At 39.2% G+C, this 144,179-nt stretch overlaps 2 protein-coding genes across 4 annotated transcripts; one reads left to right on the top strand and one right to left on the bottom strand.

Moving 5' to 3' along the window:
* The first annotated feature begins 33,107 nt into the window (after nucleotides 1-33,107).
* LOC101165481 (metabotropic glutamate receptor 7) lies at nucleotides 33,108-107,614 on the top strand. The gene is made up of 11 exons (XM_020704723.3): nucleotides 33,108-34,537; nucleotides 62,267-62,483; nucleotides 73,259-73,394; nucleotides 73,957-74,111; nucleotides 76,227-76,364; nucleotides 79,778-79,978; nucleotides 86,074-86,213; nucleotides 94,922-95,857; nucleotides 103,067-103,319; nucleotides 106,595-106,617; nucleotides 106,692-107,614. Exons 1-11 carry the CDS (start codon nucleotides 34,034-34,036, stop codon nucleotides 106,728-106,730), a joined length of 2,742 nt encoding a protein of 913 aa, XP_020560382.1. The 5' UTR covers nucleotides 33,108-34,033; the 3' UTR covers nucleotides 106,731-107,614.
* An 11,559-nt stretch (nucleotides 107,615-119,173) lies between these two features.
* Nucleotides 119,174-141,729, bottom strand: LOC101165732 (dystroglycan 1). Of its 3 annotated transcripts, none has more exons than XM_078950530.1 (3): nucleotides 141,412-141,729; nucleotides 124,670-125,240; nucleotides 119,174-123,884 (listed from the first exon to the last, which is right to left on the bottom strand). In XM_078950530.1, the coding sequence occupies exons 2-3, from the start codon at nucleotides 125,090-125,092 to the stop codon at nucleotides 121,602-121,604; spliced, it is 2,706 nt and encodes a 901-aa protein (XP_078806656.1). In that variant the 5' UTR covers nucleotides 125,093-125,240; nucleotides 141,412-141,729; the 3' UTR covers nucleotides 119,174-121,601. The 3 variants fall into 3 exon arrangements, with proteins under 3 accessions (XP_078806656.1, XP_020560384.1, XP_020560383.1); XM_020704725.3 differs by lacking the exon at nucleotides 141,412-141,729 and adding an exon at nucleotides 141,285-141,408; XM_020704724.3 differs by lacking the exon at nucleotides 141,412-141,729 and adding an exon at nucleotides 140,953-141,271.
* Between the last annotated feature and the right edge of the window lie 2,450 nt (nucleotides 141,730-144,179).

Raw genomic sequence — 144,179 nt, 5'->3', positions numbered from 1 at the left:
TACTTAGAAATCCAATTTCAAGCTAAATTTTCTTTCCACAAACTAAAGTTTCCACAAATTAATACCTAGTTCCCAAAAATTAATATCTCCTTCCCACGTATCCCATTATGCATCGCACATATCCCATAATGCATCTCGACCAATCATTGTGGCCTTGTAACTGTGGTGCATTCCAATACAACATTATAAATGATAGGCTATGTAGCATGTAGCCTACTGACCTTCAGATGAAAATTGACTACTAACGAGTATGTCGGTAAGAGACAAGTCCTGAATACAGTTATTCCTATTCGACCCTAAACTACAATAACTACTGCTGTCCGTCTGCGGGCCAGCCTGCTGCCCGAATGCCGGCATGACAAGCAAATGAGCTCCCTGGCGGGCCGGACCTCTAGGAGCTGTTGCGAAGCAGCAAGCTTGGGCATCCTAAATCTTATGACATTTTTCGTATTGTCATCGAGACAATAAGAAACCGATCATTATTGTTTTTATTTTTCCTCTCTTGAACGAATGTGGGTCACAGAGACACGGAGGTAGCGGCAGAAAGCGGCTTTTGCAGCATGATGGAGTGTGTATGTGAATGAATCCAGACATGGAGACCCGATTCACGTTGCTTTTGTGCTTTTTAAAATAAATAAATTTGATCTCTATACATCATCCGTGTCTTCCGTGGAATGTAATGACAGCACACAGACAGAAATGTGAAGGTATCTGCAAATATTGCTCACATCCGTCTTCCGTCTATGAATGACTTATGACGTGAATAATTATTTTGTTTGCACAAATTAAGTAATGCGTGGGAACGAGATATTATTGCATGGGAACAAGATATTAATTTGTGGGAACGAGATGTTTATTATTTTACCCATGTCAGGTCACGGGCTTAGTAGTAGAAGCTTTGAGATGGAAAAGGCATCTCAGCGATGTCACCCAGGTTCATTGATACCATCCGAATTCCTTGATTTTCTTCAGTAAGTATGACGGTGTTAGGAAGAGAGAAGTCTAACGTTGGAATCATGTTTCATTTAACAAGAGTCTGGAAAACAAGGAGGTTATGGTCAGCTTAAGAGTAACTCCAAGGTTGGCATGTTTGATGGTTCCAAAATAAACAAGTTCACGCAATCGCCGCTGCACCCCATGACTTCTGTGACCTTTTTTTGTTGATTTCATGTGTTTCACCAAAAATAAAATCCTGTTTCGTTTCTATCTCAATAAAATAATGAAGAGAAGCCTTTTTTTCTATGTAACCTTTCAAACATTTCTGTGCAGGCGCCTTGTTTTTAGGATAAGCAGGTTTCCTCTTGACATCTCTCCCAAACAAGTCGAGTTTTTTTGTAGTTAAATTGACGTGAACTCAAACATTTAACCCACCAGGAAAAGCTTGCAGGCTCAGAGGTATGGCTCCTGCGGTTTTATTTATTTTTTATTCATTTTCACATTTCTCCAAGAATAACAGATTCTGACCTTGAAGTGAACAAGCCAAGACATTTAATCCTAAAAAGATTGGCTGCTCCGAATATTTTCCACTCATGAATACTCTTACACAGTGTCGAATGATCGACTGCAAATTGTTTGGAAATGACTTTATAACCCCTTTTCAGACTGAAGGGCAGCAGCAATTGCTTTTCTAAGATCTTTGCTGATGTCTTTCCTGCACATTTTGTTAACACACATCCAAATGTTCCAGATCAGCAAACCGTCGAAGCTTTTGCTTCCACTTCACGGCACACCTGCTAATGATCATTTCATTAGGAAGAATTGATTACCAGCACCTGCCTGTTACATGAACAATATTTCCGAATTTAATTTTAGTAGCTATTTTCAGAGCTATTACAGTTGTTTTGCATCTCAATAACTTGCATGTCTATAATTTACAAAATAATGTGATAATATTGAGTGAATTAAACCCACATTTACATACCACATAATATATGTAAAAACAAACCCGTTTTTAATTGCTGGTAAAAATACCTTCAATAACTTCAAATGATACTTTCTATCTGGATAAGAGATTGTGAAAATACCAAAGGATGCTGCCTATCCATCAGTCTGGGTGAAGATGGCCCACACCCCTCTTTGTATTTTTTTCTTATCTCTCTCTTACTGACTGGTGGCAGATTGCTTCCTAGAGTATATTTCCCGACCTGACTGACGATTTTCAGTTTATGTTTAATGTGTGGAAGTTTATTCTGAAGCTTTCGGGAGGAAGGAAAAAAAAGATAAAATGGGTAAATAAATGTTAGTGTGACAGACTGGCATTTTGCTCATGTGGTTTCAGGCAGCAGTTTGAAGAGTAAAGGTGAAATACCATTGGTGGTAAAACAGTCGTTTACTAAAAACCCACGTAAAACTTCAAGACCCATTCCAATTCCAAAATAGTGTTTTTGGTGTTTTTAAAATGTTCTTATGGCATTTTTCTGATGATGGAAAACATATAATAAGAAAATTAGGTTTAAAATTGCATTTCTGAATAACTCTTTATTAAATTTGTTGTAAATTAGGAGCAGACGAAATAAATGTCGTTTGAAAATAATCTGCATCATTGGCCCTGCCCATAATTTAGAGGTCAATTTCTACTGAACTGATGCCCCTCTGCAGAAACTGTCTTAGAAAACAGTACAGGTTTTTTCTTTTAATTTAGCCTAAAAACGGCTCAACCATAATTAAAAGAACACTGGAAACACTTGTAAAATGGATTAAAAGATGATGGGGGGGGGGGGGGGGGGGGGTCTTTAAATGGATATTTGTAGCAATTTTGCAGTCCAACACTTAGAATTGCAGACATTATTTATTTATTTGGCCAGATTGCATCCAAGTTTTTCAGTCAGCCCTCTACATGGGGGCAGTCAGCAGGGCCATGGGCACTAAATCTCCTTAAGTGTGCCAGGAGAACAGACGTCACCTGACCCGAGTCATAGCCAATCACAGGTGCTTGAATTTAGTTTAAGATTAATCTGTTGGCAGTTGTGCAGTATGAGCTGCCCACTGACCAAGACACAAGGAGGTGATGCTAGCAGCCAGTGGAAAAGAAAGAATGGACAGCAGAAAATTGCAGAAATATCAACACAACAATTTTAGGACAAGAGAGGTGGAGTGGAGACAAAGCAAACCTGAACTACAGAAAAAGAAGCAACACTGATTGAGTTGGGTAGAAAATAAGGAATGTCTATGGAGGTTGGTTGAACTGGAGACTTTTTCTGCAGGAGTTTGCAGAAAGGTTTGATCCAACAGTTGGCTGTTGTTCATTTGACAAATTGAGCAGTCTATTATCTCCAAACAGGTGAAGTTTCTTCAGTGTGTGCTTCAGTCTTTCAGTCTTCATAAAGAAATGAATGAGCTGAAACCATTCTGTCAGTGTGCGAAACTGTCTTTTCTGAGTTGGTAAGATGCTTTGAAGTGTGTCCTCAGTTAAGGATTTAATATTGCTTTTCATTTAAAAAAAATAAAACCAATCATTTTCATTCACTCTTTTTTTATTATTCTATTGCCACAAAAAAACAAAGCAAATAACAAATCTTGATTTGAGATATTAATTAATTCTGCTTCACATTTGCACTCCCCCCCAAAAAACAAAAACAAAAAACAATTGTATTGTTTAAATATAGAACCTTTTAACAAAAAATATTTAAAACCCACATTAGCCAATAAATTTAGAGGATGTGTTGACAGATCAGTATTGGGAACAATGGTCTAAAGATGTATCTTTACCCTAAAAACTGGTTTGACACTTTCTGTAACAAATCCCCTCAAAAACTCAGGTTTTATCAGAAAAACAAACAAAAAAAAAACTCATTATGTCTTCCATTTAAAGCTTACAGTAAACTTTGCCATTTTGAATTTCATCTGTGTCATCTTCTTTGACTTTCGGCTGCTCCTTTTACGTGTCACCACAGGGAATGCCATCTAATCCTATCCTCTGGATCCTTTTCACTCATACCAGCACCCTCATATTCTCTTCTCCTTTTATTCATGCTGACATTATTTCACACCTGAAACTTCCTCCACCTGTTCCAACATGCCTGCTCTTTTTCTCCATGCTGTCCTCTGCCCTTGACTGTTGACCCAAAGTACTAAAGTCCTCCACCTCTGCCCTCTGTAACTCACTGTTCCACTTTAGCTCCTCTCATTTACACACACATCCTCTGTCTTGTCATGGCTGACCTTTATTCCACTCCTTTCCAGAGCAAACCTCCATCTTTCCAGGTGTTCCTCAACTTGTTCTGCAAACTTTCATCAACAAGGGCCGCTAGAATGATCACAACATGACAATCGGAACCCTCAGCACAGCAACGTTGTACACATCACTGGGAAATCAGCTACGAACAAAGAAAAACATTTGCAGATACTGTATTTAAAAAGCTACATCAGTAAAATGAATTGATAAAAGTGAGAGGACAGTCTCAATCTAAAGTCCAAAAATCCAAAAATCTGTGTCGTTTTATAGGACATAGTTTCTGCAGAGCAGCAGAAGTTCTTCAGAAATTCACTTCTGAGTTGTGGATGGGACACTTGGTGTGGAGCAAGCCCGCCTTCTTCCCATCAACCATCTGTGTAAGTGCTCTACTGCTATCTTACAGCCCCTCACAACCTCTGCCTAACCTTACAGGTGCAACAAAAATGGCGAGTAAAATCACAGCTATTTTAGCCATACAGTTTTGAGCCAGATTCCAGCTCAGACGTGGAAAATGATCTATTTGTCTGCAAGTGGATTAAGAAGGGAGAGGAGCAGGAGCTTGTGGCCTGCCATTTGGACCTTCTATGTCACAGCTACAACCTTTTTCAAACAGCATTTTTTCATGCTCAGAAACACAATTTAATCTAATTTTTCTTTAAATATGTGATCCATCATAACAAAAAATAAAAACACCACACAGACAATTTTGTCATTGGCATGGGTAAAAATTAACATTATACAAAGGGCATTTACCAAGGTGAAATGAAATTGAACAAAACAACGTGTGTGGTAGAGGAAAAACAAGCTTTTTTTTCATTTTCTTATCAGTTTTATTTGATAACAGTTTTTGTAATTGCATGCTGTGTTGTGTATTACCAGGTTAAAAGTAAACTCAACAAGTTTTTTTGCATTTGCACAGCACTGCAGACTTTCAAAGGTACTCCTGCACTTTGTTTTGCACATAGAACATTGATCATTTGCCCCACCAGCCCTCTTGTTGTTCCTCTGCTGCTCCACCCCACCCCCTTTTTTTTCTGTTTGGTCCACGTAACTAGTGTCTTTGAAGCATTCTTCCAATGTTAATAGCCATGACATCTTTAATGATGAAGCAGCAGACAAGGCCTGGGAGAAATATTAACTCAGCAAGGTCATGGGCAGACGAGGTCCCATCTGTCTTTTTGCAGCCTCAGTGGATCCCTGGCCCTTACATTACTGTGGCCCTAGGGCAGAGAAAATGGATCATCAATCTGATTTAGAGATACTTTGGCTAGTGCTGTCATTTTCAAACTGAATAACACTGGTTTCTTCTACCATCACCTTTTTTTTCAGGTAAAATGATAATGGCTTGTGACGTTAAGGCATTTCATGAATGGCACTGGTAACCCCCAGAGTTCCTCTCTTCGCATGACATCACTTCGGCATGCCTTACCACACCAACTAAAGGAAAACAGAGCAGGAAAAACTGTTATAAATTCATATATAGTGGCAAAAGTATTGTGACCATGACTTGGATGGTAATTTCCTGCCATAACTGAGAAATTTCAGAGTGTTGCTGAATTCAGTGGCCAGCCTCTTAAGTGCAACGTGGCATCAAAATGAATCAGCCTAGGCTTTTGTGTGGCCCTATTTGTCTGTGCTCTGTTTCACACACGCAAACACATGCAGCCTGGCTCACACAAATCCAAACCCACACCTTGATTCTTTCCTGCCATACATTTTAGTACTGTGGCTGACACTGTTTATGTGGTGGAAATGATTGGCCTCAGTGGCCACACAGCACTGATTATAATGACTTTGTAATCCATTTGATAGCCTATAAACATGTTGTCGCTCTTCTAAACCTCAGTCATGAAAAGCAGCCAAACAGGACTCTGGAGAAGACTTTGCAAAAAAATAAAAAAATAAGCAGAAGCAGAAAGAGCACAAGGCTGGCGGAAGCAGATCACCATACTGAAACATTTTAGTTTTTGAATATTTTACGTGAAGATGTGTGTAAATGAAAAGACAGGAAAAAGCCCTCTCTTTTTGATTTCTGTCATCTCCTATTCACACTGGCTTTCCCAGCTGTCATCTTGCACACCAATGAAGCCTGCTCTTAAGCTGCTTCTTTCTGCACCAGGAGAACGTTGTGTACGTCTGCCAGTGTAAATTTGTTTATCTTACGCAGAATGCAGCCTGTAAGAGGGAGGGCGTTCTTCTATTGTGGGCCTTCTGGGATCTTTTAGAAATCCAGCTCATGTGCTCAGCATTCCTCTAATGTGACACAAATCCTTATAACAGAGGAATGCCTCCTCTTTCTCTTAGTTCTTTTTTTTTGCTTCTGCTTACCTTTGATTTTGCTCCATGCATCCAAGCCCAACTGGGAGTCAGCAGGGACTCCCTGGCTTTCACACCTGGCTGGATTTAGGAAAACCTTGGCCACGGTGACTGTGACAAGCAGGTGGCCAAGCTTGTATGGGTTCCCTTGATTGTTAACCAGATTCGAACAAATCCACATTTGGTTATTCACCTGGAGCTGTTGGCTTGAATTCCAAAACAATACTTAGCTCAGCCTCCACTCTTTACATTCCACCACAATTTTTTATGCATCCCAAACATCTTTATGATGTTTCCTCCCTTTGAACACAATGTAAGAAATCTTTCATTTTCGGGGAAGGTGAATGTTATAAAGGGATCGCTTAAAAGGAGATTGTTTAAATAAAAGAATATTTGCCTTAGGTGGAGAACCTTCTCTTTACGAGGATTAGTTTCATCCGGCATATGCAAATGAAATAGAATAAGCCATGGACAACACATCCTCTGCTTTAGTGGAACATTCCTATAGGTAATCTCTTGAGAAATTACTGCAGTAAAGCCCTGGAAGACAATGCTAATAGCTAAAGATGTTTTTTCATCATTGTCAATTCTAGCTCGCAGACATTTAGTTTAGTTTACAATGTCAAATCGCAAAAATGTGTATTTGAACAACTGGTGTTTGTTTTTACTGATCTGCATGTTAATCAAGCCGAATAACACACTTTTCCATTCCCCAGAATGCACTGGAAGCATCTTGTAGTCCATGACTACACATCCTTATCATCTTCCCATGCCTCTGCATTTTGCATCTTAATCCCTTTGCATATTGCAGGAGATTATCTTTCTAAAATTAACTAGCCCCTTGAGACTGCAGAGATAGCAACTGCTTTTTCCACCACTTGGTGAGTTTTCGACAAACAAAGTGCTTTACAGGAGAGTGTGATCATTAGTGCATCAGAAAAAACTCAACAGTTTTAAGACCAAAACAAATACTGTTTCCATTGCTGCTTCAAGGTTGAAGTATTTGTTCAATTTTTTTGGCTGTTGGAAAAGCTGTTTGGTGGCATATGTGCTCTGCAGGTTGTCCATGTACTGTGCAATAAAACTGGAGGAATCCTAAAGGCTGCCAACCTTGATTAAGCCCAACTGTGTCTGGCATTTTGGAGAAACAGGCAATCTAAATTAGTTCTTACATTTAAAAAAAACACCACATTCTTTGACACGAGATGTTTAATAATTAAGTGCTTAATTCTAAGAAAAAAGGATTATATTTAGTAATAAAATAAATAAACTGAAAAAAAAGAAACGTTTCTCGTTTGGCAAAGAAGCAAATCAGCTTATTCTTCACATAGACAAGCTTCCAAGAGGAACACATTTAAGCACTTCTATGTGTGTGTAACCACATCTTTATTCTTAAGTAGCCATGGCTTTGCAACCTTAATGGCTTTTGGAAAAAGGAATAGGTCATTGAAAGTGAACGTTGTCATAAGCTACTAACTTTATAATTCATGAGGTATCTTAGGCTAAACGTTCTTTAGTGCAAGCCATAAAGAGGGCTAAAGCTTCAAATGGCCATAAATTAATTTTGGACTAAGCTGGATTTCTTTTTTTCCATGGTAAGGTGGTCTTGCTACTTTATTTTTGGATAATCCTACATTTGTTTTAGAGTTTTTGTATTATTTTTCACTTCAACTAATTTCAGTTTCAACCTTTAAGAACTTGGGAAAGAATATATGTATTAATGTATTAACACATGTATTAATACATATATGTTTCCCATTCCATCACGGTATGGTTTTTGTTTTGCTTTTACAGGCTTCTACTTTTGCTTTAAAATAACTATTGAAATTAGATGATGCACATAACCTTTTTTTTATCCTTTATTAATGTATCATTAAATCAAGATGGTGCTCCATAACGGTTTTAATTCACAAATGTATGTAAATAAATACACCCAAATTTATACGTCTCCTTAAAATTTTCCTTGTTTTTCACAGCTCACACAGAAAAACAACATAGAAAATTTTTTATCAAACAGTGATCAATGATTCAAACGGTTCAAAGTCTGGTGGGTAATTAGGAGTCATTAATCTGCCTGATTTGCATGGGTTTTGGCTGTGGGAGTAAAAGCTGCATGAATCTGGGCTGTGCAGCGTGATTGCAGTGGAAGTGATCACATCAGGTTCGGATTTGATTTTCATTTAGGTTTAAATATTTTCCATTTGAGCAAAAATAACTGATTTATTCTGTTACTCGTCTGCAACATTTCATGCTTTACTTTGCATCTGTTGGTTTAAAATGTCTCCATCTGTCTGTGTTGTAAAAATAAACTTGCAACAACAAATAAACATAGTCTATCTAAAAATTCTGCACTAGCCAATGATAATTTGTGTGACAATGTAATAAAATGTAATCACAAAAAGTATTTGATTTCATTTAGCTTTAAAAGTGGAAGTGTGATGCTACTCTGGCTTCTTTTTTATAGGTCTTTAAAACCATTCTTGTGGTGCTGTGGTTATTGCTGTGCAGGAGCTGACAGCTCCTTTCTGGGAATGCCATCGCCACAAGGGGGTGTTCTCCATCAGAAACATCTATTCAGATTGATGATCTTTTTCCAGCTTTGTCAGCAGAACATTCCATCACAATAGCATAAGTATTGTTTTTCCCATCACCTGTTAATGATGTGGATGATTTATAAAAAGCACCTTAACAGTGCTAAAAGAAATAGGTGGGGGGCATTTGCAGGACGTTTGTTCAACTAATTAACTTTAGAGAAAATTGTTAGGATTAATTTTAACAATGATTCAATTCAAATCATTATTTATGGTTGACAATCCGATTGACTGACCTAAAATGGATCCAGGAAATCTTTGATCAAAACTTCCACCAGTGTGACTCAGACCTGGTACTGAATAGGGCAGGTGAAGTTTTCCAGGTTCCTTGGATTTATTGCAAGATAATCAAGTGTAAATTAAATATGTGAACAAGAAACAAGTAAACATGAATGAATGTCAAATCCAGTCATATTTTTGTTTCATAAAGTTCAGCCCACTGTTGTTTTTCCACATCAAAATAATACAAACGGAACATTATTACGATAAAGATACATGATGAACCTCCCAAAATGAACATAATACAAGTTTGTATTGTATTTTACCTGTGTGAGTGTAATGTGTGTATGCTTTTATGAAATTATGCTCATTATTCACTGTTTTCTGCTGAGCCTTGTTCCGCCTTAACTCAGTCTCTGGTAATATAAGCTGTTTCATGGAGTGCATCTATTATGTGTAATCTGATAAAGATTTCACAGCACTTTATGGTTGCTCCAACCCGGCCTCCTTTGTGCAGTTAAGCACACAAGACTCAGACAAGTGAGTCATGTTGGAAGTGACAGCAGATATTTATCACTGCCAATGTTTATGGTGCAGCTTGCTTGAACACTTTTTCTTTCCTCTTCTGTCAATCTGGGGATTTAAGACGAAGAGTTAAGCGCTAATAAGACAGCCTCAGTATTCATCTTACTCAAAATATTTTTTTTTCTTTTAGAAGACATGTAGGATGTGAATGCATTCTAAATAGGCTTGCAGGTGTTTGGTGACGAGAAATTAAGCTGATTGTTTAAATAAATAAAACCACATCCACTTGACTGTTTGGAGTGCAATAGTGATGCAGTTTGCCACAAGCAATGTTTTAATATTTGAGAATTAAAAAAAAAGAACTTGCAGGTTTAGCATCAAATACAGCCTTTTGAAATTAGGAGTTGCTGCCATATCAGTGAAAACATGTTGAATAATTAAATAATAATGATTGAAAAAAAACAAGTATAAAGTGTATCTTTAGTGCTTGAACTTGATTCAAAGAAATTTCTTCAAGTGAAAAACATGAAAAAAAAAACTTGTAGTATTTTGATTTGCCGTTTGAAAGTGTAAACATCCCCATGAAACCTGTTTTTATTTGCCTTTGCAATGAGATTTTGCAATTACTACCTGTTGACGGCTTATCCAAATTCCTTTCAGCTTCCTAACTTTTACCCCACTATGTCAAAAAATGTCTCAACACTTTAATAAAACACCTGCTAAAGAATAAACCCCAGAGAAAATGTCTGGACTCAGAAGACAACAACTTTCTTGCTTTCATTCTCATTGTGTGAGTACAATAATGGCCACATCCCTGCAGTTACACAGTGATTGCTGAGGTCATCTCCCAATGGTTAGCTTCTAGCTTTCAGTTCTCTTTCAAGACTCTCATTCAAGGCATCCGGTGTTGACTGGAGATACGGTTGCATACTGGAGGGCTGCGGTGCCTTTCAGACCTTCATCAATTATGTCCCCTTGGTCTAATCTTCTATTCATACATTTTCATAGTTGAGAGCGATTCTCTTTTGATTAGAAATGGATATTGGTCTGGGTGATCACTAAAACTAACAGCACAGTTATGTTTGATGCAGCTCTGCACTCCACTTCAGCTCTGACGTGAGAAGAGACCACCCTCACCGTTTTATCTGTTCTCCTCATTTCCTGCGCGTTACATTAGCTCGCCCCATTGGGGTTTCTTTTGGCACATTAAAACAGATCTGGGTAAATAATTGATGCCGCAATTTATGGACTCAAGTGCCTGAGGTTCAATTGCGAGCATCCACTTAAAAGGAAAGCATGCCTCTCACCCCAACCTTTGCCTCAGAGTGCCATGATTTATAACGTTGGTTCGATGGAGCGCATTTTATCCTACATGATTGTCCTGAAGGGAAGAACTGGAGGCATTTTTCACACAACAATCATTTTGACGTAATTATGTTTTGAGTTTTGAATTTCATGTTCGCACATTGATTTGAGACATTGAATGAGAACTATTGATCTGCACAGCATGAGCAGTAAATCTGTGTTTATTAGGCTCCTGGTCTTTACTCGATGAAAATTTTTTTTTCTGAAATGACATTGCACAGAACAATAAATACAATACTGCAAAAATTACATGAAAAGATCCATAGTTGGTAATGAATGATATAGCTTGCATGATCAAGGATTGAATGCACAGGCTATGTGGCATAACTTTAATTAAAATTCCACAACAAGGCTGTCAGAAGTTTCACGATGCATGGCCTTTTTCTTGTGATGGCCTTTTTTGCACACAAAACAGGGAATAAGTCATACAGTGGGGCAAAAAAGTATTTAGTCAGCCACCAATTGTGCAAGTTCTTTCACTTAAAAAGATGAGAGAGGTCTGTCATTTTCATCATAGATATACCTCAACTATGAGAGAAAAAATCAGAAAAAAAATCCAGAAAATAAAATTAAGTATTTGGTCACCTATAAAACAAGCACAATTTCTGGCTATCACAGATCTGTAACTTCTTCTGTAAGAGGATCCTCTGTCCTCCACTTGTTACATGTATTATTAGCACCTGTTATCTATATATGGCACTGGTTATCTATAGCCAAAGGAAGAGATACAGACCACGGATGTTAAGACACGAAAGCTCCTCACCATGCATGGAGGGTTCCATGCCAAATCCAGCACCCTGAGACTGTATGCTAGCCGCAAGGAAGGAGGCCGAGGACTAGTGAGTGCAGAAGCCACTATCCAGGATGAAACATCCAAGATGCATGAGTACATCAAGCTCAAGGCCCCAACTGACAATGTTCTCAGTGAATGTCTCAGACAATGGAGAGCAGAGGATACAGTGCTGGAGAACAGATCTGCAACAAGTATTTGATGGATCAAGAGACAATAATTGGTAGTCCTATACCCCACAGGATAGATCCTGATAACCTTGGTGATGCAATAAAGGTCAGAATCACTGGCATTTTGTGAATACAATTCCATTGTTTTTTTATGCTTTTGATTATCTTAAATTATTTCCCAAAACAAAATGAATAAAATAATTTGTTCAGCGCTCAAAGTAAGCTAAGCAATTTTAAAAGTGTAGAGGCAGACAATGGGGATCATGACTGTTAGAATTCTCTTTAATTAAAAAAAAAACACTAATTCACATCGAGAGTGTCCTAGGAGGTTCCTCAAAAATGGAGGAAAAACATCAAATGAAGAAAAATAGTTTAAATATTTAAAATTCTATTAACAAAGTTTAGTCTGGCTTGTTCCATTGTGCCTACATTGTCTTATCTTTATTTTATTAATGGGTTGCAAGAGTAATTATAATAAAAAAAGGGGTATGAGATACGTTTTCCTCAACAAAGAAAACAAAACTAGTTTTAAAAACAAAAAAACTGTTGCTGAGGAGGAATTAAAATGTGGTTAAAACATTCTTCGAATTAGTTTTATGCTATTTTTTTAATGAAGCTAATCAAATATGAGTTATTTAGGATAACAGTTTGGCTTCAGGCAGCAAAATGAAGCATAAATAAAGAAAAGACGACTGAAGTAAAAAATTGAAGAGGTTTCATCATAATAAGCAGCTTTTGGGACAGTTCATAGCTCAAAATAATATTCATGTTTTAAAAAGCTAATCACTAAGCATAACAATGACTGGAAGGACCAAGCCACGAGCAGTTAGATTATGTCCAGTTGTGGCTGTGAAATGTATATGACCATTTTTTGTGTCACTCTATAAAACTTTATGTTGTATTGAAATCTATTTTGACATTGTATAAAAAATGATCAAATAAAAAGGTTAATTTAGCATTTCTGAATATCATTATTGATATAATTTAGGTGAAAATGTTTTCTATACAAAAAATAAAAACTTTAGTCTGTGCAGGAGGATCTCCAGTTCCACACTTATCCTGATGGAACCCTACACACCAGTGAAACTCTGAATTTCGTCAGTTGACCCCATGTGTAAAATGGGGCTTAAAAGAAAATCCAGCATAAAGTGTCAAACCTTTCAGATTCTTGAATGATCCTTTGGGACTTACTCCAGCAGTAAGTACATTTTAATTGATCTCATGTTAAATAATCACTTTTGCAACAAAAATAAAATAAATGTGACATGCCACCTGTTACAAAGACTGATTGTGGTTCCTGTGATTTCTTAGTTTTTCTGTACAGTCTAATATGTTTTTTTGCAACATATTAGGTTGTGCATTGCTGTGTGACATGCAGCGTCACAAAGCTGAAGGATTAGTTTCTTTCTTCTCTACTTTAATGATTTAATCGTTTTTAATATACCCAGGATGAGAAAACAGGGTTACATGACACCTTTTACGCTAAAAAGCCAAAAGACAATAACATTTAAAGAGAATAGAGGAATTGATGCAACCGCAAGTATGCACAATACAGTGGAGTAAATGCAGATGGTTGTGTCAGGATTAACATCTGACGTAAAACCAAAATTAAAGGAATGATGTAAATCACAATTGGAACTTTAAACCTGGATTGGTCGTGGCCCGGGTTAACAACGACCGTCATTGGTGCTGTTGACCTACATGGTGCCACTGGAAATTGGACTATTGTCGGTCAAAGACGGAAACGAAGAAGTTGTGTTCTTAAGCAGAGAGAGAAAAGAAAAGGCAGGAGTGTAGGACTTAGAACAGGACCTTTGAATGTGGGGACTTTGACAGAGAAACCTGGAGAGTTGGCTGACATGATGGAAAGTTAGAAAGGTGGAGATCCTCTGTGTTCAAGAGAACAGATAGAAAGGGAGAAAGGCTTATAAATTGGGAGCACGGTTCAAGCTGATCTATCATGATGTGGATGGAAGGGAGAGACACTAAAGGAGGAGTATTCTAAAAATGTTCTGGAGGTGAAGAAAATGTCAAATGATGAGTTTGAAGCTGCAAGATATGATGTTGAATGTTGCCAGTGGTTATGCCCCCTAGGTAGGATGTCAGCTAGAGGAGAAAGAGAAATTCTGGAGATGGATGAGATTATCCAGCTAAAATGATCATGGAAACAGGGGGAAGGCTCTTGGTATCTGAAATGACGAAACTTTGAGGTGGAATGAAGTTCAGGAGAGGGGAACAAGCAAAAGGTTATTTTAGAAAAAGTGGGACACTGAGAGGACAAACGGCAGGAGACAGGAGCACAGAAATATGCAACTCAAGATGAAGGTGGGAAAAGCCAGACAAAGGGCATTTGAGGATTTTTATAATACAAACAGCTGCGGACACGGAGGTGGGAAAATGTGTGACAAGTTAGGAAGATCAAGGACAAGGTTGAAAATAAGTTTACAAGTGTGAAGGTACGTACACTACAGGCAACTGATGCGTGTTCAAGAATGTGCTAAACGTGTGTTCTTAAACACACGATTAGTATATGGCTTTCATACTGGACAGTTGCTTCCTGATACTAGCGCATGTACTCACAGCTGGAAGGAGCTTGGTGTGAAATGTCAAAGCGGTGTCAATCTCGTGAATCTTGCTTCAGGGTTTTTCTTTCACAGCTCTATTTCAATATATGAAAAACTTAGTGTGATATAATTCCAGCCAGGCACAATCTGCAATTATTCATTTTTCCTTCATGATCACTTTTCAAACAGTTGGCATGTTTTCAAAATGGCGCCATCCAAACTTCACTGCCAAATCCGAGTTCCCTAATTGGTCAAAGTTCAAGTGATTTAACTTTTAACGCACGTTCAATGGCCGTGTGTTTTGCAGGTAGAACCCGAAAACGCAAGACTTTTGAACACCAAATCCCAAAATGTGCATTTAGTCACATTTACCTAGGCTTCTCATTGGAAGTGGTCGCTTGAACGCACTTTTCTGACCCAAGTGTGAATGTAGCTTGATAGAAAAATAAAAGCATAACATAAAAGAGCTGATAAATGAGGCAAATGTTTGAGATTACAAAGAAAAAGAGATGGCATAAGAAAGAGACAAAAACATTTCAGAGAAATTCTGCCTTCTACACTTGAGGGGTAAAACACATTTCTGAGAGACAAGAAAAAGAGCTTTACAAGTCTTTAAGATCAATCAGAGGTTCGCTCGGTCAGTTATTGCATATTCCTTTATCACATTAATCAATAAAGAAAAAAAAGAATTATCCCCAACATATCAAACTGTGGAGCAAGAGGCATATTTAAGTGCACCTACTTTCAGTCATACAAAAGACGGATTGCTGACATTGCCAGCTTCGTTTTAAATTCCTGTTCATTTTGCCTTCTGAGGCTTTGGGAACTCTGAAAGGATTTAAATGGCCTTCAGTCTCCATGTCTTTGTGCCATGCCTTTGATTTACAGATTTGATTTTCAGCTTGAAAGCAAAAAAGGGAGAATTCTAAAAGGAGGAAAAAAAAACGTCATCATGAGACAGAAGAGCTTAACGCAATCTGAGAGGTGGGGAAATACAAATGATATAGAGCGACCCACTACTTTCTCGGCGAATGAAATATGAGGACAAGGTGCAAACCGTGTTACAAAATGTGATATGGAACAAATGAACTGGGCTTTATTCAATCCCCTAGCAGCTATAAGAAGCACTGCTCCGATTTGTCTGTGCTGCATTGCGCCCTTTGTTGACAGGCCTTCATTTCAGTCGATGGGGACTCATTAAATGCTTAAATTTACAATCACCCTTTTGTCCAAAATCTGTTTGCACTTTATAATGCCAATTGCCTAATTTCAGGTAGAAACAGGATTCTTCACCAATTAATCTTACTCCAGTTCTTTGACTCAGTTGTGGCTCTTGTCACCCTCTTGGTGCATCTAAAATGAGCCATGACGAATGTACTGCAGTGGGTGTCTTTGTGTGAATTTATTCATTTAATCACCACGCTCTGTATATGAGAAAGATCAGCTGACATGGCCACTCAAAGCACCCAGTGGCCTGACAGATGAGCCACCCAGGGGAGAAGATAGCTTTGTTAAACTGCAAAAGCAGCTACAGTTTTCCTGGGGGACATCAGGCCCACAGGGAATTTGTGCAGAGAGCTTAGCTATAGCTGGCTAGCTGAGGACAATAGTCTATGTGACCAATACTTTTTGTGCTCTGTGCTTCTGTTAGCTGATCAACAACTTTAGAATCCAAGCATAGTGTTATCGGGGGGGGGGTCAATTCAGTGACAAGTTATAAATCAATCTTTATGGCTTTCCCATGATGCTGGTTCATTGTTTGACCTCACCTGACCTACATGTACAGCAATTTGCAACCTTTAATTTCCTCCGAATGAGTGGAGGAGAACAATTCATGCTATTTACACAAGGACAAAACATCCACACAAGGATATCCATGCACCTTTTTTGTATGAACTGAACTGAACTCTATGGGGACACTTCCAGAAATAAGTAGACCTGCCCTCCGCTGCATCTTGTTATGGAAATAAGTTGTGTAAGTTTAAAAAAAACAAAAGTGTGTCCCCCCACCCCATTACATAAACAGCACTTTGGAAACTTCCAGAAACACATGCATAATCCACTCCCATTCTTTAATTCAGCACTTTTTCATTGTAAAGCCTGTATGAGATATGGAACAATGTGCAAAAAATTTGCATTTAAGACATACTGGGATTTGTGTTGCTAGGTGACCTGTTTCTTAAAGTTAATTAAAATGTAAAAAAAAAAAAATATTAGACCAGCTGGAAAAAGTAAAAAAAAAAAATAGAAGAGGTCAAGATGTCTCACCGCTGTATCTCAGTGTGAGAGTCCTAATTAGTTAGAGGATTGTTTTACTCTGACCTTTAACACATTTGTTTGGAATTTAAAAAAGATTCCTGACCTTAGAAATGTATCTCTGTTTAGTTTACTTGGACTTGAAAAAGGCAGGAAGCAGGAACAAGCAGTGGGATAAAAAGTGCAGATCACAAAACTGAGCTGCCCATGCAAAGAAAATACTCATATTTTATTTTATTTATTTTTTTATAATGACCTATTTATTAATGTCTATGTGTTGATGTGGCTGTTGCACTGAACCAAAAACGGATGTTGAAAAGTATCATGTCTTTACCCTGCAATCTCTTTATCCCACAAAGTCTTTTGTGCTCTCTGATGCCCTTTGTGGGATTGAAGAATTTGTCAGTCTGATACAGTTGGCTCCGTACTTCATCCACAATGCTGTTTCTCTATCTTTGTCTGATGTTGCTGCTTTAGGTACTTTGCCTCCCTTTGCTTCCCAGATGACTTCAGGGTTGTGGGGAAACAGTTCAATGTCCTTGTAAAAGATTCCAGTTCTGACATGTCAGAGGGGTCCAAATAACCAGGCACAAAAGGTGTAGTTTCATGTTAACATTCATTCTTGAATGCCCATTTAGCCCGTCCTGTTCACCAAACAGAGAGGGTTTTTTTTCTTTTTTTTTTCTTTCTACAGTTTACCAGTGACTGTATGCCACAAACAGTTGGAAATGTTGTAGCGGTGCAAATCCCGTGAATCTTGCAGCAGGCTTCTTCTTTCACATATTCCGATATATAGAAACCTTGGTGTCATAGAAATGATTAATTATCAGTAGCCGCGTTTACATGGGCAAAAGTAATCGGAAAGAACGCCTGATCGGAAAGAAAAGGCGTCATGTAAACGCGCCGTTCGGAATACTCTGCCCCGATCAGACTCATTCGGATCAGAATTTCTTTCCGATCGAGATAGGTGGGTTATACCGATCGTTTATCCGATCGTGGAGCATGTAAACGGTCATTCCGATCGTGTGTCACTGCTGCTCTGGGTTACGTCATGCATAGACGGTGTTTGGCTCTGCGGACGCCCCGTGAAAAGCGCCGCTCCGCTCTCGCCCCGCTGGCTCTCCCCTCTCTTACACCCCTCACGGGGGAGATTCGGGGGAGGGGCGCTTCATGCCCCCCGACGCTCACTCGGTCCACTGGCACCCGAGTGAACAGAGCAGCTGGATTAATAATTTTGTGTCGGATGGGGGGGGTTCTTTTTTACGTGTGCGTTTTGTTGTTTTGTTATGTGTGGGAGAATTCAGACTGCGAGCCGTCCCGCCGCTCTGGGTTAGCGGCTGCAGGACTCAGGAGGAGCTGTGTTCGAAGAGAGCTCGGGCCGCTAGCTCACAGAGTGGCTTTGGAGCGCTGTGTATGAACTTTTCAGAGCAGAAATAAATGTCGCTCAGTCCTTAGAAAGCTGCAGATTGCCGCGTTTCTCGCACGGTCCTGTATTTTGTGTCCATCCATCAGGCTAATGATGTTAGCCCGTGTTAGCCTGTCCTAAGCTTTCATCCATCTTAATTCTTCCACAAAAAAAGCACTGACCACACAGATTAAATATAACGATGAGCGAACAGGCACTTCATAATATTCATAACATTAATAAAAGCACATTTGGAAGATCGTCTCGTATGTTACCGAGCTGCTGCATAAATGTCTGTGGCAGTGGTTTGTTTACAACGGGACCTATTTCCTAATCCGGGTGATTTTACACTACTGCGCATGCCCAGATGATTCATTCCGAATGAGCGTGTGAGCCATGGGAACGTTTGTTCTAATCGGAAAAAGGTTTTCTGATCCCATGTGCACGGGTGAATTTTAACCCGACCATTGATCCGATCAAGATATTCTGCCCATGTAACCGCGGCTAATGTCTCCTCCATGATCAATTTAGCCTGGTTTAACTTGCAACGAGCGTTGAGTGGCCATTCCCTTTGTACAAAGAACCAGAAAACAGTTGTAGAAACTTGTGTAGCGACATGTTAACACTTAAGTTTTGAACGCGGAAGCATGAAACGTGCATGCAGTACGTGCGTTTACATAAAATTTTCATTTTAGGTGGTTGCTTGAACACGGAGTTGTAGAGGGAGGTGTGAACAGAGCTGAAAATGTGGTCTTTTACAATATTTGAGATGGGGGAAATTTTCCAAAAGGTTAATTATAAAAATACTTAATCAGGAAGGTAACACAAATTTAGCCACAAAGACTCAGGATGTCAGAATGTGTTGGACGGAAGGTGTTTGACAATTAATTCTGGCAGCTGAGTTCTGAACATATTGTAGTTTTCGTAGAGTTTTTTGTGGTAAACCAAAAAGAAGGGAGTTGCAGTAATCCAGGCGGGAGGTGACAAGACTGTGCACCAGAACGGCTGTGGAATGAGGACTGAGGGAAGGGCAAAGACGACGGATGCTGGGAAGGTGGAAATAGGCAGACCGGTTGATGCTATTGATGTGTGAAGTAAACGAGAGGGTGCTGTCGAAGATGACACCCAGACTCTTAACCTTAGGGGAGGGGGAAATGGAGGAGTTTTCAAAGGGAATGGAGAAGTTCTGGATGCTGTTTAATATGGATTTAGTGCAGATCAGGAGAAGTTCAGTTTTATCATTGTTTAGTTTTAGGAAATTAGCAGTAAACCTGGATTTTATTGCAAGAAGGCAGTCAGTGAGGGAAGTGGGAGGAATTGAGGAATTTGGCTTGGTGGAGATGTAGAGCTGAGTGTCGTCTGCATAACAATGGAAGTGAATCTTGTATTCACGGAGAATTTGACCAAGAGGGAGAAGGCAAATGATAAATGACAGGGGTCCCAGGACAGAGCCCAGGGGCACACCTGTATTGACAGGAACTGGGTGGGAAGTAAATGTTTTTAATTGAATAAATTGGGTGCAACCAGAGAGTTAAGAGTGGAACCAGTTGAAGGGTATGTTTGTGACACCAATGGCAGACAGTCTGTCTAGGAGGATGGTGTGAGAGATGGTATCGAAGGCTGAGCTCAAATCAAGTAGGAGGAGGATGGAGAGTAGGCCGGAGTCAGCAGCAAGGAGGAGGTCATTGGAGATTTTGAGGAGAGCCGTTTCTGTGATGTGAAGGGGACGGAAGCCAGACTGGAATTGTTCATAGAGGTTATTCTGAGAGAGATGCATTCGAAGTTGTTCTGCAACAGTTTTTTCAAGGATTTTGAAGATGAAAGGAAGATTAGAAATGGGGTGGAAATTGTTGAGGTTGGAAGGGTCTAATCCTGTTTTTTTTAAGAATAGGAGTGACAGCAGCCTTTTTGAGAGTAGAGGGAACAATTCCAGTGGTGAGCGAGGACATTATACAATAGAAAGTGAACTTAGATTTGCCATTTGAATAAATAATTTATTTTTGTTGTAGCTTGAAAAGAGGTGGGCAGAAGAAACCCAGTTATAGTCATATCCCTGTAAAGCAGCTACAGTACCTACAGCTTATTGCATTTGAATAGAATATGTACAGTATTTATCCTTCCTCTGGTGTTAGCTTTCTGCTGCCATCTGTGGTGTTAGCGGGTCATTTTGGACCCGTGTATTAAGTCAGCCATAAATTACCCTAAAAACAATCTTTTATCATCCAATGTTTTTCTTAACTCTTGTTTAGCTGGTTGGGCTCCCTTATCCATGAAAAGATTGGTTTTAATAATTTTTTTGTGGCCCCCTGGGCCTTTGTTTTTAACAGCATACCCCTCGTTTTCAATGTCTAAAAAGTGGTCAAATTAACTTTAAGAGAAGAAGGCAACAAAATAATCAGTTGTTGTGTTACCTGAGTGTAACTGAGCGATATTAAAACACATTTCTTAAATGTTCAACAAAAAAAAGATTATAATTTTAATATTATCAAATATAGTAACATCTATGGTGTTTCGGGTCATTTTTGACCCGTGTATATTTACTTCAAGAAAAGGGCAAAAACAAGTCTTTTTCTTCCACACAATAGAACTTCAATACAATATTTAACAATATGAAAAACAGAACAGTCATAAATAATAAAAAATTACAATAAAAAAAAGATTTGCCAAGTCAAATAAACAACAACCAATCGAGAAAATCACACCAAATGAAATCAAGTACTTGTTCTATAAATACTCTGTGCAAAGAACATGCCTGTGTGTGTGTGTTTAGATGCATGTGTTGACAAAAGTTACACTTTTAGTGTGTTCTTTACAGATATATTTGTTGCAGGTGAAGCACACTATGTAGGTTTTTCTGTCCATATTGCTAGGGCAGACCTGACACCTCTTTCTTTTTGAGTGAGGTGGTCTCACTGGCATTGTGGCTGTGGATGGAGTGCTTGAGGCAGGGCTGGCTTCTGAGGGGGAAGGTGATGCTGATGCTGCTCCTCAAGAAACATTCTCCGCTTGGTGTTTTGGGTTGAATTCCACCCTTGGTGAATATTGGTCCACAACACAAATGCATTGTATGCAGACACATTGAAGATGTTGTAAAACTCAACCATTGGCCATCTCCTGGTCATTCGCTGGCAAGTGTAGGTGGCAGTCAGCTTGTCCAGATTATCCACTCCTCCTTTGTTTTTGTTGTAGTCCAGGATGATTATGGGCTTTTTGTCACTTCCTGATGACACAGCAGCATGTTTGTGAAGAGTGGACATGAGTATCACACTCTGTCCTTTTTTTGGACAGTATGAACTGTGCTCCAATGGATGTTGCCACGTTTGGATTGGAATGATTCAGCAGGAGCAGCTTCAGCACCAGTGACCTCCTCTTCAGACTGATCAGTTGTGTCTGTTTCTTCCAATTGGTACTCCACATCATCTTTCTTCTCAGAGGCCTGCTCATCTCCATCGCTAAAATCCTATGTGTCCTCTGCCTCATTTGCAGCAAAGATGTCATCCAAAACTTTATTTATATTGAATCTTCTCCTCATTGTTGCATCCCGTGAATTGGAGATGTGTACTCTGCAAGTCACCACCTCTACACTCAAATGGCTTGACAACCCTGGACATGTCTCCCATTGTTTGTTCTCGCAAAAAGCCAAGGAGAAAAGCCCCTAAATGAAGCTCAAGTGGTTGGAGGAAGAGGCTGTTGGTTGATTGTGTGTTTATGATTTCATTTTTGTCATTTTTTATTGTTTTATAATCGAAAATTTTAACCGGGTCAAAAATGACCCGAACACCACAAAAGTCATTTTTTTCACCAGCGCACTTTATCATTTAGTAAAAAAAAAAAAAAAAAACTTTTATTTTGTTTAAATGGAAGTCCTTGACAAAGTCAAAAAGTTTCAACGCAAAAACAAATGTATGAAGTACTTTTATGCATGCTAAAATTCAAAACGGGTCCGTAGGGACCCTGACACCATGGGAAGGTTAAACATATACATGAGAACACACTGTATGTAATAACATTTGTGGGTATTTATATATATATATATTTTTTTTATATATATTTATATATATATATATATATATATATATATATATATATATATATATATACTGTATATGTGTGTGTGTATGTGTACGGATTGACTCTCTGATCCCTGATAAATTCCGTCTTGAGCAATAAACAGTTTTTGAATATTGAAAGTTGATTTATTATTGCTGGTCTTATAATTTGTGCTGTTTGGAATTTTACACGGTTGTATAATTTAAGGATTCTAGACTGGAAAAATACTTTGTACGTTCAAGATAACCAGTCTGTGAATATAAATAATCTAAAACTGACATAGTTGAACTCATGGATACTTTAATCTTAACCTAACAAGTATGAAACTACAAAATGTACACTAAAGATTTCACTTAGACAACAACAGTGGCTCAGGTGGTTGAGCGGGTCGTCCAATGATCAAAAGGTTGGCGGTTCAATCCCCACTCCCACCAGCCAAAATGTCATTGTGTCCTTGGGCAAGACACTTCACCCTCCTTGCCTCCAGTTTGGCTCCACTGGTGTGTGAATGTGCATGAATGATCCCACGAACTGGCAGCCACGCCTCTGTCAGTCTGCCCCAGGGCAGCTGTGGCTACAACCATAGCTTACCATCACCAAGAGTGAATGAATAATGGACACAATGTAAGCGCTTTGAGTGTATTGAAAAGCGCAGATAAATCCAATCCATTATTATTAAATCATATCAAAGTTATAGAAAAAAAAGAAGAAAAACAAACTTTGCAGTTCTCCATCCACTGGAATGGTCTGCTGCAGGCTGAATTGAATTATTTGGATCACCTGTGACCCTTAAAACTCCTTAAAGATTAAGTGTGAATTAGTTTTAGAATAAGAAAGATCATTTACTTAAATGTATGCACTCATTAAAAAAAGTTTGATTTAAAAAAAAAAAAGAATTAATTTTGAAAGATTGAAAAATAAAAGCACTTTGCATTAAAACTTTGCGTCATGTGATTGAGTGGCTACAGTCTTTGATTAGCTGAGTTGCGTCTTATTAGAACCATTTTCTGGGCAAAACTATTAAGACTCAAATGAAAATAATTTAGCCTCTACATGGTTCAACGAACAACAGAATGCTAACCAATGACTTATTACATGTTTCATGGTCATTAGTTTTCTGTCACTTCGTAGGCTACTTACATACAATTTCAATAATGAACTGCTCACCATCTTGCACTTATTGGCTTTCATGCTGAAAAGCTGATGTAAAGATCAATAACACATATTAAAGCTTCACATTGGAATTTAAATTAAAGATTTTTGTCAAACCCATTTTTGATCCCTTTCTCTTGTAGTATATTTATTCCATACAGCAAGAGCCTTCAGTGATTTACCTTTAACCCCAGAAACCTATGATGCTTTTCAGAGATTGAATTAACACATAATAATGCATTAATACACAAAGCTAAGTAAATCAAAAATGCATTTTTGTTTTTTTCTATAGTAGGTTATACCTAAATCAAGTGAAAAAAAATGAGGATTTTAGTAGGTCATTTTAGTGTGTCTTCAAACCCCCCCTTCAATGAAGAAAACTGCAGAAATATGAGAGGTTGGTCATTATCTAATGTAAAGATTTTCTCCTTAACTTCATAGTTGCCTGGCAACCTTACACTGATGACACAGCTCCAAGTAATTACTCTGACCAAAAAAGACAAGAAAAACATGTCTCACCTGTATGTCAAAGAAGGATTAGTAGGTTTTGTTCACTGTTAGTGGCAGACACTTAACACCGACTCTGACATCCTGAAACATGTTTTCCTGTTCCTTTTTAATTATTGTTTAGAACTGTGCTGGTTTCCAGAACCTTTGAGCTGCTGATGATTCGTTTGTCTTAAAAAACAAGTAGTTTGATCCTTCTGCAATGTTGGTTTGCATTACAATCTTCAAAACCCTGTCAGAATTCAGCAATCATGTTGTTGGTTAAGATGTGTGAGCAAGAGGTTTCTTTTGTTTTCCTACATTGAACAAAAGAAAAGTGACCTCAAAACTGTTTCAGTGGCACCTTACATAAATGTAATTGTGTGCTGCTGTCATTATGCTGTATAGTAATCTTTACTAGAATTCTTTGAGAAAACCAATCTGTTTTTAAAATGTTTTATAGATGTTTGAGAGTAAAACCATGACGTTACTTGTTTCCTTAACAGACACATTTTCTTTTCTTTTTTACTCTTTGTGAATTTGTGAGCTGTAAACTTTCTCCAAATATGTGCTTAATTTTTTTTTGTTAAAACCCAATTAAAAAGGTACCTCATATCTAATTACACTGTCCTATTTAATTCACATAAATGTTATTTCCACAATAAAAAAGATGCACTTGCTTAAAGACATAGATCTCATCTCATGTGGAAGAAGCTGCATTAGTTCCAGCCTGCGAAAACACTGGATGTTTATGTCTTCAGAGCTGCTCTGTGAAAATCAGTCAGGAAGAGTGTCATGAAACCAAAAAATGGCTGAATATGTGGATAGCAATGGCTTGGGTCAGACAGTTTATCTTGCTTTATTTTTGTCCTGAAGCCTCCGATGTTCTTACTTGAGTGTTTTATCCTCAATGAAGGTGTTTCTTCTCTGACATTTAAAATTATGATTTGGACTTTACTTCATCAATTTTACTTGATTTGGAAATGGTGGCATGACACCAATTCAATTGATAATGAGGTTAACAATGATTATTCATATGAATAATCATTATTTCTGCATTCATAACTCTGGCATGATCCAAATGATAATTCTTACTTTTTTTTTTGGACTGCTCCCGTCAGGGGTTGCCACACCGAATCATCCACTCTCATCAAATCCTCTGGATTCTTCTCACTCATATCAACCACCCTCATGTCACACATCACACCTGAAACGTTCCTCCAACCTGCTTGCCCACAACTTTTCACCTCTTTAACACACTCTCTGTTACTCTGAATTGTTGAAGACTTATAGTCCTCCACCGTATTCATCTCTGCTCCTTGTAGCCTCACTGTACCAAATGAGTGCTTCTCATTTACATACAGAAACAAGTGATTTAAGCTTGTAAGTATTGTTTCATATTAACAGCCTTTCTGATGAAGAAACTTGGTAATTTAAAAAGGAACTTCTTGGCTTACAAATGCAACCGTGGGTAGGGAACCAGACACTTCCTGCATCCATCCATCCTGCATCCAAAATCCCTTGTGTTCTCATTCACCCTGGACTTCCATCAATTGACCTTAAAATGTTGTATCTGAGACACAAAAGTTTATTTCCGTTAAAGATATACATTTGCTAAACAAAAAAAACAAACTACCGGTACATTTTCTCTTATTGATCATTTTTGTCTTTTTTGACTTTTGTTTATTACGTTTGAGCAGAATTTAACCATGTTTCATATGTGAATATTTAAGTTGGTCTGGAGAAAAATCCTCTTGTTGCCATGATACAGGCTGCACTTATGCATTCTCCTGGTCACTTGTGTATTATCTGTCTTTCACGTTTCAGATAGTGAATGGGTTCTGAGTTTGCAGCAGCAGCTTCCCAGAGACATAATTATAAGAGAAAAGGTATGACAGATGGATTAGAGCCGTTACTGAGAGTGCGGAGAATCTATCGTCATAGCTGCAGTGCATTTAGCTTTGTCTTTGACATAAACAGCAGAAGAGGAGGAACTGTGTCTTTGGATGCAGAATTTTTCTGTCTTACACAGGTTTTGTTCATAGTTTTGAAAAAAATCCTAAACAGCCTCAACTTATTATTCCAAAGCAGATGGTATCCGCTCAGTGACCTTGATATCACTAATCTCACGTTGTCTCTACATTGATCTAACACTAACTCCTCGCCCCTAACAGATTATGCATGACTCCTGACAGAGTGGTGGCCTGCATGCTTTTGAACAAATCACCTCGACATCCAATTACCTCCTGCTCTGGAATTATTTGTTTCCTGTGGATACAACCAGCCCTTTATTTGGTCTGGAAATTAAACAGGGTTCTGGGTTAATTAATTTGACAGACAGAGCCCATTGTGCACAGTGTCAGCCCAAAAGGGAATCTTATTGCCTCTTGTACTGATGGTTGACTTTTTATTGTCCCTTCACTCGTTGTCCTTTAAAGGAGCACACAATGCCAGTCCAGTAATTGATTTAAAGAAGACAGCATGAAACAAACATGCGATTGATTGGCACAAAAGCTTTGATTCTTCTAGAAAAGAGGCATTTATCTGCTGCAGTGTCTCCACAGCACTATGACTTGAGGAAATCTTGAGCTATTTGAATGTTCGCTTGGCTGTGTGAAAATGAAAACTCGGATAAAATCTCAGCTCTCTGAGACTTGCCTCCTCTTTTACCCCCCTGATGAAATCGAAATAGAATTTGTCTGAGTTTGTGAGCTCACGTGACTTCTCCCATGTACGAAAGTGAGGAGGAAAAAGGAGAGAAGATCCAAACTGAAGTGTAATCTTGGTCTAAATCACACAGCATCCCAGGGGACAGGCACTGCTTCCTGGGGTTAGTCAGTGAATTAAATCATGGTGAGGGCCCCATTTTTCAAAAGTAACCTTTCTATTGGCAGAGTTAGTGGGAGTCAAGCTCTTACTGCAGTGGAAGCAGTGAAATTAGTGTTTTGCGTTGTGACACCATTATCTCAGGGTGTCATTTGTGGAAGCTGTTGCTGCATTTTTCCTGGCCTGCCTGGCTGTCTCGGGGTGATCACAGTGGAGGTGGCCATCTGCCTCCCTCCTCTCTCATGTCCCTGATTTCTTTTCTCAGCGGTCTTCTCCCAGCAGTTCACTCACCTTTAATGTATTTTTAGAGTATCTCATATACATGCATGTGTACACTTTCTGCACCACAAACCACCTCATGGTGCTTCTTGTTTGACATGTGATTTGTACTGTAAAAGAATATCCATGTGGCTAATTGAGTTAAATACTCTACAAGGCAGAATAAGTCTTAAATGAGAGTCTATTGAATTTAATTATTTAGTAATTTGCCCATTTAAGCCTGGTTATGTCAATGGGACAAGTTACAATTACAGCTACAACACCCTTTCTAATCTTTTAATTTAACAGAAACTAATGAAATGAGTAAGTTCGCAAAATTGTAGGATTTTCATTTCTTTATAATCATTAGGGAAAACTAAATTCTGGAAGATTCTCAATACCCAGTGATGAAGTAACTTCACAGTCAAATTCTATAAACTCATTTAAAACTGTCTGGCTAAACAAAAACAAGAGAAAGTATTTGTGTGTTGGGTTTTAGGAGGATAGATGCAGTGTGTCACATGTTTGATTTATGGCTTGTAACATTCAATCATTTATGTCAAATAAACTTATCACATATGTTTTGTTTCTTTAAAGATAAATTAGTTTATGTGTTACTCAAAGACATATTGTACTATGTTTGAAAACATTAAGAAGACAGACCAAGAATGAAAAGTATTCAGGTTTTTAATCATTATTATAGGAAAAAAGAAGAGACAAAATCACCATAGACCAACAATGAAAATCTATTACAGTTTAGGACGCCAATTACAAGTGAATTTCTGTCATAATGTCTGTTTCCTGAACCTCCAATATTCAAAGACAGCCATTGATCAGAACAGGACAAACCAAATACACTTTGAAGGGGTACTTTGAGAACATAGACTCGAGTACCATTTGTTAACAATAAAGATTCATCAACACCTCAATCTACCGTTAAGAGACTATGTTTTTATTTGTTTTGTTTTTACGGAAACAATGACAGCATAAAGTACAGCTCCAATGGAACAATGTGTTATCTGGGATGAAAAATAAGATAGCAACCCTCAAAGAGGAGATTGATTCTAAAGGAAGTAGAGACAAAATCAATGAATAATCACATTTTTCGACTACCGTAATTTCTGCACTATAGGGGCACCAGATTATAAGGTGTACCATTAACGACTGGTCTATTTTCAAAGTATAAGTTGCAATAAGCAAAAGGCTTATTATATATAGAGTCAGAGATCTGTCCTTTAGTCAGACTTTAATAAATGTGTTCACAGTTACTGTGGAAATTGTTTGCAACACGCTACACCTTAGCCTTGTTAGCGTATTCACAATATGCAACTTTTTTTACAAGTAAAAAACAGACTGATACTGCCAAAATAAACGTTACTATGACTATGCAAACTCCCAACCTTGTTGGAAAAAAACACACAGTCTGACATATTAGCCACGTCAGCCTATTCACAATAACAACCAACCAAACAGAGTGTACAAAATTAAAACCACTTTGACATCAGTTAGCACAACCAGAACCAATCAACATACAGAGCACTCCAGATTATAAGGCCCATTGCCTTTTAGGTGCTCCTCATAGTGTGGAAAATACAGTAAAATAATTTCATTGACTGTCGGCTCTGTTGTAAAACTGCAAGTCTCTTATTGCACCTCTGTCACAAATTGTGACTACTTCTTTAGTTTACCTGTGTTGTCCACGTTTTTGATGCATGTTGTCTAAACACACTGACCACACACTGCAGTTTGTTTGTGTTTTTGCAACAGTTTATAGAATCAATGGTTTTCTGACAAAGCAATTTAATGGCTCACTCAAACTTAAATGATGTTTTTTTTTAGAAATGTTTCTTCAAAATACCGAGTAAAAACAATTCAACAAAGAATAAAGCCTTATTTCAATGGTATTTATTGCATTTTGTGCAATACATGGGCTTATTGCAAAAAATGCCAAGCTTGTAAATGCTCTTCATTCCGGTTCCAACCTCAGTTATAGTTATGTGAGGATTCTTGTGCTGTATATTCAGTTATGTCTTGTTCTAACACCTTCAAATATTTCATCTATCTGTCCTGACTAGCCAACATAGACATGGGGAAAACCTCTATAATCCTCTCAGGGTCCAGTTTGGGTGCGGTCAATGGGATGAAGTTGAGGGTGCTATCATCTGGCTGCTTCAGATCTGGTCTGGTCTTATGGACTGCAGTGTGATGTTCATGCTCTTTGATTTGACGTGTGCGATTAACTATTCAGGCAGCATCGCTATGTGAGAACCCAAAGCAGCACGTCTCCACGACTATATGAAGCCGACAGAGCTCAATTTATGAAAATAAGGAAGCGATTAGACGGAGACGAGCACAGAAACAATTCCAGGAATAAGGGGGAACAATCTTTTTCAATTGATTGGTGGAGGACAACAGATTCATCTGGGTTAACAGGGACTAAGATGAGAAATAAAACACTAACACTATTAAAGAAAAAGGCACTGCACTTTTGGAGAAAACTTGGATATTTTGGTTTTTGCAACAAGGTCCTCTAAAGGCCTGTTCACACCGGGACGAATTTCGCCGGCGATTTTCGCCGACGTTTAACGCCTCGTGACTAAACAAAGGGCACCAACGAGAGTGTGCACACCGACGCGAAAAAACGCCAGGCGTTAAAGCGTCAAAAAAAAAAAACGCCTCGGGTTCGTTTTTTTTTTTCGACGCGTCGCGTCGAAATCTACTCGACCAATGAGAATGGCGCTTTTGCTCACGTGTCTGGAGCTTCTGAAGTTACAGTAAAACACAACTTGGGGGCGCTCAAACACAAAACTGCCTTGCTGAGCACACATACCAGCGAAGAAGATAGACGCCAAGTAGCGTCTACACAGCCGCGAAGAAATAATGACGGACATTCTAAAATATCCCCGAACCAAGCACCAGTTGGAGCTACTGGTGCTTGAAATATTCATGTTTTCTTTGTTTGATTCTGACAAGCGTGTAAGTACTTGCTCTCTTCTTCTGAGTGAAAAGCGACTTTAAGAAGCGTAAAGTTGCGCAGCGCCACCTTGTGTACAGGAGTATTTCTGTTTTACATTAAGCGCCATCTAATGTCAGGGAATGAAATTGCATGTTCACTCCACTCATCGTCAGCGAAAATCGCCTGGGTGTGAACACAAAAAACGTGGCGAAAAACGCTGGCGAATAACGCCTGGCGAATATTCGTCCCGGTGTGTACGGGCCTTAAATCTTTAAAAAGCTTTGTGTCTATGACAACATTTTTATGTGGTCCTTTATTGGGTCAGTGAAGCTAATCAGAGTCTTAAGGCTGCTTAAAGCTGTAAAAGGGTTATGGAGCATCTATATTTAATAGCAGTAAAGTGTAATTAAATTATGCCACATCATTTATAAAGTTTGTGAGTAAAGTTTGTGAGAGGTTTTGATGCGTTGAAATAAAACCTGGTACCATAAGTCATTCCTGTCCATGGCAATAACTTATGTTGACTCCTTGTAATTACTCTTTGTTGTGACTGGCTGCTTGTTCCTGTCGCCCATCCTTTCATTATATTTCCCATCAGGATTAATAAATGTTGAACTGGATGCAATATGTCGAAGACAAAACTGTGTTGCTGTTGTCATCCAGATAATGTTTTATGTTGAGAGAAATGACGCAGCAACTGTGTTTATCGTGCATTTTTAGTGTGCTGCAGGCTAACAAACATTTTTATTAACAACTAGTTTCTCAATTTTATGATGTGATATTTTGTTTTTTCTCACATAAATTCCCATATAAGGTCTTAATAGTGTGCACACAATAGCAGAGAAAGTCATAAATATTAAAAATAACATCGACTTGGCTTTGCTTAAGGCTTTAAATTGAAAATTTATTTTGGATAAACAAAGTATTCCCACATAGTGGCCACTTAATCACTTATGAATATTTTTTTATAAAACCAAAATAGTTGATTTAAAAGTAGTTCTTTTCAAAGTTTCTTTCCGAAGTTAAGTCAAAATTATAGATGTAGCAAATGATTAATTACCACCTATTTATCCCCAGTGATCATTACATCATTAGCAGCATTTAAAACACATTATCATAATTTGTTAATAAGCTTAATTCTGCATAAAAAGCACAAAATCTTTTTTAATTATTGCCTTGGAGAATAAAAAAATAATTCAGTTATTTTTGTAACAACAACAATGATGTGAATAAATCAATTTTTAAGTGGTTTGATATTGTTATTCCAAAAGTGACACTTCCTGCCTTTATTATCTGTTCTTTTGTGTCATAATTGTATGTGTCAGCATGAGGTCCTCTCAGCGCTGGGAAGGCAGAGCTGCTTTCAACCGTGCACTCTTTCAGCTCTCAGGGAGCCTTTGACTTAAAGAGCTTCTACACAAATCACATAGTTTGTTATTGGAGAGAAAATGCACGTTACCTGTCCCATAACTGTCGCTGATGCACCCTTATAAGTACAGCTCAAGAACTAACTGGGAACCTAATATATGTACAGATTTTATCACTTCCACTCCTTAATTCCTTTCTTCCTGTTTGAAATTGGGTTCTGTCTCTCCTGTGTCTGCATTTCCTCCTGCATGCCTAGAAATAGGAATTCTATTGAAAAGAAACTAGGATGTGTTTCTTTGGTTTTCTTAGCTGAATTTCTTAGACATTAATACTTCATAACTGTTAAACTGGACTTATCAGTTTGATGAAAATTGAATTAGCCAAATTCATGTAAACCAAGGCCAGATATGAGCAAGGGAAGGGGGGCAATGTCTCCCTAAATGCTGTGACAGACCCCCTAAAGTGGCCCGCATAAATTAACTACAGAAATAAAAATGAAAATAAAACAAGAAAGAAATAAAACAAAAACACACAAAAACAACAAAAAATAAAAATAATAAAACAAGATTTAGGGATATGTGAATGGATATGATGGTTTCTAAGCATTGCAGGGGCTCAGAGGGATATGACACCACAAACTCAGCACACCAGACTCTCAGCCCCCCCCACGGATATTTTTTATTTTTTTTAAACTTGTCCTGTCCAACAGCTGGGCAGACAGATGAGACCTGAAGGCCTCTTGTGTTGGACATATTTTACTTTAACAACAGGGGTTAAGAATCTTCTGACAAACCAGAGGTATGTCTGAATAAACCCCTTTTGTAATCGAGGCCAAACTTTATTCATTTTAATTGTTTTTGAAAATCTTTTGTGTTGGACCGGACGGAAAAGGAAAGGAGGGAAGAAGAGAGAGGGATGTTAGAGAGAGAGGGGGGGGGGGGGTAGGAGGGTGATCATAGGAGGGGGTAGAGTATAACCATGAAGCAGCATAAAGCAACAAGTTGCTGGATGTTTATCATTACAACAAGGTCCAGATAGAATACAAATCTCAAAGGGGCAGAGCCTGTCCTCACACACACTCAAATGTTATAAACACACCAGTTAGCTGCAAAAATGTCCACATGTCAACATGTACACAATACAGATAGTGTTCACACATGCATACTTATGCCTTCAAGCCAACTAGTGTGAGATATTTCATTCGATCACGCAAACTATTAGTGCAAAGGTGAGCTAACACCTGTGCTCAGTTGAGCGATATTTTACCTGCACCCGGACAGGCTAAACTAGATTTTTGTCTTATGTCAAACCCTCCATGATTGTTGGAAATTGACGCTGCGTAAAGCCGAACCTACATATTAGCATGTTTGTGTATACACCATGTGTGTGTGGTTGGTGCACAAGAACTAGTGCTGTCTACAAAAGAGGGGTTGGTTGCCTGGGAGACCAGCTTGGACCCCTTTCAGACGTGTGCCCCCCCCCCCGTTTTAAAGGTGCGTCAGTAACGAAGCCTAAACTATTTTAGGAAAGACAGTTGTCTATAGGTGCTTGGGCACCTCTCCGCTGTGTCAACAGTATCAACACTAAAGTCTTGTGCTTGAGAAAAAGAAAGGAGGGGATGGGGACGTGCACAGACAGAGAGAAAGATTATACAGCAGATATCCGGGCGCAGAGATGGACTGATTGTCTCGTGACTGTAAAGGCGTTTAGTTTTAGTTGCTGTCATGTCTAAAGCCTCTTAGCGCCAACTTCCCGGACCCCCTCCATAAAGTCATTTTTCCCTCTGCCAGCTGAATGAAGTCTCGCATGGAGAAGGGACCGGTGGCGCACGGAGCTGTGACTCATTCACTTCTCTTTCCACACGAAGACGGAGAAAGAGGCTTGGATTTAATTAGCCATGTTTTTCCAGCCCTCTGCTCAGTGATTGCACATTTGCGCTTGTATTAATCGTCTTCCCCTCTCCCTTCCCCTCTCCTTCGCTCGCTCTCCCTCTCTTTGGAGTCAGGAGGGATGATTATGCGCCCCTGGGAGGCAGACACAACAGCCGAACGAGACATCTCTGCGCTTCCGTGGAGTTCTTCCGACCAAAAAGAATGTCACCTACTTCGGCGGGTCTTCGGTGTGAATGAAGTGTTGCTTTTGAGGGAGGATGTCTTTTACGTTACCTTCGCCTTCTCTTTTGGCGTAACTGCGAGTTAAAGGTGTGAAGAGACGCTTTTGTTTGACGGTCATGCAGCGCTTCTTCTTCTCGCTCCAACCGCATTCAGCACAAAAGGACACAATTAGGGAAGTTTTTTTGCGGAGTGAATTCGCCGGGTGTTCGTGATTTTTCGTTGGATGCGGGGCTGCACTGTTCAACAAGCTGCGCCGCTCGCTCCTGGATGCACTATGCAGAAGGATGGGCGCAGTTTGCCTTCTTCTCCTTCTCGCTTCATCAGTCCAGCTTGTTGAATCTCCTTCATGGTGAAAATGATGGACTCGCTGAAATAAACTTACCATCTTTTTCCTCCTTTTTTATGTTCCGTTTTTAAGCACCAGCGGGTTGCATCCCAAAAGTTGACTATGGCTCGACCAGGTTTACGCACGAGCCTGAGACCTGTATGGAGGGTGCTTTGCTTCGTGAGTACTGTGCTAGATTTTACGCTCCCCCAGGAAACGTATGGGCCCCATTCAATCCGGACTCAGGGCCACTTGACCCTCGGAGGACTGTTCCCGGTGCACTCGAGAGGGGTTGACGGGACGCCGTGCGGGGACCTCAAAAAGGAGAACGGCATCCAGCGGCTGGAGGCCATGATGTACGCTTTGGACCAAATCAACCAAGACGAGCAACTCTTACCCAACATCACCTTAGGCGCTCGGGTGCTGGACACATGTTCAAGGGATACATATGCTCTGGAGCAATCTTTAACTTTCGTGCAGGCCCTGATCACCAAGGACACCTCTGACGTGAAGTGCACTAATGGGGAGCCCCCGGTGTTTGTCAAGCCTGAGAAAGTGGTGGGGGTCATCGGAGCTTCTGCGAGTTCAGTATCAATCATGGTCGCCAACATTCTGCGCCTTTTTCAGGCAAGTCTGCAAAAATCTAGTTTTGTGGCTTTTACGTATTTTCCTAATTCTTTCCGTATGATTCATATGCGCTTCAAGGGGGGCAAAGAAAATCGTGCATCCACTTCCTCTCCCCGCCCAGGCAGGAAAGTCAGTCATTCCAAACTATCTATGGCGCCATCCTTCACCATCTGAACGTGAGATGTCAGTTTCTAACGATAGTATCAGCTCTGATGTGTTAATTGACTTTAAAACTCGCGGGCACAAAAGGCAGGTGGATGTGAGCCGGGTTGTTTTCTAATCCGCTCAGCAGTACGGATGCTGTGACAGCTGAGTGTGCTGTTGCGTGTCCCTGGTGGTGCTGAAAGAACAGTTCCCGTCTGTTTCAGACTCACTCCGGAGTCTGGTTGAGTGGGCATTAACAGCCTGGCACAATCACACCCAAACTCAACAACCTCCTCCTGAGAATAACAGGCCTATTTCATGTGATTGCACATGATTGTATGAGCCTCTTCCTCTGACATGGCGAGACTGCAGGCGTTGTTATAAATTGTTTGGAACCTGAAAGGCTTGATTTATGCTTGAGATAGTTTGCCTCATCTACAGGGGGCCTCTCCTCAAAATTAACTTGCTTCAAACTGTTTGCAGTCTAATTGACTTGCATGGCTGCAAGTAAATGAAATGAATTCACACTGCTTATTTTAAAAATGACTTAGCGTGGGTTTGTGGGACCACATCCTAGTTCCTGTCAACTGAAAGTCAGTTGATGTTGGCCCTCTGCTGCTACTGCAGTGGTATGGGAAGCAGCAGCGGGGCACCAATACAGCCGATTAATTATTTAAAACGCATTTCCTTAGCAAAATAGCTAATTAGTCGAAGGAGCTCATGGATGTTTTACAAATGTACAAAATTCTGCACAGTTTTATCTGTGATGCAGAAGGAGTAGAGTAGAGTCATTAAAGCTGCAGCATTTCTTCTAATCATTAGAGGTCTAAAAGTACAAGCCGCAGTCAGTTGTCTAGATTTCTGTGCCATATTTTGACAAACAATACAAGTATCTTCTTAAATCCATTTCCATCAACTTAACAAGCTTTTAGTCTCCTTTCATCGTCTTTGTTTGTTCTGCCTATTCACATTTGCATGCATCCACACATTACTTTTATTTATTGATTCACTGTTTTATATTGTCCTCCAGGGTTTTGTGGCTCAACAGACTGATGGTCCTCACCGCGACTGTAAGCCTTAGCTTTCTTGTTATAGGATGGGTTTCCCTATTACACTTATACAACTCAATGTTAAAAGCTTTGAAGCTTCTTTACACTGGTTTTGATGCAACATTTAAGGGAATTGAGACTTCTTCTTTGATGGTAGCTGTGGGCAACACTAACTAGTGTGCATTTCTTTCTGAAACCGAGAAGGCTTGAGGCAAGAGAGATCAGTCCCTAATTCTCCTTGCTCTCTTTCTCCTCTCACCAGTTGGGTGTGCGCGTCGGCAAGTGTCAAGCTGTCAGAGTGTAGGTGTAGTTCATGCGCAATGTGGCAATGAAGCTGAGGCGTTGTAATCAAGCTTGAGGAATCTGTGGAGTGACAGCAGTTGTCATACAGCTTCATCCATCACACTGAATTTCATCTCATTTCCCCAAAGAGTTGCCAGAAAGCTAGATTGAATCACCACAATCAAATCTGCACAACAGAGAGAAGGGAGATCCAGTCCTTCTTTGAAATTTTATTTTTGCACCTCAGCATTATTTTTGTTCTTAAGGGTGCCAGTTCTGTTATTGCAGAGAGAGCCAAGATAAACCTAAGGTCAAATGAGTCTTAATTCAATTCAAATTTAAAAATACCTCAACCCCTCGACTTATATATGCATCAGATCACTTCCACTCCAAAATTACCATAATTTATCATCTACATGAAAGCAAAAACACAAGTGATTTTTTTTATAGCTGGAGATAAATGCAGACATCAAGAGGTTGATAGCCCCCGGGGAGAAATGACAAGTTGAATTAGGCACATTTTCACTGGTAAAAACCTTTCAAAAGTGTTTAAATAATTTAAAACACCTGAAAAGTTCAGTTTCATTTCCTATTTTCTGTTCATCAAGTTTATTTTAAATTCGGGTGAAAATACTTAAAGGTTTAAAAGTTCATCAGTCTTTTGCTATTTTTTAATTTCTGATATACACTGTAACTAATTAAGGATTCATTGTGCTTCAGGCCTGCTGACAGTGTTTCCCTGTGGTACCCTCCTTGCCTCATTCCCACATCTTTCTTAGCAAATATCAATAGGTCACATGATCTCTCGCCCCTGTGATAAATTAAGCATCAAGGTGGCTAAATAAGGATTACAGATTTCATCGCCAAATTCTTAAGATAATGTAAGACATGAGTGGATGCTGAACTATTAATGCTGGGAAATTGGCATGTGTGATAGATTTTTCTGAGGAACCATGAGGGCTGATCAATACTGTTGTCATGGAGAGGCAGATTTGCTGCTAAGATGTTTTTATTTTGGTGCCCTTCATGCTGTTTTCGAAATGAGAAGCAATGATGCCGCATGGGGGGAGTAGAAAATCAATCCCCCAAACTTTGGAATTGTTATCAGGAGATATGATGTTTTGCACCTTTGAGATTTCTTCCTGATGATAACTGTCCACTCTTCAATATTAGGAGCAGAATAACACCGCATTTGAGAAGACCTGACAAACTCAGGGGCATTTGTATGTCTCAGCTTTTTCAATAGATCTCAAAATTGATTTTTAACCCAAAGACATTAACATCAGGGGAGTGCAGTCTGCTATTTTGTGTCACATCCTTTCTCCCAAAGGTGGAGGAAAAAAATTGTATTGAATCCAAAATAACTACACCTTGTTCTCTTATCTAAGGGTAGTTCCCTTCTTGGAATAGCTGGCCATGTCAGGAATTGACATCCTTTACCTTCATGACCGTGACAGGCTCCGGTCAGCTCTCCTTTTTCACACAATCATTGCTGTGACTGATTTGAAAAAGACGGAAGCCTCGCAGGGTGATCTCCTCAGCCAGGCCGGAAAAGGGAGGACACCCAAGAAATATGAAGGATGGCTGCAAGTTTGTGTGTTGCTCTCACAATGACACCAAATATCAGAGGTCTAGCTTTCCTGTGCTGCCAGCAAAGTCAATTAGTTACATCTCTCCTCCTCTTTTCAGCCATATGTGACAACACACTGTTTGTATGCCGAGTAGTCATTGTTTTTGAAACACGCACACATGCACAAACACACAAGCCTGGAAATTGCCTTATTACCACAGCTAAGAGAGCAGAAACACCACTGTCTAGCGAAAATTTAATGAACCACACCAGTGGTTCCAGCTTTTTCTTTCCATCACTTACTAATTGGCTGCTTTTCAGGCTGTAATGCACCTGATTCTCGTACAGCGCAACTTCACAGAACTCATCTAAACCTCGGATCATATGGAGAAGTATTTTATTGGCTTAGCAGTAGTATAGATATACATTATTATATTGATAAGCATAATAATGGAAAAACTGAGTCGGTGAGTTGCTATACTGCACTGCACTGTTATACTACGGTGTGACTGTCACAAAGGAAGAAGACATTTAAAATAATTGAATAAAATAGAAAGACAGAAAAATAGAATGTTTGTCTCCCTTGTGAAATATTCCTATAAGTTCTCCTGTGGGTGGAAATTAAAACAATTTTCTGAAAATGGAAGATTTCAATAAGTGATCGACCCAGCCGGTCATAACTTTTCTAGCTTGACTGTTGAGTTATTCAGTTTGGGAAGAGATTAAAATATGAATCAAAAACTTCTGTCCGTGAAGAGCCGTGCAATAAGTAGGATTTTAGGTGATAATTTCAGAGTTTGATTTGAAGATTAATGAGATATAATAACTGTCCTGCATGCTGTTTTAAAGTGAATATTATGATTATTATTTTTTTGGGTAAACTTAATGCATCTTCCCTACCCCTGCCAAGCCTGATCAGCGGAAGCCTAAAGAGTGTGGTTGACATTTAGAATCTCCAGACTGAGCACTTCATCCAGTGAAATTTTAGGTCTATTCTCATTTGTGCCCTCGTAGTTGGAAAAGCCACGGAAAAAACATACATTGACATACATGTGATAATCATCAACCCACATGATTCATTTTTCTTAGCCAACATTTCAGGCAAGCAAGGCGGACCTGAGGTTAAAACGAGGGTGCAGAAATGTTCTAAATATAGACGAGTAGCTGTGAAACATCAGGCCTCATCTCCATATTTGTTATCAATATACTTCTTATTAAAACACTTTACCAATCTATTCCATTAGATAGTACATGCATGCAGTATATTTATGAATAATACATATTTAAAGTACAAAATCTGTGGATAAACCATAGAGTTGTGTGAAGCAAATACAAAGATCCATTGCGAGGGACAGAGGCTCCTTCTTTTCACTTGATACAAATATCCTGCATTAATTTAAAAAAAAAAAAAGTTTTTTAAAGCAAAGCCTTTTCACACCAATAAATAACGGATTTCATTATTTTGTTTTTCTTCCCTAAAATATTTGCAAAAAAAGTACTACTTCAATAATATGAAAGCTTTAAACATGACTTTCATAAAATCCTTTTTAAAATAGTGCAAATAGAGCTGTACACGGCTGTTCGATAATTTACCGCCTTTGGAATTGCACTGGGAAACACATACAGCAAATAATTAAAACGGAAGCATGTGCCGAGAGAACTGTGGACCTTGAAATAAATGTGTGCTATCTGACTTAATTAAGCAGATATAGGGAGGCAGAAGTTCACTCCATGACTGAATGCATAAGGGTAAGGGAATTACGTTGAGAAGTTACAATAGTAAACTTTTTCATGATCAAAATCAAAAAGATCCAAAAATATAAAAGCTGGTTTTTTTCTAAATAACAGACTTGTTCATGTCTTTATCCTTGTCTTCTATATTTGCAACCATGATCTGCTGAACAGCATGAACCTCCCTAAATTTCTTTTTTTCTTCAAGTATGCAGTTATACAAGCAACCAATACTTACTTAAGAACAGGTCAATCCCACCTGCTCTTTCAAATTGGCTGGATATCGGTGAGTATTGCTGTTTCCCAGGCCAGACTTCGAACATATTGGATGAGGCTAGTAAGGCATCATTGATCTATGTCTACAAAGGAATTCTTCCTAGTTTTGCTGGTGAAATGCAAATGATACGACTCAATGCATTTATCTGGAATGGCAGCAATTAGAAATGCACAGACAGCATGTACAGGCATGTATTGGCCTTTTTTTCTGAAATTGAAAAAAAGTAGTTTGTTTTTCAAAAATTAATGTAAGAGGAAACTAAAAAAGAAAAATTAAGAGAACATTATCTTTTGAAGACAGGGGAACATTTCTCTTTTCCAATCCATTAAGGGAGTTCACATATATGAGCAGCTGACGCAATAAAAAATAAAAAATAAAAAAATTGTGTGAAGCAACTTTTCATTTTTATGTTGGCACAAGGCTGTTATGGCATCTCCTTGCTACAAATAATAAGAGTAACAAAAAAACCTAACATAAAAGTTATTCCACATGCCCGGAAGGCTAATGCATTTTATTGTCCTGCTACATAAAATAAATTAAAAATTGAAAGAAAAAAAAGTCATGAATAAATTTTTCTGTATGAAAACATGGATGTATAAATATTCAGTGTTCAATTTTTTTACTTTCAGTGAAAATGTTCTTTTTTTAGCCGTTTCCATTTCTAGTTTGTGAGTGTTGAGTCTGCAGTCTCATCTGGGACCTTTGTTTGACAAAGCCTAACTGGGTATAAAACTCAAAGACACTATTCCTATTTGATTGCCCTGCATTTAAAAAGGGAAAAATCTATGATAAGAAATGTTTAGCCCTTCTAACTTAGAGTCTGAACAATATTTTGAGAATAGGGCTCCAACACTTTGTTAAAACTTTTTATACTCTTTAGTTGTTAAGCAGAAGGAGCCATGCAAGAGGAAACCCCATTACGTCTGATCCTCTTATATGGATGAGTGGAGAGGCACTCGAAGGTCTCTGATAGCTGCTGATCTTCCTCTTACTTATTCCTCCAAAATGAAAAAGTAGTTCCTGTTGATTCTGCAGAAAACTAACCTTATTTTTTAAAAATCACAAAAATCCCCAGACGCTGTGGGTTGATATTTTGCCTAACTTTAACATTTTATCTACAGAGGGCTTACTATCAGGAAAGTCTATCTTGGCATTGTTTTTTTTTTTCATCTTTTGTTGTTTAAGGTCTGTTTTCAGTGCTTTCTTTCAGGGTTTGTAAAGTGCTTTGAAAAGCGCAGTCTATTGATATTTTTGCTGCGCTTTGTTCTGTGTTTTTATCTTAGAAATCCCAGGTTCCTTTGAAATCTTCAAGTAAATAACAGTAATTCCTGTCAAAGAGAATCACGTTGCAAGTCTTTAAAAACAAGAGCAGCAGCAACGGAGAACATGGAAGATGAAGTTTTAAATCTTCTACAAGTTATTAAAGGAAAATGAAGTGCATGTTGTTTCCACAAATGTCAGCCAGGTATAGTCACTTAAAAACATACTCAAGACAATACACTGAACTGAATGAACAGTGAATGAATAAATACAATAATAAAATGCAAAATAACTTAGAGACAGGATTCCTGTTTAGAGTTTTTGAAGATCAGGTTCCAGTTTTAATAACAAAAAAATGAACAGCCCCTTATCTGTCTTGTACTTTGGGGGGAAATTTGTTGCTTACATGTGGCCAGTGATTTTTTTTTCTCAATTTTACGCCTCAACACATCCAACAGGAATGAACCTGAGAGGATTTAATTAAATTTCAATGTTCCTGTGGCTCCACTCTTTAACTTTGACTAAAATTGTAAGGAACTGTGGACTTTTTGTTCACAGAGAACAGCACTTCTCACTGTCCTCTATTGTTGGACTGGTTGTATTTCAATGGAAAATTTCTGTTCTGGGCCCTGATATGTGTTCAAGTAAGTCAAGACATTTTCCACATCCTTAACCCTTGTGCTATCCTATGACCCCACCTTTACATTGACATGTTCTCCCTGCCATGACAAAGGTGGATAAAGGTGCAAAGATTTCATGTAATCCATGGACACCAGTGAGGTTCACAAATCATTGAAGAAAAAAAGGTTCAGCGCACAGTCTTTGTCACGGCGGGGGGATGAAGGAAGCACCCAGGCGCAGAGAGGAGGAGGCAGTTGTTCAAGGTGGATAAGGAGCTTTAATAACTAAACAAACTAAAAACCAAAAACCACTGCAATGCAGGAAGTTCAAAACTTGAAACACTAGAAACACTCAAAAAACTCAAAACAGGGGAAGAGCAGAATTATGGACCAGCACAGGAGGAAGGGAAAGACAAGACTTAAATACATACAAGGCAACAAGACACAGGTGGAAACACTCAGGACTGATGGGGAAAGGTAAAACTCAAAACCAACAACAAAACAGGAATTACTACAAAATAAAAAAGGAAATAAAGGAACCAAACACAAAGAAACTGAAACCGTTACAGTCTTGTGGGGTCCAGATGACCCAACTCCCAATGTTAAAGTGCCTAGGATAGTACAAGGGTTAACTGTGAATGTGTGTGTCAACAGAACACTGGGTATATAAAAAAAAAGATAGAAAAAATGAAATTATGAGTGTGGATCATCCACCTTAATGGAGGAAAATTAAAAAAACAGCAGAATGAAATAAAAGTATACCGTAACAACACGAAAACATGAACAATCCTCTACAAAAATCACAATGTCCACTTTAACTATTGTTTACAGGCTCCCATTTTGACTGAATATATCAAAGGTTTTGCAATAAATTAAAATTCAATTGCTAACAACAATATAGTTTATCGTAAGCAACCATGGTGCAAATTTTATGGTGTTTACAAATAGGATCAATGTATAGCTAGCCGCTGAGTTAAACTGCTTTTGAACAAGGCAATAATTTAAAAATTATAAAATAGTATATATAAAAGTATCGTATCTATTTAAAGCAGACATAATTGTTTACACAAACTATTTGGAAATGGTTAACTTTAGCTCAGGAGTGTGAACATTTTTTTACAAAAACTGCCACATTTGGTGAGGTAAAAATGTGTGAAGCCCAACAATTTGGCCGCTTTCTTTGAAATCTTACAATAACATTAAATCCAAATGAATTAGTCAATGAATTCCTTTTGCAATGGGATATTTTTAATTTCTTCACAAAGAACATAAATACATTTAAACACGTTTGCCAACATTACTGTGAATTTCTGATTTGAAGACCAGAAATGATATAAAGTTCGTCTAGAAAAAACCTTTCATGACCATTAAATCTGGGTGACATATTATGTTATATATTATTCAGAATTAAATTATCACTCTAAACCTTTAAATGTAGACTACGTGAAAAGAATATAACACAAATATTTATCTTTTTGTGATTTTGTGAAAGAAATCCTAGTTCTCAGAAAGTGCTAGGTGCCCCATATTATTGGAGGTCTGACAGAAGCCTGCAGGAAATTTGAATGAAGGCCGCATTGGCCCACAGGCTAGACTTTGGACATGCCTGCTGTTTAGCTCGTTTTATATATATTTTTTTTAGTGCAATGCCATTTTTGCTGATTTGTACTAAAATGTTTTAGCTAAAATAAATTTTAGCACAAAGTAATGGAAAGAAAAAAGTGGTTCATTGAACAAAACTCCATGGATGCCCTATAATAAGATCCTGTACAAAAATAAGAGGTAATATATTTCAGTTGAAAGATCAATTTTATAGTGTAATTTTTTTTATTTGGAATGTAACATTCATAAACCCTCCTCTCGACCATTAGATAATAATAAGTAATAAAGGTTAATTTTTACTTCTGGGAACTGGAATGTAAGTAAGTTATGTTTACAGAATTCTTTTTTAATTTCCCCTCTGCTCAAATTGGTACGGTCCAACTTATCATGGATGGTACAGTCTGTTCTGGATGTCTGGTCGTGCACTTCTGTAAACCCGTAACAAACATGACATTTGCCTTACTTAATCATCATCACAGAACCTATAATAGATGGTCTGGCGTTCGCTCGCTGACCCACCAATTAAAGGGCCTCCTGTTTTTGCTGCTCTATTTTAAAACATAATCAGTCACCCATGGTCTGGATTACAGCAATGTCTCATAGACTTTTTTCTGCAGACACATTTTTGCAGAAAGCCTCAGCAACAATGCACTTAAAATACAGTTTGCCCTGTGCAGCATGTTTCAAACTTAAAAGCAAAAAGGAGCTGCATTGCTCGCAAGGCTGTCTAACTGTCCCTGGAGGTTGATGGCACAAAGCTGTGCTTAGACTGCAGGCCTATGTGAGGCTAAAATCCAGGCATGCCTCTAGAGGCCACCAAAAAAATAAAAAATAAAAAAATAGACAAGCCACAAGGCAGCTGCAAAAGACAGAAAAAAACATAGTGTTCCTTCTACAAACTTTAGACACAAAGTTAGTTTTCTCCAGAGTTATGGAGTCCCCTCATGACGGTGGCCTCAGCAGTAAATACTATTGTATTGACTGATTCCAGAAAAACATGCTTTGATTTCCTCTTTTGGTATTTGTAAGTATATAACATTTAAAAAGAAATGTATTTTTCTCTAAAATAATTGACTACAATTAAAAGTGAAAATTCTCACAAAACTGATGTTTTGTGAGAAACACTCTTATTAAGTATTTATACATTTAAATAATAAAAACTTTAGAATTCATGTAAATGATGAATAAAACAATCAAACAAAGTGTTAAAAATAGAGGATTTTCTCCTTGTGAAATGGAGTAGAAATCTATTTGAATATAGCCGTATAAAATAGAAAATGTGATGATTTTCTTTTTTTCTGTTCGGACTGGAAGATGTTAAAATAAGACAAAAGAGCATTTGACTATGATATCCTTGTTTCTCCCAAAGTAAGCTGGCACCTTTGTTCGGATGTACCTTTGTCATTGCGTGTGGGTGTGTTTGTATTTCTGACTGAGAAAGGTCGGAGTGCTGTGTGCTTCTTCTTCACAGAATACAAAATAAACTGCCACAGGGATTCATTCCTTGTCCTTGAGATGTGTTATTGCAGCATGGCTTCAGGTTGCATCAGAACATTTTCAAACAACAGGCTGTAATATATAACCTTTATATCAGCCAGCAGGGTTGTAGAAACCCTAAATTAATAGAGTGCAGCATCAGCCTGGAGCAACTTAAATACCTGTTGAATCTCAATCTGAAAAGGAAAGAGACAGAATTTAGACTTTAATAGCTTCAACTTAATTTTGGAGCTGTTAGCAGGGAGGTCATGTTTGTTAACTATTTATTATTTCTTTTGGCTCTGTTGCTGCTTATGCAGCAGTGTGTGCATGGTGCATGAGCTTTTGAGTGTCTCTTCTCTGGAGCATGAAAAGTATGCTGTGCCTCAGCAGCTGGAGCATTAAGAAAAAAAACGAGTTGACAGTTGACAGGATTACTGTGTTTGGATGCAAAAAGCCTTTGGGATTTCAAGTGCTTCCTGAAACGCCAGCATGTTACTTTTGCATTGATTTGAGGGAAAGCCTCAATCATCATCGACATTTAGCAAATTAGAGAAACTCTCTGAAAGGGGTTGGTTAAACCACTGTACCATTGAGTGCCGGCCAGACTTGTCTGATGACAAAGCCGAGTCTTTTTTTACTGCCTTATCAGTACTGAAGCACTTATGTGTTGCCCTTAATGAGGCCAGAAGGATCAATACAGAGTTGTTTATCAATGAATTACACAAAGAGCTGTCATGCGCTGTTTATGTGAAGGTCGAAGGCCAATCAGATTAGATGTCTGCCTTCAAGTTTTCCAAGTTGTGAAGTAAAATCATCCAGATCCATTAATACAGATCGACACATTTCCTCTGCACGCTTGTTGGCGAGCATGATTGTAAAGAGCTTCTAACTCTCCAAATAATTAACAAATTTTTGTCAGGACACATTTTTAAACAACTCTGTTGAGAAAGAGGAACATATTAGGGGCTGAAATTGGAAAATCATGAATTGGAGCTGGGTTTTCTGTCAGAGCTGCTGTTGGTGGTTTTGTTTTTATGTATATTGTGAAGAATTTAAACGTCTTCATTCATTTGCATTAAAAAGATGAACAGATTACAGGTTAAAGTCCTAATCCAAATATCCTTTCATCTATGTTAAAGATGTTCCCAATGGCCTTTTAATTATGATTGTTGTTTTTTAGGATATAGTTTATGCAGAGCGGCAGTGGTTCATAAAAAAAATTACCTCTGAGTTGCAACCACGCCACCCTTCCCTTGCCAATTACTGAGAGCTCTCTGTTTCTGCGCTCTCCCACTAGCTTACAGCTCCTTGGAGTGATGAGCCACATTGGAGCCATACACCTTTGAGTCAGATGCCAGCTCAGATGATGAAAATTAAGACGTACATGGATCTAGTCATCTGACAGGGAATGCATCAGAATGGAGCGGAGCATGGGGCTTGTGTTGTATTTTCTAAGTAACAAATTAAGTAAAGAAATACTCAGAAATGCAATTCTGAGCTTAATTTTCTTAATATATTATTGGAGTGGGTCTTTAAAAGAAAAGGATGCATTAAAAAAGCAAAAAATTAAGTTAATATCTGTTGTGTTCAAGAATTATATTCCTTTCAGGTTTAACTAAATGCTTGAGTTGGGCCATAATGTAACCATACCTGTGTGAAAAAAAGAAGCAATTTAATCTGTTTATTTGTGGAATCAAGCCATTTATTTGTGGCTTGTTTGTGTAGAGGCAGTGATAAATAACACATTTTCTTGTTTAAAGTGGATGCTTCATTGGAAAAGTCTTTGCCTGATCAATACATTTGCCAATGTGTGTGTGTGTTAATTCGAGTTAATCACACTAGGTAGTGGCGTTGGACACACGTGTTTCTACACAACGTTAACCAGCAGTTTCATTTTTGCTTCTTGTGCTCTGATTAGGTGCAGAGGTTTGTATCAGCCTGAGACAGATAATAAACAAAAAGTTTTCTAATCTCAAATCTGAGGTTAGAGATGAGATGGCTTCAGCTTGCCGTATGTCTCTGGGGGATTTGCAATCAATGCAGTGCCCTTGCAAATGACAAAATCATGTCCGGTTGTGTGTGTGTGTTTCTCTGCGTATTAGTAATCCTTTGCTCTTGGTCCTGCTGCAATTTCCCTGCTCCCGTACACAGCTGGAAGCACATCACACCTTTTATATTTGGAGAGCCCAACCACTCTGAGGTTGTGATTTAAAAAGTGTTATAATGAACAAAAAATGAATGTATAAATAAGCAAACACGGGGCACATAAAAGCACTCTCTGCAGGTAATAGATATGCGCAGCCAAGTGCACCGCTAAGGCTTTAATACTTTTTTTCTCGCTTGCACAATGATGTAAACATTTATTTCCGTGCTGTATGCCGTTCACATAATCCTTGCTTTCATCATTTCTCTATTCACAGGTTCAGCTCCAGAGAGGTTGATATGCAGACATTTTGTGTTTGTGAACCCAGTCATGATTTATTGGGTTGAATTCGGATTAATGCTTGGGGAAATTCTTTGACGTGTGACGCGTGAATTCATTTTTCAAAGAAACGCATATCCAGATAAAATAGATAAGGATTTTTTGAGCTGCAAATGTTTAAGAAAATTGCTGGAGACTTTAAGGATGAGAATGTTTTATGTGTTCATTTCACAGATGATGATGTTGGCACAGTTGAGATTCATGTGATTTTTTTTTTTTTTCCCCCTGCAAAATCTGCATGTTCCTGCTGTCATTGAAAATAAAGATAACCCTCCAGTGGTGATGTGTGACAGTGCCATTGTACTTGACTGGTCTCCTTCCTGTTTCAGCTGGTTAACTTGTCTGAGGGTAATTGTCTGATCAGGCGTCAGTTCCACATCTTTGATTCTGGCTCTGAACTGCATGTCAATGTTTAGCCCTCTTCACACGCTGTCTGACTGTGAGTGGAAGTTCTGTGAAAGGAGCGTGACACAAAAACACATTCTACATAAATCTTCTTGCTCCATTAGTCAAGACGTTTGCTTTTATGAATCATGATCTGAGGCTGAATCGGAGTCTGTTTTCACATAATAGCTCTGACTGGAAGACTGCGTCTCGTCCCTCAAAAGTTGGCAGGGTTTTCAGTGCAGCACTTGAAAAAATTGCTTGTGTTTTCTGAACACCAGTTGTTCATTGTTCTGGTTGTGCAGTCGTACCCCGGTGTTGTTGACATGAATACAATGCAGACAATCAACTCAGCCAGCAGGATGGACTTAAAATAAGAGCTGCCAGGCTCTGAGTGGACGTGGAAGCATTCACACCTGTGTGCAGAGAAAGTTCTGCTTAATGAGGTTTACTCAGTTTGGCTGTAAATGCATTTCTAAATGTAAATAAATTCAAAAACACAAAAAACACACATCCCTGTTTTAACAGCTTTGTCAAGCCTTTTGATAAGACTCTTGATGTTAGAAATGAGTCTAGTCTGTATCCCACAAAAACAATGCAGGCAAAATGCAAATAAAAGAAACATTCATTTGCAAAACTGTTAATGAGATCAGAAAAAGATGCCACTTGAATGCAGGTTTGAGATAATTCCATCATCTCATTGGAAAAATCAACCTCCATTTCAAAAGGATCTAAGCAGACTTAAGACAAACCACCTTTTCTTTGTTTGCAACATTTCCTGTATTTAAATGCAACTTTTTAATATTTTTACAGAATCTTTCGAACCTGCTTTAATGAACAAATTTATGGTTTTCTTAAGTTTGTTCTGCCATTGAGCTGCATACTAAATTTCTTCAAAAAGAAAGAAAAAAACAAAGGGTCCTAAAAAACAGACAATGATGAAAGGAAAATCAATATTTGTGTTGCTACAAAATAGAAAAGTCTCATATCACTTTTTGGAATATGAAGACAGTAACTTTGTTTTTATTTGTACAAAGTCAGTGTAAAATATTTTTGTTTTTATGGAGGGCAAATTTTAAATTCACTGTAATCTGTAATTTTAATTAATCAATGTGTAAATAATTTACTCTCAACTGTTTTTCTTTCTCCTGATGTATTGTGAAATATGACAAATAAACATTAAATAAACATACTCAAACATTGTCAACATTAAACTTCTTTTGCATTACATATGCTCCTACTTAATCATATAACACATAAAACAAATCTCTAAAAAAGTGATTTTTTGCACAAATGAGTTCAGACTCAATAGGATTTCAATGATCTGCAGATGCCACGTTGACAGCACATACGTTGACTCTGGCCGCAACTTTTTTTCCCCTGGCAGGTCATAAACAACTTCAGATCCTGAGGCAGTTTTGTCTTCCTCCTGTCTAGACAGAAAAGGAAAGGTGACAAGGTTTTTGCCACTATGACCCACAGACAGCTGGATGGGCATAAAAGCTGTTGTCTCAAACCGAGTTCTTACCTCTTGTGTAAAACAATTACAACTGTATAGACATACATTATTTTAGTGTAAAAGGATTTATTAAATGATCAAGTCCTTTTTAAACATGCGTCTAAACAATGTTACTAACATTTTATCTGTTTGTTCCTTCATTTTAACAGCTGTCACATTTTCTGGATTTTAAATGGATTAAAGTTCCTCTGCGTCTGTCATTGATCTATTGCTATAGCATGCCCAGTGGTCTTTTAAATGATGATTGTGCCGTTTTTAGCCAAAATCCAAAAACTTGTGGCGTTTTCTGGGACATAGTTTCTAAACACGGTCATCATCAGAGTAGTTATTTAAGTTTTTAAGCTCTGGTCATCTGCATGCCTTTATTACTTTCAATGCCATTTTTGTCTCTATTCTCCAACACAAAAACATTGTCTGCAAAAATTACGTACAACTGGAATTTGCACAATCTTCATTGAACCGCATCAGGAAAGGGATGCAATGGTTTGAGGTTGTACTGTATCATCAATGGAAATACACAAAGTATTTTTTATGCTTTAAAAATAGCTGTGATGAGTGTGGTACTCACAAGAGCACTACCATCCCAGAGAGGTTGATTTAGAGGCTATATGTCATGTGCATGTTGCTGCGAAGATGCAGCAACATCAGCTCTGGTTCCACTCGAAATGCCCTGCACTCCATCCTAACCACATACTGTACATGTCTCAAGTGTACGGCACTCCAACAGAAAGAATGCACATCTTTGATTTTTCAGCTGCTATCTTTGGCCTACAATTACACAGCGCAACTAAAGAATTATTTTTGAGGAACAGAAAGCAAAGACAAAATGAGGCAGTCTTGGCCATATTGTCTGTGATATTAGAAGAGAAAGAGGCCTGCTGATGATGCTTTGTGGAGTCTGAAAAGAGAGCTATAGCAGAAGAGCCTGCAATTGGAGTCTCTCAGAGACATTTCAGGGTGCTGCAGGTGCACAAATAACAATGTGTACATCTACCTCTTTGTATTCCAAGTGTACGTGGGGAACAAACGTGCAGCCACGCTTTGTTATTGATAAATAATGTGTCACTGCTATGTTAAGACTGGTCAGAGCTGTAAGGCAGAGCAGGTATGTAAGGCTATTGCACACACAAACAATTTTCCATCCCATAAATATGGTAAGATGTCTTTGTGCAGAGAATAAAAACAGCTCTCCATAGCTAAAGGCGCAACAGGGTGTGTGACCTCTATTGTGTCTTCTTGATATTACTTATTATTTTATGTAAAAAAAAATAAAAAAAAACTGCAAAGAAAACAGTTAAAAAGATAAAGCTAAATTTTGTGCACTTTGTGGGGTGGAAAAATCAATGTAGCCAACTGTAACGGGAGATCCTGTTTAAAGGAAGGCATTTGAAAACACTTAGTCATAAACCTGCAGGTTATTTTTCTCATATTCTCACCAAAAGTTGTGTTTCTGTCACATCTGAGAGGGAGCACACAGCAGAGCCTCAATAGTCAAAGCTGCTCTATTGAATCCCTGTGTTTTTTGCTTTGTGTGAAACTTTACAAAGTGCCAGAAAGAAAAAAAAAAGAAATTTAAAAAAACTCCTGAAAGGTATTTTATTGAAGAACATTGTTAAAGTTTAACTATCACTTACAAGGGACAAGATCCTTCAGCTACCAGGATAAATTGTGTTTGGAAAAACAACACTTTTACTTAACAGGGATAAAAGCTGTGCTTCTCTTTGGACACTCTGATAAGACTTTGAGTGCTATTTGCTGTTGGGAAATTATTTGAAACACCCATGGAGTTGAAATAGCAGTGTGTTTACCAGATAGAAAGATGGAGGTCGGTCAGGTTCCCTTTCCACCTACGCCTCAGCTTTACTCTACTGTGTGGCTCTTTGGTCAAATATCTGATTTGTGAGTCATAGCTATCCTCTGTGCCCATGGAGAAACATGCTGGTTGTCTTAAAATACACTCTGGCAGGGCAGGCGTGCAAAAGCTTCCAGGCCCATCAAGGTGTGCTGGAGCTGCTCAGGGGACTGGCACGAAGTGAGCGGGATAGACGAAAGGTGAGGAAATCGACTGGGAGAAAGAGAAGTGGGTGGATAGGTAAGACAATGGAATGTCAAGCTAAATGAGAGATTTTAAAAGCCTAACTTTCTGTCATGCAACACGAAGGCTGGTTCAGCAGTGTGGGCCGGCAACTCTGTGAAGATGGAGTTTCTGATTTGTGTGTACCAAATAAGACAAGAAAGAGTCAGGCTCTGGAAAACCACTTGAAAATTGGTAAAGGTGCAGAATGCTGTGGTTGTGGTGATAGTGAAGAAGAAATTCAGTTCAATTTCGTTTGTTGATACTTTTTTTTTTCCCAACAAAAATACAGTAGATGCACCAGGCCAAAGCATTGAAAAAAAACTTTGATTTTTGTGATTATTTTCATTGCAATTAGGTCCAAACCAAGCTAATCTGTTAAAGTTACTTCAAGAATCAACTTATTTTGGAACATTTTTAAGCATAGTTTTACATGAACCTGAATAAAACACATGTAGAAGTGTGACTCCTCCCTACGTTCACACTAGACAGTTCACACTAGACATATTTTGCGTGTTTAAGAACATGCTATGCTAGGATTCATAAACGCACATTCAGCCTGTGGTGTTCACATCGGACAAGCAGGGAGTGGCTTCTTCTTCTATTGTGTTTGCTACTGTTTACAAGCGCATGTCCACCACGTACAGTTGGAGGAGTCTAGGTGTTAAATGTCGAAGCTGTGCAGATCTCGTGAAACTTGCTCCAGACTTCTTCTTTTACAGCTCTACTCCAATATGTAATAACATGATGTTATAGAAATTTAGTCGGGCACAAACTGCAATTATTAATTTATCCTCCATGATCATGTTTACAACGGTTGGCATTTATGTGTTTTGAAAAGGACGCTATCTACACGTCACTCCAAGTCCCTGATTGGTTAAAGTTCAGCTGATAGAAGTTTCAGCACGTGTTCAGTGAATGGCCGGTTTGTAAGTAGAGCCTAATAACAGGCTTAAAAATTTGCGTAGCAATGTGCGAGGGTGTTGAACGCTGAAGCCCAAAACGTGGGTTTACTTTTCATTGACAGTTGCATGCTTGTAATTTGCTGCAGCCGGTGTGAATGTAGCTTCAGAGATAATATCAGGAATGGGTTGTTGTCGGAGGACCCACTTGGTGGCGGAAAAGTATTTAAAAAACTTGATTAGAACGTAAAACATACTGTACATTGGCTGCCTGCTTTGGTTAAAAAAATAAAAAATAAACTATATATATATATATATATAGTTTATTTATTTATTTTATTTTATATATATATATTTTTGCACAAATTTTATTATATATATATATATATATATATATATATATATATATATATATATATATATATATATATATATATATATATATATATATATATATATATACATAAAATCAGGTTATTTTTAGGTCCTTTGGATCTCCAAAGACTTTAGCTTGAGAAAAAATTCAATGTTCTGTTTTCACTTAAACTCAAACAAGCCATTTTCTTAAAATATAAACAAAGCTCCGAAATCTAGACATGCAAAAAAAGAGCAAAGTTTCTTTCAGATGTGCTAAATATTATCATATTTTTCTGTTTTCCTCAGTTTATTTACACGGTGGAAAGACTGCAAACAAACCCAGGTAGATACGCTGTGGTAAACATAGCAAATCATTTAAAGAACAAAAGTGAATAAAAAGCCCAGAGGAAGAAAAATGGAGAATGAATATCAGATTATCTGTGAAGTTGTTAAAAACATTACACAAATCAATGTGGGTCTTTGTTAGTGCCTTCAGTCCTGCGCTTATTGTCAGGGTGAGTGATCAGTCCATAGATTGTATGGTAATGATCTGGGACAAAAGCATGACAAGACCCTTAAAATGTCAGCTGATGGCTGCTAAGCTACAAACCACTTTGACAATAGTAAACTTCTCATTTTGCTTTTGTTTTATTATAAAAGCTCATTCATTCCTTATGTAGGTTTATTATCAGCAAAGATAAACTTTTCTTTGCCTAAAGTTTGTGTCACCTGTCAGATGACAGAGTAGTTTTCCTGCAAACTGTTGTGTCATTAAAAATTTAAATGTTTAGCATCTGGCAGGGTAACACTAAACACACACTTTGTGTTGTTTCTTCCTTTGCGTGCTGGGTTTTAAGGTATACATTCAAAGTGTAGCATTTATTGCAAATCGCTTTCACTTTAGAATGTAAATCTGCATTTATTTTCTGACCCAGACCAGTTTTATTTTCCAATTCTTTTGTTGTGATGGTTTCAAATTAATAAAAAAGAGAGAAAGATTAATGACAGCAAGATAGAGGGATTTGGCTGGCATTTGAGCAAAAGACTGGGGGCAGATTGTCTCAGCTTGGGGCAAACTGGCAGCCCGAGGACCTCTGTGGGCAGGAAGTGTCTGCTGATCATGTGCGTGGGCGTGTCTGCATGAAGAAAGATGACAGGGAACCAGACAGACAGCAAGACAAAGCTCGCTCGTCTGCTTTTGATGAGGTTAAAACTCGCAGAGAGGCGGAGAACAAGGCAGTGAGGCAGGAAGTTACAGGTTGTGTGAGTGTGCAGTGATGGAGCGCAGCCTTCAGAAAAGCAGAATTTGTGTGAGAACGAGGGACACAGATGGGCAGGAAGAGAGGGGGAGAGAGTGGCAGGGATGGGGAGGGAAATCTGTCAGTCCTCCCCCCCGCCCGTCCTCCCTGCCTGCCTCCTCAACTGTGCTGGCAGTGCCACGCTCTGGTAAAGAGAGATTACCAAAGCCCAGCCCGAGGTTGCTTGTATGGACACATTCATTACCTCTGTCCTGCTAACTAATGGCGTTGCCGCCTGAAGACGCAACCATGTTTGCCTGATTTGTGAAGCAGAGCAGTTCAGCCTTGGTGAAGAGGGAGAGATTTTAAAACTTGATAGCTGCTTTGTATCTTTATGGTTTCACATTTATAGGACATTTATACATTTTCCATAAATCTGACTGTGTTTTACAAAGTAAGGGGGCGGAGCAAGAAATAAAAAAGTCCCAGTAATGGACTTTTTTATTTCTCAAGCGTTAACCCTACCTATTCGTATCATATTTTATACACACATTTCTGAGACCCCTATCTCATAAGCATGATCTACATTTTTCATACAAATCCTATGTAAACTTTGGTCCATGTTTTTATTTTTATTATATTTTTTAATTAAACCTTTATTTTACCAGGAAGTCCCACTGATATGAGATCTATGTTTCAAAGGAGACCTGGGTTGTTTTCTGCCCTATCATCACTCCACTTGGGGCAGTTGAAGGGCTTTTGCTGCTCATTTCAAAATGGCTGCTTCCATCAAATCTCAAAAACACTTTTGCCAGATAAAGGTTTTCTATTTTCAAAACTTAATGGTAACAATAACACTTCCATCGGGATTTTTAAATGTATGCTTGTTTTTTTGGAAGAATGAGAACAATTCTTTATAGTTAATTATTTATAATAGAGTGACACCAGGTTGAAAATGTGTGTAACAAACTTGAGACAGTAGTGTCTTTTTTTCCAGAACATTCAAGTCAATATTTTTTTGCATCTTAAACTAACATTGTTATGAGCCAAAAGTAACCAAATTACCCAACGTATCATCATCTATACTATCTATATCTCATAAAAATATGATATTTCAAACTTTTGTGTGTGTGTGAATTTCATCAAAAGGAAATCTGGAAACACCATAATTCCAAAAAAATAGCATTTTCTGTCAATTCTTTGATGTCTTGGGTTCTGCAGGGTTAAATACCCTGCTAGGAGTTTGGTTTTTGGAATTATTTTCAAAAGACTCTGTGGTCAAGTCATAGTTTATATATTCACACTGTGCGTTCCATTATGCTGGTGTCATGTGTACAATATTCACACTGGCTTTCAGCCACATTCAGCATGGGGTTATGGCTGAATCTGTCAAAACCCACTGTCATTTCCGCCATCACCCTGGAGAGTCGTTGCAAATGGCAAGTGGAGCTGACTGATGTCAAGATATACTTAGTAGTTAATCATGCAGCAAACGCAGGCCCTGAGATTCCTGCAAGAAAAAGTGCCAGGCCTCACCAGATCCATTGAAAGCCTTTTGTGGGAAAACGTTCAGTCAGTGTGAGGCCAGTTTCTAAGGATTCCTCTTGGATTAATAAACCAAAACTAAAACAGAACCCAGTTTTTTGGAATCTCCTTCTTAAAGTCCCACACTGATCATCAATTGATCTATTGTAATAGATTTCCGAGTGGTCTTGTAAATATTATAATGCCGTTTTTAGCCAAAATAAAAAAATCAGTGTCTTTTTCTAAGTTGTGGGCGGGACTGTTGGCATGTAGTAAACCCACCCCCACTTCCTGTCATTCATCTGTTTAAACACTCTCATGCTAGTTTCCAGCCACTCAAACCCCAAACCTAACATTAGCAGTGTAACAAAAAATAGCAAGCAATATTGCAGCTGTCCAAAAGTGGAGTTTTTAGCCAGATGTCAACAGTAAAATGAAGACAAACATGGATCTATTTGTCTGCAAGTATCAATCAGAATGGAGTGGAGAAGGAATCAGATTGTGGCTTCCAGTAGTAGTTTCTATATCACAACTACAAACTTTTTCATCTACTCCTGATTCACAACAACTTGAAAAAAAAATACCGTACTCTGAAATGCTTTTTAAACTTTTGTTTTCTTTATATATGTGAGAAAAATGCTACAAGAACATGTTAAAAAAACAAAAACATGCTTTTCCTCAGAGTGGGTCTTCAAAACGGATGTTTTGTCTCTAAAACCTATGCATTCATAATGCTATATTCCTCCCTGTTTTCACATACAATGTCTTTTCATCTGTTTAAATTTTCCATGCATTTTATGAACCACAGTTTATTGCTGTTGCTACTCTGGGTGAGAGCTGTGTTTTGCCATATGCTTCCTATTTTTTCCTCTGTAACACTTCCTTTAATGCCGGGGATATAAGACAGCAGAGCCTGCTGCATCTGCAGGAATTGCTCTCAGCTCATCAGAATCATCACCTTCACATTAGCAGAGGTGGATATTAGAGCACAGGCTTTGCTGTCTTTCCACTTTTTTTTCTTTAGCGTTGGCTATGGTGCTTGTGGGATGCTGAATATGAGAATCTAACCAAAAGGCCATGACACTCTAATTAACTTTATCTGGCATTAACTGTGAACACCTGTAACCTTTACACAACCTCGCTTAGTCACCTCTTCTTTTAAACACCCAGGTTGAAATTCTCATTTAGTGTTTGTAAGGAGAATGCCACTATCCTCCCCCACCTGTTTTTTTCTGCTTTTTTAAAACCCTCTTTAGCCTTTGCCAAAGAATTTTTATTCAGGGCGGCCGCAGCACTTTGTGCTCCTAAATCAATAGAGCATTGTCCCCTATAACAGACCCCTGTGTTTTTCATCCATCGATCCTGTCAGCACAGATACATTCAAGAGAAAGCCAGACGATTACCCTCAGCAATCCTAACTTTGATCTATACTATAGATGGCAGGTGCCAGACATCAGCTTTGGGTAATTGTTATGCTGAAAGGGAGCAGCATTTATCATCCTCTCTTGGCCCGACTTCAGCGGCTCATGATCAGTTTGTGATAATTGTGATCGACATGGATGCAGCCAACGTTCAAGCATTCGCATGCATGCCTGTACCTGCCTGTTTATGTAACAAAGACCACACTTCAGTGCATTATCAAATATTTTTCACAGCAAAGGGAAAAAATTATCATTTCAAATTTCTACTCCGCATAATAATAAAAAGACAACCGAACACCAATTTTTTTTTTTCTTCACTGTAAGGTCATTATTGGCTGAAATCATTGTGGTAACAATACCTTTTTCAGTTCCTCATGAAAGACCCACTATAATGATTTTTTAAATCTATTTTGAAATTGTTTCCAGTGGTCTTTTAATTATGATTATGCAGTTTTTAGCCAAAATAAAAAAAAGGTGTCATTTTTTAGACAGGGAAAAATAGGATTTATTCAGCCACCAATTGTGCAAGTTCTCCCACTTAAAAAGATGAGAAAGGTCTGTAACCTTTATCATAGGTATACCTCAACTATGAGAGACTAACTAAGAAAAAAATAAAATAGAAAATCACATTATCTGATCTTTAAAGAATTTATTTGTAAATTATGATGGATTTAGTTATTTGGTCAATACCAAAAAGTTCAACTCAATACTTTGTAATATTCCCTTTGTTGGCAATGACAGTAGTCAGATGTTTTCTGTAAGTCTTCACAAGGTTTTCACAAACTTTTGCTGGTATTTTGGCCTATTCCTCCATGCAGAACTCCTCTAGAGCAGTGATATTTTGGGCAACACTTAAAACTGTAAACTCCCTCACAAGATTTTCTATGGGATTGAGATCTGGAGACTGGCTAGGTCACTCCAGGACCATGAAATCAAATGCTTCTCACAAAGCAACTCCTTTGTTACCTGGGCAGTATGTTTGGGATCGTTGTTATTATAATGTTCATCTTCAATGCCCTTGCTGATGGAAGAAGATTTTTACTCAAAATCTGACTAGCTCCATTCATTCTTTCCTTTACACAGATCAGTCACCTGGTCCCTTTGCTAAAAAAGAACACAGCCCAAAGCATGATGTTTCTTCCCCCATGCTTTACAGTTGGTGTGGTGTTCTTCGGATGCAACTCAGCATTCTTTTTCCTCCAAACACGACGAGTAGAGTTCTTACCAAAAAGTTCCAATTTTGTTTCATCTGACCATAGGACATTCTCCCAATCCTCCTTTGGATCATCCAACTCCCCTCAAGCAAACCTTAGATAAACCCGCAGATGTACTGGCTTTAGCAGGTGGGCATGTCTAGCACTGCAGGATTTGAATCTCAGGTGTAGTGTGTTGCTGATGGTAGCCTCTGTCACTTTGGTCCTAGCTCTCTGCCGGTTGTTCACCAGGTCCCCCGTGTGGTTCAAGGATTTTTTTCACCGTTCTTGTGACCATTTTGACCGCACAGGGTAAGATCTTGTGGGGAGTCCCAGAAAGAGGGAGACTATCAGTGGTCTTGTATGTCTTCCATTTCCTAATAATTGCTCCCACAGTTTATTTCTTCACACCAAGCTGCTTACCCATTGCGGTTTCAGTCTTCCCAGCCTGGTACAGGTCAACAATCTTGTTTCTGGTGTCCTTAGACAGCTCTTTGGTCTTGGCCTAATGGAGTTTGGATTGTGACCGTTTGAGGTTGTGGATAGGTGTCTTTCATATAGATGATGAGTTCAAATAGGTGCCATTAATACAGGTAACAAGTGAAAGACAGATGATCCTCTTACAGAAGAAGTTACAGGTCTGTGATAACCAGAAATCTTGTTTGTTTGTAGGTGATCGAATAATTATTTTCCACCATAAATTACAAATAAATTCTTTAAAAATCAGACTGTGATTTTCTGTTTCTTTTCCCATGTTTTCTCTCATAGTTGAGGTAAACCCATGATGAAAAATACAGGCCTTTCTCATCTTTTTAAGTGGAGGAACTTTCACAATTGTTGGCTGAGTAAATACTGTTTTTCCCCACTGTAGCTTCTGCAGAGCAGTAGTAATTCATCAGAAATTCATCTCTGAGTTATGAGTGGGACTGTTGGCACAGCGTGAGAACACCCCTACTTCCCACTAGCCATCTGTTGAAATGCTTTCCCGCTATCGTACAGCCCCTCACACCGCCAACATAACGCTACAACAACAAAAATGGTCGGCAATATTGGAGCTATGCAGCCGTACAGTTTTGAGCCAGATCAGACAAGTAAAATAAAGATGTACACGTATCTATTTTTCTACAAGTAGGTTGTTGGTTCTACGTCATAGCTACAAGCCTTTTTAAAGAGCATTTTTATCTGCTTCTGATTGACAATGATTTGAAGAAAGAAATGCAATTTTAGTTTTCTTTATACGTGTATGTTCTCCATCATCAGAAAAATTCTACAAGAACATGTTAAAAACACCCAAAAAATTATTTTTAGCAGAGTGGGTCTTTGAAAAATACTTTCTTGTATTTCTGACCAAAGCCGTAAAGCTAAATCTGCTGTATTTGACCTATAGAGATAAATGATAAGCTGCAAAACATCTCAGTGCCATTCACATATTTTGCCGGATTAATTATTACCAGATAGAGGTAAAAATGAGATCACTTTTCAATGTAATTGATTCAGTTAATAAGTATGTCCTTGTCTAATAAATATAGCAGGTTTAATCTCCAGCTTTTTCTCCATTATTATACCTTAAAGGTCAAAGCTATAATAAAACATAATAATAGCACAGAAGTGATTAATGTCTGAGCTGCAAGGAGATGTGGCTTCCTGGCAAAGGAGTGGAGCAATCACATCAAGAGGGAGAATGCCTGAGACAAACTAAAACGATGATGTTTTCATCTGTGTTTCTCCTTGTGATGAGATCTTGCAGCTTGTGGTGGAGACAAAACTAAATTCAACAAGACTAACACCCCCTGACTTAAGCTCTGACGGACGGACCTTAACAAATGTTCTACAAAAGGCTCCCATTCTAGAAAATCAGTGTGATTAAATTTTGATCATAAAGACTGCTACTTTTTCATTATTAGTCCGTTCTTCATCTCTTTGCACCACACTCTGCTAAAGCAGAGCAGAAAAGGATCCAACTTGAGCAATGTGGAGGAATTGAATTTGCTCAATTGCAGAGCCAGCTGTTTTTTGCTGATTTGTGCATTTTGTTTCTAAAGACTCTTTTCTTTTGAGATTTCAAGTCATAGGCTGTCTCCAACCTGATCATCTCCTCGACTCCCCAATTTGTCAGCTTTGTGCAATTGACCCCTTTTGAGTTGTGGGTCAAAGCTATAACTCATACTGTGAGCCGAGGCAGTCATCAGCACACCACTGTGTCCTCATTCTGGTGTTTCCCCAGTGTCCATCCGCTTTTGATCCCTCTAACAGGAATGGATGGCATTCATACAGTGCCCGTATTAGACTCTGAGATTGGATCCAGAAAATGATGAATTTCCCACTAGTATCACCCAGAAATCTAATGAAAGTAGTCATTTTTAACCCCACCCTGTTGTGATGGTTGTTTTTAATGACACTTGAGTCTCTGACTTACTTCATCAGAGTGCATAAAAAACTAAATCAGCACATTCTTTAGAGCACAGGCATGTGCGCAACACCAACCTTGTATGCATCAGCTTCTCTTTTTCCACTTTTTCCTTCACAGTAACTTTACTTTCTATGAGCAGAGTTGTGGTTTTATATTTGTGTTTTCAGGCTAGAGTGATGGTTTTGAATTCAAGTCTGAAGATTGAAAAGACAGGGCAAGTATACTTTCATATTTCAAATCACACTTGTTAAAAGTAATAACATTTTGGTGACAGATTAAACAGTTCTGCTGCAAACATGTTTATGTAAATGTTAACATTTGGTACAAAAGTAAAAACATTAAAACATTACAAAGGGGCACCATTATTTTTGCTCTCATGAAATCTTTTTCTCTCCTGACCCTTCAAAGAGTCCTGCTAAAACTTGAGAGCAGAGTGCAATGATAAGTGCAATTTGACTCATAATTAAAGGCTTTCACAGCTGTTGGTTTTAATTTGACCAAACTTTTGACCAAAAGCTTAGCGGCACTCTTAAAACGCATTTTATGAAAAAGGAGTGCAAAAAGGAGCAAAAACCCTCCAAGCTAGTCAACCCTATGAAGGTTTGTAATAAGATGAGCCACCTGCAGACTATTAGCAGGATGCTGAACTTTGGAAAAATTGACTGCCGTGCATTTTTGCAGAGTATGATTTTTAGAAGCAATTTTTGTCCATTAGAAACCCCAATGTTTATCCCTCTAATTTGCAAAGTCATTTTAAAATCTAAAGTGTAAAGGCAGCCTTTGTTGAAATAGGATCAGAGCATGTGAACACTCAATATATAAATAGATAAGTGTAGTGTGGTAACCAAGCTTTTTTTATTGCAAATGTGAACATCTTTTAAAATACATAAAATTATAAATATTTCTCCTTTTTTGTTAAAGATCTTGAAAAATAAGCAAACAAGATATTTACCAATATGCATTCATGTATTAATATTATAAATGCTTTTGATAAATACATGAAAGCAGAGAAAAGATCGCTAATTGTTCCATCTTCATTTTTTTGACAATCCTCACAACTGTTGAGTAACAGTGCCGTACAATAATTCTCAAAAGGTTCCACAAAAGAGAACTTCTGCAACAGCTGCATGTTTCACAGGAAGCAGATCATCAAATGAAGATCATAGAAAATAATGCATAAAGTGATTCTACTCTCAGATTATTGAATCACACAGTATTGCGAAACAGGTGTGAGATATACTACCTCTCAGTGTTTCAAGCTCATTGTGTTGACAAAGGCAGTCATCTTCCTTTGTCGTGATGAACAGCGAATGACAGAGATTGAAAGTGACAAATATTTCCGCTCCTGTGGCCTGCAGCAAGTCATGCTCACTCTGTGAACGCAGCTTTCTGAAGGGTGGTTAATTGGATAGTTTATAAGAAAGTGTTTCAAGTTTGTGTTGAATAATGAACTACAAAGTGGATCCTTGTAAAAGTAAACAAGCATCCCTATTTTGTTGTTTTATGTTATTATTTTTAAACAAAAACATATTTTTCCTAAGCTTTTTTTATTTAGATTAATTATTCAAGAAAAAACATTTTTTGTAAAGTGGGTCATTTGTGAATTACATTTCACCTTTACCAGCCTGCTGGCCTAATACCATATTCATTAGCTGAATTGTACTGTATGCTTTGCAAGCAAACATATTGTCACGCTAGTTGATCACATCTAAAATGGAGCTATTTTTTCCTTCTTTCCTTTTGTTTCCTTAAAAAAAAAAAGGTAGGCCAGATGCTGCTCCATTTTCAGTTTTCCTGGTTAGCTGCGATACGAGAAATGGCTTCACATGTGGCATACAGGGACAGATTTGTTCTCAGTGTTCACTCCTAAATCTCTCCTGGAAGTGTGTTGCACTGAACTATTTTTTTCTAGTCTTTAAATATACCTGACTGTGGCAGGCATATAATTTGTGGCACAATGCATTGTGCGGCTTGTAGCATATAATAGTTTTTTTTTTTTCCCCGCTGTGGGTGAACCTTTTGAGCCCGGAGGTTCTTCTAAACACATCATGAAAGGTGGTAAAAAGTACTGTAACTGTGGAATACTGCTCAGCAAAAAGGAGGACATATTTAAATGCAACTATTTGAAAACAATTGTTCAATACAGTTGTCAAAGTGACTGCACAGTATCAACAACAGATGAGAGTTTCCTTCTTTCTTCTTCTTTTCAAGATTCCACAGATCAGCTACGCATCAACAGCCCCTGAGTTGAGTGACGACAGACGCTATGACTTCTTCTCACGAGTGGTTCCTCCAGACTCATTCCAGGCTCAAGCTATGGTGGACATCATTCGAGCTTTGGACTGGACTTATGTGTCCACAGTGGCCTCGGAAGGCAGTTACGGGGAAAAGGGAGTGGAGGCTTTTACTCAACTCTCCAAGGAAGCAGGTGAGGGTTTGGGCTCTATTTTGCTCACATTCTAAACTGTATTGTAATGACTGAAAAGGTACATTTGCTCTCAACTCAAAGAAGATTGATTTGGATTGTCAATGTATTGAAAATTGGCTTTGAAAGGATGAAATATTAATCTGTTTTGCAGCTCCTGCTGTACCCTTCTGAGTCACGGAACATTAAAGGAAGTGAAGAGAGAGAACAAAGCTGGCAGCTATGCACCGTTGTCGCTTTAAAATAACCATTTAGAATTATTTTCCAAACGTACACCCAGAAAAAAAATACCAAATATCCACATGGATGTAAAAGAAATTGGGGGAAAGAATGATTGCTGATTGTTGGGTGTTTGGCAACATTTTGCTCCACCACCTCTCAAATTAAATCAGCAGGGATATTGCCTGAGAAGCATAGTGACAGTCAGTAAACCCATATTGCCAGTGCAGTACGTTGGTTATCTTCATCAAATCACAGTTTCAAACTCCATTGCTGCAGCAGTGTTTCTGCAAGATGAGAACATTGGAATCTTATTATAAGTACAGTCCAATTAATCAAACGTGTTTTTGCAAGAATTGCCTTTTTTGTTATCTTGAAGAGCAATGTTGCAGGAGAAATCTTTACCCTTCCATGAGAGCACCAACCTGCCATGGGAGAAAGACTTTCTCTGTATCTCAGCTACACTTCTGTGGATATACCAATCTATTTCCTTTAACTTTGCAGACAGAGAGCTCTGTCTCTGCTTCTAATAGACTAATGTGCGGAAACCTCTAAAATGAAGAAAGCTAATGGTATCCCACAGGCACTGATCCAAAGTCCAGCATTCATGAATATTTTATCCGTGTGCATTCATGTCCAGTGTGATCGCTCACTAAAACTTTAACAAGCTGTTTGTGGATCTGTAATTTGCATTGACAGAGAGACATGGGAGAGTGAAGGAAATTGAGAAAATCTCCTTTGTGGGGCTGAATAAGAAGAAAGGCCTGACTGAAGGATTGTTGATAAAGGCTCAATTCATTTTGTGTCACAAAATCAACAAGATCGGTTTCTTCTGTTGTTCCTATTCTTCAAATAAAGAGAACAACAAACAGAACGCTGTAATTATGGTTCCCGAAGAGTTCCCTATAAGTTAAAGAAATATAGCTCATTGTTGCTGCATCAAATTTAGTCTGTGCAGCATCGTCTCCTCATTTGGCCATGAGAATGGTTTCCAATAAAAAGAAAAGGGTGCTTTAGCCAAGGACACTTCCTTTATTTAATGTGACAACCCCACAGTCACATGATTAATTATGTTTCTGCACAAGAATTGATTGAATTGGGTCACATTTAAAACAATAGCTGTGGTTAATAAGAATTATATAGATTTTTGGAAGGATAGGTTTGGAGAAATTAAGACTAATAGTTTTTAAGGGGGTTAAAACACCAGCATCACAGAAGTGGAGATGCGATCACAACCCTTGTGCAAGCCGATCTGTAAGGGCCTGAGACATTTCTGTGTGGCTGCCCCATTCAGTCCCATTGAAATGTCAGATGCATTAGGAGGATTCTCGCTTCACCACTTCAAGAAGAACCATCTCACGAACTAATGTAATACGGGTGCCCATTACTCCAAGCTGAGACCAGAGTGACGTCCAGCCTGTATTGATTTCTCTCTTTTTATTTTATTTTTTTTGGGTTCCTCTGTCTCGTCAATGTTTGGTCACTATCTCCATTTGGACCGACCATCTGGCCCCAGGTGAAGCTGGCAGAGATAAATCTTGTTTGCTTTTTTTTTGTTTGGACTTAAGCCAAACGTTGGAGTTTTTCCATTACAAAAAAAAAAAGACTTGCGTTTTAAGGAAAAACCTCCCACAAGGTATCATTGTGGCATAGATCGCAGTACATTGGCAGGATAATGAGTTTACAGATCTAGCTTTTGGATTTGGGGAAAAGCCATCTACACTTATTTTTTTTGCCTGAAAGTCACAGTTGAGGGAGAAAAAGGGAAAATAAGTAATCTAACAGTCCTGCAATGGTCATTTAATAGGCCATGATTCTTAAGTTTGACCTCTTGACATTATAAAGCACACCAGCGGTAAAAATATGGGCACAAAATGAAAGATCTCATAAGTTGTGTTTCTGCTCATATTTTGATGTCCTCCCAAGTGTTCAGGATTGAGGACTGCAGGGAACAGGTCTGCCTTTTATACTGTTGAGTTGATAAATATAATTGCAGCATTATGGACCCCCTGGAGGTTCTGGTAAGGAGGTTGTAGATGAGTGGGACGGTGGAGACAGGGGTTGCAACCATCAACAGATTCTAATTTCATTGGATTTGTGTTTCACCAAGCAAAAGTAGTGCTTCTTCAAGCTGGTGTGCATTTTTAGATATGAGGGCATTCAAGATGAATAATTGAGGCAGTTAATGCAGTGCATGACCCATGCAACTCAGGCAGATAAGAGGAGAACTTCCAAGTGCCGGATGAAGTTAAGCTAAAATGTTCGTAAAACTGTTTTTGACATTTTAATCAAATGTGGAGCAGAGGTCACATTTCATTGTACCCATAGCTTGGATTTTATGTTGTAGGTCCATACATAAATTAAAATTGAGTAGCTTTAGTTATTTTTAATCATTAGCATTATATTAGTTTTTCTTTCTCCACTCTGATTGATGAGGTGAACCACAGTGACTTCTGTGCACTTTTAAATTTGAAATGCCTTTTCAAATGTTATCATTAAAAAGGGTACATTTCATTTTCCCAAAGTAGGAATTCCAATATTTAAACTACTCAGCAACAATGGTCACTTTCAGTCAAAGCCTGACACACTTTCAAGAAATAATACCTTGATTAGAAATGTTTTGCACGGTATACAATCTGTTGTAAATATTTTACGTTATTTATTTTTATATTATTTCAAATTAAAGTGTTCTGGAACTCTTACTACAATTGGAATTTAATTAAATATATGTAGTATCCACATCTCATGAAGGATTTCAAAAGAAATGTGTACCTCTAATGGTGGCGGTTATAATTGTGATTTATTAAATCTGTTTTTTTTTTTTTTTTTTTTCATTTTGGGAGAGACAAAAAAAACGAAACTCCTGGTAAACGGATTAGACAGTGTCAATGCTTTCTCAAAGAGAATGTTTTTAATAAACCAATTAAAGGTAGAGTTAATGTACTGAAACCTCCGTAGGCAAGACACTAAACCTTTAACCGTCCCAGATATGCTAATCAGTGCGTGACTGCAGAGAAAAGGTGCTAATGTTAAGACACCCTGTATGATGTTTGTTAGGAAAGCAGAAAACCAAACAGTGCATTTCAATGCCAACAAGTCAAGCAGTATGTCAAGTGTAGTGGGGGTGGCGGTGTAGGGAAGGGGAGCGGGGGTCTGATTTATGTTCATTTTGCTTTTACAGCACCTTAAAGTCTATTCTCCACTCTTCAATGTACCAAAATGTTCTACATTCAAGTGAGGCCATTCATCTAGCTACTAGAGCTCGGCTGAAACTGGGTCATACATCTGCGGTCCCAAGAACGCCAGCAGATCCACAACAGCTAGAAAAAATAAATCATTTTGTTTTGTTTTGTTTTTCTCTATGGTTCAAGCAAAGCCTAAACTGCAACCCAAATACAAGACTGTATTGTACCTCACGGATAACAAAAGGCAGGGCAGAACCTAAAGAACTACTGCCACAGAGAGCCTTAGTGAAGAGTTACAGCAGAAACCGTTATTCTCTAAAATGTGCAAAACATCTTCGTAAAACAAAACAACCCTGTTCTTGTAGTGTATTCATCTTGTGGCAATAAGCCACTTTTATCCCTTAGGCTAATGTTTCTCTGCCTCAGATGACCCATCTCTGAGTAAGACAGGCATGCAACTGTTCTTTGAACCCATAGTTTGACTTGTGGATCCTTTCAAGTCCCCTCGCCTTCCAGTGACAGGTGAAAGCGCTCTGACCCACTGCACAGTGCTTTGGACCTCCTCTTACAAGACTTGCCTCTTCCTCCTGTCTGCCTCCCAGATCAAATGTATGACCATAACTGACAGCTGAGGTGTTCTGCAGATTCTCAATAATTTAGCCGCCGTTACACAACTAGCAGCCCGCAGTTTTTAGTGCAGCATTGAACCACAGCACTTCCCTCTCTAAATGTGGGATCGGCTCCAAAAGCTTCTTATCTTCATCACTGGCTCTTGCGGTTCTGCATTATTGACCTTCTTGAACTATAATCTATTCCCGCTCAAGACTGTTAAACCATCTTAGCCCTTCACACAGCTCAATGGGGTTTTAGTGATAGTACTTTTGTGAAATTTGAGCTCTTCAGAAACAGGAAGTATTTTTTTTCATCTCTGTTGTTTAAGGTTTAATTTTTCAAGCAACATGAAATCCTCTAACTGTTAAAAATGCAGCCAAAAGTAGCTTTTACTCAGCTCTAAGGCCTTAAGTCACAAGCAACTAAAGAGGTTGACCCGTGTGGGTGCAGCCGCATCTTGAAGGTCTTGCAGTTCCTTTGAAGCTCATGTGGCCACCTTAAAGGATGCAATGAAAATGGAATGTACCATTGTGGTGTGTGTGGTAAGTGTATTATGAATAATTGCAAGGATAACACGCACCTATGAAGTACAGGAGAGGCTGTCATAAAGTGCCTTAAAGTTGCACTGTAGTTGTTAGTAAGGTGCCCAGACTGGTCCCCTACTGGCCATATGCAAGTGCTGCATGCATGGGATGCGTTAGTGCCCATAAGATGCCTGTAGGATACCCACACAGACTACAATCTGATTGTCCAATGTCTTCATGTCGTCAGGCTGCACGTAGAGAGCAAGCAATGGGCATGGAAGAAGCGTGAAACCATAACTTGGACAGCACCAACGGGCCCCTTGGGTTTCAGGGATACTAAGTCCCTACTTCTCATCTCCTTTACTCCTACGTACGTTTAAACATTCGCCACGACCTATCACTCGCAGCACGGCCATAGAAAAATGTGCAAGTGTTGTTGCTCTACAGGCTTACCGGGTGGTCTATAATCTTAAAACCATGAGAGAAGTTGTGACTGAGGCATTAGTTGACCATTTGTAAATGTGTATGTCATAATGTGATTGAATGTGATTAAATCATCTGGCAACTACTAGCAGATCAGTGCTTTAGTCTTCTGCCTTATTGACCAACAAAACTGACAGCTCTTTGTCTTCAAGCCACAATAAACACATTTCCACAAACCCTGAAGCAACTACCATGCCATTGGCAGATATCCTATTTTTATGTTTAGTCCACTCATGCTGTATAACAGCAGACATCTGATAAATCTTTTGGCACTCAGGATGTATTTTCCCACATCAAAAAAACTCCCTAGTTCTGCTTGCTGGGACTCTAAAAGTATGTGAGAAGAAGTTCAGTGGTGATCGTTTTGCTGTTCTCTGCTTTAAGAAAAGGCCACATTGAACCCTGACTGGAAATGTATGATCTGCCAGCTAAAAGCTGTTTATATCTGAGTAATGAGCCTGCAGAGAGTGGCAATTAAGAGATCCTTTCCATCCCTCTGTCTATTCAGAGAAACTCAAACTGAGAGGTTATTGGATGTTCTATTAGAACGCTTGAGAGGGGGGTATTTAATTGGTTTGGGTAAAGCTTTGCTGTTGACTAAGGATACAAGCTGCTGTCTTTAAAAACATTCAGTTTGGACCTGCAGATGTTCACTAATACACTTTCTGATATTTTCTGTTTATCAAAAGCCCATTAATGTTCACCTAGTCCCACAAACGTACAATTATTGTACCAGAATTGAGCAAATAACATTGTTTTTCTTCTTTTTATTAGAAAAAAACATCTATCACCTTTTCCTAATAAGGAGCTGCTAAAAAGTAAAGAAAAAAAACACAACAACCTGCCGAGAGCCAGTTGGAATGATAGGTTAGGGAACATATAGTTCCCAGCAGCTGTTTAGTAAGTTACCAAATTAAAGTTCTTTATCCTGTTAAAACTCATTAGAAATGACCAGTCAGAGTGATTTTTTTGTCTGTATTAACATCCTGTGCTTGTTATTGCTTAGTGCAATCTGAGGACTCTGGTGGTGGACTAGCCACAGGGGTTGCAAGCCAGTTGCCTCTGTGCCGGTCCCAAGCCCGGATAAATAGAGAGGGTTGCGTCAGGAAGGGCATCCGGCGTAAAAATTGCCAAAATAACCATGCGAATCATCCACAATATACCGGATCGGTCGAGGCCCGGGTTAACAACGACCGCCACCGATGCTGTTAACCTACAGGGTGTCGGTGGAAATTTGACTACTGTTGGTCGAAGAAGGAGGGGAGGCAGAAGGGCCCGTGGCCAGAGAGAGAAGGGAAAAGGCAGGAACATAGGTTTGAGAATAGGGACTCTTAACGTTGGCACAATGACAGGGAAAGGCAGAGAGCTGGCAGACATGATGGAGAGAAGGAAGGTAGATGTACTGTGTGTGCAGGAGACAAGGTGGAAGGGCAGCAAGGCACGTAGTATTGGAGGAGGATACAAACTGTTCTATCATGGTGTTGATAGGAAGAGAAACGGGGTAGGAGTGATTCTGAAGGGGGAGTTTGTAAACAGTGTTCTAGAGGTGAAAAGAGTCTCAGACAGGATGATGAGCTTAAAGTTAGAAATCGAAGGGGTGATGGTGAATGTAGTCAGTGGGTATGCGCCACAGGTTGGCTGCGAGTTAGAAGTGAAGGAGAGATTCTGGAGTGAGTTGGATGAGGTCATACAGAGTTTCCCCAGAGGAGAGAGAGTTGTTATTGGAGCAGACTTTAATGGGCATGTTGGTGAGGGCAATAGAGGTGATGAGGAGGTGATGGGCAGGTTTGGTGTGAAGGAAAGGAATCTGGAGGGACAGATGGTGGTGGACTTTGCGAAGAGGATGGAAATGGCTGTAGTCAACACTTACTTCCAGAAGAGAGAGGAACATAGAGTGACATACAGAAGTGGAGGTAGGAGTACCCAGGTGGACTACATCCTATGTAGACGAGGCCATTTGAGAGAGGTTATTGACTGCAAAGTGGTGGTAGGAGAGAGTGTAGCCAGACAGCACCGCATGGTGGTGTGTAAGATGACTCTGGAGGTCAGGAAGAAGAAGAGAGGGAAAACAGAAAAGAAGACCAAGTGGTGGAAGCTACAGAATGAAGAAACTTGTGAGGAATTTAGGCAGAAGTTGAGACAGGGTCTGGGTGGTCAGGATGAGCTTCCAGATGACTGGGAAACTACAGCAGAAATTATCAGGGAAACAGGTAGGAAGGTGCTAGGTGTGTCATCTGGAAAGAGGAAAGACGGTAAAGAGACTTGGTGGTGGAATGAGGAAGTACAGGAATGCGTCCAGAGGAAGAGGTTGGCTAAAAAGAAGTGGGATGTAGAAAGGACTGAGGAAGGTAGACAGGAGTACAAGGAAGCGCAGCGTAGAGTGAAGAGAGAGGTGGCAAAGGCCAAACAGAAGGCTTACGATGAGCTATATGACAGGTTAGACACAAAGGAAGGAGAGAAGGACTTGTACAGGCTAGCCAGACAGAGAGACAGAGATGGGAAGGACGTGCAACAGATAAGGGTGATTAAGGACAGAGATGGAAAGGTGCTAACAACCCAGGAGAGTGTACAGAAAAGATGGAAGGAGTATTTTGAGGAGCTGATGAACGTGGAAAATGACAGGGAAAGAAGGCAGGAAGATGTGGTTGTTGTGGAGCAGGAAGTAGCAGAGATTGGAAAGGATGAGGTTAGGAAGGCTCTGAAAAGGATGAAGAGCGGAAAGGCCGTTGGTCCTGATGACGTTCCTGTGGAGGTATGGAAGTGCTTAGGAGAGGCAGCAGTGGAATTTCTAACAAGGTTGTTCAATAGGATTTTAGAGAGTGAGAAGATGCCTGAGGAATGGAGGAGAAGCGTTCTGGTTCCGATCTTTAAGAACAAGGGTGACACGCAGAACTGCAGCAACTATAGAGGAATAAAGTTGATGAGCCACACAATGAAGCTGTGGGAAAGAGTAGTGGAAGCCAGGCTTAGGAAGAAGGTGGAGATCTGTGAGCAGCAGTATGGTTTCATGCCCCGTAAGAGCACCACTGATGCCATTTTTGCTTTGAGAATGTTGATGGAAAAGTACAGAGAAGGTCAGAAGGAGCTGCATTGTGTGTTCGTAGATTTAGAGAAGGCGTATGACAGGGTGCCGAGGGAGGAGCTGTGGTACTGTATGAGGTCGTCTGGAGTGGCAGAGAAGTATGTCAGAGTAGTTCAGGACATGTATGAGAGAAGTATGACGGTGGTGAGATGTGCTGTAGGTCAGACAGAGGAGTTCAAGGTGGAGGTGGGACTACACCAAGGATCAGCTTTGAGTCCTTTTTTGTTTGCTATGCTGATGGACAGGCTGACAGATGAGGTAAGACAGGAATCTCCCTGGACAATGATGTTTGCGGATGACATTGTAATTTGCAGTGAGAGTAGAGAGCAGGTGGAGGAACAGCTAGAGAGGTGGAGGTTTGCTCTGGAAAGAAGAGGCATGAAGGTCAGTCGTAGTAAGACAGAATACATGTGTCTGAACGAGAGGGATCAAGGTAGAAGCGTTAGGTTACAGGGGGCTGAGGTGAAGAAGGTGCAGGAGTTTAAGTACTTGGGGTCAACAGTTCAGTGTGATGGGGAGTGTGGAAAAGAGGTGAAGAGGCGAGTGCAGGCAGGTTGGAGCGGTTGGAGGAAAGTGTCAGGAGTGTTGTGTGACACAAGAGTGCCAGCAAGACTCAAAGGAAAGGTGTACAAGACAGTGGTGAGACCAGCTCTGCTCTATGGGTTAGAGACGGTAGCAGTGAGACAGAGACAAGAGGCTGAGATGGAGGTAGCGGAGATGAAGATGTTGAGGTTCTCCTTAGGAGTGACCAGGTTAGACAGGATAAGGAACGAGTACATCAGAGGGACGGCTCATGTTGCCTGTGTTAGCGACAAAGTCAGAGAAGCCAGACTGAGATGGTTTGGACATGTTCAGAGGAGGGATAGTGGATATATTGGTAGAAGGATGTTGGAGATGGAGCTGCCTGGCAGGAGGGCAAGAGGACGGCCAAAGAGGAGATACATGGATGTCTTAACAGAGGACATGAAGTTGGCTAATGTTAGGGTAGAAGATGTCCATGATAGAGTGAGGTGGAAAAGGATGATTCGCTGTGGCGACCCCTGATGGGAAAAGCCGAAAGAGAAAGAAAGAATCTGATTAGTTCTGGTTATAGTATAAAGTGCTTTATAATGGGGGACTCTTTACAGTACAATGCACATAATGTTGCTTAGACGGTAAGACAAAAGCAGAAGCTTGATGGAAGTTAATCATTAATCCTGAAGCATCTTTGCAGGAAACTAATAATTACCAAATATTATGTTGTGGTTTAGTAAATAGCCAATAACAAGCTAGAACCCACCTAGTGGGTCAATACTAGTGGGTGTCTAAAAAGAGACTGGTACGGCAAAATTTGGCATACACTGTTGTTTAAAGTTGGTTGTAAAACTGGAACCACAAGGAAGTTAGTGATTTCTCCTGGTCAACTTAAAAAGAAAAAGAGGAATAAGGATATAAGAACAGCTTAACTGTTACATAATCATTTATAGAGATTGTCTAAATCTTTAGTCCAATAGTAGCTACAGACTAAGTCCAAAAATTAACTCTGTGGCATAACTTTTCATCCTGATAATGACAATGGTGAGGGACAGACTGCTGGCTAAACTGCGGACCATCATGAACAATCCCTCCCATCCTCTCTACAAAGTGGTGGACAAACTGAGAAGCAGGTTTTGCAGTAGACTCATTCACCCCCGCTGTGCTAAGGAACAGCACAGGAAGTCATTCCTGCCATCAGCCATCAGACTCATCTGATAGCCATGTGTGTACACGTATATAAAAGTTTTTCTTCCCTTTATATTTCATATTTATTTTATGGTGCTGTTACTACAACTGAATTTCCCTACAGAGATTAATAAAATTGATCTTAATCTTATTCTTTTTTTTTTTTTTTGGCCCCTTGCAATTGCCCTCCCTCCCCATAACTTGCCCCCACTATTTGAGTCAATACAAGCATAATTATTGACTTCTTTAGAGAAATATTAGAAATAGCACCTGCCCCCCCCCATAAAACTTTCTAGCTCTGCCACTGTGGAGGAGTAATTAAAATTATTGCCAGTCTACTAATAGCCAATTGCCCAAAAATTTGTAGCAGCCATATGTTTCCTATTTGTAAAAGTACAGTATTACGTCCTGGCTAATAAATCCTCATTAATGCTTTGTTTTCCTTAGATACTGTCGTGTCTCATATTAGTGCCTTCTGAACACTGATATTAATTCTTTTTTCATAAAACTAACCACTAGGTAGTTCCTTATAAAGTTTTACAATGTTGTGGCTTTAAAAAATTGTGTCTATTGTTAACTTTTATGTTTTAAATACTAAATGTTTGCTTTCTGTGACTGTGTGCTTCTACTATTTGATTTCAAGAATGTATTATAAGAGTTTATTTCTCTGATGTCTAAATGGTGCTCATGTTAAAGAGGAAGGTGCACTATATTTGCTAAATTGCATCCTGCCGTGGTTTGCACCCTGATCCATACTCTGTAAGAGGCATTGCAGTTTCATCAGAGTCCACCTATTGATCTGAGATGTTTCACTGTCCATGATGGGAGGTGTGCGCACAGGCAAGATAGGATGACTATTATGCATTTATGAAGAAGGGATTTTTATGTGTCTGACTGAATCTTTGTGCAAGAATGAGTGGGTGAAACCATCTCAAAGGTCTAACCCTTTCTTACCTTTGACTCATTATGAAGGTGGGATCTGCATTGCCCAGTCTTTGAAGATCCCACACAACCCCAAAATGGAGGACTACGACAAAACCATCCAACAGCTGCTGGAAACGCACCACTCGCGGGCAGTCATCATCTTTGCCAACGAAGAGGACATACGGTGAGGCGCACAGCTCATTCTGGCTTCATGGATGTAGTGCAGACGCGCTGATGACTTGCTATGTTAAGGTCTTTCATCTTTGAGGAGCAGCTCTTGAAGAAAAGCTGGAGGCACAGATTTACTGTGAGCCCAGGTTGTGTCTGCTGCACAAACACACCTACAACAACACAAACACACATTTCTCAGAGGATTGGGAATGTAGATGACAAAAAAAGCAAGGAAAATATTGTTTCCCACACACACACACACACACACATCCTCTGTGTGTAATGTTAATAAAAATAAATGCAGGATCAAAGATTTTTCCAATTTAAAAGCAGAATGAGGAACCAATGATGTACAAGTGAAATCCAGAGCCTCAATGAAGAAGCATGAAATACATGGAGACGTGTGCTCATTATCTGTAAATAGAAACATTTGTGTTTCAGACAAAGCCCAGAAAGAGCTTATGAGAGGCTGAGATATGCAAACAGCCCTTCAGTGGTGATTGTTCCTGTGTAATAGTTATAGGATTGCACATCCCGCCTGATCCCTCCACAAATAAACACAAATGTCCTTGCAGGGGAGTTCTCAATGCCACCAAAAGGGCCAATCAGGTGGGCCATTTCCTTTGGATCGGATCTGACAGCTGGGGCTCTAAGAGCAGCCCAATCCACCAGCTTGAGGATGTAGCTGTGGGAGCAGTGACAATCCTGCCCAAACGCTCATCCATTAAAGGTATGCAGAGAGTGGCCATGCTCCCACAGTTATTATCATCTATTCTTTTCTATTTATGCACCCTCTTTGCAGGCTTGTTGACTTATAGAGCTACTACTACTGTATGCGATGTTCATGTAATTACACAGTACTTCAAAGTTTACGCAGTTCTTTTAATTTATAGTGTCATTTTGATACCATGAAACAAAATACATTTCTATTTATGTGATTTTTTATTTTAGATAGTTAGGCAGTCTGCAGTCTGTGCACAAATCCAGCAATGTCTGTATTCATGTGAAGTCCACAATCCTTTTTCTCCATTCAAAGTATGTTTTTTCTTCTTTTGCATTGTCCATCAGACTCTTTTCTTGGACTTCTTTTTTGAGTTTTTGTATGCAGTTTGTCTCACTGCAGCTGCAGCCTAACCCGTCTCAAGCTTTGTTTGTCAGGTCGTTGCTTCTCCACCTATTAAATAAGCAAACTTTAGTGCAACAAAAACCTCAGATTTTTAAAAAAAGATGCCATTCTTGAGAAGAAAATCTGATTCAAGTATGCAGGGAGTGTTTGCGTGAAAAGTTGGGGATGATAATATCCTCATACACCTGCTGTAGTGGCTTACAGAACCAATACCTCAGTCTGAATCGTGTTCCAAAGTTCTGAAGGCAATAATGGGCCGTGCTATGTTTCACTTGATCACAATTTGACAGTCAGGCGTCATTTTGTGAAACATTAGAATGATGTTACATTGGGGTCCCAGGACACTGTACTGTCATTTGCAGAAATTCTTGAATTATACAGCAAATATGGAATTGTTCGGAGAGGGGTGAGCTGAGCAGGGATCTGGATGACCATTTTGCTAAGTGGTGTGAAGAAAACCACCTACTCTGGCACATAATGTGGCAAAGACAAAAAGCCCTGCCCTTTTTCTGTCCACACTATTGGGAGAGATGTGGACTTTGTGGATCCACATGAGCACTTGAGTGTTACATTGGACAGTAAAAAGGACCATCACTGATGGCATCAACAATAAGACCTTTTTTTTTTTCTTTTTGAAGAGGGTCAGATCCTTCCATGTCTGCAACAAGATGCTGCAGACTTTTTATGACACTGTAGTGGCAACCCCCATCTTGCTCATATTTGGGTGTGTGGACATCAATGCAAATGATGACATTAGATTGAACAAATACAATTAAAAAACTGTCTGTAGTGGGCACTAAACTTGTCACCTTAGAGGAGCTGGTGGAGGACAGAATGCTGGCAAAATTGCTGGCATCCTTGACAGCCCCTCCCACCCCCCTCAATACACTGGACAAGCTAAAGAGCACCTTCAGCGACGTGCTCATTTCAACCCTACTGCTCTAAAGAACGATACAAGAAATCCTTCGAACAATGGCAATCGGACTATAGAACTCATTGACCTCCATCAGAACCACAATTACACAACTTTATTAGAAGTCACCTTGTCTCTGTGTATCCCAATAACCCACTTCAGTAGTTAGTGTCTTATTGGTGAATAGGAGTAAATTATACCAGCATTAATATTATATATCATATTTATACAATGTTTGCATTCCTTTGCATGTTCCATTTCAATCTCATTGTATGCTATTGTATTTGATTGTTTTCAAATATACTAGACTGCCTTGACAGCCTAATTTCCCCTGTGGAGAAAGTCTATCTGTGCCTGAACTAAGTTGTATTAATAAAAATAAAATTCTGATTTATTTACATTGAAATATTGTAGAAACAGCCACTCAAGCAAAAAAGTGTGTTTGGTGCTCAGATAAAACATTTCGTCACTCCATCTTTATTTAGAAGTAAAAAAATATGTCTAAACTTCACAGGCTTAGGTTACAGATAAGGGCTGTGGTTATATATTATGAATCACTATATTATTAATTATTAAGATTTCTTAGATAAAAAGAGGGATTGAAATTACATAGAGTTTGGTGGAAAGGCAGACCATCGAGGCCAAACTTGGCTTTAGTTATATCTCCTGCTAATGATTCCAGTGCTCAGCACAAATACTGGAACACCTGCCAAGGCATTGCTTCAGCTGCAAAAGTTTTACTTCATTTCCTCCGGGTCTGATAATTGGTCAAGAAATGAGTCATTCTGTTCTTCCCTCCCTCTCAGGATTTGACGAGTACTTCACCGGTCTCACTCTGGAGAACAACCGCAGGAACGTGTGGTTTGCTGAGTTTTGGGAGGAAAACTTTGACTGCAGACTGCTCAGTGCCTCAAAGAGAGAGGACAGCAGCCGCAAATGCACAGGTATGTAGGTTTTGACATGAGCCAAACAGAAGAATGTGGGAGAGTGGGAATATGGTGGAAAATGTATTGTCATGATAAACTGCAGGGATGCAGGGTTGAATTAGACCCCTCTTGTTGAAACTTTGGCCAGAAAATCCAGAAGGTCTTATTCTCAAGTAGATTCTGGACAGATAAAAATCATAAGAACTGTATTTGACAAATCCCCAGTTTCTAAGATTAAATACTAGAAAAAAACTTTTTTATTCCCAATTTTGCCCTGAAATGTTTTAATCTGAAACATTTCTACAAAAAAAAAATCCATAGTAGTATTTATTTAAGGTGAAAATTCAATTAAACAGGTCAGAAAACTAAATTCTTTTTCTGTCCTCATTCTGTTTCAGCTCTGCTGTTGTATTGTATAAATGATAGTGTTGTTTCCAACAGTGATGCATTCCCATGTTAACAAGAATATGTCTGCCAATGCAGTGACAGGCTTTCATTTCTCTGCATCTGCCCTGCTTTATCATGGATGATGGCTAACATGTGGGATGCTTAAATAATTTTACCTGCACTCTGTATGCGGTGATGACACAAATCGCTGTTTGTTGGCGGATTTATTCCCTTTGTATTGGTATCTTTTAAAAAGTGAGAAGAGGCTCTTCTACTTCATGATCCCACAAGCCCCTGTACTAAATGGCGACAAAAAAAAGGCTTTTATTTTTCTCCCCTGGGAATGTTTTACCTTTTGTTTCTTGCTGAACCTCCAACTGAGATGATATTTCTGAATATTTTATACTAACAGGAGGCGTTTTGCATTCCAGGGCCATCCCTATAAAGATTCCCTGAGCTCTCCTTGCAGAGCTCAAGAAATCAGAAAGGTTATGTGTGGGCTGGGATGTATATTGAGTTTTGAGAAATGGACTGAAATGTCAGAGCAGGTTACTTTGGCCCTCCTTCCTTTTATAGATGTCTCCCACATTTTCATGAATGTCTTGCTTAGATCACTGCTGAGAAAATCATCTTCATTATTTTGCTTGCTTGATTACATTCTTTTGAAATGGTGCCCTAAATTTGATAATTACAATGTGTACCACAACAATTGTAAATCATCTTTAATGCATCCTTTTCACTGTTTTTTTTCTGCCAGAATGAAAAAAAATTCTGGTTAGCTAAAATAAAAAAATCTAAAAAGGAGGTTGTAAATTAGGCATTCAGAAAGTGTCACCGTACAATGAGGCAAAAACCTTTACAGCAGCCTGTAGTGAAAGGGCAGAACACTGACAGATGGGTATAAGCCACTGTAGCAAAGTGTGTTACTAAAGTTCATGGTGATTTTCATCTTCTTTCAGATGGGACAAATGAGGGTTCATTGTTGGCTGCATATTACATTGCGGCACACTTCAGTAATTCGACTGACTCTGCTGTATTTGTCACAAACACTTTGTCTCTCAGCTCAGCTTGAAATATCCCACTTGGGAATTCAATGTGTTTTCCTCTTTCGTTTAAGCCCGTGCAGATTCTCTGTCATTTCATTGCAGGATTCTATTCCTCAGGGAAACTGGACTTCAAATGTTGATCTAGGAGGCATTTGGATGCTCATCCATGTGCTGATGGAGAACTCAGATAATATATGTAGCCTACTGACTGTTTCAGTGTGGCAAAAAGTTAAACAAACAGATGTCATGTGAGTAGATGCTAATGTCAATGATCCAGTGATTATCAGAACGTTCTGTTAGTGTCCTGTTACTTGGTGGAGGGCTGGTGTGGCTCAGAAAACTCAGAAACTCATTGGTGGTTCATTACTAGTGTATGGCTGGCCTGAATGCGACCCAGTCTGCCAAGCAAAGATGTCAAAACAGGAATATACATAGGAGACAGGAAATGTCTCAAACCCCACGTTTAGTGAAGAAATGTTTTTTTTTATTTTCACATTCTTGGCTCATCTTTGAAAACCATCTGTCCACTTTGTCCTGAATGTGACTTTATTGTCTTTAAAGGAGTGTTCACTGTCCTTCAAATGCAGGTGATCTGCAAGCTTGATGCTGTGGCTCTTTTGTTCTATGCCCTCCTTTTATGGAAGGGTTGGACTAGATACCCTAAACCATATTTCTCTGCTGCTTCGTTTGAATTTTTTCCTTGGGGTGGACCAAATTTCCCTTTAGTGTGTGGTTGAGTTTGAAAATAATGGTCATGTTTTGTTGAAGATCCTTCTGAGTTTTTCATGTTTCCCTGACGGCCCCCTTTTCCCGGGGCTCAGTCCTGCAAGTTCTCAGTTTCTTGGCTTTTTAGGTTCTAATTTTTGTTGGTTCCTTCCGAGCATTTATGATTCTTATCCAGTCTAGTAATAAACGGATTAGTCTTAGCTTATGTCAAAGTGGTTGGTGGGAGTTGAACATAATATACTGGTTGAAGAGGATTTTCTGAACACCTCAATGTTCAGATTTCAGCCTTTCTTGATATGTACTCAACAATTGTTCTTGGCTTTTTCCCGAACTTGATTTGTCTGTCCATTGCATTGATGTGACGACTAAATTCTTCCACTTTCAGGGTTTGAATTTTAACTTATGTGTCATCAACTTATCTGAATCGATGTGTGGATGCATTCCCAGGTAGGGATGTCAGGGCTCTGTTTGCTACTTGTTCCAAAGAAATCAGTCTCTATGAGGATTTATTTGGATCAGTAGCATTGTCATTGAAAGTGAAAATGGTGTTCAGGCAGAAGTCCAGCAGACAACATTTGGGTTCTGGTGTCAACTTGATTCCTTAAGGCAGCATTTCCTTGTCTTTACCTTTTCTGTGATGGGAATATGGATGAAAAGAGATGTGAAGTGTGTTCAAGAGCCCTGTGCATCTTCCTTTGTCTGCTGGTAGGATTTAGATGCTGTGATACTGCTGAAGAGATGTTACTGCTCTTTATTTCCCATCAGGTGAGATTGGCAGTGGGTGGTTTGGAACTGGAAACAGGGGTTGACACCTTCATCCTCAGTTGTTCCGCCTCTGTGTTTGTCAGGTTATTTTTCTTTAAGGCAGGTTCTATCGCTTCAATGAATTCCAGTAGTCGAATCCAAGACGAAATTGAAGCATTTGGACAAAGTTTTTCTTTTTCTCTTCATTAAGTTTCCTTTCAGAGACTATTTGAGTTGCGTTGTTTTTTCTGTCTTTCGACACAACGTCCTGTTAAAAGAACACAATCAAACAGAAACTGATTACTTGGGAAAAGATTAAAAATAAAGGAAAAGAAAAGAAAAATGATGTGCCAACCAGCAACTCACCCAGGAAATACCCTGCTTTTGCCTAACAGTAGCTAAGATGGGATCCAGCAACCCCATGACCCCGGAAGGGATTAAGCAGGTTTAGAAAATGAATGGATGGATGGAGAATGTGACGTCTGGATGTTTTTGGTTGAAGTTATCATCTTTGCCTGCTTTCCTCAGGCCAGGAGCGCATCGGGATCGACTCCAAGTATGAACAGGAAGGGAAAGTACAGTTTGTGATTGACGCTGTGTATGCGATGGCCCACGCCCTGCATGACATGCAGAGGGACTTGTGTCCAGAGCATCCTGGCGTGTGTCCACAAATGGAGTCTGCAGATGGAAAGACTCTGCTGAAGTACATACGCAACGCCAGCTTCAACGGTGAGTGAAACATAGCAAAGGTTTGTACAGGACTGATCTTTTGGATTAGACAAAAACTTTTGAAAGTAACTGAAGTTAGACTTTTAATTTCATTTACACTGTATTGTTACCATGTTGACTAGGATAAATTAAAATACAGGTCAGTAACATTCACTGATGCTGATGCTAAAACTCTAACTTGTAAAATTCTTTTGCCTTCTTTTATGGCTTAAGGCATGCTGCGTCCAGTCTTTGAAGCTCTGTTTTTAACTTTAACCAAACTGGGTGATGCATGCACATACATTAAAAAAAATGGACTTTAAAGTTATTTTTTGAGGTGCATCTATTTTAACATGAAAGACATCAACAAGTTTTTAAATGGTCAGCCAGAGAGCATAATAAGTTGATCTTTTTGCAAGTCCAGGACAAACCTTTAAATCTCCAGTCACAAGTCAATGTCAAGTTTTGTATTATGAAAGGTCAAATGAAGGACTTAAAAATAGTTCTGTTTAGGAGAAGCAATTAGTAGGGGGTGAAATAATGGGCATTCTGCACAGCAAGCTGAAGAAACAAGTAGTCTGTCAGTTTTCCGGCGTTGTGTCTGATTGTGGAAAAATGCAACACATTAAACAAATCATTGTCGTCCACAAGGATAAGTCAACTTTCCAGTTTCCACTTCTGATATCAAGTAATAATTTTAACAGTGGCATAATTTATTCCAAAACTGTTCAATGACAGTGATGTGAAGTTTACACACAATTTTAATTAAACAAAAAAACACCATCTTAGAAAGAATCCATATGCTCCACCTCATTCCTTAAATCACTACGGGACAGCTTGTTTCAGATTAACTTCTCTCTGCTTTCATTCATCCGTCAAAGCAATGCTGACGAATCTCGTGAGTAAATATGTTTGATTGCTCAGTCTGTTGTTGAACTTCTCCATTATTCAACCCTTTGAGAAAACGTAAGATGGCTGTTGATTAATGGAGAGACAATGAAGAAGAGGAGTCAGCAGGAAGATGGCTTTAAATCAAGACGAACCTTTGTCACTGCAAATGTGCTGGTGTGTAAGTCTGTCAGTAATAATTAGAGACTCCTTTGAAGTCTTCCGTCTTCACAGAACTTGGTGGAGTATATTTGGACTTTCACTGGATCATTATATACAGTGAGAAAGCAGTTTTCTTTTCAAAATGCAGATACAGATAAGGAAATTTTGTATTTTTTGAAATCATGTTCCATCTTTTTTCCAAGATTCTGTACCTCCAACATTAAGTCACAAAATCAGAAATGAATGCTCAATTTGAAGCAACAAAAGAATCAAAACTGAGCAAGCAGAGCTAAAATATTAAGCATTACATTAAAGTACAGAATTTCTGGCATTATGAACCGAATCTCCATTAAATATTTTGGAAGCCTTCAAAGATTTCCAAGGTGTAAAAGAAAAAATAGATCATGTTAATCAATCAGATTTTTTGTAATGAATCAGTACTGCTTGTTTCAGTTGAATGACCTGTTTTAGTTTGATCACATTTTTAACCTGAAACGTTTCTAAAAAGAATCCAGAGTTTTAATTTGATTAAAATGAGTTATAGTCTCAATATTGCATATTTGTATGCCTTTAAAATAAACAGTTTTTTTACATTAGAAAAATATATTTTTCTATTATTTCTAACAGACTGTTAGATTAATCCAAGCATTAAATGTTGTGTAGTTTGTGTGTCATGTCATCAGTAGAACACCACCTTTTTGATCTTGTTTTTATTAATCAGCTGACAGACCCTTTCATTATCTCATTGTAATGACTGACAGCATAAGCATATTGGTCTAGTATGTTCTGACTCATCCTTTTCTTACAGAGGGAGTTTTGTTTTTGCAATCTTTTGTTGTTTTATAGTGAGTCATTTCTGTGTACTGATAGCAAGCTTCCTCAGATTCCACAATGAAGCACAGCCTCATAGTTAACGCAGGGCGGTTCTGCTATCTGTCTCAGCCAAGACACGAATAACAGGGAATTGAAATCCAGCTATTTTCCTGATCATCAGCATTCATCCATTCATTTGTTTTACCCCCTTTATCCACAGTTGTCATAAAGACAGGAAATAAAACATGATGCAAAAAAAAAAAAAATTAAAGGCTAAACACATCCAAAAATGGAGCCCCATGAGGTTCTGTGGCAACCAGTCTTGGTGTATTATTTCAAAAAAACACATGTTTTTATAGACTGTGAATTTTTCTCCTGTTTTCCCATGAACACTCTCTGACCATTCAGTCCAGTTGGTGGAAATGAAAGCACCCATGTGATTTGGTTAAGAAACAATACAGGTAAAAAAATGACTATTTCCAGGTTCATTAAAAAAAATGTAATTTTCAATAAAAACTGTTGAGGTGATAAGTGACTTACTATTAAAGTCCCACTCCAATCATCTTTTGATCTTTTTAAAAAGTGTTCCCAGTCGTCTTTTAATTACGATTATGTCATTTCTTTCCTCTTTCTCCTGCTAGCTTACAGCCCCTGACATCCCTAACCTAACTTCACCTGTGCAACAAAATTGGCGAGCAATATTGGCGCTATCCAGCTACAGTTTTAAGCCAGGTGTCAGATTAGACGAGGAAAACTTTTTTGGAACTATTTGTCTCCAAGTGGATGTATTGGAATAGGGCAGAGCAGGGATTTTGTGGTCCTCTAACTGTAGCATTTACGTCACACCTACAAGCCTTTTCTAATGGCATTTTTTTCACCTGCACCTGATTCACGATTACAAAAAAGAAAAAGGAAAAAATCTGAATAGCTATTTTAAGCTTAATTTTCTGTATTTATAACCTACATCATGAGAAAAATGCCAAGAGAATATGATAAAAACACTAGTTTTCAATGTTTTCCTGATATTTGGCCTTTCTGTTGAGATTTACTACAAAGAAAACGCTTTTTCCACTTTCTTGAAAAAATGGTAACTAATTTGATGCAATTCCAACTTGACATGACACAAAACAGTTCAAAAGGTCTTCCTTACGTACTATATGACAAAAATGTAAATACTTCTTTTTTATATGCTCCTACTGGTTCCTAATCTCATAGATGACACAACATATCTATCACCAATATGATAGATCATATATGATGTTAAATTATTAATTCTAACAACATATCTTTTTGATGAATAATTGACTATTACAGGTTAATTCCATTTTTCTGTGCTTTAGCAATGACTCCGCATAGGTTTTAACAGCACTGCAAACAACACTAAAGCGACTCTCATACATTATGAGACATGCAAGGCTTTGAAAAATGTATAACTAATGTTTCCAGGGAGCAGTTAAAGCATAAAAGGCAAATATTTCCTCACTGATATAGAAGGAAAAAGCAGCAACACTGGAGCCATTTCCTGTTCGAGATGCTTGTCCATTTACACGCCAGGTATCTCGTGCCTGTCCCTTCCTTAAATGCTTTCCAGTGACGACTTCCCAGATGGTTTTGTAGCAGACCATATGGCACAGCAGGTTATGTACTTATGATGGCAGACTGGTATATATGTCATTACATAGAAAGAGTAACTAAAGTGGAATTTTGCACAAAGCAATATTTATGTCACACTGCAAAATGAATGATTTCCATTCATACTTTTTATTTTGATTTATTCGTAAAAGCTTTAAAGTTACAGAAAGACAATATAATTGTGGTAAAATTATTTTTCATATATATTTTGTTAACTGTTCATGTATGATGCCATTAAGAAAAAAAACAAAAAGGTTATTCAGTGCAGTGATTAATATATATAAAAAGTGTGAAAGCAAATTTCTGTCTGCAAGCTGAAGGCTAGAGACATTTGCCTTTTCCTCAAACGGTCGCTATGGTAGCAGTACAGAGTGCCAGCAGGCACAAAGCCCCCAATTTTAAGGTGGAACCAAAGCAGCAGAATGCATGTACTTGTTTGTGTGGTGCAGAGATTTCAAGAAGACCTTAACATAGTGTACATTCATGCAATGGATTGGGAATCTGCTGTCCAGTCTCAGAAACCATCTGGGCTTCTGTTAACTTCCCTTAATGCTCTGAAAAAATCTACCTTAGTGTGGGACTGGCTAAAGAGGCTCATTTATCAACCAAAACATCAGATTTTCCCCTCCCAGTCTCTTGCTGTCACATTCTAAAACATTTTAACTTATTAGTGAACCATCAGGCAACTCTCACAGGCTCTCATTGCATTTAGACAGTTACCACATTATCCAGTGCATGCCACTGCTAATGTATGTTTGAGAGCAAGAGAGTGTTGATCTCCCCGCTGTGCAGAAGCTAAGGAGTGAGAAGCAGAAAAAAGGAAAGAATAATGATGCGAGAGAAACACAGCAGTGCATCCCTGGTCCACCCACGCTACTCAGCACAGCACAGCAGCAGAGCACTTTTGTCATGTCTTAGTTCACAGCCGCATGCAAATGTTTAAATCTTTAATCTTAGACAGTGTCTCGCTAAGGAGTCTGCACAGGCCATTTTGTTTCTTTGAAAATATCAGTCATTAAAAAACATAAATTAATTTCTAATGCCTGTTTATGTGCACACAGAGAAACGCCACTTAATTATTTGCTTTAAACTTAAAGAGTGCCGGGACCCAATTATCCATGGCTTAACAGAATTACTGTTTGCTTAGATTTACCATGTACACTTAAAAAAAAGAATTCGCAGAGACATTTAATTAGCTTGCCATAACTTTTCCTTTCGAAAGTCAATACCTTGTCACCATCTATACATACATGTCAACAACTTTGTGTTCTCTTTCTGAAGTGACAGGACGGTGAGTTGTCCACATAGGTTTAGTATGGTTTTTGCAAAGGTTTTCCACTTTTTACAAGTTCACTGGAATGTGTTTTAAACTCCAGTGCTCTGCTTCAATGGCTAAGCTGACACGAGGATACTTTAAAAAAAATCCACATTTAAGTGGATTTGTCAAATGGCTCCATTTGCATATTGTTGTAGTGGAATATGCTCATACGTATACTATCATCTGGGTCTGTATCAATATGAAAATTACTGCTTTAAGGCTCACAAAATTACACATGCATCAGTGAAATGACAACTGTGATATTTTGTTTTTAAAAAAAAGTCCTGATCTGTCTGAAACCTGCCTTTCCTGCTGTTATAACACCTTTTCATGTTTTACTAGAGACCTTTGGTCTGAGGATTTTGTGGAATATTAAGTAGCGAAATGTCCTTGGAAAGAAGAAGCAAAAATGTAAAGAAGGTGGCTTTCCTGAATAGAAAAAATATGTATATATGAAGCATAATTTTACCCAGAAGCCAAAAGCTCTCTTTTAAAAAAGACATCAATTTCCCGCAATGGTTTGGATTCATATCTGCAGTCCCTTCTCTATTTTTTCTTTTACCAGAGCTATTTAAAGCATTTAATTCCCATGCTAAGAGTCATTAGACAACCCCCCCCCCCCCCCCCGCCCCATTTTGTAACCGGTATGCCCTTATGTGCACTGCTTATGTAGTACCAAGGTGAACGGAAGCTCATTTCAGTGTCACAGCTTTCCGAGATGTTTGACCTCACGAGTAATGCAGACAACTTTAAACCAAATAAAGGACAACAGTTTTTCTATAACAGCTGGTGTAACAGATATCTTGGCTTCAGCACATTTTGCCTTACAAGCTCTTTTTAATCGTGAACAGGGCTCCAGGTGTCCCCAGTCCCCTTAGTTAATGAGAGAAATCTTCAGGGCTTGGCCGGCCTGAGAGGCTTCTGCACACTGAGAGTAGTTGAAGAGCATCTGCAGCTTTGGCTTTGGAGTTAGTACGCCTCATGTTCTGCCTGGGCCCAGGAGAACAGTATGCACAAACATACATTGAATTGGTCATTCTAGTTCATGACCTATGATGAATAAGAAGTAAGAATAAGTGCTAATTAGGTCATTATAAATTTTATGGGCCTCCCATAATCATAAAAGATCATGGCGTATTTGGTGTTTACTGTAATAAGCTCCTTCCAGCCCTTCTGTGTATTGCATACAAAAATAGGTTAATATTAGTCTTCAGTTACAAGATGCCTTGTTTCCCATCACGACTGAATTTATTATTTACTGAATGTAGTGTTTTGTGACTGTTATTTCTCTTGACCCTCACAGGCAGTGCTGGAACATCTGTTGTGTTTAACAAAAATGGGGATGCTCCAGGACGATATGACCTGTTCCAGTTCCAGATGACCAACTCTTCCACCCCAGAATACAAAGCTGTGGGACAGTGGGTTGAAAACCTTCAGCTTAAGGTAGGACCTTCACAAACTGCAAGCAAGTTCAATGACAGATTTAAGTTTTCAAGTTTAAAAAGGGCATCAAGATTGAAGTTTTAAAACATGATGCAACTTTAGAGTTCCCAAAACTGAAGTGTGGACATACAAAGTGTTTGCATCTCAAAAATTGTGAGAACTAGAGCCCAAATGTGTCTTAGTGACTTTCTAACTACAGAAAACCCATCATTTTTTGCAGAATTTAGCCAGAGGATATGTCTTTAAGAATAGATTATCAGGTGTGTGTGAATATTTTTTGTAAAACAGTAAATTTAGAAACTTTGGGACATCTAAGCCCATTTCTAAGACAAAGCAAAGCTGAAGACAAATGACAAATTATCTTTTGCTGGTCACCCTAGTGTCACATTTTCTCCTGTGACAGAGGTTCCCGGAATATGACACTAGACAGTCAAGAGATGGTAAAACAAACCCCTAAAAACTTCTTACTTTTGGATTTCATCATGCTTACACTGTGTGCATCAAAGAACTGACGCTGCAGACTGGCATAGAAAGAAAGGGCTTGTTTTTAACCAACATGTCAGTCTACATATTTTGCATTCAGCTTCTGACAGCAGAGAGCTTCTGGGGTTGTTGATGTTGTTGAAATCTGACAACTGAAACATTGTACACACTCTTTATGCTCCTCCTGGAGCTAATTAGCTAGAAGGCTTTACTGTGCTTAATGAAAGTCTTTGATCACATTTTGTCAGATGAAACTTAAGGATAAAATTCTAAGCTGCTGCTATGTTGCAGGGAATCGGAAAGATTTCAGAGCTAAAATATAGAAATGTGATTTATTTTTTTTTTGTTTTTGTTTACATTCAGAAGGCAGGAAACGCAATGCAATAAAACTACTTCATGCAGTTGTAATACAGCAGAAACACTTAAATAGTAAGGGTATTTACTTTAGAAAAAATAATTGGAATAGTAAGCAACAAATATTTTAGTCCTGGGTTCCAAAACAACAGATTCTCTTAGAGACCAAAAAACTACTATTTTGTAACCAAAACAAAAAAAAAAATCTCTCACAAAGATTATTTACATGCATATATGTGCAAACAGGTTGGAATTAGTGGAGGAAGGTTTCAGGTGTGATGCATGAGGAGAGTGTCAGCAAAGGCAAGGTGTAGAAGACTGTGGTGAGAGCAGCTATGATGTTGGTTTAGAGCAGGGGTGGGCAAATTATGGCCTGGGGGCCATTTGCGGCCCACTAAACTGATTAATCCGGCCCACCAATTTTGAATAAATTATATTAAATTTATTTAGTAATGTTTCATTTTCCCATTAAAGCTGGTGACCAACTATGCATTGTACACTACAATTACAGAACATTGACGTTTGTTAAGGTGCAAAAGTTGTTCAGCATGTGTGTGCTGTTGGAAGAAATTATTCTTTTTCTGATATCCGTCAACCTCAACTCTCAAATTTTAGAACCTTTGGTGACCCATGAGTCAAAAAGTTTGCCCACCCCTGGTTTGGACACAGTGACTCCGAGAGAGAAGAGGCAGAGATGGAAGTAGAAGAGCTAAGATGTAGAGGTTCTTGTTGGGAGTGATGAAGATGGAACAGATCATGTTAGATGTTTGGAGATAAATGCAGGGAAGTCAGACTGAGATGGATTGGACAAATTGAGGGCAGGAACTGTGACAATGTTGGTGAAACGATGCTGAAGTCGGAGATGCCAGGAAAGAGGTCCAGAAGAAGAGCAAGAAGACCAAAGAGGAGGTTCATGGATGCAGAGAAGGAAGACGTGTGGGGGGTTGGCATGAGTGACAGAGGATGGAGTTAGATGGAGAAGGTGTGGTTGTGGCTTTGAAATCTTTGCCAGTGAGAGATCTTGCTGATGCAGTAGAACTACCTTGTGTCTTGTTGCTGTGCTCAATCCTGCCATGACATGAAACTGACTTATTCGATTTCACCTTGGTTTGGTATTTACCCACCAAGTTTTAGACCTTTTTCAGTTCATGACTGGGTTTCAAAACATGTGGTAAATGGTAAATTGGTGTATACTTATATAGCGCTTTTCTACCTTCTTCAAGGCCCAAAGCGCTTTTACAGTCACAGACCTATTCACCCAGTCACACATACATTCACACACTGGTGGTGGGTCCGCTGCCGAACACAGGCACCAACCTCCCACCAGAGGCAAGGTGGGGTTCAGTGTCTTGCCCAATTACAATTTGACTCATGGGTGTGCAAGGAATCGAACCTACAATATTACGATCATGGGTCGATCGCCCTACCGCTTCACCACGTCCGCCGTTTTCATTATAGCACCTATTTAGCATATGCTGGATCATACACCTAACTAAACCTCTGACTTGAGCAATTGAATAGGAATTGATGCTGGTTTGAAGGTAGCAACATTAAATAATGATTTAATTTAGATTTTTCTTTTGTTTACTCACTTTGATTCTTGTAAATTGTTAACAAAAACAATTATTTTTGTTTCTGAAAGCATTCTTTGTTAACGGCAAATTTTCATATTTGCCTAAGGCATTTGGATGTATAATCAATAATAATAATAGATGATGAAGTTGCATTCTAAGTTTTGTTTTTATTGAAGCATTTAATTAAAAAATAGTCCTCTGATATTTAGTAGTTTTTACTTCAGCCTTTCAACTGTGTAAAAATTTCTTTTTGTACTTTGTATCTAACTGGACATGTCTCTTGGGGGATTTTAGCCCAGTCTTCCATTGCAAATTGTTTCTGCTCATCTTGAATTCATGCTTTCTGAGCATGGACATTAACCTTGAACTCCCTTTGCAGATTCTCAATGGGGCTGAGATCTGAGAACTGAAAAGAAAACCCAGAACCTCTGTTTTTAATATCCAAGAACAGGTTTTTGAACAATTGGAGACAGATTGTATGTTTTGGAATTTCCTGCTTACTGGAAGACCAATCAGTAAGAGAGACTTTCTCATTTCAAATTATGCATTTTTTATGATCTAATGCACCAAAGCAAAATCCTCAGAACATTCCGCAGAGTATGGAATATTTAAACGTGATGTCTTATCACTTTATTGCAAAAACAAGAGCAGAATATATCTAATTTTCAGTTTAGCTTCATTAGAACAAATACTGTAAAAGTTTACCTTTCTGTTCATGTCTTTGAAACACTTCATTCTGGCTTTATGCTATTTCTTTGCTATAAAAATGTGTATATTATTTCAACCATCAGTCACTACTTGATGTGGTTCTTTTAGTCTTAATATTTGCAAATCTCTAAAATAAAATTAAATTGAAAAAACACAAGTAAAACAAAAAAATCAAATCAAATTATGTGAAACACAAATGTAAACCTTTTTGTGTTTCACATAATTGTTTTGATTTTTTTGTTCAATAAAACCTTATGAGTCATCAAACTGAAAGGCTTCTTTCTGTTTAATATCATATAGTTTTTATTAAAATAATTCATTGTTTAAACTCAAGGAAGCTTTAAATGAACTTTAAAATATAACAAAATCAAAACCCCAAAGAAAACTTTGGCATCATTAAAGTGTCAAAAAGAAAAAAAAATCCTGGTCTCCATGGTAACAGAGCTACTGGTCTCATTACTGTTTCAGCACTGTGTGTAATCGGGAGGTTTTCCAGAGAACACCACCCATTGTCCAAATAACAAATGGCACCCTTATGCCCCGAGATAAATGGCAGGTGATAATCTACCCAGACAGCATGGAAATAACACATTTGTCATACAGGTGCACACATCCCAAGCACACTGCAGAGGCAAAAACTGTGTCAATGTGTCTGTCAATACTGACCACATATGAAATGAAGGATTCTGTTAGGTATGCATCTATGCAGTAAAGTGTGGATTTATTTTCTTTATTTATTGATTTGCTCATGTTAAATAGTCATTATTATGAGGTCAAACTGCTTCCCAACAAGTGAAAAATCTTGTGAAATTCTTTACTTGTTTACTTCTTCAGTTCCTGTAAATGTAATGCAACATAGATCATGTTTAAATGTGCTACACCTGTCACAGCAATAGCAGTACAAAATGACCTCTTTAAAGAATGACACCTGTTGACTTTAAAGGAGTATGGTTTTCAGACTGACTGACAGACATTTTTTTGGTTCAGAAGAGTCGTGTCAGCAATGTTTGCACAGTTTCGCTGCTTTTGGATCGAGACAGGTGCCGTTTCCAACTTTACTATTCTGTATGACTTTTCTGGCAGTGCATTCCCAAGAGTTTAGCATGGCTCTTTTGATTTCCAAAAAATAAACCCAGACTCATATATTTTTGTCACTTTTAGAAATCTTTAATGCACTTTGGACATTCCTAGGTTTAGACAAATAAAATGTTTACCTTTTTTTTCAATAACAGCACAAATAAGGAAACCCTACTAATTACTATAGTGCCTACTCGTAGCAGCTATTAGCTTTAAAGATTTACTGTCCAAAAATGCAAAAAATTGGGTTTATTTCAATTTCAATTTTATTCGTATAGCCCAATATTACAACAATAGTTGTCTTAATGGGCTTCATTCCGGTAATTGTATAATAAACATGAAATAAAAAAGTGCCTGTAGTCATAGAATTCAATAGGTATTGGCCAAACTAAACTAAACAGTTTTTCCTTCTTGGTAAGGAAAAACCCCTAAAAAATTTTTATTCCGGAACAAAAACCTCAGGGATGCCCACATGAAGGAGGGATCCTCCCAAGGACAGGCAGGCAATGCACCAGAACTCTTAGAGAAGAATTAGCTTATCTAACTCTACAACTACATGTTTAAATAGTCCAGCAGATGTGCTTCATCTAGATGAGTTGGGGGACAGCTGGGGGCACGAGACGAGCCAGAGACAGGGTCCATAACCAAGTGTAGAAGCAGGAGCAGAGCCGAGCCAGAGACGAAGTACATGGTCATGTACAGGAGCACAGACAAGCCAGAGGTTAGGTTCAAAGCCAAATGCAGGAGCACGGACGAGCCAACTGGAATCTAGAATCACTCCTACTCCTCTGGAAGGGAGGAAAGAGGGACAATGCATCAATTGCACTGTTCCAATCAGAGGCATGGAGAACTAAATGATACAAACCCCAGAATAGAGGAGGAGGAGAAGTAGTTGAGAGTAGATGACAGAACCCCAGTGCACCATACTTTCCCCAGGTTCTGGTTAGGGTTGAGCTTAGGGTTCAGGTCAGAGCTAGGCTTAAATAAGGCGGGGAATGGAGGGGAGTGTTGTCAGTGGTCTGAGGGTACAGTCGTGGATAGATTGTGGTGATTCAATGGGATCAGATCATCCCTTGAAGTGTGTGTGGTGCAAGGGTCAGGTTGGGTCAGGTCGTGGAAGGGTTGAGATGCAGTCAGGATCTGGAGCAGCCTACTAGCAATGAATTGTTATTGTTATTAAGTTTAATTAAAACATGATAATAGTGAGTTAAATATTCTTTGAAAACTATTTATCAAGATAAATTATCATTGATCAAGCCTTACATAAAAAGTTTTACTCATGCTGAGAAATTGTAGAAATTGCAGCATTTCAAACTTCTTAAAAGAGTACCTCTCAGCCTTTCTTAGCAAACAGCTTCTTTTTTCCATTTTGGGAGAAGGGATGTTCAGCAACAGCTCTTTTAAAGTGCTTTACATCCAAGAGGGTGTCTAATAGGGTACAGATGGAGGATCCAAATGCAGGGAAGATGAAACGAGTCAACCAAATGTAAACTGATAAAAACAGGTCACTCTCAAAATAGGGCAGTAAGTAACAGGACACAAAATCAAGGAAAATAACAAGGACAACAAAGTAATCTTCAAACTATGACAAATACAGGAAAAAAATACAGTGCAAGACTCTCCTACTCCATCTATTTTATTCCATTTTTTACTTTTTAGCTTTCTGTCACCGTCAAGATAGGTTCATTAACATGGTTAAGGTTTGATATTATAAAATACATTATATCGGGTGATGGGATAGAAAACAACTATAATAAAAAAATGTGAGCAACTAAAGTATCAGCTAAAAGTTCTAAGCATTTAAAATTATCATATTTTTCGGATTTTAAATTGAGTTCTTTTTTGCATTTTTTTTTAACTTGTCCTGTCCAACAGCTGGGCAAAACGATGAGAGCTAAAGGCCTCTTGTTTTGGACATATTTTATTTGCAACATCATATTTGAAAATCTTTTGTGTTGGACCGGACGGAAGAGGAAATTAGGAAAGAAGAGAGAGGGATGTTAGGGGGGGGGGGTTTAGAAGGGGCGGGGGGGGGGGGGGGGGGTAAAACCATGAAGCAGCATAAAGCAACAAGTTGCTGGATGGTTATTATCATTACAGTGAGGTTTAGATGTACTACAAGTCTGTCCACACACACACTCAAATGTTATAAACATACCTGTTGGCTCCTAAAATATTCATGTTTCAAAATGTACACAATACAAATAATTTTCACATACGCATAACTATGCCTTCAAACCAACTAGTGTGAAATATTTCATTCAAGCACGCAAAGTATTTGTGCAAAGGTGAGCTAACACCTGTGCTAGAGTGAGTGTTTATGTTTTTCTAAAATGGATGAAGGAATGTAAAAAGAAGGAGGGAGAGTGCCCAGTCATCCCCACACCAAGACCCCCGCCGTAGCAGCTTAGGCAGCTAGAACCCCCCAACATCCGCTCGGCAGCAGATAGAGAACAAGCGACCCCAGGGCGATCACATCCGCCACCCAGGCCAGGGTCAGCAGGACTGCCACGGAGGCCCCCAAAGCCAGAGAGCAGGGGGGCATGGGGGGACAGAGAGTGCAAGCTCCAGCCGAACCAGGAGAGCACCCCTATCCCAGGTACAAGCCAGGACCCCCCAAGGTAGACCCGCCCAACGCTCCAGGCAGCCACCCAACCGGCCCACGGTTGGTCCAGGAGAGATCAAGGCAGGGGCCAGCCATCCCCGCCCAGGAGGAGGACACCCAGTGGAAGAGGGGGTCCACAAGAAGTGTTGCAAACATGGCCCAACCAGGCTTGCCTACAGTTGGAAATTTGAACCCACACCCCAGGGACACGGAAATGCATGTGTGTGTGTGTTTGTGAGGGTGTGTGTGTGCATGTATGTGTGTTTGTGTTGGAGTCAATGTTTTGAGGGGTAAAGGGCATGTGTACTAAGGGGGTGCAGTTAAAATTGGCGGGTAGGATACTGAGGGGACATCTCCTGATTGCACACAGGGATGTCCAATCGCCCTCCCCACCAAGGGTACCTAAATATCTAAGGTGCAGTACCAGTATTTGCTACTGACAGCAGTGCAGAAGAAGTGCCGCTCAGTCTTGAGCCAGGTTTGGCAGAATTGTTCCATGTCGACACAAAGGATAAAGAATTCAATGGATTTTGTAATTTGAAGTGATATAAAGAGTTTAGTTGACTTGTTAGCATGTTCTTTATGCTATGGTTATCAGAACAATTGTTCATATGTTGCGCTAATACAATAGATTGGTCTCATGTTTCATGAAGCTAAATGAGCATCAATGTGTTGCAGTGATGTAGCGTGTAGATAGTCAGTTTATTATTTTTTTATGTCATTATTATGATTTGCCTTTTTAAGACAAAATCAAAATCTTTTTGGTCCCATTTTCTTTTTCCAATAAATTTCTCCCAAAAGTGCAATTTATACTCCAACCTATAAATGATTTTTTAAGTGATGCATTTTTTGGCTGCTGCAATTTATACTCCCAGCAACTTATAGTCTGAAAAATATGCTATTTTATGGTCAAAAATAACAGTTTTACGAGATTAACAGAGATCAGTCTGGAGGCTGACTGCTGACAGGATATGGCCAAATGTGACACAGAACAAATGTAAATATGGTTTTGGAAATTTGACCCTTCAAGTATCCTGACCAGCTAGGTTCTGCATGTAAATACCAGCTGTCAGAGTGTTCATGTGCTGCTGTTCTACTAATTTATATTGATGCTGTGTCTTCTGTTGATCAGTGACACTACTGAGAAACCATCTGGTGAATCTTCTTAAGATCCCAGTCCCAGTTTGGCGCCGCTACATGATAGATTCAGGGATTAGCTCTATGTCAGATTGCTTTCTAATTCTTCAATAAATGTGTACATTTTCTTGTCCCAGCTCTTTCAGACCTACTTGTACTTTCAAACTATAACTTAAGCTTGAAGTATGAAATGCCTTGGGGTCTTTTGGCTTTGGCTCTCATTCGGTCGCTTTCAGCATCTGTGTATTGCACTTTTCATTGTCATGACAAGATCATAAATAGAAATAGCCTTGCAATTCTAACAGTTGCATTTTGCCAACCTAAATCCCATTTTCCTTCCTTCTCATCATGTATTTCATAGCTCGCTGACTCCTGTATTAAAACCTAATGTCTTTTGCATTTCACATTTATTTTTATTTCACTGAACAAAGGTAGGCTGTGTTGCCATGGCGATTTCAATTACTTTCCAGTATTAGAAAAGGCAATCCCTTTAAGAAACTGGCAAGACAGATTTTGTATTGTGTTAAGTTAATCGTTCTTTTCAGCTGATCGGAAAGATTATATTTTATTTCACAAAACTAATGGAGTTACTGGTGACAGAATCATACATTCCACATATAATTTTTACGATTTATCTTCCATTTTTCTTTTACTATTCCTGGTTGTGTTTTTTCTCTAAAACTTAGGCGCACTTTGCCACCTGTTACCTCTCAATTTCTCACCCTTGCTAATTCTTCATCCCTATTTGCTATGTGTCATACTTTTCCCAGCTGGACGAGCTTCAGTGGCCAGATGGGGATCAGGAGGTGCCCATATCTGTGTGCAGTCTGCCCTGCAAAACTGGAGAGAGGAAGAAGAAAGTAAAGGGCATGCCATGCTGCTGGCACTGTGAGCTATGTGATGGCTACCAGTATCAGTACGATGAGACGTCCTGCAGATTGTGCGCCTACAACATGAGGCCCAATTCCAACAGAACCTCCTGCCAGCCCATACCCATCATCAAGCTGGAGTGGCATTCTCCTTGGGCGATCATTCCTGTCTTCCTGGCCATGCTTGGTATCATTGCCACTATCTTTGTGATGGCAACTTTTGTGCGCTACAATGACACACCGATCGTCCGAGCATCGGGGAGAGAGCTGAGCTATGTCCTGCTAACTGGCATCTTCCTGTGCTACATCATCACGTTCCTCATGATTGCCAAACCTGATGTTGCCGTGTGTGCCTTCCGGAGGATTTTCCTGGGCCTGGGCATGTGCATCAGTTACGCAGCTCTGCTCACCAAGACCAACCGCATCTATCGGATTTTCGAACAGGGGAAGCAGACAGTGACAGCTCCTCGCTTTATCAGTCCCACCTCACAGATCGCCATCACATCCAGTCTAATCTGTGTTCAGCTGCTGGGGGTGTTGGTGTGGTTTGCTGTTGACCCACCAAACACAATTATTGACTACGATGAGCAGAAAACCATAAACCCCAAGCTGGCCCGTGGTGTGCTTAAGTGCGACATCACAGACTTGCAAATGATTTGCTCGTTGGGTTACAGCATCCTTCTGATGGTGACATGTACCATTTATGCTATCAAGACAAGGGATGTACCAGAAGACTTCAATGAAGCCAAGCCCATTGGCTTCACTATGTACACCACTTGTATAGTGTGGCTGGCCTTCATCCCAATTTTCTTTGGCACAGCACAATCTGCAGAAAAGGTAAGTTGTTCCTTTTTTTTACTGCACTTCCACATCCCTTTATATTTTCTGCCTCTTCAAATGTTTTATCTTTGCACAAACACTTCTACTACTAAAAGGAAAGTGAAAAATACAAAATGGAATGGGACAATGTAGGTTATAAATATGATTTTTGTTTCACTTTGTTGGAACAAACAAAGGAAAAAGGGGTTGATATCAACCAACAGCATAATCCTGATCTCAGCTTCACTTCCATTGTTCATCATAGGAAAGTGAACCAAAAAGGAAAGGGCAATGCAAATGCGTTTATGATTTAGCAACACAGCAAGTTACTGCTGAAGCCGAAAGAAAAAGACTATATGTGGAGCAACATGAAAAGAAATGTTTTTTTTTGACAACCTCTAATCAATGGAGCATTAGACATTGTATGCCTCTGGAGTTAATTGAAACAATGACATTCTGACCTTCTGCGTTAGATTCTGCTTATCAGGCCAATGCTGAGTAGAATACAGATGCGTTCATCCTCCGGACTCCTGTGCTGCTTGGCAGGCCTGTGTGTACATGACACATCCAAGGGGAAGTTTTCCACTGGCAGAATATTGATGCTGACAGGAAAGTGTTACTCCTAACCTTTTGAGAGGCACACCGTTCAATATCCTTCCTGCCAAACTCCCACATGAGAAAGATCAGAAACTGATTTTCCTCATCTCAATTTGCTGCTGATTTCATAGATGAATTACACCCTCAGCAGCGATTAGGAGTTCATTATGTTACTTGTGGCGACTAGCGAAGCAGTAATGTGTTTATCTTTCCACCTTATGCAGTTAACTCTTTCTTCACACTGCCTTCTGCTTTACTCAATCCTCCGGTTCACACCACAGCATCTCGGTGTAATGGCCTCTGTAAGTGCATTTCTTTCGAATCCCCAGGCACTGAGAGTGAAAAAGGCTTTTAGCATGTCTTGATAGCAACTCTTATACTGCAAATGTGACTTGGCTCATCCCTCATTTCAAGCTACATATTTAGAGAATATGAATGCTTTCCGCATTTGTTTGCTAAAATATTCTTGTGAAGTATTAACACTTAATGTCATGCATTAAAATGAAGCCAGGTTTTATTGGTGTGTTTTGTCTTTTTATGTGCAGATTAACTTTCTTATGACAGGATGCCAGATGCTACTAAGAACTTTAAAAAAAAACAGTTAGCACTGTCTTGTAGAATAAGCTGCTCTCTCTTGTATGTGTAGCTTCTTTAGGTCAGAATATATGTATGAATACATGCATTCTTATTGTTGTTTGTAACCATCACCATCACATTCATTCCTTCTGGTTTCCCTGTTGGGACTGGTTTCAGGGAAAGCTTGACTAGACATTAATAAAAGACTCCACAGCATCACTTCTGCCCCATGTGCATGTTCTCCGTCACTCAATGGTGTCATGTTTATCACTGTCAGTCTCCAGGAACCACGTCCAATTGTCCTCAGTGCTCAAGATTAGCTGAGTCTTCAAACAAATCTGTGCTTCTGTGTGACACGTCTAGATAGAACCAACATGGACATACCCTTTGTAGTTTTTGTAATGCAAAACAGGACCAGACTGGTTGATGTTTACCACCATATTACCTGACTTGTCAGTGTGATTTGATGCACACACAAAAAAAACCTTAGGTTTTATGTTTATGTAGAGTTTCTGTTGTTGCTACATAGAGTTTTGAAAAACAGATCATGCTGACAAGCATCAAAAGAACTTTTTCAATTTAGCTTTTAGCAGTGGATATGAGAAAGACTATTTGTAATCTCTGCTTCTCCCTGCAAAAAGACGCACTTTGGAAGAGCTGCTCTTGACATTTATTGTAGGGACATGAAGTATTTTATAAAAAATAGGTGAGATTTCTCTGCCTGTCATTTGTTTTGTGCATAAAAACTCAAAAAGGCTGCACCAGAAGCAATATGCAGGCCAAAAACCTGAAAAAAGGAGGGCAGGGGAAAGACAGGAAGGTCGGAGTTTTTAATTTAACCTCGCTTTGGATTTATTTATAAGGGAAAGGAGAGTGTGACATCTGTTTTACACCACTTAGTGCTGCAAAGCTGAAACTGTGTTGACCTGACAGATTTACAGCTATTCTTGCAAAATTCCAAACCCCATCCCCATCCCCCCAAAAAAGCCTGCAGATTTTACTAATAATCTTTGAATTGCTGTATCACAAACTGCAGAAATACATGTATATACACCCAAAAAAATGCAAATGAAATTCAGGTCATGTGTGTCGGCTGGTTGGATTTAATGTGATCCTACAGACATGTAATCAAATCTTACAATGTTTTGTTATGCCTTGCATGAAAAAACAATCTGCACTTACTTCTGTAATTTATATTCCTAATTAATCAGAATATATGAAAATATGCAAACATGTATTATTAAAATCAGCATTAATTGTAAAAGTCAATATATTGTAATTTATGCAATGTATTTACTTCAATATTAGTATGTATGCCACATCAAATATGGCATATATACTTCATACAAATGACATTATTTCACAAGTTATCTTAGCTTCTCTTTGTTAATTAAGCTTAGCTTTGCAAATGTTTTTCTGTTTTGCCTTAGAGACTCATATACAGTATGAGGGGCTTTTTCCAGGTCTCCTTTTTCAGGAGACCTTGGAAATGGGCAATTTAATGATTTTAACAAAACTAAACAATTGTAAAGATCACTGGTTCTGAACTAATGATAACTGTTGCAATCCTGCATTTTCCACACAAAAAAAACCAACATGGTGAAAGGAAATGAGCTTTTGCAAAAACAAAAATGTGCCTCTGAGGCAACACAAAGCCATCTGCAGAAATTACAGTTTTCTCCAAAAGGGTATCTTTTAATCAGCATGTTGTCATTAAGTATTACTTTGGTGGATTGTCTCTGCCAGAATGCCATTTTCTGGATTATCACATCAGCAGTTTGGAGAACCTAAAAAGGTTGCAGGAGTGGTTAACAACTTTCCAAAATGTGCTAAAAATGCATAAAATATCAAATTTAACCTGTTTTTTTAATGTCTTCCATTCATTTTGAAACTAATAATCTCAGCATGTTTTGACTGTTTGACCAACTTTAGTCTCAGCCTTTTTGCCTGCTAATTCAAAAAACTTATGGTGAAAATATCCTCACTTGCTGGTGCTGAGTCAGAACTGCAGCTAAGGACATAAAAAGGTTTGACTTCGAATGGATTGAGGTTTTGCAACACAAAGTCATCAAGAGTTGTTCGTGACATGAGCTTGCTCAGAAATTTAGACCATTCAAAACAGCAAGGGACATCCAGGGGAGTGGATTCTGCAGATCCGCTGGATTCATTATTTAGAGGATTACCTAACATGAAACGGATCATGGTCATTGTTACTTTCCGCATTGAGACCTTATCCCTGTCAGCATTTTCAGAGCCCAACCGTTCCCAGCTTTACGGTGAGAATATTTTGTGTGGGTATAATTGTAGGACCCAACCTAAGCAGCTCTTTGGAGATAGGGGCCAGACGGTCTGTTGAGTTTGAACACTGGTGTTCAAATCTGTCAATGAGATGTAAAATTCAAAGCCACCATTTGACTCCTGATGAGGACTTAAATAAATCATTAAAAAGGCTATAAATAGAGAGTTGCTAAGCAGTTGTGAAAATGACTTTATGTAATTATTTATGTTAAAGCAAAAGTGATTAATTATGTAGGTTTTGTGACAAGCTAAACATTCAAATAGTGGCTGGGAGATGCTATGAATTTGGGTCAAGCTCGCAGAGAGGCACAATGAAAAAAAACCTGACTCTGTGATTAGAAATGGTGGGAAAAAGGATTTGGTTTGGTGCATTTACGTGAGCGTGTCCATGCGCATGTGTAGCTGCATCAATAGAAGTGAAAGCCAACATATTTATGCATTATTGTGTGTGTGCATAGGTGTGTGCTTGTGTAATGAGGGAAAACATGATGCTTATTAGCAGCTCTCTCCTAAATCATTTTTCATGCAAAGTCACAAGCTAGGTTTTGATACGGTCAGCAGTATTGCAGATTCTGAGGGGTCGCAATCTCATTAAAAGCTTATTCCAGTCGTGTTTAGTTTCTTGCACAAAACTCTGTTGTGTTGCTATGGGGACCAGACAAATTAACAACGACCAAACATGAAAACCCAACACAACATATTAGATCTTCTCCTGATTATATTTGATGGCGGGTGCACTCCTTGACTGCCTGTCCCCGAACGCAACCACAAAATGCTGCCAAGTCCCAGCTCAGACAACATTCCAGCAGTTAAGAGTGACACAGAACAGAGTACAGTTTGATATTTATACAGTTAGTAATGCATCGCATACCAGCCAGATCACTGCTTCTGAAGTCTTGAGGCAGAAGGAGGTTGAAGGAGATTGAGGCAATGAGCACATTAGCGTACTGAAATTAGGCATCTGAATGATGTTTGGAGATTAGAAAACAAGCACCTGACATGTATGTGAAGGAGACACACTTGATAAAACTACCATTAGTAATAATTACTGAGCAAGAGTGCACTAAAATGGTGGCAGTTCTTCTTTTCAGTAATTCGATGAGCATTTTTGCCTTTGTGCAATTACACTGTGATGGATAATGTGTTTACAACTGTATCCTCCTCCCATCCACATAAGTAAAGCCTGGCTGAGCAGAAGCAAAAAGGTGACATCTGATACTCTTCAGTGCCAATGTGAAGAAGCTCTTGAAGCAGCAATGCCCCTTCTTGAAATTATTGCTTTTCTTTTACAAAGACTCTTTCATGTTTGCTGAAGTCAACTCATCTTAGTAAATCAAGCTTTTTTTCAATGAAGTAGATGCTTAAAATTCAGTAATGGAGTATGATCTGTGTTTTATAAATTCTTAGTTGTCCTCTAACCTTAAGTAAAAAAATATGCATAAAACAAATCTTAAAAACCTTGTAACTGAGCTTTTTTTAATCATTTTTTTATAGGCTGCATCCAGTAAACAACACTAAAAGACATTGAGTACTGCAGACGCCGATGCTCTGAGACATACTTCAACCAGGATTTAAAAAAAAAAAATTTGTGGGGAAAAAAAAAGCAACTATTTATGTGAAGAGTGGTCATGTAAGAATGCAAATAAGGGCAGAACATAAAGTCAGGGACAGTTGAATATAATTTAATTTTGTTTATTTTGAAAGCACCAATTAATAAACAAGGTTTTTAAAAGCGCTATACAAAAACACGTCAAACTACAAATGAATAGATAATACATTGGATTGTTGTAATTCAGTTCAGTCCACTTTGGGGTTTTAGTTATTTACTGTTCAGTTGTGGGATGCAAGGATGTAAACAGAGTGGGAAAAAAAGGGTGTTTGTGTATGAGGCCTTTAAAAAAAGTCCTTCCGATCCCCTTCTTTCAAGGCTGTTTTCTTTTACTTCATTGGCAGACATTACAAGTTTAACTGCGGTCGTAAACTGCTATCACTTTGCTTTCTGCAAAGAATTGTGGGATTGGATTATTTTTCTCTTCATTTAGAAAGGATGGTTTGGCGTATCCTCTGCTTAAGGAGGAAGGAAACAGCCGAACCTTCTTCTTCTACCATGTGCTGGTTTCAAACATTTTTTAAAGAATGATAATTTACTTCACGTTTAATATCATTCTTCTTGTTAATTGTCATGTAGTAAACCAGTGTTTTTGTTTCCTGATCCAGTATCAAAGAAATACTGGGTCCAGTTGAATTTTTTGTTTTCTCATGGAGACTCCAGCTCAGTTGTCCTGCTTCTGCTCCGCTCCTGCAGTAAATTATTCAGGGTAATTAGAAAAGTTCTAACTGAGATGTTTCCCTAATTAAAAAAGAAAAAAACAACAAAAGGCATTAATATTTGTTAAACCTGTCACTTCCATGGCACAGACACTGTTAGTAAATTACATTCACAAAGGCATGTACATGTAGATGTTAAAGAAAGGCAAACACCTTTATCTATATGTTAGTCCCTTGTGAACATGCCCATGTATCCCTCTGCAAAGTTGTCAACATTGGAAAACCAAATGGGTAAACAAATATTTGCGACATCTTTCTGCTGTATAATTGTTCATGTTGCACATCACAGAGGTTTTCAGCTGTGTAACATTGTGAAGCAAAGCAAATACAGATCACTTCCTCCCCAGGCCTGGTTAAAGACTGATTAGTCAGTACAGGACAACTGCCATGTTGAAATCCAGCTTTATATTGAGCTTTTTTTTAAATAATATAGTAAAAAAAAATAAAGTGAAAGCAGTGAAACAACTCAAGAAAAGAAAACACTCATGGCTTTGTTGTCTGAAAAAATAATACTACCCATCCTGGTGGGTCAAAGTGTCTTTTGAAAATGTAAAAGTTCTTTGCTCTAAGCTTATTATAGTCTACAGTATATGTATTCATGATATGAGGGGTCATGTCTATCAAGGAAAAATGTAAAAACAAGGTGGAATCAATAGCGTGGGAAGCAAGAAGCTCCTCAAAGTCTGTCTCAGAAATGCATTGGATTTTGACATTTAAGCAATGCTAAGAGTCCATTTCAGCTGAACTGACATAAAGTGTTTGTTAAAATGGAGTTTGCTTGCCCTCCTAATGCCTTTCATGGATTTTTCCTGTACACTTGATTTGTGGCGCTACATGAATAAATGGATGTTAGTTTAACAGATTATTTTAATTGACCTCTAGAGTTATTGTGAGTGTGCACATGCATTTGAGAGATTGTAGGCTGCTGTACAGGTAGACAAATACATGGAGGAATAGATTATGTTTTTTTTAAATATATTTACTGTCACTAATACCTCTGATCATATATCAGCAAGTTGCATCTTGAATTATAAAGTGCTGATTATCAAATATACTCATTATAAAGGTACACAATAGTAATATAACAACCTGTTTCAACCACCAGGCCCTGCTGCAGGAAATTTTTCAAAAAGGAAGTCACTTTTTTATTTTATTTGATAAGATTTTGATTTGTCCAAAGCTTTCTATAACATCTTAGCTGTGAGAGTGCATAACAAAGTGTTTCTTCTTCACAGATACATATTTTCTATTTTTTGATTTCTAGCTATTAATTTTTTTTTATAATGTTTTAATGCTATTCAGAGCATGTTTGTCTGCCTCAGGGAGCAGCCAAAGGTCAAACTACAAATAAAGACCTCGCCCTTTTTTATTATGTATACTGCAAATGCTGCTTTTTTTAACTCTGCGTTTTACCTGTGTGTGTTCCAGTTGTACATTCAGACAACCACCTTAACCATCTCCATGAACCTCAGTGCCTCAGTTGCACTGGGCATGCTCTACATGCCCAAGGTGTACATCATTATTTTCCACCCTGAGCTGAACGTACAGAAGAGGAAGCGCAGCTTCAAGGCTGTGGTCACTGCTGCCACAATGTCATCCCGGCTGTCCCAAAAGCCCAGCGAGAGGCCCAACGGGGAGGCGAGGACTGAGCTGTGCGAGAATCCTGCTGCAGACCCAATGAGTGAGTGACAATATGTGAGGAGGAACCCATGAAGTTACAAACATGTCCGCAAAAGACAAACCAAACTCAATTTTACAGCCCACCACATTTCACAAGAGAAAGCTTTCAGCTGAATAACAGAAGAATTGTTGCTAAAATAAATTGATATTGATCAATATTATAATGGTTCAAATATTGTAATGAGAAAAAAAATATCCCTTTTTTTAGCAAACTATATCATTCCTCTTTCTGTGGTAATACTTGAGTAATCCCATTTTTATGCAAAATTATTTGTGGAAAATCATTAAAAATTTACTTTTTGATTATTTATTTTCAACTATTACCAGAGTGTAATTCACAAGAGCCAAAAAAGAAAATATAAAGAAGAAAGAATGACATATAGAACACTCCGAAGTGGAAGTCATACTTTTGGAAGTAAAAACGCTTCTGAACAAATCTGCTAAGCCTGGAGTACTGCTGCGTTCACACCGAACGCAATCTACGTGACAAATTTGCGTCCTCTGCCTCTTTTAATGCATTTCAAATTAAATGCTCAGGGCTTGTCCAAACACGTGTTCATGAACTAGACGCTCCAGACATGTGTGGGAGAAGCTACCATTAAGTTTTTAGGCTCATCGCATTTCTCCTTAAAAATGCACAGAAGAAACTATGCAAAAAAAAAAACTTGTACTCCAAAAAATATGGTAGCTTTGTTTAATGAATGAATGGAAGTATCTGTATCAATAAATGCCACAGATCACTAAACTCCTGGAGCTCGGATCTGGTTCATCAATATAGTTATTTTTCTAATTGAAACTTTTTTTTTTCTAGTTTGTCCCAGCTTCCTTCAGTGTTTTATTTCTTGTATAATAACTATCATTCCTCTCATTTAATTGAGTGTTGACAGGGTGAGAAATGTGTGTCATATCCTGAGGGGAGAAGTCTATTATCTTTTATCCTGATAAATCGCGAGACCTTTAGCCTAAGTGCACGGCAGCGAGCACCAAAGACGAAGGGGGAACTTACCATGTGGAGAGATTTAGAGAAGTAAGGCTTTATCACAGACAATTGAGGGAGATAATCTGCCACTCTGGTGTGTGTTACTCACACCACTCCTCCTCTGAAATAGCAAGTATGATCCTGTTAGCAAAGATAAAACCAAGAATTACTACATGAGCGATGCAGCCTAAATATTCTCAGCAGTTTGTTCTGGTTAAGAAGCAGAAAAATTACAGGTTTAAGCAAGAAAGACATGACAAAGATATGATTTAGAATAGATGCACATTACCATGAGTTTTTTTTCCCCTTTTCTTTAAATGTCAGGAAAAAGGGAGAGAAGATTGACAGTTCATGCAAATCACACATCACAGCCTCCAACACTCCTTTTCACAACAGTTCTAATAACATACAGCAATCATGGCAGCCAAAGGGGCACCAATCCCTCAACCAGTCCTCGAGGTAACGGATTTTACTGGGAGTTCTTCCAAAAACCCACCAGTTGTCGCACTCGGCTGTCGTGAGGGCAGCAAACGTGCGCATGCCTGTGCAACTGTGAGCGTGCATGGTTGTGAACGTGTGGGTTTCACACATGTAAGTCACAGAGCTGAGCGAGTGTATAAGGGGATGGGGAGTATAAATTTTCCTGTCACACATGTGACTCATTGACTCAATTCATGCTTTAAATTAGAGGGTAAAATTATAACATGTGTAGCAGCAGATTAAAAATCCCTAAGCGGGTCATTCAACCTCTGGAGGCCCCCCCCTTTCCCTCCTCCAACAGGACTGTACGCTCCTCACCTTCTGTCCATCCAACGTGAATTCTTTGCCGCCTCGTCCCATTGCCCCACACACTCTCTCCTCCTCTTGCCCTTCTTTTTTAGCAACAGTGGAAGTGACATTTATTAATGGCGAATTTATGTGCATGACCGCACCGAAACCTGAACTGTGCCTACACCATCCCTGGAGACTGTCTGTCAATTCCTGTAACCATCAGAGCAACAACCAGCTCCCTTTTAGGACCCATCAGCTCTGCATGAGATGACTCCCAGTGATTTATGGGATTTGGAGCATTAGCCATTCTGCAGATTTACGTTGATATTGATACGGTGTAATATCTTCATGATTACATTTTTCAGATAGGAACACTTGCCCTGTAATTCTTTCGAAATGATTTAATGTTTTGCACAATTTTCACAGCAAGCTTGTTGGTTTGTTTGTAGATGCTTTGATGCTTTTCAGATTTAATTTATGTAACTCCGGCTGTAGAATGTGTTAAAAAGATGCAGCCTGACAAGGGATGGAATTACTGATAAGGAAGGTTGTAGGGTGAGATAAGACAAGCAGTTTCCATTATCAAAAACAATTAAGAAAGAAAAGCTAATTGAATCAGTTCCAGACTGGGAAACACACCCTCTCACACAAACACACACAAATGATATCTGTAAAAAAAAGGACCGATCGTTCTCACTTTGAATGATTTGCAACAAGAAGCTGCATTAACTAATGTTTTATTCATCATATTATTGTAATAGATTGAGACCACAAAATTCAGCTGTTAAGAAATGGTGTTTTAATTGCAAAGCCCATGAGAACTAGTGACCATGGCAACATTAAAGCAGTAGAATCAGAATTTACAGTCATATTTGAGATTAAAAGAATGTGTAACAAACTTTTTGTTTGTTTGTTTTTTACAGACCGATACCATCTATATTAATATATATTCATATTTGCTGTCCGTCACCTAAACTAGCATAATTCCCTAAATCTCTCTTGTTACAAACTCCTCTGGTTCCAAAACCAACCAATTCATTCAATAAAAATGCTGACAGTAAAATAAAATGACTGACTTTACAGGAAAAGAAATGTTCTCACTCTGAAGGTTAAAAACTTAAATTGGTTCTCACAATGATGCCTATACAGCAGAACACAGAAACAGAAATGGTAACCAGGCATTCAGCCACATTCTGATACGTTTCCATGGCAATCTAGACTGGGATCGCATTGCATGCCCTAGCATTTGTTTGGTGCCCACTTGTGTGGTGTTTGTGATTTTTATCACTAGTTAGCATCTGAAAATAGAAACGGAGGCTTTACACAGGGGCACAGCGAGTTGAAATGATACACTAGGCTGAAATATTGCTCCCGATTCCTCACAGCTGGCAATAAGAATTCACAGCACAGCAGTTAGACTTTACCGATATGGATGCTATTTACCACAGCTGGAGGCTTCGCTTTTTACATTTGTTTTGGCAGCCCTCAAAGTAAACTTGTTTCTTTTCCCTCCCCGCTTTTCTCAGGTCAAGCAACAAAGAAAACATACGTGAGTTACAACAATCTCAGGATCTGATCTGCATGGAAACAAAAGCTGTCCTTTTGTATGTGTTGGAAAAGCAGAAGAAAACTGCAACAGAACGCATGAAGGCAGAGAGCTGATATTCCTGCAGTACCGATGCATTCCAGTGCTGTGGAAGACATCCCATCATCAGACGAACATGATCCATGAGGCCTGACAGAAGCTGGCGGCGGTCCGGGCCTGTGTGTCTGCGTCGTCGGCCCTGAGAAACAAACTGCAGGTTGTGAACTTGTGTTGTGGTCCTTTTATCTGTCCCTGACACGGAATGGCTTTCCTCCTGAGAGGGGGTCATTGTGGAGGAGGACAAAAAACGAACAATGGATCTGCTTTGAGATAGTTTTCTTTAAAAATGCCATTAAAGCCATATTCTCTTGAGGTTTGCATTTTCAGATTTCTGTCTTACATTGTTTTCAGTGTTCTTCTTCTGTGCCTCTTTTCTTGATGTTTATTTAATTACCTTAAAACAGCATTCTCTGCCACATGCAGTATTTGGATTTTTTTTAACTCAGATCAGTCCCAGATGATTATTTCATTTGTGTGATAGGTATTGTATGTATATTTTTTGTAAATATTTGAGAGTATTTTCATGTTTGGAGTAAACACAAAAAAGTAGATATCTGCTCTTTATTCAGTTGGATTTGGATGACAATGAAAAGCACCACAAAGTGTTCACTTTGCATGTGCCAATGTATGTCTGTTATATTTGATGTAAACTGAAAAAAAAGAACAAATAAACTCTGGAAACGACGTCGAGCTCCAACATACCTGTAGTTTGTTAATTTCTACCAAAAAAGAATGATGTTGAATAGGTGAAAGCATGTTTGTTTGACAGAGTTTTGTACCAGCTATTTTGAACGGTTATGTTAAGGGAAACAATGTCAGAGGAATCATGCAAGTATGTTGTGATGTCTGTCAAAGCATGAACATTAAATAAAACTGTTTTGTTATCTTTTATCCAACAAAACCAGACAACACATTATTTTAGCACAGATTGGAGGTGGCTTTAAGTCAGATTTGAAATTTGTTTTTTAAAGGAATCTGAAAGCCGGAAAAAAAAAAGAGCCTGAAATGAATCTCAACCTGAGGTCACAGGATTTTATACGTTAGTCACATCCACCCTTACGTGTGGATATGGGCCATCTGTGGGCAAAAAACAGGTACAGGGCACACAAGTGACCCGCACAAAATTTTAAGACCGTAGTGAGCCTGTAGTCAGGTGAAAATGTTTTTTTTACGAGCATGCTGCAGGCAACAGGTTGTAGAGAACACTTAAGAAACAGGATAAGTGAGGGAGACGCTAACACATGGTACGTGTTTCTCATTTTTTTCAATCGCCCCAAATCTTGCACGCTGAGTAATTGCTTTCACAGGAAAGGTGCGTGTTCCTTTAGCGCCCGTTGCACACTCCTTGCGTGCAGCCCAACTGTTGGAAATGAAGACATTGGACAGCGTAGTTTGTGTGAGCATTCTATGGCCATCTTACGAGCAATTGCATATCTCCTACACACCTTGTGTGAAGCATTTGCATGTGGTCAGTGAAAAGCCTGTGCACGCACCTCACTAAAGGCTCCGCACGCCAACATCACTCGTACGTCATAAGTTCGTATAACTTACATTTGTTTATGAATATTTCATGATACACTTAAAACACACACACACACTATACATTGGTACGTTCCATTTTAATGACGTCCCATAAGGTGGTTGCATGAGCTTCAGGGGGAATTTCTAGACTGCGGTCCTCCTAAGATGCAGCCCCTCCTTTCTACAAAAAAAACCATCACTCGTATGGGTCAGCCCCCATCCAGGTGCATGTGACTAAGGCTTCAGTGAACTGGCCAAACGGCGATAGAGGCCAGTGAGAGGAGAGGATGTTCAGCATCAAAGCCCCCCTCCCTTTCCTTTCTGCTCCTTCCAAGTCTAAACACCCATCACCGTCATGAGTGATATACTGTAACATGTCAGGTTAATTTGGCTTATGACCATGCCATTATGCTAGCCTCTTGTTATTTAAGCTCCCGCATGCAGATGCAAGGCCACTGTTTTTATGCCGATCTCTATATAAAAAGTATGAATAGACCACTCACCAGAGACTTCAGCTTCTTCGCAGATAAAGCATCTCCCTCTGGTTGTCACATAAGCTAATGATATATGGCCAAGAGATGACAATTCATCTTTTGCGTGTCAGAATAGGAAAGAGCGGGGAATGGTATACTTACCCGTGTAGGTTTTCTGTTGTTTCTCTTTTCATTTGTTTGGCATCGCTCTCAGCTCCTGTGGGACCAGATGGTCTTTGCTTCTCATACACACAGTCTGTCATTTTCTGTTGCACACAGCCAAGAAAAATCCTGCTTATACCCAATTAAGACTAGCCTCTCCCCTAGCAAATTAATTGCTTGTGTCAGTGTTTGTGTGGAAGCAGAGGCTTTCTAACAAAGTTAGATTTAGAGCTTAGCAAAAACAAAAACAGCAATAAAACAGTGCAAGCAATAGCGTTTTATTTTAGGATCTTCAAAAGTAAGTAAAAACGATGAAGATGGTAAAAGACTAACACAGCTGTACTTGAACAACATAAAAAAAAAACAGAGCCTTGGTTTGTACACGCAGATGTTTGAAACTGGCCCTGGTCTCTCAAGGCCCACCTGCACCATGTTCACTGACTGCAACACCTGGGAAACAACAGAAGAAAATTATAGTGAAGCCACTTATTATGATACTCTGAGAGAAAGGCAGATTCCAAAGAAGAAAGTCAAGTTCATTGGTGAAAACAGATCATTCCAATTTTCTAAATTTTCTTAAATAGTTTGTCATCTCCCAGTAAAGGTATTATCAATATGAATGCACTTTTACTTGACTATATTTTTTAATAAATGACTCAAACTAAGCACAGTTTAACTGACATTATTGGAAATCTGCAGAAAAAGACATATTCGTTAAAAGTTTGCGTGAAAAAGTTGTTGTTTTTGCAAAGAAATTTCTCAAATTAAGATGAAGTAAAATTAATTAGATGTCGAGAAGTTAATATTAAAGAATAGATTTTACAAGCTTTTTAAAACCACAAAAAAGCTTCTAAAGAACTATGGCTCTTGGAAGCTGTCTTGTTACACAGTTGTCAAAACTGTCCATGCTGTCAAATGAATTACAAGACTGCGTGACCTATATTGGATGACAAGTTGACACTGTCGTTCCAAGAAATACCCATTTCACTGAGCGGTTCATGTGGCATGTAAAAGTGCCAGCACCAAAGACTTGGGCTTTCTTCTATCTGAGTTTTTATGTCACTTTGGTCCGGCTCCGCCTCTCAGGAAAGCCTTCTTTATCTTGTCAGGGCTTCTGATGCGCTCTTTCACAGACAATTTACTGATGCTGAGTCCAGATTAGCTCTGTTTCATGGCTCCTGGGCCCAGGGCTCTCCTATCTCTCCATAAATGTCCAATTATCCAACTGCAGCCCGAGTGAAACCTTATCTGCTTCTCGTCAGGGACCAACTGAAGCTTGATATAACATGGTGCACGATAAAGACACTCTTCAGTCCTCTTATTTTTATTTGGCTGCATTTAACGTTCCTATGGTGCTTTTTGGTTCCCAGCATCTGTCCTTCTTCCATGTCTCTGCTGTTTTCAGGAACCCAGACCTGTTGGTGAAGGGCACTGCGCTTTTAAAGATCCCATTGCAGGAAAATAGTCACTTGTCAGACATGAGTCATAACATCTATGCCTCCTCGAAGCCACTAATTATCATCTAAAGAAAGCTCACAAAATAAATGATGTGGCTCAGCAGCTGATATACTCCGATAAAGTTTTTTAAGGAATATTGCTAGAAATGAATTCTGTGACTTTTGTTTTATTAGTCTGTGGACAGCGGGTGCTGCCTAAAACCCATTTGTCTACGGATTCTTCACAGTGTTATTGCATTTTTAATCAGCGGAACAGACCAGGCATCATTCTCATCACATTAGTGTCTCCTGGTATTTATTCCTATCGCTCACCACACTCCCACCGCAGGGATGGAGCTGGGTGGGTGGAGAGAATACGTTTGAAATTTGTTCATTTGACAGTCGTTGCAGATTTGGACGGAGACTGTTCACAATTAGCTCAGTCACCTCCTTTATCCTCACTCATCTGAGTTTACATGCTTCACCTCTCCTACTTCCTTTTCTTTGATCTCGTCGACATCTAAACTTCTACATCCATGTAAAGATTTTCTGAAAATTTCAGGTCTGACTTCATGGATCTAATTGACTGCTTTGTTACTAAGATGGCAGAGTGAGACGAATGCTCTTGAGAATTCACAGCTGAGTAGGTGCACTAATCTGCCTCTTTTCTCCAATTTCCTACCCCCGTCATAGAAACGCATCCATGGAGAAAAGAGGCACGATAGCAGGCATACGTCTTGTGAAAGTGTTGCTCATCCTTTCTCCTTTCTCTGCGTGAAAAGATGCAACTCATTCACAGAGGTTTGTAGTCTTCACAGATGAAAGGGGAGCACTTGTAGCGCTCGTCAAACAAATGATGAAAAAGCTCAGAAACAAAAGGCAACAGCTTTTAAACGAAAGCGCATCACACACAGCTTTAACAGGAGGTGACATCCTGCAGATGCGTAGGTGCTGACTGGGTGTAAAATTTAATTCGAAAGCAAAGCCCCCTGCCTCTGTACTCCCTCACCACCAGTAAAGTAAACAGGAAAAGAAAATCACAACAGTTTTTTGTGAGTGTGTCACTCCAGTGTTTCTACTTGGAACTTATTACAAGTATATCCATTTCTTTTGGGAAATTGCTTTAGAAAGCTTTAATAATTTGTCATTTTTTCTTTGGGAATTATGCAAAAAGTTAAATGATGATAAATCAGTCCAAAGCGTGATTTCTGAACCACATTCCAGTGATAGTGCTTCTCATTTTTCAGATGGCAGTAGAGTGTGAAGCACTCTTCATTTGATTAAACTCTACCCAAAGGCGGCATCAATTATGCATCTTCACAATGGATTTAATGGACTGTGATAGCAGCCGAAGATGACTTGACTAAATTTCTACATGACATGGCAAGAAAAATATCACTCCAATAACGTACGCGTCTTCAACCTCTTGTCTGGAATGATAGAATGTCAAATCTGCCTCCAGCTTATTAAACCCGGCTATGATGTCTTTTGTTAATTTTTCTGTTAATCAATAAAACGATGCGCTGACAGGTCTCTGCTTAGGCTCAGTAAAATTGCTGCACAATAGAGATAAAGAGCACTCCAGCATCTGCAAAAGCAGTGAATTCGCCTGGATTTACCTGTGTGGGGTTGTGCATGTTCAAATGTGTCAGCTTAGCCTGCAGGGATGTGTATCTTGTGATCAGGGCTCTGCATTTCTCATCTCTGGGGTTTTGATCCCAAGAGTGGACCCATGCAGCGAGCAGAAGGGGCCCCGGCAAGCGCTGACTACTCTGCCACTGACCCATCTGGTCATCAGGCTGGCCAGGAGCACGCAGAGAGCAAAGCTCTGCACAAACACTGAGCTTTAACTTCAGCCCGACAATGCTGGAAATTGTGTAAAAATGGCAAACTGAGAAATGCCAGTGATTTATTTTGGGATGCTGTATCGACTGCATACAGTAATAAATGGAACACAGTGTGGAGCATCTTTTCAGCCCTGTTTAGGTACTACAAAGTGCACTATACAGTTTCTCTCATTCACATAGTCGCTTTATTCTCTGAACTGGTCAGCAGTCTGTCACTGCAAAACTCTCACGACAGTGAGCTGTAAGAGAGAGGGGTTTATAGAAAATGACATTACAGGGCTGAGGTTGTCGTTTCTACTGTCAAAAGCCCAGCAATGCACTTGTTACTAGAGACCTTATCCAAGGGACCTCGGTGCCTGCAGCAAGACCCTGCAAAAAATTGCACACTGCATGAATACGGCAAAATCTGCCGCTTTTCTCTCCTGTATAGGTGTAAAATCTTTACCATGTCTTAAAAAAACACTGCAAGACAGAAGTTGTGGACAGTTGACAGTTTCTGTCCTAACTCTGGAGCATAGAGATTCTTGAAATATGACAGAGATGCAGTGGAAGTGAATAAGCAAGTCACATTTTTTTCCCTCCGTTTAAGCACAAATCTGACTTCAAAATGAATTTTTGTAAAATATTATCGAGGAGAATTGAATGAGGATGGCTTCTTACTGATGCCGCTCCTAAAAATAATCTCATGCATCTGTGACACCTCCATTGAATCTCCTGTTGTGTAAGAGCGGCCTTCTTGGATGGAAAGACTGCAAAAAAAAAAAACGGAAAAAAGGGGTTTGGAAAAGCGTCTTGATTTACAAAAAGGCAAGATCTGGCAAATGATAATCACAGTGTTTTATTTTAATTTTCATATTTAAAGGCTACAAATTATTGGGTTCCCAACAATATGTCAAGATAAAAACATTTTATAGTGTCTTTGCCAGTGTGATGCTACTGCCATCTATTGATGCCATACAAATAAATCTCTGTTTGTGTTTAGTCATTTTGTTCCTCCTCATGTAACACAGCCTTGACTCAACTGTTTGAATCCAGCTTTTTATATGAAAAAGGTCCATGAGCTTTGAAATGAACCAGACGTTTCTCAGCTTTAAGCATGCTCTCCAAAAGGATTCAATTAAGGGAATGCGGCTTTTTTCACTATTTGACTTTAAAAGAGATAAAAAGAAAAAAAGCATTTGACCAAGCTCTGAATAAGATTAAAGATTGATGGGATTTGCCTTATGGGCTTTTAACTTAAAGAGTTTTACGGTTTTAACAAGTAACGTATTTCTCCTTCTGAGAGCCTGCGCACACATATGGGAACCAATACTGATTGGAAAAAAATGCTCTCAAAACAGATTACTCCAAAAAACAACCGAAGTACACTGAGAAAAATAATTAATATAATTTTAGATTAAGTAAATTTCAGACTCTCAACCTTTTTATAATTTAAAATTCCCTATTTTAGAACAGACTAGACTAGAATACAGCTCCAGGACCTCAAACAGGGCAGCAGTGTGAATAAAGTGCTGTTCAGGAGAGAACTGTCATAAATGGATCTTACTGACTTTAAACCAAACCAAGCAACAACATCATTCTACAAGGCATCAAACTAAACTTATCGAACCACGTTCTTAAATGTGGGCCAGGAGGTTTTCTGTATGTCAGCACTTGAACTCTATTCAGTCTTTCCGGTCAACAAGTATAAACACTACTACCGAATTAGGGGTGCTTTGTTGATTAACATCAACATAAAAATTGTTGTGCAACTTTTGATCCAAAGGTGACACATTTGCATCTGTTCTTCATTAACTAATCCTTTCAAAAGGCTTGATTGGAATCAAAATATCTATGTGAGCTTTTTGTTTTTTATCTTTATTTTTGTTTCACAATAAACAGTCAGGAGTGGAAATGCTGTGCCAACTGTGGACAACACTTTATGTATTTTTATGCTAAAGTATGCACAGTAACATTTTTAATATTTAACACATTTAAAACACAGTATGATGAATTTAATTGGTATATTCTCCCCCATTACTTGCCTTTAAAACATAATTCATTCAACCCTAAATCACTCCAACCCACTTAAAATGTATAATTATTTTAATATCCAAAGCTTCTACTGAACAAATACAAATTTATTCACATTACAAATGACCTCATCCATTGGTGTTAATGCTTCATCTACTTCGGTGACAACTGTAGAGATTAGTCTGCTCAGTAATGAGGCAGTAGAGATCATCATTACAACCTTATTAAAGTAAATATATTGTAAACGTTTTATCAGCAGGTGTAAATGTGTGTGTGGAAGTAGAATGATTACATCTTCTTTATAAACACATTCACACACAAACGATTAGGAATAATTTAGTCAAATATTTTACAATTCTGCCCCATTCAAATACATAACTTTTTCTTGTTTTCATACAAAAATATCAGAGTTGACCACAATATTTAATGTGGAACTCATACTGTCACCTACATTTCTTTTGGATGCTCTCTGCTGCTGCTGCTTCTTCTTTCTTCAACTCTCTCTTCCTTGTTCTCCCTCGTGTCTTCCTAAAAAGAAATGTTCGTCTCTGCCTGAATCCTTCACTCCTTGCCAGACAAAGACGTCCTCCTCCTCCCCACTTGTGCCCGAGTCAGATAAATTTGTAAGAAGCTGCCTGATGGCTCTCATTTGGTTTTGTCAACCTTGCTGCCATAAGATGAACTACCCGTTATACCCCACAGGCAAAATTTAAATAGCATTATATAACTTAAGAATGAGAACATGTTTCTTCAATGTAAGAATGTTTATCTTGATGTTTTGACGTAAACTTAGATTACTACATTTGTATACTGGTCAACACGTACAGCGTAAAATGAGTTTGTCATTTTAACTTTATAAGCAAAATTAGAAGGCAACATATTAGTTTTAAAGAAACAATTATCACAAAGGAGTTGCTTCCACGACATACAGTGTGCATTTCACTACAGGTGGTCATTTTAACATCTGATCAGGCCAAAAATAAAATCATGTTAACGATGTTAACAAAACCACCAGACTGACATCCTAGCCGAAGACCAGCTTTTTGATAAATACTAACTACATTTGGTAAAATCTTTTATTGCAATTATACACCAGCTAAGTGGCCTGGTAATAGGGTGTCTGTCTCCTAGATTGGAAGGCTGTGAGTTCAAATCCAGGCAGAGTCATACCAAAGACTCTAAAAATGGGATCCAATGGGATCCGCTCATTATGGGCCCAAATAGTTCCAGAGCGTGGCTGTGTCTGCAGCTCACCGCTCCCCCAGGAGATGAGCCGAATGCAAAAGAAAACATTTCACACATCTAGGTGTGTGACAAATAATAGGAGTAATAATAGTAGTATAACTCCTCAGAGTGTTAATGATGATCTGTCTTTTGTGCCCGTTTAAAGGATTACCTCGTATGTCTTGACATAAAAAGTCATCCTTGCAGGACCCCGAGACATTCCAGAATAAACACGAAGCTTTTGCCCAAAAGCATCCTGATCGAGATAAGAAAAAAAGTTGTTTGTAGACAAAAATCTATTGGAGAAGCAGATTAACTGCTAGTTAATTATGACATATTTGCTTGTTTTGTGGCCACTCAGGAAATAATTCTCACCGGAATCCATTAAGACAGAGGATAAAAAAAAATTCAAATCTCTTTACGGACTTTAAAAACGAGTGAAATGATGCCATACACTGGTAACACTGGGTTTTCCAAAGGATGTTGTGGCTCCCTGTGTTTTCATTTCTGTGGGAAACCGGTGCAAATGGCTCTGTGAGTGGTAAAGGTTGCCGACCCCTGAAATAACTTTTACTGTCTTGCTTGGCAGTGCAGAGGCCTAAACCTGTCAAAATTCAAAAATTATTTTCTATTAGGAGTTCATGTTATAATAAAGAAAGCTTAATCCTATGCAAAATGCTTCAAATTTAGTGGAGGATTATCGTTACCTAGATCCAGTGCAGTTTTGACATCTTTCCTCAAATACAAAACTAAACACTTCAAAAAGAATCACGAGGCTTCTATGCCTGACCCTGACCTGACCCTGATTCTGCTGAAATAATGTGAGGTCAAACCTCTCTCCTAGTTGGAAAATAAGTTGGGTCACATTTTTTTGTTTTTGCTTCCTTTTTTTTTTTTTGCTTTACGGAACTTTTGAAATGCTTTCATGTGAAGATTTTTTCAACTGAAAGGATTCCCCTTTGAGGTACATCTGATGGATTCAGTAAAAAATAAAATGCAGTTTTTACATATTTTTCTGAAAGCGTGACTGAATTGGAGTCTCAGTTTTACTTATTATTAGTTCCTATTACGAATGTAACTTACAAGAGTTCTATCATCAGGTGACTTGAACAGAGATCACCGTTTTGCTGACCTTTATAATGAAGCCTCAAACCCCTTCACTGGATTATAGAATACTAAAGTAAAAAAAATCTACATATTTAGGATGAGCATTTTATTTTGTTTTATTTTTTCAAGATATGAAGTTGTAGAAATGTGTAAGGAAAAAATATAGCTCATAATTTATATCACTATTTAGGGAAAGTGGGTCAAAGCCATACTTACATTTTTCTCTCAAAAGATGGCGCTGTAGGCATTGATGATGGGAAGCCTTGCCTTGAGATTTCATTTCAGGATGAGACATTTTACACAAAGTACAATAGATGTACAGAAAATATACCTCTATATAGGGAAAAAAACAAATTTTTAGGCTCATCCTACACAAAAAACAAAGCAGCAAAACATTAAAAGTAATTCACAGAATGACCAATAGCCTTTTAGTTAGACTTCCCTGAGTAAAATAAGTCCTAAAAACAAGTGATTATTGTGGAAGAAGCCTTTAGATATATTTTACTATTAATAATTCAATAAACTGAAAACCTTAAACTCATTTAAATAGTTAATAATGCTTCTTTTCGTTAACCAGACACAACGGTGCATTACTTCAATAGTTGAGTACAACTTTTCTCTACTGTCAGCACATTCTGAAAAATAAAAGCTGCAGTGCTCAACTCTTTTAATGACCAGCTGTTTTGCTGCAAGAATTTCTGGAATAAAATACAGAATAAACAACATACCCAAATATAGAGATCTTTACCAAAATATGAAATAAACTGCAATGCATGCTGGGCTTTGTGGGGCTAATGAAGCTCAACAATAACTTGCTTGCATCTTTTTCTGTGCTGCCTGTTTTAACAACCTTAGGAGCAGATTAACCTAATGGCCACTCCAACTGTTTTATTTTTAGCAACAGCATACATTCATTTCTGTTTGTTTTAGGGAAAATGGGACTGCAGAAAAATGATTTGCCCCACCAGCTAAAACAAAAGCATCCAGAAACTCTTAAACACAAAACACTGGCTATGATTGATATTTTGTTGCATATTTAGGCATTTTGCAGATGCCAAAGTTGTTGCATAAACATAATTGTAAAACGTTCGATTGATAATAAAGCAATAGATACTTTTATTGTACTGGGTTTTATCTTGTTTGCTCTTATCTTCTAAATAAAAAAAGAAAAGAGGAGTAGAGCGGTTTGTGTGCAGACCTGCAAACCAACCTCGGCAGGTTTTTAAATTGGGTGCACCAAACACATGAGCAATTGAAAGACCAGCCCTCTGTACAAGGTTTTCAAGGGGTTATCTATTTTTTATAACATAGATTAATGTTCAATTACAGTACATTATTAATGAGCGAGAAAAAGGCTGGTAAGATTGACGGGGCATAAAATAGCCTTAACTCTACCTTTCATGCACTCTTCTCATACCAGCTTCAATCGATCAGCCCAACTCCTACTAACTCCAGTGCTGCTGGGCCAGGAAAGCAGTTCTTAAAACAACATATTAATAGAGAGTGCTGCAGATTTTAAAGTGCAGTGGATAAAGCAGGATTCTCAATTTTAAAAACAGTTACGTACTTTATTTATTTTTATTTAAACCTGCCATTTTCAAACACCTGTATGATATGATAGCTGTCCTTTTCTCAAACTTCTCTTCCAAACTACTGCTGCCCTTAGCAAAAAGTAGTTTCTTTAAGTATTCCACAAATATAAGTCAGGCAGAATACTTTGAGTTTACTTTTACATACCATCTATACATTGAAAACTTAAAATGTTCCAATTTAGTCTGAAGAAATATTCAGTTAGTATACTTCCTACACTGCACGTACATGATGTATAATATACTTGCTGTACTACTTTTTACTAGGGGTGCTAAAAAGGAATTTATAATCAACAGGTCAGAAATCAGGAAAAGACTCCTTCACCAGAGCCACAGATCAACCACAATCACATTGGGGTTGTATTTCCGCTGCAAAGACCAACATATCAATTCCTGTGAATGATTTCAGCATTTAACCCCAAACTCTCGAGCAAATCACTGCTATGATCGGACGAATGCAAGGAAGCACCAACAACACTGAGAATTACACAGACTGAAGGTGGCCTCAGTGTGACCGATATTCGAACATCATTGGAAATATGGAAACTCATCAAGTTAGGCATCACAGTGAAAGTCCACAAGCAAGAACATTGTGACTTATATTTATTTTTGCCATTTGTTATCGACATGTTTTCTTGTTGTCTTTGCCAGGATGTTGGCGTTTCTGTCAAGTTTTAAGAGTAAAATGAAAAGCATCACATATTTTACTTTGTGGGGGCAGCAGTCCTGTTTCAGCTAAGCTGTCAAAAATAGAGGCAGTACTTGTCTGCTGCTTTTGTTTACTCGGTCAATAATGTGATGACAAGTGCAGAGTTCCACTTTCACATAACCTTTTGATCTTTATATAATGGATGTAAAAATAAATCAATAAGGCAATTAATCAGGTAATGGATAACTTGTATATCTTTGAAGCTTTTGTGATGCATTGCTGGCTCTAGACAATCATAGAAACACCAAATTACTTTAAGGTATTCATTTATTATTTTTTGTTTTATCCTTCAGTTTTCTAAAATATTTTTGAAACAACTTTATCCAAAAATGTGTCTACAACCCCCTTCAAGGTGATAAAAAAGGGACTATACACCAACTGAGGCTTTACAAATAGTTTTACATTTTATTAATACATTTTCATAAAACAATTTTTAAGACTGTATCAAAAACTCAGTAAAAACATTAGATTTAACCATTTTTTCTTATGGTGGTATCAGATATGAAATGTACATAATTCACATATTGTTGTGGTTTCTTTGTTTCCCATCACATGGAAATAATAGATGACTTTTCTGGGACAGGCAAGTCAACCATCTTTTAAACCCTCACAAATTGATTTTTTTGTCTTCTTTTAATATAATTGGAATCATAAATCTAGACATACAATTGAAAAATAAAACAATTTTCCACTCGTAGACCCACTCCCCAACCAAGTTTACTGATAAAACACTTGATATTACGAAGCCGTTTTCTTCCACAGGCACACAAGTATGTACATCCTGTTAAACCCCATGCTTTTTCTGAACTGACATGGTTTAAGCAGTATGTTAAATCTTGCAGTGCAACACCTAGAGCAGTGTTTTTCAACCAGTGTGCCGCGGCACACTAGATGGTCAAGTGTGCCGTGGGAAATTACCCTCATTAATCATTCACTGATCTAAAAACATTTTCCATCTCCAGGAAATCAGCTCTTTGTTCATCCAAACAGGCCCTGATAGAACACTGAGTAGTGAGGAATATAAAAGATCTTAAAATTACTTTTTCTTTGTGTTTATTCTATTAAAGACATTTTAATAAGAATGACGGTATTTACCTGCAGCTATAGCGGTTTGCGGGAAAGTCCCGCCCCTTTACCTGTCTCCGCCAATCATTGTTGAAGGCTTAATCACATGTCAGCAGTCTGACCAATCAGAAGTGGTTAAAGTCTTCACTTCCTTGTTCTTAATTCTGCTCATAAAGTCTCTCAGTTCCAACAAAAATACCAGCTAAAGCTCGTCTTTAGCGGTGTAGCCTTCCAAAGAGTCCGGTGTCAGACCGTGTCAGACCGTGAACAAAACAATGAAGCTCACAGACGCGAGTCTTTCTGCCCTTTTTCGGCAGTTTTCACACTACATCTCCCATGATGCATTGGCTTAAAGGGCCAGTGTCCCAGCGCACAATGAGTGCGCGTGAAATGTCTAGAAACCTCAACGGACAAACAGTTTCTAAATTTTCTAATTTAACTTTTATTTAATCTCATAGAAAAAACAGCCGCAACTTCCTGCTTTTTTGGCCACAATTATCACAAAATGCACGTGAGATTGCGGGGGGGGGGGGGGGGGGGGGGGGGGGTCGATCAATAGAGACCATGAATTTCTGCTTATTTTTTTTCTTTTTGGATGCTGGTGTGCCGCGGGATTTTTGTCAAGGTTAAAGTGTGCCGTGGCTCAAAAAAGGTTGAAAAACACTGACCTAGAGGCAGAGCAATGATAATACAGTACTCTATACCCACCCACCCACTGCTTACACCAATAAAACCAACATTACACAAGACAGTGGAATCAACTCATTAATAGATTCCCTACCTGCTGTGAAACACAGCATGCCAATCGCCCCTTTGTTATTGTTGTAGAAACCCCATTAGAATTACCATGAGACAAGAGGCAACACCTTGGCAACAGCAGAAACCATTCTTCTCACAGACAGCTTCAGTGGCAAATTTTAACAAAACATAATGAAGCTACTTCTAAAATGGATGAGATCAGAGTTATGTCTTTTGTGATCAAGTACCAGAGGAATTGTGGTCAAACTTCACCAATATCAAAAATACTTTTTCCTTTCTTCACCAACCTATAACTAAATGCTTTCAAATCTGCGCAAGACAGAGGTTTAACAAGAGTTTGCATAAGTGCAAGGTATGCAAGTTATTGTCAAGAGGAAGCAAAGTAAAAACAGAAATGTATGTTTCATAAACTGTGTAAATAAAAGTTTCATGCTCTTAGCTTGCCATTTTGCATTTCCTTCCCTCTAGAAATAACAAGTGCAAAATCTTAGTAAACCTGGCTGAAGGGTAGATAAGAATGATTTAGAACTCATAAAGATTAACACTGTGAGGGAGAGCCTCAAGTCTGTTGTCATGGTGACATCTGCAAAAAGACCCTGTGGACTTCAGTCTTTCCTGCTTCTTTATTATTTTCTATACAATAGAAATAGTACATCATTGAAGATAAAATTGTCTCCTCTTGGCAAAAACAGACAGAAATAATAAAAGCAAAACAAAATGCAATAAGTCAAAAGCAGATCCAAAGAACAGAAGAAGAAAAAAAAAGTGATGGAATTAAAAATGTTTTCCATCCATCTGTCCCATGATAGAAGTAAAATCTTATGTTACAGTGTCAATTCTGTGATGGTCAGATATATATAGTTGTGTCCTCTTCTAAAAAGTCAAAGCCAAGTCATAGAGCACAACTGTATTTACCCTTGTAAAAGTTTCTGAGAAGCATTTCTACAAATCTCTGCTTTCTATGATCCAAGCTCCAATGTGGGTTAGGGAGGCACATAAGGAGGTGGGGACCTGTAAGCCGTCATATTTTTGGGACGTGAGCCTTTGCCCTCAATGGGTACGGTAAATGGTGGTGGGGGCTGGTAAGGTGGAGCATTCGGATCATCATCCTGATAGATTAAAAAATCCTCCATTAGATCCTGGTTGAGTAGGCTGCTATGGGGTCCTGGCATGTTTGGATACTCTGGAGGAGGAAGAGGGGGCTTCTCTTCTTGAAGGATAAGAGGAATGCTGGAAGAAGGAGGTGATTTGGAATCATCCAACTCGTCTGCAAATATTATTGGAACTCCCTTCTTGATGAAAGTTGCCTGTTCCTCTGTGGTCATCTTTCCTTTGCGTTTCTTGCGGTAGCAGACCATAGCAATGATGCCAGCTATGAGTAGCAGTGCTGCCACCACTACAGCTGGAATAACTGTGTGCAGGTAAACATCATCGCTGCTTCTACGGTCTGTCCCGGGAGAAGGCGAAGGTGTAGGAAGAATTGGCACTGGAATCTCTCCAGGAGGAATGAAAGTATATCTCTGACATTCATTGGTGCCAAAAACAGAGATGTTGATAGTTATGAATTCAGGCTCCATGGCTTTGATGAAGGCCGGTTTGGGCTTTCCTTGGGAATCTGAGATTCTGTTACTGAGAACTGTAATCTGATCCTTTGGACAAGGGTTTTGCTGAAGACTGTTATTGGTCCATTGAACAACAATGGAGCCACTTCTGATGTTTCTCAAGGTCACAGTACTACTGTTCCTATCGCCAAAGGCATATGCCAACTTTTTGATGAGAAGAATTTTCTTATTGACATCACCGTTTAAACTTTTATGATCACCTTCAAATCGAGCAGCAAACATGACTGAAGGTTTGTCGTTGTTAGACCAGCGGTTGACTTGAACCACAAATGCATCCATGATGCTTTGGCCACCTTTATCAGTAGCCATCATAAAGTACTCATGATTACCTTCATCCTCTGGAAGGCCATACAAAAGCTGGATGGTGCTGTTGAACTGAATCCATGACGTTTCACTCACTGGTTCTTTGGAGGACTTGAGCAAAGTCAAACGCAGCTTGTCGGTTGTCCCATCTTCTATGTCATAATATGTATCAGCAGCAATTTTAAGCTCAAAGTAAGTGCCAACCCATGCAATCACATGATCAATTGAGTTGCGAATCACTGGAGTGGTATTTGATTCTATTCTGATTTTAGGTGTTTTAACTGTGGTGGACTTTGGCTGTCGAGGAGCTGGGGTTGAGGATTTGGACTTTTTGGGTTTCTTTGTAGAGGAAGGTTTGGGTTTCTTGGTGGTGCTGGGGGCTGTTGGCATAGCAGTGGGTTCCGCAATTGTAGGCCTTGTTGTGGCAGGTTGAATAGGGAGGGTGCTTGTAGTTCCTAATACTCTGGTAGGTTGGGGAGGTCCAAAGACAGGAGTATGTGCTATCTGATCTCTGACCCTCATGGTTGGCTTTACTGGAAGAGGCAAAGGGCCTCGAACAGGGGGAGCAGAAATATCTGTTGCTGGTGCAATAAAGGGTGAGATTGGGGTTGGAACAGGTCGCGAAAGAGGTTCTTGACTAACCGTTGGAGGAAGCAGGGATGGTACTGGAGTGGGAGTATTGTTCAAATGCCGCCTGACCCGTTTTACTACATGAGTTTTTTTGTTGACAATATGCCAACCAACCACAGGATAACCAAGCTTGGCTGACATTGTCCCATCTTTTGCTGAATATTGAACACTGCTTATGTCAGGGATGCTGTCATGATCTAGGGAACATCCTACTTTCCAAGACAAAAGGGCCCCATTCTCAATAACTTTCTTTGCATTTCCTGGCCCAGCCATGAAAGCAGTCATGTCAAATAAGCGATTGTTCACAACAGGGACAACTCTCATGTGTTCCAATGGCACATGTGAGAATTTTTTCATAACACTCAGTAAATTGACCCTTTGCTTAGCAACCATCTTTGTCAAGTCTGCATCCAATATGACAGTTAGGACAGTAACAGGCTCTTCAGACATACATGTGAAAGGTTGCAGGCTACTATCAGACTGTAGAGTGAAAAGTGCTGGCTCAGTGTCTGCCCGATCTTCTGGGTATACTTCAATAGAAAATACTGTGCTGGGGTATACTTGGCTGCTTGTGTTCTCAGCTAGACCCTCCTCTGAAACCAAGATACGATATGAACCTTTATCTCGATCCAGAGCCAAACCTTTTAGACTGCAGCTCTCCTTATCCCAACAAAGCCAGGAAGGTAAAGACTTTTTTCCCAGCTCAGTGAGCTTCAAAAAGGAAAAGAAAAGACATGATTAGTTCTAAAACAGGAGTATGAAAGGTGTAGCAAGATGGAAAACATTCATTTCACTAGTGAATTCTATCAACAGAAGTTACAATTTACTATGGATGATAAGATGTCTGATCAGAACAAATGTTAATGTCAAACAAATAAAAAACATGCAAGACCTAAAAAAGGAAGACGTAAAAGTTTGGTGCATTTGACATGCAGTAAAATAAAATATTTTTATGTTATCCCTGGTTTTATAGAAATACAAAAAGATTAAAAAAGAAGCATTTTTGTTGTTTAGGCCTATGCATTAAGCTTTACTACCACACATTCATTCTAAATTAAGAGGAAGCACTGTCATATCAAAAAATGTAGTAATGCCCTTTCATATCATATTTTAAGGATCAGAAAGCTTTACTGTTTATATTTGCATTATTGGCATTGTAGTTTTTTTTTTAAATATATTAAATATATATATTAATTATGTCTAAATAAAAATTGTGTTGTGTTTTTGCACTAACAGATAATTAATAAGTACTTTAAAACTCTCAGAAAATAATTGAAATTATCTAGAACCTGAAGAACTTTGTCCAAAAACATTAAAAAGTTGAGTTCTGTGATATAGTGCCTTTCCTTAAAAAATAATCCACAGAAATGTTAATAGGTATAATTATTTTTTGCAGGACTTACAGTCGAAGATTGTTCAACTGTCAACAAAGAAAATATTTACATATATATGCACATTTTTTTACCATTATGTTAAAAAAATGTAGGAATACTTACATGGACATTGCAACTTGCATGGGTTTTTCCTGGGGGAAGTTTTAACTGAAATACCTGGCCCACAATTGCTGAGGAGTCAGGAATGTTGGTGTGCGCTCCCTCAGTCTTGGCAGAATAATCTGGAATAGCTGTAGGTGGCCCTTCACCTACGGAAGATGCTGCAGCCTGTAGCTCAGAGAGTACAGAGGACTGCATAGATGCCTCTAGTTCCACTGGTAACATGTCCACCTTTGTACCTTGTTGGTCAGCCACAGTGTCTCGGGCTATTGTTACCAAAAGCCCAATTACCAGAAGTAGAGTTCTGCAGGAAAGAAGCCTGCTTCTCCTTACATTCCCACAGCTCATGTCTCTTTGTTTATAGTGCATAGCAGGAGACCTTTGAGCTGCCCAACAGATGTCTATGAACAACTGAAAAGGCCACATCCGCTTAAGTCAGGCTGATGATATGCTTGTGGGTCAGACTTTACTGAGCTCGAATATGCTCACAAGTGGTGTGCTTTCCCTTCCGCCCGTCCTGTGTGATCCATGAAGAGACCTTTGGCAGCCTGTCAGAGAGCCATGTCACCCCACTCTAGGAGATAAAAGAATAGAATAGAGAACAGTGTGACAAAGATCCAAACAAACCTCAAAAGATCAGCGTGTCTACAGGAATATTTATTTCACTGTATGAAGACAAGTGATTGTTTAACATACAAGCCAAAATAACCAATGTTTTTGGTTGTTTTGTTATTTGTTTACATACAGCAAATTATACCGTTATCGCAATATTCATCTAAAATATCGCATATCACGAGTTTTCCTCATATCGTGAAGCCCTAGTTAAAAGCATCATGCAACTTTAACCTGGACTCAAAAGAACTTCAAATACTTATTACAGCACCCTAATAGGACTGATAGATCTGACCAAGTTTTGGTCAAATGTCAATAACTTCTTTTATTCAACGCGTCTTCTAATATCATTTATGGACACATGGCTGAAATATTAAAAAAGATAGATTGCATTAGGCCTGCACAATAAATCGCAAATTTATGGTTATCGCAATGTCAAGCTTTGCAATGTGCGTATCGCAAAAGACAGCGAAAAATCGCGATAAATGGTTAAATGTTCATGTATTGCAAGATATATCGTCATCGCGATATTGATCATTAATATCCCAAATTGTGAGTTTTCCTCATATCCTGTACCCCCAGATTGTATAATAGTGAAAACAATTGTATGTTGTTTTTTTTTACTTTTTTGTTTTACTTATTTTACTTAAGAATACTTGATTTCTATTACATACATTAACTTAATCTACAATCAACCATCTAAACTTTTTACTGTATATACCTTTATGTTAAAAACACTGAAATAGGATGTAACACTTGTTTGGGAAAACTATGACCGATCATTACGAGCTACAATTACTGGTTCATAAAGTAGTGGGAATATCATTACACAAGTCATATAAAAAGGCTCAGGAGGTAAAGCAGCCGTTTACTGCAGTTGGCAGTTCCAAGTCATAACATTCAGTGGGTGTCTGGGCAAGACAAGTAATTACATCTTGATCCAAATGTGAACATATTGGCACTTTTGCAAGATTCTTTTTTTAAAAGGATCTGATCACTACATGAAAACAAAATAAAATAATCTATAACTATCCATCACACATATGCATGTGTATTCATATCTGTTTATACATGCATACAGAAGCCTCAGCCTTGACATTCAATGACAAATGGTGGAAATAAATTCCTGTAAAAAAAGACAACTCAAGGCTAAGCAGAGAATACATTCCAATGCATGGCTACATTTTATAGAGAAAGATTGCAACAATAGTGGTAAGCTTTCCAAAATTATGCTGCAGTCAACTTTATCACTGATGACGGATAGTGGAGATTAAAGGTACTGAAGTACAGTCAAATATGGTTACATAGAATGAAAAAGCTTAAAAACAGACATTCCGAAATACTGAAAGGTGAAAGAATTTTAAATTGTGCTTCATTTTGATTGTTTGCTTCAAAATGTCATCAAATGACATCAACTGGAGGGTGAAGAAAAAGTCATTTAAAAATGTAAAGCTTTGACACCACGAGAGAAATCTAAATACAAGTTTTTTTAAACCCTCGTTTAGTTTTTCTTACGTTTCAATACATTAGTAAAATCCTCTTAAGTCTACAGAGAAATTTAACCCTCTAACACCAGACCTTTCGCTGGCAACAGAAAATAAGCAAACTCATTTTCTCAGCTTTGAAAACCCGTTGGAATCAAGATAATTGTGCAAACGGTCAAAGAGCTTTAGTAATTCAAAGACTGGAGCTACAGCTCCAGTGTTGAAGGGGAAAAAATTGAATTCATCAGTTCAGATCTTTGAGTAACCTTTTTAGGAAAACACTATTTTTCTCTCTTCTCTTATGCAAAGCTACTTTGGAAATTCTACAATAAAAAAAAACATTTGTCTTTTTTCATCTGCCCTAAAAGGTGTATTTTCAAAGGTTTTTATGAAGTTGCAAAAAATATAAAATAATTTGTGAGATCTTGATTTGTTTTTCCCCACTGAGTTCCAGAAAAATGCCATCTGTTAACGTTAAATCAATGCTAGTTTATGTGAAAAGCTTTCATCAGGAGGAGTAACGTTTTTGTTGCATCTTTGGTGCAAAAGGTTAATTTTTTATCCCATTTTTTTTTATCTGCCTTCTGAAAGAACATGCTTGTTTTTCAGTATCCATCCTTGTATGAACATTTTTGCTTACCCCATCAACAGAAACAGACATTTTACCATGGAAAACAGTATCTCGTTCCTCTACCACATGCAAGCTGATTAAAAAGACAAAACCCTTTGCATCATGTTCCTTCAGGTTGTTGCCACATACCCACGTGGCTGTAGGCTACCTACATCAAAGTAAGAAGTAAGAAAGGAGCTCTTCCAAAATATGACCTAGATTTGATGAACCTACTTTATAATGTGTAAAGTAGCAGAGCCTCTCTGTGTAATGAAAATAAATCAGCCTTTTGTCATACCATCCATGGTAATACAGGCATAAATTCTGAAGCAATTTATTTTCTGCTATATCACAGTTATAAATAGAAAAAAGTGAGAGAAAAAGCAGCATGGATGCTTAAAACGAAAGGGTTTTATTTCTATTTTACTATGGTGGTTTGACTACAGGAAGTAATAAAACCATCAAAGCACAACATAGTGCCTGTTTCTAAGAAAACTGTGATGATATTCACCCTAAATGAGTCTGAAATGACAGAACAGAAACAATTTATGAATGTAAACATGCAAAACTGGCAGCTTACCATGGTCAGACATAAAATGTAAAAAAAAAAGTAACACTAGTTACTAGTAGACTACTAGTGGCATTTCATTTAAGCTCAATTGAAAACAGAAAACCAATCATACAACAAGCAAGATTGAAAAATAGTTCTACAAAGCCATATAACAAAATACCAACACTATAAATAGCAAAAAACATCTCAACTGCTTTCATAAACATAAACTTCAGTAACGTCCAATTTATAATCTAAAAGGCTTACATCCATCCACCATCTGAAGTCCTAAAAGTTTTTTTCTCTTTCTTTTGGGAAGACATTCCAAAAGGTTCAAAAGTGTGTTTATCATGAGGATGTTTGACCATTTTCATGCAGTACCTCTGTGAAGTCAGTCATTAATGTTGAATGAAAGACCTAGCACACAGTTTTTGCTCTAACTTGCCCCCAATGTTTTATTTATATTTAAGGTTTAGAAACTAAACTTTCATTCATTGATGAGATGATTTTAAGTTATTTTAACTTTTGTGCTTTCCTATGAGGTCAAGATGACCACTGATGTGTTTTCCCTACCATGACAAAGGTGGATAAAGGTGGAGAGGATTTCATGTAATCCATGGACATCAGTGAAGATCACAAATCATTGAAGAAAAAAGCTTCAGCGCACTGTCTAGTGGGTCTAGATCAGTGTTTTTCAACCTTTTTTGAGCCACGGCACACTTTAACCTTGCCAAAAATCCCGCGGCGCACCAGCATCCAAAGAAAAAAAAAAAGCAGAAATTCATGGTCTTTATTGATCGAGCCACCCCCCCCCCACCCACCCACCCCCCGCGCCCCCCGCAATCTAACGTGCATTTTTGTGATAGTTGTGGTGGAAAAAGCAGGAAGTTGCGGCAGTTTTTTTCTAAGATGAAATAAAAGTTACGTTAGAAAATTTAGAAACTATTTGTTGTGGTTTCAAGACGTTAAACAAGGAGGACTCATTGTGCGTTGAGACACTGTCCATTTAAGCCAGTGCATCATGGGAGATGTAGTGTGAAAACTACCGAAAGAGGGAAGAAAGACTCGCGTCTCTGAGCTTCATTGTTTTGTTCATTTGGCCCACGGTCTGACACTAGACTCTGTGGAAAGCTACACCGCTAAAGACGAGCTTTAGCTGGTATTTTTGTTAGAACTGAGCAACTTTTTGAGCTAAATTGGAACAAGGAAGTGAAGACTTGAACCACTTCTGATTGGTCAGACTGATGACATGGGATTAAGCCTTAAAGAATGATTGGCGGAGACAGTTAAAGGGGCGGGACTTTTCCGCAAACACTTATAGGTGCAGGTAAATCGCGGTAACGTCATTCTTATCAAAATGTATTTAATAGAATTAAATAAACACAAAGAAAATTTAATTGTATAATCTTTTATATTCCTAACTACTCAGTGTTTTATCAGGGCCTGTTTGGATGAACAAAGACTGATTTCCTGGAGATGGGAAATGTTTTTAGATCAGTTAATGAGGGCAATTTCCCACAGCGCACTTGACCATCTCTCACGGCACACACTGGTTGAAAAACACTGGTCTAGATGACCCAACTCCCAACGTTAAAGTGCCTAGGATAGCACAAGGGTTAAAATGAATTTACAGCAAACCATGTACTGAAATGTCATTTTTAAATTATTGTAGAGTAAATTTCAAAATGCATTTTCGATTTGCAAATTATTAGTCAATTGAGAATTGCATATTATTTTGAATTATGATTTTAAAAAAGAAGTACATAATTGAAAAGTCTGATTACTATAACTATTTGCAAAAACTGCCAGCCATAAAGGTACACGCGCTTATGTGCCGAAAAAGCTCTTTGGTCGTTCTGATTGGTAATTTTCAGCCTCTTAAAGAACTACAAAGAAATGTTTTTGCTTTTACTTTACTAAACTTAAAAAAAGATGTAATGCATTGCAAATATTCTTTGACTTTCAAGTTTCCATTTTATTCCTAACAGTAGTCACACACAAAAAAGATGATGGTCTTGTTTTTTATGATGATTTTTCCATCAAAGTTTCAATTTTCTTTGAAATACTGCAGTATAATTTTCCAGCAAACATCTACCAACAGCAGCTATAGTACATCAGGATGTTGAATCAAAATTATGCCAAAGTGATGTGGTAGAATTTGACTTTCCACTTAAATATGAAATGATGAATATTTGCAAGCAGGCGTCTCTAAAAATAAACCATTGGTTTTGCAAATGTTTCAGAGAGGCAAGGGATAAATAGCTGAAGGAGGAAATGCAGTTAGGCAAAACATCCATTGTGGGAAACAAACTACCAAAAATGTATTAGATTTTTCACTGTCCACTAATTCATCTAGCTGGTTCTAAAATCTTAGGTGAAGAGATAAAGGCTGTCATTATACAATAACCATTACAGGCTCTTACAGCTCTTGCTAACTTTTGTTTTGATTGTACAATGTCCATGAAGTATTCCCGAATTCATGCAAAACAAATTCCATTTTGAAATAGTACATGCCATAAACCTTTTCTTTTTTAAATGGTAAGAAATATTTTGAAGTCAATGGTGAGCGATTCAAGCCTGTGACTTCTGCTCATTTCACACAACTGCTTACACTTCTAGGGGGGCAAAACCATTTTACAACCACTCAAGGAGTATGTAGTACAACAGTGGTTAAAACTTGAAAACCATCAGAAATAATTAGCCCTCCAAAGCACAGTGGCACTCAGGGCCAATTGAATTGACATACCACATGCAGCAGCTTCTAGATAGTGCCTGAGCTGAATTACAAACATTTCCACAAGAAAAGCCTTACTTTGCAGTTGGATGTTTCCCTTGTGTTGCCCTCCACTCTAAAATATGTGAAAGATAATGAAATATGTGGGATGAAAACAAAATCAGCTGTTGCCTGAATGACAGTCTAACTTGGCATGGCAATCTCAAAGCAGATCATTCTACACTCCTGGAAGACTACGGCATTCTCCCAATTTAAAGGGAATGCAGAACTTGAAACCAGAGAACTCAGTGACTGTACACCTTTACGGTGCACTGAGAGTACAAAACAATGCACTCAATTTAGATCATTTTTAATCACAATAAAAACTTATCACAATTTGCTTTTGTATTATTTGGGCCATGTCTGAATTCCATCCCTACTCCCCATCTAGCGCCCTGGATTTTAAAAGCAATGGAGACACCATACTCACTACTTTTTTTTTTAATAGCAAATATGACGTGCCCGATCTCCAGAAGTAAAAACCTATTAAATATGAACATTTTACGAGGACTATTTATGCATCCACTGTGCTCCGAGGATGAAAACTTGTATAGTTTATAAAAAATAAGAAAATGACTATACACACATAATTTCCTAAATACATGACAGGTTTTTTTCTTGACTGCACAGATCCAGTTAGAAAAGTTAGGGTTAAATTACAACAACATTTTGCCTTGGACATACTTACAATCTGTGCAGGCAATGCAACAATGTGCATCTTGGCTGCACATATTGTGTGAAGCCAACAAAAATTTCCATCAGGTTTTGTGCTTGGTCATAGGTTATACATGCAAATAAAATGTTTTTTTCACATGAAAAACTGTTCAAACGCAATGCATTGTGGTCTGTCTAGTGAACGTCAATGCACACTGGTTATTTTTTGGAAAGACTTCTGGGAAGTTTCTAGGGCACTGGATTTTGGAGTTGTAGGCTATGTCCAAATTCTTTCACTACACACTATATAATGCACTGTATATTGCGTTCGCCATTTTGTAGTGCTGTCCGAAACTACAATTTCAAAATCGCTGCTCACTAGGTTGGCGAATATAGACCACAATGCATTAGATTTGATAAACTTTTGCTGGGAAGAAAATTGTATTTAAATGTATTTTTTTTTATTAACTATCAATATTTTCATCTTCAGAACTCAGTGGATTTATAAATGGTTGTCGTAAACCGCTAATATTAATAAGATTTTCACTTCATGAAATCGATGACATCATATATACCGTTTAAAAAAAAGAAAAAAAAAGTAGTGAGCATGGTGTCCGAAATGCTTTTGAAATCTAGGACACTAACTAGTTCCGCACTACAGTTTTTAATAGTTAGGGATTAGTGTGGAAATTTGGACACAGCCGTAGATTCAGACAGCTCTACAAAATGGTGAATGCACTAACTAAATAGTACTATGTAGCAATTCGTGAAAGAATTTGGACAACCTTGATGCGATAACGGGACAATCCTTTACAAATCCAACTTTATGTATAAAGCCCTATTCATTCTTATATTACACATCATGCTTTACATCCTAAAAATATTGTTTCAATTTAAAAAGCAGTTTAAAATTAGTTACATCACAACAAATTGGCACGAAAGCAGAACTTTAATTGACAAGTGTAAGGGAACTAAATTAACAAAAAGACTCGATCACCTCAAACGCAGGGGGAAGCTTCCAACTACCTTTAAAAAGGTGGGAGACAAGTCAGAAGAATTTTACAGCAAAAAGTAAAGAGACGACTATCCGGGACAGCAAAGTGGACACAGAGGGGCGTGATGCTGTAGTATCGCGAGACCCAGCGAGACGAGTGTGGTGAGTCGACTTGGCGGCGCGTAAGCATTTGAACAAACATTTTCGATCTTGTTTCATTTTTCCGCCATATTAAAACATTTCCTGCTAACTAACATAACCTGTTAAGAGTATTAAGCTTCTGTCAGCCTGGAGGACCTGGAGAATTTCATCGACGAGTGTTTTAATACCTGCAACATGGTGAAGCCCAGAACCGCCACCACCACCCCCTCCGCCAAGCGTGAACGGCCTGAGGACTCTCCCGGGGCTGTGTCCTCTCCGGGCAGCGGAATGAGCGATATCCTGGATTCGATTGACAAAAAGCTCTCCAGCTTTGATGGCCGCCTCAATTTGCTGGAGATCCTCCATAGAGAATTTCAAGGTCTGCGGGAGTCTCTGGAATTCAGCCAGCAGCAGGTGCGGGAGCTCGCAGCGGAGAACCAGGCCCTCAGAGAGACCGTGAAGACCCTGAGCAGTGACACCGCCCGTCTCTCCGAGGAGAACCGATCCATCAAGGAAACCCTCCTGGATCTTCAGTCGAGGAGCATGAGGGACAATCTAGTGGTCGCGGGGGTTCCAGAGGAAGCAGGAGAAGACCCCGAAGCCACCGTGAGATCCTTTTTACAGGTCCACCTGAAGCTCCCCCAGGAGGAGGTGCAGAAGATCTCTTTCCACAGGGTTCACCGCCTCGGAGGAAGAAGGTCCGACCACCAGCGCCCGCGTCCTATTGTGGCTAAATTCGAACATTTCAAACAGAAGGAGTTGGTGAAGGGCCGCGGACGGGAACTGAGAGGCACGCATTACAGCGTGAATGACCAGTTCCCGGCAGAAATCCTCCGTAGAAGGAAGATCCTGTTCCCGCTGAGGAGGAAGCATCTTGCTGCTGGTTCGAGAGCGATTGTGGCCGTTGACAAACTGTACGTGGACGGACGGCTGTTCCGGGACCCGGAGATCACCCCCTGGCTGTGCTGAAGGCTTTCAGATCCGCGCTGAGAACATCTGCGCTGCCCAGAAGAAACCCGCTAAACTAACTTCAATGAATGGAAAACCGGATCATCAATAATCCACACCTCGATCGCAGGAAAACAGTCTTTTTTTTTTTCTTCGTCACTTCAGTCCCACTGATGTTTCTATTGTTGTTTTGTTGTTGTTTTCGTTTTCCCTTCTATCTCTTTTTTTCTTTCCTTTACTCCCCCCCCCCCCTCTCCCCCCTCATTATATGTAAATCACCTGGAAGCAACTCATCCTCGGTAAGTATTTATTTATGCACGGAACGGGCGCGCGCTCACACAAGCGCACACAGGGGCGTGCACATGCGATCCCGCACACACACGCTGACATACTGCAATCACCTCACACAGGCTCTCATAGGACGCACGCGACACACAGCTCACATAACCAGAAAACGTTCACGCGCACAGCGCTTCTCAAATGCGGGCACGCGCACACGGACTGGCACACAAGCACTACTTAGCTTTACACCTTTTCAGTCAGAGCAGTTATGAACAGTCTTAACATCGTTAGCTGGAATGTGCGTGGACTTGGCTCTGAGCCAAAGAGACTGAAAGTGTTAAATCACCTGGATGGTCTAAAAGCAGATATAGCTCTACTGCAGGAGACCCATTTATCAGATTCTTTGGATCACCTTATGTGCTGCTTACAATTTCCAGTTATATACTCTGCCAGTTACAACTCCAAACAACGAGGAGTTGCTGTTTTAATTAATAAAAATCTTAATTTTACTCATAAGGATACAGTTACTGACCCAGAAGGCAGATTTGTAATCATTAATATATCCATTCAGAATAAGGACTATTGTATAGTGAGTATTTATGGTCCTAATGTTGACGACTCTTCCTTCTTTCACAGATTCTTCACCTCACTCTCAGTTCACTCTGACTCCACAATCATTATAGGAGGAGACCTCAACCTTGTTTTGGACCCTGAACTTGACAGACTCAGCACAGCAGCAAATCAGCGTACATGGCGGTCTGCAAGTATTCTAAAGCAGTACATGAATGATCTGGGTCTCTGCGACGCGTGGCGCTCATGTCACCCAAGCACTAAAGGGTTCACCTTTTTTTCTCCAGTTCACTATTCACACTCCCGTTTAGACTATTTATTAATCAGTAACTCTCTTTTAAAAAATATTCAAAGCTCCAATATCCATCCAATTATTATCAGTGATCATGCACCAGTCTCTGTAAACATTTCTAGGGAAAAATCCACACCCTCTGGTACAACCTGGAGGTTTAATACGTCTCTGTTAAAGGACCAGGAATTTCTTGAATTCTTTAAAAAAGAGTGGGCAACCTTCTTAGACTTCAACAATACTCCAGACATCCCACCGTGCGTTCTTTGGGAAGCAGCAAAGGCAGTCATGAGAGGGAAAATCATTTCTTATTCAACGCACAAAAAACGCAAAGAGAAAGCAGATTTATTAGAATTAGAAAATAAAATCAAAACCCTGGAGACTGCTTATGCTGCTTCTGCACAGGAACGCATTCTGGGAGATCTGAAAAATTTAAAGCTGCAGTTAAATGACATCATTAATAAACAAACACAATTTCAAATACAAAGGCTACGACTTGAAAGATTTGAAAACTCTAATAAATCTGGCAAATTTCTGGCTAATCAGCTTAAAATTAACAGAGAAAAATCATCAATCACCTCTATTATGGACCAAACAGGAAATGTCACCCATGACCCGGTCAAAATTAATAACGAATTTGAAAACTTTTATAAAAACCTGTACACACCGCAGATCAATCCGTCAGAGCAAAGTATTGACTCATTTCTTAATAATGTAAACCTACCCAGGCTAAATGAGGATCAAATCACAAACTTAGATTCTCCGCTCTTGCCGTCTGAACTTCATGAAGCTCTGTTACTTATGCCTAATGGTAAAGCACCAGGGCCTGACGGCTTTCCTGCTGAGTTTTATAAAGAATTCTGGGAACAACTGGCACCAACATTTTATAAAACTGTCACATCTATTAATGAGAGCCAATCAATGCCACCTAACATGAACTCAGCCAACATAATTCTTCTTCTAAAACCAGACAAAGATCCCACTAGTCCTTCAAGCTATCGCCCCATTTCTTTAATCAATGCAGATGTAAAAATTATCTGCAAAGCACTAGCACAGAGAATAGAAAAAATCACTCCTCACATAATTCACTTCGACCAGACTGGATTCATCAAAGGCAGACACTCGGATGATAATGTCCGTAGACTAGTTAATATAATAGACTTTGCCACCATTAAAAAACAGGAAATGACGGTACTATCGCTGGATGCTGAAAAAGCCTTTGACAGAGTTAATTGGAAGTTCCTTATTGCTGCCCTCCATAAGTTTGGTTTTGGAGAAGCATTCATCAATTGGATCAAAATATTATATCACAACCCCAATGCATCAGTTAGAACTAATAAACAGACTTCAAACAGGTTTTTTCTTGGAAGAGGAACCAGACAGGGCTGCCCACTCTCTCCTTCTCTTTTTGCTATATTCATTGAGCCTTTAGCTGCAGCAATAAGACAGAATGAGAGCATTATAGGAATAAAAACCAAACACAGCCATCATAAAATTAGTCTTTATGCGGATGACATATTACTGTTTTTAAGGAATTTACATTCTGTAAATGAAACAGCAATGATCATAAATGAATTCTCCTCCATATCAGACTATTCCATTAATTGGAATAAGTCTGTTTTATTACCACTCAACAGGAATATGGAACAAAGACTCACAATTCCAGTTAAAACAGGAAATATCAAATATCTGGGTATCTACTTTTCCCCCAAACTATCAGAACTGGTGCAGCTAAACCACACCCCATTACTGAAAAGCATACAGGACGATCTAACACGCTGGACCAACCTGCCTCTGTCCCTTATGGGCAAGGTAGCCACGGTTAAAATGAAAATCTTACCCAAGGTTAATTATCTCTTCTCAATGATTCCCACACAACCGCCATTAAAATGGTTCAAAACATTAGACTCATCCATATCAAGCTTTCTATGGAACAACAAACCTGCAAGAATTAGTCTAAAAACTTTAAAATCTGCAAAAAGCTGTGGAGGATTAGAACTACCTAATTTCCACAAATACTTTCTTGCAAATAGATTACAATATATCTTAAAATGGTTAAAAAATAATCCAGAAACCAACTCATGGTTAGACTTGGAACAGGTGTTATGTGGAAAGATCAACCTGTCACAGCTACCATTTATTAGCCAAACAGTTAAAAAACAGGATTGTTTCAAAAGCATTAATATAAATGCCACCTTAACAGCCTGGTGGGAATTTCTCAAAATATCAAAATCATCAATTCAACCGTGCAAAATGACACCCATCTGGAACAACCCGGACATCCTTATTAACAAAAAAATGATTCACTTCCCAGCTTGGCAAGCAGGGGGCATAAAACAACTAGAGCACGTAATTATTGATAGAAGATTCATAACCCCCCAGGAACTTCAAGACAAACATGGAATAAATAACTTCTTGGAATATCAGCAACTTAAATCAAGTATTACTAAAAAGTATAAAATTAAAGACGACGATTTAAAGCTACCAGATGTAGTTACCACTCTGATTAATTTTTCAATGAATAGAACTCTCTCCAAAATATACAAACTTTTATGTAATTTAGATAACAATATTGCCCTTCCAACAAAAAAATGGGATGCAGATTTGAGCATCAGCACAGATGAAAGCTTCTGGTCAGAACTTTGTCTAAACACCTTTAAACTGACAAAAAGTCCAAATCTGCAGCTATCCATCTCAAAACTCTTCACAGAATTTACTACACTGGACAGAGGATGTTCAAGATGGGTCTCAGTAACTCAGACATTTGCGAGCACTGTGATAATAATCTACCCGACAGCTACATGCACGCACTGTGGTTCTGCACTCCTGTCAGGGCTCTCTGGCAGCAGGTATGTGCCGATTTATCAGTCTGGCTTAAGGTTTCAATCACTGCCTCACCGTCACTTTGTGTGCTTGGTGACATGAGTGCCATCGATATAGAAGAAGGATTAGCATCTATCATTTTCATAACCCTTTGTATTGCCAAAAAAACTATTTTAATAAATTGGAAAAACAAGAAAAATATAAACATAAGTCAACACAGAAATCTGCTGTTTGATCATATCAGCTTGGAAAAAATGTCAGCCCAAAGCTCAAGTAACTTTGAAAGAATTCAGTCTCTCTGGTCTCCTGTGGTTGACTCCATGACTTAGGGGGTGGAGGGCCTGGTCGTCGCTGCTCCTTGCCCTTCTGCCGTGGTTTGGGGTGGGGGTCGGGGCTTCCGGTGCCTGGCGGGGGCGGTGGGGGGCTCCGTTGGTCGGGGGGTCGGGTCCGGTGCCTGGGTGGGGCGGGCTGGGGCGCTGCGTGGTCCTCTGGGCTTGGGTGTGGGGGTGCGTGGTGGGGGGGTGGGGTGGTGGTCTGGCTTGGCTTGGGGGGGTGGTCCCTTTGCCTGTGCTGGGGGGGGTTGGCGGGGGGCCCTGCTCGGGTGGGGGGGGCCCAGCGGCGCCGGATGGGCTGCCCATCTGCACCTGGGGCTGGGATCGGCCCTTCCCTGGCTCTGGGACGGGACGGGGCAACCCTCTCGGGGCCCCCGGTCACTCTGGGTGTCACCCGCTTCGGCTGCGGGGTCTGGGGTGGGGTGGGGTGGGGGGCTTGTCGGCCCTGTCCTGTGGGGGGGCGTTCTGGGGGGGAGGGGGGCCCATTATTAGTACGGGTCGGGGGGGCTAGCGGGTCGGGGTCTCCGCTGAGGCAATCAGCGGTTGCCTCGGCCGGTTGGCCTCCTCGGTCCCGTCGAGGCCTGACCAGAGCTCTTCTAGGGCCGGCGTCTGGGGGTGGGGGCCTGGGCTTGCTCCGGGGGGGGGCGACGCTTTCTGGCTCCTCTCTCTCTGTGTGGGGTGGGTGGTGCCGGGCCTGGGGTGTCGGCGCCTCCGGGGGTGGGCCCCTGGGCTGGGTGGCCCTGGCCCCTTTGCTGGGGGTGGGCTGGGGGACGGCTGTTTGACCACCGGGGGACAGTCTACCAGCTGTCCCCAACTTACCCCCTTCCTTATATAACCTCATATTAGGGTGAGGGGGTGGGGGGTTTAGCCTGCGATGCGCCTTGGGGGGGGGCTACTTGGGAGTGGCCCCCCTCCTATGGTTGCCGTATGAAGTGGGCCCCCCCTCTTTCGGTTTTATTTGCACCTTAGACACGTAGGGTCCTTGGTAGGGGGGGTGCTTGGACATCACTGCCAGCAAGCAGCAGATGTCCTCCTGGCACCCTACCCGCCAATTTTAACCGCACCTTAGACATTTAGGGCCCCTTGGTGTGGAGGGTGAGGGGACATCACTGTGAGTAATCAGGAGATGTCCCCTTAGTGCCCTACTCGCCAATTTTAACTGCACCCCCCTTAGTACACACACCCCTCCCCCTTCAATATATACATTCAAACATAAACACACACACATGCACACAAACACCCTCTCAAACACCCATACACGCACACACATTTTACAAGGAAGGTGGGACCTGGGTCCATCTGTCCCCTACCCCGTCCCTGGTGGGGGGTGTGGGCCCCTTGGCGATGGCGGCCGTGTCCCTTGGGTGCCGGCTCCCTGGGACCGGCGGTGCTCTCTCCGCGCGGTGGGGGGGTTCATATTACACCTGAGCCGGGGGTGTTCGTGTCCCTGGGGGGTGGGTCCTGGTCCTTGCCCCTGGGCGCTGGGCCCCGCCAAACTTCCAACATGGCCGAGCCTGGTCGGGCCATATTTATAACATCCCTTATGGGCCGCCCTTTTTTCCCCGGGGTTCCCCCCTCCTGGGCGGGGGCGGCGGGCCCCTGCCTTGCTCCTACCTGGACCAACCGTGGGCCGGGTGGGTGGCTGCCTGGAGTGCGGAGCGGGTCTCCCTTGGGGGGTCCTGGCTCGTACCTGGGGTCGGGGCGGGGGGATGCCCGGAACTCCTGGGTGGTGGTGGGGTGCTCGTCTGGGGCTGTGGGCGTCCCTCTCCGGTGGGGCCCTGCGTTGGGCTCTTCCGGCGCGGCGGGGGGCTGCTTTCCTGGCTGGGCTGGGGCGGCGCTCTCTTTCCCTCTGCGCCTCCCTGCTCTCTGGCTCTGGGGGCCTCGCGGCGGTCCTGCTGGCCCTGGCCTGGGTGGCGGTCTTGGTCGCCCGGGGGGCGGTTGTTCCCTGCCTGTTCCCGTGTGGCGCTGGGGGAATTCCGGCTGCCGCTGCTGCTGCGGCGGGGGTATGGGTGTGGGGGTGGCTGGGCGCTCCTCCTCCTTCTTTTCACATTCCACCATCCATTTTAGAAGAACATAAACACTCACCTGAGCACAGGTGTTAGCTCACCTTTGCACTAATAGTTTGCATGATTGAATGAATGAAAGATTTCACACTAGTTGGTTTAAAGGCATAAGTATGCGTTCGTGAACACTATCTGTTTTGTGTGCATGTTGACATGTGGACATTTCTGCGGCTAGCAGGTGTGTTGATAATATTTGAGTGTGTGTGAACAGGCCCCGCCCTTTTTGTACTACATTTGAACCGTACCGTAACGATAAACAACCAGTAAACCTGCCTGCTCTATGCTGCTTCATGGTCTTACCCCCCTTCCCCTCCTATTATCACCCTCCTACCCCCCCCTCTCTCTAACGTCCCTCTCTCTTGTTCCCCTCTTTCCTTTTCCGTCCGGTCCAACACCAAAGATTTTCAAACATGATTGAAATTAATAAAGTTTGGCCTCAATTACAAAAGGGGTTTATTCAGACATACCTTTGGTTTGTCTGAAGATGAATAACCCCTCTTGTTAGAATAAAATATGTCCAACACAAGAGGCCCTCAGCTCTCATCTGTTTGCCTAGCTGTTGGACAGGACAAGTTGAAAAAAAAAAAAAAAAAAAAAAAAAAAAAAAAAAAAAAAAAAAAAAAAAAAAGAGAGACGACTAGTTACACTACTGGACAAGGAACTTCTAAAAATATATCTTTTAAATGAAAAGATAAACTAATATATACAGGGGGAAAGGAAGTTGACAGGAAAAAACATCAGTTTAGTTACTCCCAGACTTATAGTTGCCAACATGATCATGAAAGCAAATGCTCCTAAACCGAACATTTTACTTTACATCACACCGTTGCTGTGGTTAGAAACAGGAACATGTGTACTAGTACAGCCAGACCGCAGACCTAAAAATCAAAGTTAAATATTGCAAAACTAATGGTTTGAGTCTTAATAGCTAGTTCACTGGAAAGTTACTTATTTAAAGTGATAGAGGCTAGCTGTAGCTCATTAACCACACATTAGCTACCGAGCCCGTTTCAGTACGACCAAATGCACGAGGCCTTAAATGACAACGCTGCCTATGACGGCCAACCTTGAAAAAGCAGTATTTCGCAGTCCACTGCACTTAAACCCACACCAAAGTCTTTCGTTTCCGTCTAAACTAAAGCGGAAAAGTAAAAACTATACCCCGTTGAAGGGTCGGCCGCCTGGAGTTTATTCGTCCATCCTCCTGTCGCAGAAATGCACCTGTTTTATTCTAGGCGGAAACGAGCAGTGAGCTGCCGGAGAGTGGCAAACATAAAGCTCTATCAAACTGTAGTTTGGCTGATGCCTCCTCGATACCATCAGCGGAGCAGCCCTTTACAAACACAGCTTGAAAGCAACAACTTAAACATCGGTGTTTACGCGAATCGGCGTACTTATTAAGTTAACTCGGCAAATCACCGCGGCTGATCCTTCTAAAGAAGCTAACAAGCTAACACCCAGAGAGAGCGCTGGTGACAAATGTAGGTCTCTACCTGTCCTGTCGAAGAACGGGAAACCGCGATTATTCCCCGGATTAGATCGCATCGCTACCATACAAACGGTCAAGGGGTAACCCTCAATGCCCCGGCAGGGAGAGTGGAACCCCAAATTCAAACTGACCTTGTTAGCGAGGTAACGTTAGCCAAGTCGCGCCGTGATGCCTCTTCTTGGGGAGCGCTGCAAACACTCCTCTACTGCCATCAAACATCGCATTTCCACCGCGGCGCCCTCCAGCAAAGTGTCCCACAAACACGCGAATGTGAACCGTTTTGGGAGCCGTGAGCCCCCCGGTTTATTTATTATATTTTTTTTAATCAAAAGACAGAACTGTGTCCCAGTTGTGACGGAAGCCACCCCTCCCTCGCCGCCTCGCTCCTCTCTGTCCTCCTCCACACAGGTCTACGGGTTTGGGCTTGTTGTGTTTAACGGGGTGACTCCGCCTCTTTATGGAGTTTCAAATCTAGAAACTGATGTTCAACTGCAAACTCCCTGACTAAGATCAGGAATCATAGCGCCTGTGTTGGTTTAGCTCCTCTTGGGTGAAGTCTCTCATGAGGTCTTTAAGAAGCCCACTTCTGTTGTCATGTCTAGACAAAAGTGTAGGTTCCTGCTGTATGATTTTATTTAAATAAAAAAAAAAAAAGCACACAAATTCTTCTTGTGTTTTAGAAGTGATTAAATCAATAAAAACTCAGTACATTTCAAATTGTTGACTTTCTTCATTTTTCTTCTTCCGGTATTTTTCCCCGATTAATCAACATACTTGATAAATCAGTTCCCACGATCCAACCAGATCAATCTGTCAGAGGCACGTTTTTAATCAGATCGAGCTATAGTATTATACCCTTGCTTCAAATGGAAGCAAATTGATTATAATGAATATTGTAAAATACCATTTGGACTGAGGCACAGTAGTTGTTTTTTACTATAACGTAAAAACGACCAAGTCCCTCAAAGCAGACAACACACACGTGATGGCAGCAAAAAATGATCAAGCCATCATTACAGTCCAATGTGTGGAAACACCTTGAATTTTGCAAAAATATGTGAGCAAACAGTGTGGTAGAATGTTTTAATAATCTTCTGTTTGTATTGTAATGTTTTGATGTGGAGAAACAATAGTGGGCTGAACTTCATAAAACTAAAATGTGAATGAATTTGCCATTAATTCTTGTTTACTTGTTTGTTTGTTTGTACACATTTAATTTACACTTGTCATGGGTCAGTGAATCAGATTGAATCGGATGGTCCAAAGTGAACCAATATTGACTATGAATCGTATTGACAAAAAAATTATAATATGATGATCGTGGTTAAAATGAATTACAATCCCATAAAAACAGTAAATGTGGCTAAAGTTTTACCACACTTAATGAGTTAATTAATTTATGAATTTTCACAAATAAATGTCGCTTGCTTATCAAAAAGTATCATTTTTTTATTGCTTTTTGTGAGCTTTAGGTTTTAAAGGTCAATCTTTTATTGGGTTCTGTATCAAATGGTATCAACGCCTGCAAATGAGCTTTCTCACAAAAATGTATTACAATAATAATTTGAACCTTGAGAAAAAGCACAAGATACAAGACGTTTCAGCAAATCACATTTTATTTTCATTAAAGTTGGATATGCTAAAATACCTGAAACGTCTTTGTTTGATGTTCTCTTGGCAGAAACACCTGCCAATTATTGGCCAAAGAATAGAAACTCCCAACGGATTCTGTCTTACACATTTTCTAAACTCATTAAAGGGCTGATCTGTATTGCAAAATAATCTAGTTTCATAAGAAAAGAAACTCCAGACAGATTAGCTGAGGATCACTGAAAGTCTAAAGGTTGTATGTGTTAGAGGGTGGTTACACAAAGGATAAACAACTAAAGTATTTTCTGTTTTGCCAAACAAAAATATGAGGTCGAGCAACTCATCATTTTTGCAGAACAAAATTGTGTTTAACATTGGCACACATGTCCCAATGACTTAGGGACAAGAATTAAAAATGTTTTTCAGCAATATGCTTTTGTAACAACTTTACTTTAGTCAGTGGATTAGGCAACAAAAACACTTGTTTGAATAAAAGAGTCACAAAATTGGTAGTTTGAAATGTCAGGGATTATGTTTTCTTTTAAAAGCTCATTTAATCACAGTTTTGCTTTCTTTAGAAGTATTCATGGCTTGTTGGTCTTAAAGCAAGAGCTGCTTCACAAATCTGCGTGAGAAAAATAGATTTTTAGAGAATTTCTGATGGTCCTTATAATTAATTTTCTTCCCTTTTACCACTGCATACACTCCTACTACAAGGCAAACCAGAAGTAAGCCTAGATGTCGTGTTTCCCTCTGGGAAAAGGTGTAAACCATCATGGATGACTGGTTGCATTTGCCTACGATATTGTGTTTTTAAATAAGCCATTGGCTCTGAAGGTAAAAATTTATTTGGAGGAATGCTTAGTAGAAGGAAAACCTCATGGAGACCACAAGGGAAAACATTTGCATGAAGTATCTTGTGCCATTGATGTGATGCATCACTGTGCAGAAATGTAAGCAAACTGCAAATAACTTGCAGTAGAAATTGACTTGCTGTTTACGGCAGCAGGAAAGAAGCCTTCGTATTTAAATAACAGCATTGGCAGGCATTAGAGGAAAAGACAGAGAAAACAGAAATGGAGCATGTCTGCCGTTCACAGATCTGTCAGCTATTGTGTCCCATTGACTCTTTCGTCACCCCATGAGGCAACAGCAAGTGAACAAAAGCATGCATATAATATCTGCGTGCAGAACTGATAAGAATGTAAGTTTATGCTTTTCTCAAATGAATGACTAAAACTAAAGAAATAACAAAATCAGCTGCAGAGTAAGGTTTTCTTTTTTTTTTTTAAACACAGACACGTTCTAT

This window comes from Oryzias latipes, chromosome 7 (genome assembly GCF_053564925.1).
Source record: "Oryzias latipes strain Hd-rR chromosome 7, Olatipes_Hd-rR_3.1".
NCBI classification, from domain to species: Eukaryota; Metazoa; Chordata; class Actinopteri; order Beloniformes; family Adrianichthyidae; genus Oryzias; species Oryzias latipes.
The sequence above is the reverse complement of the archived record's forward strand: the minus strand, read 5'-3'. Positions and strand labels throughout refer to the sequence as shown.

What these genes read in the sequence shown, in the direction of transcription:
- LOC101165732 (XM_078950530.1), bottom strand. Translation starts at nt 125,092, where the DNA reads ATGTGGCCTTTTCAGTTGTTCATAGACATCTGTTGGGCAGCTCAAAGG. An exon ending in ATGCAAGTTGCAATGTCCAT is followed by an intron (nt 123,885 to 124,669) that starts GTAAGTATTCCT and finishes TCCTTTTTGAAG; the next exon opens with CTCACTGAGCTGGGAAAAAA.
- LOC101165481 (XM_020704723.3), top strand. Translation starts at nt 34,034, where the DNA reads ATGGCTCGACCAGGTTTACGCACGAGCCTGAGACCTGTATGGAGGGTG. An exon ending in GCCAACGAAGAGGACATACG is followed by an intron (nt 73,395 to 73,956) that starts GTGAGGCGCACA and finishes ATGTCCTTGCAG; the next exon opens with GGGAGTTCTCAATGCCACCA. An exon ending in TTGAAAACCTTCAGCTTAAG is followed by an intron (nt 86,214 to 94,921) that starts GTAGGACCTTCA and finishes TACTTTTCCCAG; the next exon opens with CTGGACGAGCTTCAGTGGCC.